The 144,179-nt window shown below is 37.1% G+C and overlaps 8 protein-coding genes, 1 long non-coding RNA gene and 2 other non-coding genes across 23 annotated transcripts in view; 5 read left to right on the forward strand and 6 right to left on the reverse strand.

Annotated features, from left to right (window-relative positions):
• Positions 1 to 20,208: 20,208 nt before the first annotated feature.
• LOC120493304 (uncharacterized) lies at positions 20,209 to 22,257 on the reverse strand. The gene is made up of 5 exons (XR_005625692.2): positions 22,126 to 22,257; positions 21,724 to 21,787; positions 21,501 to 21,571; positions 21,224 to 21,268; positions 20,209 to 20,966 (listed from the first exon to the last, which is right to left on the reverse strand). It is a non-coding gene; the product is annotated as an uncharacterized LOC120493304 (long non-coding RNA).
• On the reverse strand, positions 21,052 to 21,174 carry LOC120494325 (small nucleolar RNA SNORA26). The gene has a single exon (XR_005625842.1). It is a non-coding gene; the product is annotated as a small nucleolar RNA SNORA26 (small nucleolar RNA).
• On the reverse strand, positions 21,337 to 21,456 carry LOC120494324 (small nucleolar RNA SNORA26). Its single transcript, XR_005625841.1, has one exon. It is a non-coding gene; the product is annotated as a small nucleolar RNA SNORA26 (small nucleolar RNA).
• Positions 22,258 to 22,815: 558 nt separating the features above from the next.
• usp46 (ubiquitin specific peptidase 46) lies at positions 22,816 to 37,632 on the forward strand. Its single transcript, XM_039693037.2, has 9 exons — positions 22,816 to 23,142; positions 27,305 to 27,385; positions 29,503 to 29,716; positions 31,650 to 31,885; positions 33,083 to 33,159; positions 33,267 to 33,350; positions 33,824 to 34,021; positions 34,365 to 34,443; positions 34,954 to 37,632. The coding sequence occupies exons 1-9, from the start codon at positions 23,107 to 23,109 to the stop codon at positions 35,053 to 35,055; spliced, it is 1,107 nt and encodes a 368-aa protein (XP_039548971.1). The 5' UTR covers positions 22,816 to 23,106; the 3' UTR covers positions 35,056 to 37,632.
• An 18,011-nt stretch (positions 37,633 to 55,643) lies between these two features.
• Positions 55,644 to 60,900, reverse strand: spata18 (spermatogenesis associated 18). Its single transcript, XM_039691963.2, has 12 exons — positions 60,532 to 60,900; positions 59,398 to 59,503; positions 59,132 to 59,247; positions 58,873 to 58,991; positions 58,440 to 58,535; positions 58,134 to 58,268; positions 57,818 to 58,049; positions 57,392 to 57,550; positions 57,011 to 57,186; positions 56,687 to 56,810; positions 56,385 to 56,450; positions 55,644 to 55,787 (listed from the first exon to the last, which is right to left on the reverse strand). Exons 1-12 carry the CDS (start codon positions 60,616 to 60,618, stop codon positions 55,731 to 55,733), a joined length of 1,473 nt encoding a protein of 490 aa, XP_039547897.1. The 5' UTR covers positions 60,619 to 60,900; the 3' UTR covers positions 55,644 to 55,730.
• Positions 60,901 to 63,781: 2,881 nt separating this feature from the next.
• sgcb (sarcoglycan, beta (dystrophin-associated glycoprotein)) lies at positions 63,782 to 69,614 on the forward strand. Its single transcript, XM_039693366.2, has 7 exons — positions 63,782 to 63,865; positions 64,014 to 64,079; positions 65,336 to 65,545; positions 66,590 to 66,775; positions 66,875 to 67,066; positions 67,254 to 67,385; positions 67,688 to 69,614. The coding sequence occupies exons 2-7, from the start codon at positions 64,065 to 64,067 to the stop codon at positions 67,892 to 67,894; spliced, it is 942 nt and encodes a 313-aa protein (XP_039549300.1). The 5' UTR covers positions 63,782 to 63,865; positions 64,014 to 64,064; the 3' UTR covers positions 67,895 to 69,614.
• A 247-nt stretch (positions 69,615 to 69,861) lies between these two features.
• lrrc66 (leucine rich repeat containing 66) lies at positions 69,862 to 82,679 on the forward strand. Its single transcript, XM_039692096.2, has 5 exons — positions 69,862 to 70,129; positions 70,511 to 70,942; positions 74,073 to 74,242; positions 74,484 to 74,826; positions 74,993 to 82,679. The coding sequence occupies exons 2-5, from the start codon at positions 70,522 to 70,524 to the stop codon at positions 81,193 to 81,195; spliced, it is 7,137 nt and encodes a 2,378-aa protein (XP_039548030.2). The 5' UTR covers positions 69,862 to 70,129; positions 70,511 to 70,521; the 3' UTR covers positions 81,196 to 82,679.
• dcun1d4 (DCN1, defective in cullin neddylation 1, domain containing 4 (S. cerevisiae)) lies at positions 81,536 to 97,380 on the reverse strand. Of its 7 annotated transcripts, none has more exons than XM_039692102.2 (11): positions 97,262 to 97,380; positions 94,195 to 94,265; positions 92,710 to 92,749; positions 92,010 to 92,097; positions 90,052 to 90,140; positions 85,943 to 86,013; positions 85,763 to 85,854; positions 85,553 to 85,661; positions 84,610 to 84,714; positions 83,821 to 83,923; positions 81,536 to 83,682 (listed from the first exon to the last, which is right to left on the reverse strand). In XM_039692102.2, exons 1-11 carry the CDS (start codon positions 97,278 to 97,280, stop codon positions 83,627 to 83,629), a joined length of 843 nt encoding a protein of 280 aa, XP_039548036.1. In that variant the 5' UTR covers positions 97,281 to 97,380; the 3' UTR covers positions 81,536 to 83,626. The 7 variants fall into 7 exon arrangements, with proteins under 7 accessions (XP_039548036.1, XP_039548034.1, XP_039548033.1 ...); XM_039692100.2 differs by having other exon boundaries at positions 83,793 to 83,923; XM_039692099.2 differs by having other exon boundaries at positions 97,250 to 97,318.
• A 2,506-nt stretch (positions 97,381 to 99,886) lies between these two features.
• Positions 99,887 to 104,950, forward strand: ociad2 (OCIA domain containing 2). Its single transcript, XM_039692822.2, has 7 exons — positions 99,887 to 100,046; positions 100,947 to 101,040; positions 101,856 to 101,909; positions 102,351 to 102,398; positions 102,518 to 102,662; positions 102,738 to 102,820; positions 103,001 to 104,950. Exons 1-6 carry the CDS (start codon positions 99,981 to 99,983, stop codon positions 102,817 to 102,819), a joined length of 489 nt encoding a protein of 162 aa, XP_039548756.2. The 5' UTR covers positions 99,887 to 99,980; the 3' UTR covers position 102,820; positions 103,001 to 104,950.
• ociad1 (OCIA domain containing 1) lies at positions 104,150 to 108,409 on the reverse strand. 2 transcript variants are annotated; one of them, XM_039692820.2, is made up of 8 exons: positions 108,122 to 108,409; positions 107,849 to 107,933; positions 107,631 to 107,684; positions 106,668 to 106,715; positions 106,402 to 106,534; positions 105,962 to 106,191; positions 105,648 to 105,800; positions 104,150 to 105,003 (listed from the first exon to the last, which is right to left on the reverse strand). In XM_039692820.2, the coding sequence occupies exons 1-8, from the start codon at positions 108,179 to 108,181 to the stop codon at positions 104,966 to 104,968; spliced, it is 801 nt and encodes a 266-aa protein (XP_039548754.2). In that variant the 5' UTR covers positions 108,182 to 108,409; the 3' UTR covers positions 104,150 to 104,965. The 2 variants fall into 2 exon arrangements, with proteins under 2 accessions (XP_039548754.2, XP_039548755.2); XM_039692821.2 differs by having other exon boundaries at positions 105,648 to 105,785; positions 108,122 to 108,407.
• A 919-nt stretch (positions 108,410 to 109,328) lies between these two features.
• Positions 109,329 to 144,179, forward strand: part of fryl (FRY like transcription coactivator) — a 103,536-nt gene continuing 68,685 nt past the window's right edge. For 3 of the 6 annotated variants that reach the window (XM_089118576.1, XM_089118577.1, XM_089118579.1), the window contains exon 1: positions 133,863 to 134,495. In XM_089118576.1, coding sequence (XP_088974702.1) covers positions 134,288 to 134,495 — 208 coding nt within the window. In that variant the 5' untranslated portion in view covers positions 133,863 to 134,287. Of the gene's footprint in view, positions 109,602 to 124,638; positions 124,715 to 133,854; positions 134,496 to 144,179 lie in introns of those variants that run through there. The other 3 variants (XM_089118582.1, XM_089118583.1, XM_089118578.1) reach the window with 3 other exon arrangements.

Consider the following 144,179-nt stretch of genomic DNA (forward strand, 5'->3'; position numbering starts at 1 on the left):
ATTCTTTCGCCTGCTTCTTTTTCACCCCTCTGTTCTGACAAAGGATGAGAGATTGTTTTTTCTCATTGAGATGTAAACACTCAAACATGTTTACTCTATTTGCATTTGTCTGCATGTCAACACACTGCAGCGGGCTGAGGATTTGAGGAGAGAAAAGTGGGGTGGCTGGGGGTGCTCGTGTTGGTTGCTGAATCACAATGGGCCACAAAACACACACACACACACACGCACATTGAGGAATGTGCCCCAGGCTTGTACAGTATTGTGTCCTGAGAGCTCAGCGGGGCAGTACTGCACTCACATACCTGACCAGAGCTGAAGCGTAAGATGGATTGGGGTAATAGCACTAACTGTAATAGCATCTGCCCCAAAGTGTGGCAAACTTTGTAAGATGCAGTGTTAGGATGGTTTTGTTTGATCTTTTTGAGACAGCATTTAAATGGAAAATGATGTCATCGCTTACTCGTTCCAAACCTGTATGACTTTCTTAAAATACAAAAGAGAAATTATGAAGAATGTGCTGGTCACTCTTTTTTTCATGCAGTTGCAATAAACAGAGCATGGAGCCTTCTAGCTTTAAAAAAAGATTTACAAGCACCATACAAAGACCATTCCTCATGCAAAGGTAACATATTATTTCAGTTCAGAGGACCTGGAATATAGCACAATATCAACTGTGTAAAAATAAAATAAACTATAGCCTGCAAATAGCCACCTTGTTCGCAAAGGCTATAACTCTAATGTCTGGTTGGGCTAGACAAAATCTCAAAAACCCTGGCTAATAACAGAGGCAGTGGCGGGGAGAATAAGGCGGGTGGCGGTGACTTTTGATACGATCGACCCGTGTACGAATCCTTCATTTTTCCGAACTCATTCTTCTCCCTTTTCCCATCGCAAATCAAATTGGAATAGCATTTGTTTCCTGTATAAAAAATAAAGTTGTCCTCCGAAGAGGTGGTGATTGAAAAAAAAAATGCATTTATTTGTTCAAAAAAATATATAAATAAAATATTTGAAAAGTGGAAATAAAGTGCCTATGGGTGTTTATTAAAACTGTTTGTCAGGGGGGTATAGGGAGGACTTCATTGTCCCAAAAGGATGGCAATCATTTAATGATTTTATTACATATAATCATATAATATGTTTTTGCATTCTTTTATTATGTACAATTCACTGAATACAACTTATTTGCACTAAGTATAAATAACATCTAACTACCTTCACAGAACTAGATATCTTTCTTTATGCATTAAAATATATTTGTTTTAAGAAGGAGAAGGCAAAAAATAGACTATATTTTTATTATTTCTTTTCCTTTTTTTGAAAGTTCCGGTCCCTATTTATTGTATCTGCATGGGAAAGAGCGAACAGCACAGTCTTCATAATATCTTATTGTGTGTTCCACAGAAGACTTGAAGCCATACAGGTTCGGAATGATATAAGAATGAGTAAATGATGACCGAATTTTCAGTTTTGGTAGAACTAATCCTCTAAGATTGTTATCCACATATTAAAAGGAACAACATTTAACACAATATGTATTGTGGGAAGGAGAGACTGAAATGTTAAACACTGGGATTGTTTGCTTTCACTATGAGATTTTGCCGCAACATGTGACAGACTGGTGAATGAAACGGATCTCCCTAAAAAAATTGAAGACCTTTTTTTTTTTGTAAAAAAAAATAAATATATATTTGCTTCTGCATGGGAATTACACACTCATCCCTTAGGAGACTCATTACTGGAAAATTCTAGAAAAGATTTACAATTGCTCAGTGGAAATTCTGCATTAAGTATTTCACTGTAAAAACAATATTTTCAAGATTCGTTATCAAAACATTTTTTTTCTTTTGTCAAATCAACTTAAATAATTTATTTAGTTCAGATAACTTATTCTTTTGAGTTTCTGATGATTAAATCAATCTCCTTCATTGTATTAACTCACTTTTTCCATTTCAATCAACTTAAAATTTTAAAGTCCCCGTGAACCGGAAGTTGCAAACGATTTTTCTCCAGTGCTGTGACGTATTTCCAAGTAAAATGGAATATTGAACAGAGGGCAAGGTTTTACTCTAGCGCTCCTCCTCTCCATCTCTCGCTCATAGCAAACTAACGGTTTGAGGGGAGTGGTTAAGCGTTTCCCCACCCAAACTGTGAAACCTACGTCATCAGAAAAAGAAACCGTTCCAGACCGGAAGTAACTTTTCAGATTTTGATTAAAGATTACTAAGGTAAAACATTTTTTTAATATATATTGACTTGCACGGATTAATTGTTCACCACAAGACTAGTAATATGCGCTAACAAAGTAAATAGGTTCAATTTTGATTTCACGGGGACTTTAAGGCAACCAACTTAATTTTTTAAGTTAAACCAACAATATTTTTTTACAGTGTATAGCATTAAGCCAGAATAAACAAGAAGTATAATCAAACACACTTGTTAGTATTCTCTACTACTCTTGTTTACACATTTGTTTACCTTTTCTTAATGACCTCTTGAACAGTATATACATGCATGCATGCACGAGCAAACTTAGTCTTGCCGTTCCCTTTATTTGCTCTATAGCCATGGGAGATCATGAATCGTTTGTAATGATTCACTTCTCAATCAGACACATTCACAAATGAGCAGAGACTGCTTGACTGAAATGCCTGCAAAAAAGATTATATCGATAACCATCTATAAATTCTTTGGTTTTTGAGAAAAGTCTCTTTTGTTTACCAAAGGTGCATGAAACAACAATATTGTAAAATATGAATACAATTTAATATAACTATTTCAATATAACGGCTGAATTGTTTTGCAACGTTACTCTTTCTGTCACATGATCTTTTCAGAAATAATTATAAAATGCTGAGCTGGTCTCCTGGAAACATTATCATTATTAATGCTGAAAACAGTTGTGTAAACTGCGATTCATTTTTTCTTCAATATTATTTGATGGATATACATTTCAAAAGAACAGCCTTTATTTAAAATAGAAAGGATTTGTAACATTACAAAGATTTGTACTGTCAATTGTAATGCATCTTTGCTTAATACTGACCCCAAACCCTTTTTAAAGGTAGTGTATATACCCAAAAACATAAAGCGAAGAGAAGTTTCTGTTTTTAACCAATGCATATTTAGTTCACTCAAAAATGACAATCCTGTGTAGTGATATGCTGCACACTTTTATTTTATGAACGGGGACTAAAGCTTTTGAGCTTCAATAAATGGTATAAAGGCATCATAAAAGTGGTCCATGCAACTCATGCATTATATTCCATTCCTTCTGAAAGAAACTAAAAGAAATGGATGTTGTTGTTTTTTTATTAATTTCACTTATTTATGAGCTGTCACCTAGGCTTATTCATAAACAAATTGTCCAGGCTTGTTTTGTGAACCAGATCAACCGATACATTGAAAATATATGACTTAAAAGAATGATTTTCTCATAATGACTGTAATTTGTTTGTCACAAAAAGCTATTTTTCTCTCTAAGGCATTTTGTGCTCAAAAATCATGATATGCATCAAGCACTTTCAGCCTGAGAGCTCTGTTTTGATAATTCATGATAGTGTTGTGAGGATCGGTCAAAGGTTATCTGTATGACTCACATTAAGATATGATCAGAGACAACATATTGTGCCATTGGGCTTAACATTCACACGTGATCTTATACACGCACACTCTCGAGTCATACTTTTTGTATTTCTTTAATTTTATTTCTCTGTTTGCTTCTCTTTGTAAATGAGAAGGATGGATAAGATGCTACACATCTTGAGACTCACCCATGCATGAAACAGCCTGCTTGGTTTGTGAGACTCGTATTTGAGTGATGGTCTGTGTCAGACACCCTTGTCATTTGCTTCAGCCCTCAGGAGTTGATCGTCTAGCCAGCTTTTACTGCTCCGGCTTCAGAGAGACAGAGACTGAGAGAGATGGGACAGAGCAAGAAGATTTAAAAGTAGAGGGTTGTGGGTTAAAAATGAGATTGAGAGGAACATGAGGGGAGTTATAAACAAGAGGGAATGAGTGAGATGAGGGGAGGGCGCTTTAAGGATGGAGCAATGTTGAAGAGTAAGTGAGTGCTAATATAGGAAGCATTAAAAATACACTAATATAAATATGAACCTATAATGTATAACAACATCTATAACATAATTGTATAACTTGCTAACTAATGCATAATACGATGTGATGTTAAACCAACTTGGTCTCACGAGTATACTAACTGTTTATGTTGGTGATTTCGAATTGATTTACTCAAAAATGTTTGCCTTTTAGAAAAAAAAACTAAGCACCGAGGTCTACCCTCAAACCCAACCCTTATAGTGGTGCAGAAGCGGATCATACGAAAACATACAAATATGAACTAATTCGCCACTAATTCACCAAAACTTGAAATAGTTACGAATTAAAAAGCATAAAGTTTTAGCCTATATGTTTTAGACATGGTACTAATACTAATACCAAGATTTTGTGACATATATAGCTACTAATTTCTGCTTGTCAATGTTTATGTTATGTTAAATGGATACTCCACTTTTTTTGGAAATAGGCTAATTTTACAATTCCCCCAGAGATAATCTTGTAGAGTTTTACCGTTTTCAAATCCAATCAGCCGATTTTCTGATATTTAGAAGAATATCAGTAACCAGACATTTTCTGGTCTCATTGACTTCCATAGTAGGAAAAAAATATACTATGGAAGTCAATGAGACCAGAAATTGGCTGGTCACTGATATTCTTCTAAATATAAACAAATCGGCTGAATACATTAAAAAATGGTAAAAGCCAACTGTTTAACTCTGGGGGAGTTGTAAAATGAGCCTATTTCCAACAAAAAAGTGGAGTATCCCTTTAATGTAGTACGTCAATAGGTCTATAGTTCACATAATACCTTTTTAATCTTAATTATAATTCCTATTTGTATATTATTTGTTGTTATTGCACAGAATCAATGATACATACCATTTGAGTGATGAAACAACAATCAGCTATTTGCTTGCTTTTTAATAATCTAAATCTAAATTGTTTCCAAGAATATGGAAGTAAATATTTAACTTTTGGCTAAAACTAAATAACAAGCAAAATTGTTTTTCTTTAGTCTAATAGTGATGGTAGTTATGGCTATTTGATAAACCTTGACCATGGTTTTTAAATGTCTATATTCACAAAACAATTGACCATGATAATTGAAATGCGCGGTCTGCGGCACATCAACTTGTGGCGTTGCTAACAGATAGGTGTAACAACAGACTAGGTGTAACTCATCACATGTTATGTCTGTGTATTACGTTTTTTTCCATGCATTGTTGTGACTGGCTTTGACTTGTGAGTGTGTATGTGTGGTTTGTGTGGTTGTGTGTCGGAGTACATGAGCATAATACTCATTACTGTCTGCTGTTTGCATGAGAGAGTGTCTAGAGGAAGCCCATTTGTCAAAGAAAGACTGTGCAGAGACACCGCAAAGACTCAGGAGTCCTCCTCTCACTGTCAGACACAAATCGGCCTCGGCACAGTGTGTTTAGATGATAAAAAAAAAAGAAAACGTTGAAATGTCTGCTGTGATCATGTATGATTAATTTGTGAATGGCAAATGGACAAGGTTTCCGAGGATTGACATCCTTTGAATTGTCCTTTTTATTAAACCGATGTGAACTGTCAAAAAGTGCAGTGAACTGAGTCACCTCTGAAACATGGGTTGTTCTTGTTTTATTTATTTATTTATTTTTGTTGGGTACAAAATGAACTTTTCCAGATGGAACATACATGAAGAACTAAATGTATTGTGTATCTTTATTCTGAATTACTATTGAAAGGTTCATAGACTGAGGTCAAACAGGGAAGTGTGTGTATGTGTGTGTGTGTACGTGCATGTTTATATTATATTGTGGGGACCAAATGTCCCCACAAGGATAGTATACTTGAGATCACCTATTGTAGGGACCAGCCAGCCATAGGAAAATGGATTGATTTATTTTATTTTTTTAAAATGTAAAAATGCAGAAAGTTTTCTGTGATGTGTAGGTGTTGGGTTTGGGAATAGAAACTACAGTTGAAATCTTTACGCCTATTGAGAGTCCCCACAAAGATAGTGAAACCTTGTGAGTGTGTGTGTGGTTTATTGAGAGTCTGTCCAACCAATTAGATCATCAGCTAAATAGTTTCTCTTTATTCTAATTATAGTTTTTGCAGCTGTGAAATTCATGATTCAAATATCTTCATTCACATAGAATCGGCTGTTATAACAGAGAGACCTACAGCCACATAAAGCGCCTGACGGCACATTTAGTGTCGGAGGGTTTCCATTAGTCAGTCTGTCTTCTTCATTTTGCTGAACTGCAGTGCACATCCCAGCTGCTCCCCATGGGTCTTTGTGTTTTCTCCTCAGATATTGAGGCAAATTAAATCCCAATGAGTGTTTTTTTTTTTTCTACATCTCTCTTCTGGTCATTTGCACTTGCCGAGCACTCTACGATGAATTGTGTCTAATTCTGTGTGCAGTGCAGTTTCTATGTGGGTGGCCGGGACTGAAGGCAGACACAGTGGGATGTGGTGACGCACCTCAGAGAAGATTTTACTTTAAATAAAGAAACATAAGGTAAGAAAAGTGACTTTGGGGCGAATGTGGAACAAAAAAAGTTTCTCTCGTAATGGCAGTGAAAGAAGAGGAGGGGCCATGCAGTGGGTGGTAGGTCCAGAAATGCAGGTGGTCTGACCAAGACATGATGGGAAGTCTGGTCTCAAGTCATGATGGGAAACAACCGTTTCTGCAAAGTTGTGAATGTACAGCACTGGTGATGAGGCAAAATTAACCTTCAGTTGAGTCTCACTCAGCATAATGAGCCTGAACTTGGGAGGATGGGGTGACACTTGATTTTTTTCACAGCATGTCTGTGTCTGTGTGGCTGTCTGAGTGTGAAATTTTCAGACAATTTCTGAGCAAAAACTTTTATTCATGCATTACAGTTCAGAAGTTTGGGTCGGAGAGATTTTTTTCATTTTCATTCAGCAAGCATCCATTGATTAAACTAGTCAAAAGTAAAGGAAATTATATCGATAATTACAGATTTTTATTTAATGGAACTTTCCATTCATCAAAAAATCCTAGAAAAAAAGTGTATACAAAAAAGAGTAAGCAATCGATAATAATAAGAAATATCTCTCAGTTCCCTGAGTTAGGGAACGAAGTATTGCGTAGCCTTCCACATTGTTTTAACTGGATATTTGTCGCTTCAGTCGTATAAATGTGCTATGATGGTGAATTCGGGGACTAATATAGGCTGAGGCCTCACCCCCTTGACGGGCTCTGACGTGTAATGACATAGAGTGGTCTCATTGGTCGCATGTCAAAGGCGTCCCACGCCATTGGATGTGCAGTTGCTGCAGCACAGCCTATGAGCGAGCTAGACGCTCCGTGTGCGAGCTGTGCAGCTGCAAATGCAAATGCATTTTACAAATAGTTTTCAGTAAATCGAGAAAAAGAAGTTTTCCCACTGCGTATAGCTAGGCAATACTTCGTTCCTGTAAACTGAAGTTACGTGAGTAAACAAGTAGTTTCTTCAAGCACATAATCCTCGTCATTGTTCATTGGATTGTATATAGACTGAAGTCAAACAATCTATCTGGCTGTCCTGAATATCTTCACTGCAGTTCTTTAGAAACAACACTAAATCAAACAACAGCTCAGCATGAACCTAACAACCAAAATCGATTTGTACACAGTATTAAGACTGAATCTTCTTATGAACTGTTTTATCTGAATAGGTAAAATCCTTCCTTTGAACTCTATGACCTTTATTGTATGAAGATAGGCACTGCTGAAGCCCAGCCGGCACTCTCAGATGTTGAGGAGCATGTCTGTGCCAATGGAGGAGACTCAGCAGATGTTAAGGATGAATCAAAATCTAGTTTATGTAAGCATTCAGACCAGACAATATAATTTACCGTACGTCTAAGACTGCTGCACACATAACGGCTTCTACACATGTGGACTAGACAGACAAAAACTGTTAGTGAAACGTAAACTCTCTCTAGCACATAGTGTTCATTCATACAGAGACTCATGCAGACAGATATGCCATTGCAATACAAACATTCAGAGCGCAAGCTGTCCATACAGGTCAGTATTTGAATGTTTTATACTTGTATCAAATATGTTAAATTTTGACTTGATTCTTCTCAAAGTCATTCACTTTTTGTACACTAAGCAGGTTTAGTACTACTTTGATTCACCATTTAATGTCAAATGAGCTGGGAAACACATTTCCACACAAAAACTAGGCACTTTATGAATCATCCAATAGAATATAACCAACTGGCATTTAGTAACTCTCTTCTTCTTTTCAGCATAAGGGTGGCACTGACGTCAATGAGATGCCTGAGATGTGTGTGTTTCTGTCTGGACTGCCAAGGTCACTCTCTGAATGGGGGTTTGCACGTGTGTGTCGCCGGAAGTGCGCTGTGCGTAGGTGACTAACAGAGTTGTGTTAACCTGTGGTGTGTGTGAAACCCTTACAAACACAACTTCGTGGACTGAGACTATACATTAACGTCACTGGATGTGACGCCACAGAATAATCGATATCTTAACTATTAATGCACAGTGTTTCCTGGGAGTAATTTCAAAGAGTTTTTTATGAGGTCAGTGTTCAATTGAAAATGCCTGACCTTGTAGGCTACCAGAATTTAGTTTTGCCATTTTATATATATAAATAAATATAATATTCATTAAAATATTAGGTTGCTTGCATAGTCAATTACTGGTGGTTTACAGTTTTTAAAGACTGACGGGATTTTTTTGCCCCTCTGGGTCCTTCCTAAATTACATTAATTTAACTCTCCAAAATACTCACCAATTTTTTTTTAGGATTTAGGAAAAATTTTCATAAATATACTATATGTAGATTTATATATAATTTATATTATATATAAATATTTTATACATAAATATTTTTTTTCCTAAATATATGCATGTGTGTGTATGTATATATATATATATATATATATATATATATATATATATTTTTTTTTTTTTTTTTTTTTTTTTTATTTATTTAATCGGGACAGTACACATTAATGGAGAGACTAACATTTCTGTAAAGACTGTAAATGAGCCAGGTTATAGCATAAATGCCAATTTTCACCTGTATATATACAAAATAATTATACACAGTACACCCACATATATTATGTAAACACAAACTTTTATTTTGGATGCAATTAATCGTGATTAATCATTTGACTAATGTGATATATGCCGTTGGCTGGCAACTTTAAAAAACAGTGGTCGGGAAAGAGTTAAACTGATTCATTTGAGTGACTCAGTTCATATTAAACGTGTAGAGATGTCGGATTCATTTTAGTGAAACTTTTTAAATTATGTATTTTTTTATCATAATTATTGAAGTAGACACTATTACTTTTCGAATATAGATAGAATTATAAGTATGAACAACTTCTTCAAAAAGTTAGCTTTACTGTACAGTAGAGATATGTTAAATTAACTTCACTACAGAATCAAATGATGATTACGAGAAAGCAGCAGCAAGGAAAAGGAAGGTAATAAAGGGCAAGTCAAAAGCTGATGAGAGAGCCTTGGCAACTGTGTTATTTTTGAGTAACAGAATTAGATGTCTCTGTTAAAACATGGTGTACCCCTTAAACCACATCAGGACAGGAACTGAGTCACAGTTGTACATCACACAGATGCTCAAGACACCGCTAAAGCTGCCACTACATGTGATTTTCTAAAACAATCAAAATTAGCCTGTTTTAATTTCATCTGAGCATGGGCCACATGAACTACCTTTACCTTTCTGTAACTCATACTGATACAGCTGAGGAAGAGAACACACTGCAGAGAGAAAATGAAATTTAGCCTGACAAGTACAGCAGCCGACAGAAAGTAGCACAACCAGACAGCTTGAAAAATCATCTTGACCCTGCGCTTTCAATAATGCTTGAATAATTCAAATTTGACAAATGATAGTACAATTAGCTAAGAGTGCTTGCAGGATGTAGGGCAGCCAGAGACGAGAATAGAGACAGAACAAGAGCAGATGATTTAGGGAGAAATGAGGTATAGTAAGTGGGTTATGAAAAGCACATGTATTAGGTGCTATCAAGACAGTGAAGTACTGATGAAAGGGAGGAGAGATGAAGAGATTCAAATCAAGCACGGGAGCAGCTTGCCCCCCTTAAGCTGTTACATGAACGGCTACCACAGTCCAAAGTTTGAGATAGATTTCCAGCAACGTGACATTCATGTATTTCATAATATAGACACTTACAGTACAATTCTTTCATCGTTCACGTGTTTGACAGGTCAAAGTAAGTCGTGAGTCTGTTTTTGTGAGGTAGAGCATGATTGAAGATTGAAGTTGCGTGGTGTAAACGATAGAATGAATAAGCACTGATAGTGGCCAATGCAACTTATTATCAAGCTTGTGTTATTAATAAGGTGTTCCCTGTTGAAAAGACTAGCTCATGAATTTCCATGCTGGTGGTGAACCTACACAGAGACAAAAGGGACTACTGGTCAACCATGATGATGAAGCTGGTTGTGGTGAATAGAGCAGAGCACATATTTAGTAGAGTTTACCTAACATTTGTACCATTTTTTTAAGTTAAAAATCAACCGCTGTGCCAGAACGTTTTATTTTGTGTCACCATTCTTGGTCGTGTAACTGTATTTAAATAGGGAAAACTTGGAGGTGTTTGGTCGCTTCTCTACTTGGATGAACTGGGCTAAGCTAAGAGCTATCAAAATTTCGCCACAAGACAGTGTGATTTCGTGCACGCACTAGTGCACGAGACAAGTGAGGCATGCATCAACTAGTCGTAGTTAAGGGGATGACAGTTTAATGTGAAAAAAAAAACGGTGGAGTATCCTTTTAAAGAGTAACTAAACCCTAAACCAACTTTTTTTTAGTTAATGATCTGTAAGAATAGATGTTTATTAATACCAGTCATTGATTCGAGTATCTTTTTTGACATTTGTGTATAAAGTGTTTTATTTCCACAATATATGGTGTAAAAACGTCTTAGTGCTGCCCTCTTCAGGTTGAACGGTGGCTACTGCGGTTGAATTTTCCTATTGGATGGGAAATAGGAAAATTTGTGACGTACGCAGGTTTCAGCTCAACACGCTCTTGGTATGAGCGACAGTATAAAAACCAGCTTGTTTCGTCAAAACCACTGTAGCGAGTCAGGAGTTGGAATTGCGAGTATTGAAAACGATCAGGATAGAGTGTTTTAGCATCTATTTCGTCCCCTCTATCTCCGCTGGGGTCTGCCCATTTTTTCAGCATTTTTCAAATATTGCACGTGGGTGGAGTCTGACCAGGAGTTTAATTACCCTTTAAAGAATTTTGGCAACCAAACTGCTTTGGTTACCTTTGACTATTGTATATAGGGGAACAAAACACTGAGACATTTCTCAAAATATTATAGTCTTTTGTTTTTCACTGCAATCCAGAAGACATATTTTTAATGACATGAGGGTGTGTATTTTTGAGTGAACTATCACTTTAAGCTTTTTAAGAAAGCTGCTGTGGACTCCAGCCACCATCCTACACATCATATGCTGGTAACCTGCAATACAATTTTTCTTTCAACAGGGTTTTGGGCAAAAATACGCAATGCATCTTACATTTGTTTCTGTAACCATATTCATTAGAGTACTGTCTCTCTATCTTTTTGTTTCTAGGTCACTGAAACGAAAAATCATGCACACTTACGGACCTAGAATTATATAGATATTTACCCGTCCAGGCGAATCACTGTAAAGCGTGTTCCAGCTTTATTTTTAACACTTAAATTGCCGAGGCATTCGTCTTCATCAGCACCTGCACACACATACAGTGACACTCTCAGTGTGAAATGGTCAGGGTGATCCTCTGTGCCCCTGCACACAATGAACACTTTGTAATACTGTTGCTATGGCAGCCAACTCTGAGTCTCAGATGACTAAATCTTAATATGTCACATCTCAGGTGCACCATGGGAATCATGCACTCCTCTTAATCCTATTCCTCCCCTCTTATTGAAATTTAATTCACTCAAGCACTTAAAAACAACATGAAATGCCATTTGCAAGACATTTTTCTACTGCAGTGTGACATTTCCTGGGATATGCAGTGAATCTGATTTGACATGTAAATGTTAATTGACATTGTATAGCAGGTTACTGTTTCCACCAACAAGCACATAGATTAGAATACTGCTGCTAAATGTTTCTTAAATCACATGTAAATTAGGACACTCTGTTTTTTACTTTCTCTGCCATTAGTTTGGTGGTTGAGGGGTGTCACAGCGGTCATGAATTCATGCAAGTACGCAGTGTGTTTATAATAAGACTCAACAGGGCACGTTCAGATGGATTGCAGATGGGTCTTGGGAACACTTTGTCTTTCTTCTGGTTGCAATACACGCAACGTCACCTTTTCGCCTTCCAACTTTTTTTATTTGTTATTGCATATAGGCTATCTACTTTGCCTCTACCATCTTTTATGTATTTACTTCAATAAACACATTGAATACACTCGTTTTTTTAGTCAAATAAAAGCATCAAGACAAAAAAAGAGAAAGATTTAAAATGTGAGTAACTATGTGGAAGTAATTAACTGCCTGATAGTTAATGTACCTTGCTCTGATTTCATCAAGTGAATAAATGAATCTTTAGCCTTTATAGCACAGCTCAACCTGTATTGTAGTGAAATTGTATTTATTATTTCCCATAAAGTTTGCATTTGGAGGTCCACATTTAATACTAATCATTTATGATCTTTTCTCAGCCTAAACAAGGGCTCTAAGTGACTTTAATTTTTAATCAGAGGGCCCAATCAGAGCTAATTAGCCTGATTAACGTGATTCTAGTATGCTGTTATTGAGGCTATTCAGTCATAATATTGTACACACACACAGTGTAGGCTACAAGAGGATCAAATTCATGACTCTTAAAGGACTGGTTAAAACTATAACCTCAAATGGGCACAAAGCCTCTCCAATGTTGTCTTAGCCTTGTTTTTGTTGTTGTTTTTAAATATCCCTGCTATGAATAATAGTTTATTGTGAATTTTGTTTTATTGATTTAATCTAGTTAATTTCCTGAAAGGCTGCAGACAGGTTTGTTATGGTCAAGCTATAAAGGACTGCTACTCATGTTCACTGGCAACCTGAATCTGCAACACTAGGCTACAGCAAAAACTATGAGCAAATGAAATTAGAAACTGAGGTTTTAATGTAAATAGTAAGTTAAACATGTAAAGGATGTGTGAGAGGATTTGTTGGTAATACACAGTGCTGGGGTGCTCAGTGTCCCTCGCCAGACCCAAATTTCCCATGACTAAACGTGGCTTTCCTTTTATTCTGCTCCTTTGAACAATCAGTGTCTGTGAGAAGGTACAGAACATAAAATCAAAAGCACATGTTCTGCATACACAAAGTCTATCTGCATTTCTCATGATTGACGGAGTTTACTAATGTCCTGCATTTTGGACTTTTCTTTCTGGCAACAGCTCGTACTTTCTAGGCCAGATACTAAACAAAATCAGTCTCAAAGTTTGGCTCTTATATTACTTTAAAAAAATTAAACCTGACACTTCTATTTTTGTTTACCTTTAGTTCACCTTATTTTTTAAGTGACTTGGTCACATGAACTCTATTAGGCCTAATAACAGAATAACATACTTTCATATTGACCATACTATTTCTTTCAAATAAAGATATGCCAGACATACTTCGCACTTTCCACTATACACCAGTGTTTTCATGTTATCATCCAACACAATTATTGAAGGTCTGCCATTATATTGGTTAAGATACAATCTAAAAAATACTGGGTTGTTCTAACCCAATTTTGGGTCAAATATGGACGGATTCATACATTGGGTAAAAAAAGTCATTTAAAAATGTAACCCAATGGCTGAGTTTGTCCATATTTGACCCAAAATTGGGTTAAAACAACCCAGCATTTTTTAGAGAGTACCTTCTTAATTCAGCATTTTTGTAGACAAAGCTGCTTGTAGGTCTTTATCTTTTTTATTGAGTGTTGATATTTAATCAACCCAAGGGATTCCAGATTCTAGTCTTAAAAACTATAGGTGAAACTGACACCAGCTGGTAAGAACTGTGCAGGTAAACCTCACTCCCCTGATCTCAAGAGGCGCACACGATAGACGTTGGATGCTACATCCGTGCTAGGGCACCTTCCTCCCATATTCAAGTCACAGACTGATCTCATGAAATGGTGTATGTATGACACACCAATTCGTAATTACATTTTTGGCGTGCTATCAACACGCAAAATTGCTTTTCAGCGTGTTTATGAACGCTGTTGACTTAATGTTACATTACTGTATAAATATATGACCTACCCCAACCCCGTCTCTAAACTTACCTGTCACTGGGGTTAATTAGCCTGGTTCAACCAGACTCTAGTTCATTTCATTTATGAAATTGAGCGGAAGTGGGTAGGAGGGCACAGCCAGGCTAGGGGTTAATAGCATTTATGAGTCTTCCCCTACAATCCTAGGACAAAAAAAATCGCTCCCCAGATCTACATTTTGCTTCGTTTCGCTCGGACATTTAACGGCCTGTATATACACGCATAGACATACAATCATACACACGGATAGCTCAAAATGCGTATAGGTAACAGGCCACTTGACTTGAAAGTGGCGTGTATGTTTACGCAAAAATAATACAACTCAGAAAAATTATATTGTGGAATATTAAATGTCCCCAACTAAGCAAGCCAAAAACTAAGGCAACAGTGGCAAGGAACCAAACTTCATCACGTGACAAAATGGAGAAAAAAACCTTGGGAGAACCCAGGCTCAGTTGGGGCCAGTTCCCCTCTGGCCAACGAAGGAACAGTGTGCGATTCTGGTAGCATTACAAAACAAATTGGATCGAAACATTAAGAGTATTTGTCCATTTCCATCTGTTTGGAAGTCGAAGTAGCAGAAACCCCTGTTCAAATCTCGCTTTTATGTGTTTTTAGCATTTTAATTAAGTTACAATTATTCAATTCAGTTAAAAACAAAATCTTTAAGACATCCTGAAGTTTGCTAAAGCCACACAATGGGCTCCGGACCCTTGCTTGGGACCTGAAATTGAGCATTTTTTTTTTTTTTATTATTATTACAAGGTAACATTCAATGTTTTCCAGTTAAGGGAAAACACATTATACATCCACATTCCCTCATTTGTTGTTGCTTATAGCTTTAGCATGTTAGCTTAGGCCAAGATTGTGGCCTTATCAAACATTCTGCACATGAAAATACAAAAAAGTAAACAAAAAATCAAACAACATAATGTGATGATGCATTCAGCTCATTTGTAAGGTGCTCTTCTCTACGTTCAACTTCTTGACGACCAATATTGAGGTTAAATAGGTAGGCTTACATCATCTACACTGCAAAGTGTCAAATATTGTCGAAGTTTTCCAAATAAGAAGAAACCTGGTTCAGACCAGTCAAAGAACAAGTTCGTTTAAGGAACAGTATGGCCTCTATCCACACACATCCACACACAGTCTCTGTCTGCCCACAGGTCAACCCCTTCTAGAGCAGGACGAGGTGAAGTGAGTGTTATGTCTGACAGCGATCCTCTGCATGAAATGAATTTTTGTTTTGTCCTCCTGAAAAATGTGAAAGGATCCTACATAATTCGGCTCTTTGTTCCAACGGTGACCTGGAGAAGGTCAAGTCGGTTTTTTTCTCCATTTACAAGAAGACTTCAAAGCGCTTGTGTGTGTGTTTGACAGAGAATACATAAAGCTGTGGGTTGCACTGGATGAAAGTGATCATCACTGAGGGCTGAGGCACCAGGGCCCTCGAAACCCTAGCGATGGTCCTGCTTTCTGATTAAACTGCTTGACCACATGAGACTCGCATCCCACATCATCAAAAACAATGCAGGTGAGAGACTGTTTTCGACACTCCTCAGATATAAACATATAGGCCCTACTTGTTATGGCAACCCTTCATGAGTTTTTTTCACCGCTGTGTTATCCAAACACATCTTGTTATTCTCCTTTGAAAAATGACCAAGTCATTCAGACTGAAACCCCTTTCCTCGGTAAGAGTTTTCTCTGCCAAAAAAACAAGTAGCATGCATGAACGTGGCCCATCCTGTCCAATCCTGTGCCACATTTTACATCTGGGTCACATCAGAGTAACCAGACATGCCCCTGGAAGACAGCCGACTGGCACTTTGTCCAGATCCAAAAGCAGTCCTTTGTGAGTATGGCCCAACTCTTTAACATCCCCCATCTATGTACAAACATAGAGCAAATGTTCTTGTTTGGGTTTAAATTTCATGACATAGGGGTTGTTTGTTACTCTCAGAGTACAATGCAGATGAAACACTGAACTAAAATACTCTAACAGACTTTCCTTCACTTATTCAATGGCACCGCAACACTGGGATTCCAGAATGAATGACTCTAATGAGTCAGTTCTTTTTACTGAATCAAATACACACAATTAATCACTGTAGTTACTGACTTTGGAGGTTTCACCATGACAACTTATTGGTCTTTTAAAAATATATGTCTTTACTTAGTGATCAACTTTAGCACTCTAATGGAAATATTGTTAATTATCATTTAAAGAGGTGGTATGCCATACGGAACCGTTGCCACTGAAACTGCTTTAACGCAGTGGGGCTCGACAGCCTTAGTCAAACGGGTTGGCGCGTATGGTTGGGTTGAGGAGAGATTGTGGTTAGGATTTAGCAGCAGGAGGGATGTAGAGGTCAGTAAGCTGGGCTGAGTTAAGTGGGGGACGGAGGGGGGTGACTCTGGGACACCAGAATCACAATTGAGCCCTCTCGAGGTGTCGTGAGCTAGTCGACGAAACACTGAGGACGGAAGGTGCCCACTTGAAGACCCTAGAGATGTCCCCTACTCAGCTCAATCCAGACGGTTGTCGTGCTGGTCCACTGGGGAGACCACACAGTAGTTGCAGCCGTCGTGTGTGCTGACACGCCAAGTACACTGCAGCTGTTAATGCCGGACAGAAGGGGAGTCACTCCACCATATGGAAAGAAGCGTAAATGGATGAAGCATAGTTTACTGTAAAGCTACGTCTTAGTTTTATCTGGTGAAAGCCTAGTACAAGTCAGCATGAAGTTTTAACATCTACTCCCGTGTAATGGAAATCTTAAATGTGACTCATTTTCAAATTGTTTGTCATAAATCAACATCTCAAAAAAAATGTTTTGGGGTTTCTAATCAAAATATGACTTTCTGTTACAGAACAGTCATTGATTTCATACATGTAGAGGACACCAGGACTTGATGTTTATCAGGCCTTTTGGGAGACACAAGTGAATAGGGAAAGAATGGTAGTTATATCAATTTGTTCTGTTCATCTTTCATAGTTGAGAATCAAATATATACAAGTATGTATTCAACTATACAAAGTTGAAAATCAATCAACTTTATGAAAGTTGATAGTTCATAGTTAAGAATCAACCTTATTCTTTCTCGTATATTTCTTTACACAAGAAAGAACAGAGGCTCTGTTCTTTCTTTCGAAATATTGTATGTTCAGATATACAACAAAATTGTTGTTGTTGGGGGCCATGAAACTTTTGTGACAATGATTAAAAACGTTGGCGCTGGCTGGCAAAGTTTTTCTAAAACGGATTAACATTAAGTGTTACAATTATTCCTCACAAGTACTAAAAGAATGAATAAAGCAAAGAAGCAGAATCCTGGTTCCTTCGGGTAGCGAAGTGCTGAATTGGCAAAATAATGAATATGAGCTGCATTCACAATGTTTAGAAGAACAAAAGCCACAACGGTTTATAATTATGGCCCAGCACTTGATTCAGGCATAGTGTTTCCAGACATCTTAGTTGTATATGTCTATGTGTCTATCAAAAGTGATTCACAAAATAGGCCGTAGCAAGCGAAAACCCGCCAATCACAGAACTAGGCCTCAATGGCAGGAAACACTCATATATTTCCTTGAATTAAAGACTCCTTCCCCTTGCCACAGTTGTGTTTCTGTGCAGAGGCAAGCGTTTCGGTGCTGTGCTCATGTATTCCAACGCTATCTCACAACCAATTCATTGATTAAAAGGGGGCTAATTCATACAAATTCATTCCTGACCACACTAGTACGAATTCGTACGATTTGTCTAAACCCACATTAGGAAAGTAATTGTTCTCTCCCTTTTCAAAAATCATGTAACATACCCATTACCATATAATTCAGTTTCCTCTTCCTCCTGTCTGTTCCTTTCACAATGAAATTCATAATGCATAGAGACTGTAACTAAGGACCCAGTTTGTGTAATGATGAAACCATTAATCACTTCTGTGCCCATACATTTTACTTTGCCCTGAACGTTAGATAACCAAACTACTTTTTCAAGTTTTATTGTTTCAAACTACTGTTTTTAGATTCTGTCTTAAACTTAACTTACGTCAACACAGAATGAATCATGTTAAAGCAGTATGTTGCATTTATAATCAGATTTATTGAGCATTAATGATGTTATGCCTTCTTATTTCCTATTGCTGAGTGTTTCTTTTATTTCAGGCACTTTTATATCCCAGGAGTTGGTTTTATTTAAACTTACAATGGATTTTGTCGTGGTTTTATCATTTAATTTCGCTACTTTACAGTTATTTACAGTTATTTTTTTTGTTTTAAAATGTGAACATCCACCGTAAATATGGATCGTAATAAAAATATATTGCACTCCATTTTAATACTTACTATGTGAAACTTTTCATCAATGTTATGCATGAATTTTGAACAATACCCGTATGAAAATCTTGTACGATTTCAGCCCATTCTCACTCCCAAGGCGTCACCTAACTGACGCCTTGGGAAGCATTTGGACATGCTTCAATATCTGACGCTTTAGGCGCCCTTTAGCGTCAGTTAGATGACGCCCTAGGATCGCGTGTACCCTACCCCCACCCCACACCTAAACCTAACCGCGTCCTCTAACTGACGCTTTCCTTTAGCGTCAGTTAGATGACGCCGTAGGATCGCGTCATGTAAGTGACGCTAAAGGGCGCCTAAAACGTCAAATATTGAAGCATGGTCAAAGGTGACGCCTTGGGGTGAGAATGCGTTGACGATTTATATAAAAAAAAGTTAAAATTGCTTAAATTATTTTGTGGAGTTAATAGCTTATAAAACATTTTTATTGTGTATTTATAATTTATCAAATGCGAGTGAAGAAATTAGCCAGGCAAAAGAGACATTTTATTCCCAAAATATAATTTCCAGAAAGAAAAAAAAAAGCTAAATACATAAATATATATTCACCAGTTGAGTATATTTCTGTGCTGCTGATTTGTAAGCAATTGCTACCTTTTTTAATTCTTTTTTTTTTTTTTTTTTAATTGTCTTAGCTGATTTTCATGCTTGTTTCTTCATATTTGAACTAATTTGTAGTCATCTAGAGACCCCCTGGTTGAGAACCACTGCTATAAAACAAGAGTAGGACACTGCACTGAGGAGAAAGACCTATATGGCAATGTGTCAGAGCTCTGTGTTGTACAAGTGACAGGTACTTTCCATGTGTGGTAAAAGTAAGCGGTTGTGCTGCTCTGAGGCTCTTTGTTTGTTAGTTCAGCAAGAGTTCACAATTAATTTTAGCCCCTTATCAGGTGCTGTAATCACATAAATCCTGTTATTGTTACATCTGCATTAAAACTTACATCATTATCTATTTCAGTAGTGGCTCCTCAACTGGTGGGTCATGATCCAAAAATGATTGCAGGTCTGTTCTGATGGCCACAGACAGCAGGGGAAAACAATGCTAACAGTATCCTTTGCTGTAAATCAGCAAGATGCCAATACAAAGTGACACCTTCATTCCAAAAAAATGTAAAGTTAAAGGAAATTATGTCGCAGATTATATTACATATTTATGTCCAATGATGATAAATATGATTTGTGAAGACCACAAACTGCAGGTTTTGAATGGTTTTAAATTACTTATGCAAGCAGCATGAAATCCTAAACTCAAATGCAGAAACCAAACATATTAATATTTTTGCAAATTGTTCAGGCTATATAATTTATAATAATATTAATAGGTTTTAATTGAATTTTGTTACCTTGCAGCATCACTTGAATGTTAATATTTAAGTTGTTAAATTCATTTTAAATTCTGGTAAACTTCCTTTGAATTTCAACATTTAATACTGCAATGTCATAATTGTATGGAGACAAAAAGTGAATCATTCCGAACAAAAACTTTATTCACAGCTCCCATCTAGAAGACTAACATCAATAGCTAAACCTCCACCCTTTTAAACATTTCCTGCCTAAGCTGTGCAATTTAAAGTACTTTGTCACTGTACAAACATGTCACACTGTAAAATCAATTATTAATGTCAGACTGTACAACAGTGAAGACATAAATAGCATGCACACAAGAGTCAGTTTTTCCCATCAATCAATAATACATTATGTGAATGTAAGCTGCATTACATGCAGGACTAAATCAAATCTTGACCCTGCCAGTTTCACAGGAGGTAAAACTTGATCACAATGGCCATTAATCAAGCATGTCAAACTTACAAACTCAGATTTTTGCGAGAAGAGGAATTTATTTTAGGAGTCACACAATTTGTCTTAGATGGCTAAAATCAGTGTACCCAGTGTAAACTGCTGAAATTTGCAAAGGTTTCTAAGAAAATGGAAACCCAAATACAGCTTAATCATAGTCACTAATATTACTTTTCTCCCTGAGGGGAACATCATTCAGGACTTGATGTTAGAACAAAAACACAAAAGCTAAAGTCAGCCTCTTTATTTACAAACTATACATTTATATATAAACACATGGTTTACAATAGTAATGCCACCACTCATTTCAGGTATGCTCCAAACACAGTGATAACATTAGCTCCACTCATACTGCATCACTGAGGAACATGCCACCACAATCACTAGACACACATGCCCCAGGAGTGAAGCCATCAATGGGATCTGTTGAGAAAAAGAAAAAACCTTATTTCACTGAAATCAAAATAAATCTGATTACACTACTGAATATAACATTGAATCCTGATATACATGTTTCTTGCGACAGGATCCAGGCACAGAGATGTGACCTCTGACCTAGGTTTTAGCAAGAGTAGCTTACTATACCCCCCTATTATGGCCACTAGAGACACCGACAGCCTCCAGAGGGCAAAGCAAAGGAGGGAACATCAGTATTTCAAACTGGTTGTATAATTACTCACCTAATGACTGTGGCTCTTCTGTTTTCGGCCTTCGTGATGTATTAGCTGCAAAATAAATGCAGACAGATGAGCAGGTATCCTACCACAAAATTAAGACCACTAACTACTACAAAAATTGTTTCTCCCGACAGGATCCGAAGCAAGGAATATTAAGCCAATACTTCAGGTTTTTGAGAGAATTCCTCTACCCCTCCGTGTTGATCACTCAAGACATGCAGGACTTGAGTGTGCAATAAAAGGGGCCAAAAACTAGAAAAACAGGTAACTTATCACTTACCAAAGCATTTTTAGTGAAGGATTCTTCAGCACGAGTGTGGCCTCGGCTCAGGGCCAAACCGATATAGGGGCCTAGACATGAGGATTGAAGAAAAAAGGATCAATTATGTTCTAGAGCAGAGCTTCCCTTGATCAAGATCTTGAGTAATAAGAGAACATTTATCCCCTTTAGTTTGTCACTGAGGTGAGGACATTACCTTAAACGTTGAGAAATGCTTCCTTACCGTTATAGTGAACATCATCGAAACTTGCACGTTTCTCTTCAGTCAGGGGGTTCAGAAAGGCAAACTATAAAAGAAAGAAAACATGCTTCAGCGCGAGACAGGCCGCACATCCACCACGTGCGTCCTCCAAGTCACACGTGGCCTCCGCACATCAACTTAACACTTCCACGTTATGATCGTGATTTAATATCAAGATGTACAACATGTTTTATTGAGCCTTTCCCTTTTTTCTGCAACCTATTTCTCTTTTCTGTGCATTTCGATGCTAAATTAATCTAATTGAAACTGCTCAAGTAAACAGACTATTTGCAGCACACTTTACATGTAAATGTAAAATGAAACAGACATACATAAGAAAAGAAGTATCCTACAACAAATATCTCTGTGAATACAAACACTTACCAGCGCCCATGTTGCGTCCGTTCCTGAGTGAACTCTCTGCGAAATGAGCACATGTGACTGCTGTGTGGAATTATGGGACATTTAAAGAGACCGCCTCCATTTCATTTCATTTCAACGATTCAGTTCGTAAAGACAAAACGATTCCGAGAAAAGCTCGGACGAATCGGTCCGATTGGGGAACAAATGGTTCAGAATGGTTTTGGGAAAAGATCCGACTCAAAAGAACTATAATTCACGAATCAAACATCTAAAGTTAATGAATGACAGTTAGCTGGGTAAATGAGACCGTTTTTAAAACAACAGGGTCATATTCACAAACAGTTAATTTGAATTGCTCAGGGTATATGAGAAACTCCCTTTTTATACATTCGCATTTAAACTATTACGCCTGATTTTTGTTTCTATCATCAGTGTATGTGATGTACAAGAGTACCCCATGTTGTCGTTTGGGAGAAATTTATAATTTAGCTTTATAGTTTCTTCATAATTCATTATAGATTTTGAATGTGTAACGTACAGTAAACTGTGAACTGTGGGACAACCCGCACTATATCTAATCCTAATTCTATTGGCCACAACGAAAGTTCGAACGAATGTTTTCGATATTCATTGGTAAATCGACCTGTCAATCAACTGAGCAGCGTTTCATGTCGTATACAACAAATGCACCAATCGCGTCTCAGTGGGCGGGGTTTGATCGCTAATCCAGGATGTGTATGTTTCGCTTAGTACGTACAACTGGCAAAGATGTTTACAATAAATATATTCTGTATTTTTATTCTTAGTTGCAGTGACTATGAAGAAAACAAATAGCCGTAGACGTGTATCTCTCGCTTTGTTTGCACTTTGCATGAGCAGCGGGAATTGAATGGTCACTGATTGCTGTCCTCGGTTGGGATTGCAGCTTGGCCTGTCAGTGTACTGCTGTTACTATCATGTTTAATTCATAAAGATGGCAACGAGGGGCACCTTATAAACTAAATGACTGTCAGAAACATCGCCTCCATTTGTAATATGGTAAGTGAGTGGATACTGCGCTGGCTAGCTCTTACGTAATGATGATGGTTGAATGGCTTTCCTCACAATCAGGTGCATGACCTCATTTATGAGCTGATGTATGCATATATCACCGCTGTTATGAACCCATCTATCGTAACTAGAAATATTTACATGCTTAAATAATGAACTGAAAGTGTAAGAAAATGCAGTCAAAATGTCTTAAGTAAAACAGCAGTATCAGTGATGCCACCTTTATATTTTGATAAGTATCTGTGTTTTTATCTGTCTGTTTTTAATAGGTAACGTTATCTATAATTTTTGTTTCCAAAAAATAAATGAGTTGCTGTGTGCTTTGCATAGACATGTACTCTCTTTGTATTGCTGTAATGCCAAACAAATTAGGCTAAAAACGTGTTGAAAGATGATTGCGTTTTAACGAGCTGATCTTAAAAGAACAGTTCCACCAAAATGTTTTTTTTTTTTTTTTTTTTTTTTTTTTTTGTAATGTACAGGTCACTTCGTTCTATGCAGTTAGAATAAATAGATACTGCACTTTCAAAATTCAGAAAAGTTCAAATGGCACCATAAAAGTAGCCGATATTTACTTCTGAAACTATATGATATAACTTTTGTGCAGTTAACCGCTGGAACAGCATCAAGGGATTGAGAATATGACTAATACCATGGGGGAAACCTGCCATATAGATATTTTGTTATATTAACAAGACCTGACACACAGATCCATTATACTGTTACACATGCGTTTTCTTTCAACTGTTTACATTCACTTAAAACATATCCGACTGTTTATGTGAATACTCGTCAAGAACGGCATTTTGACATTATGTTTAGTGTATTATTATATTATATTTAGTGTAAATAGCTCAATTATGTACTGACTCTGAGAGAATCTATATTTTTGACAACACTACACTGTATTTAGTTTCTATTTCAAGGGCCTTTCAAGGACTACAATTGAATTGTACCAAAGTGGCTGTGTTACATGCCACTGCTGAAATCCAGATAAGAAAATTATATTAATAAGGCAGATAAATTATGGATTATTTCCTCCGGTTTTGATTGGTGCTGTCCGTGTGACTTGACACTTCAAGCTTACGACAGATTATGCTCACTTTAGAAGTTTTCTGTGAAGAAAGAATTGCAAAGAGTATACGAATTGCAATTTACCATAGGAATGTTAAATTAGTTTTCAAAGTTAAGGATCTTTTACTGGTTCAAAAAGTAGGCTACTTACATTTAGTAGGCTAAATGATTTTGAGAAAAGAAAGATCTAGATGTGTCCTTGCAGTTTCCTTATGTTCTGCAGTTAAGGCTTTAAAATAGAATAGAATGTTCATTTAATATTTGTGTTTTATTTGATCTCACTAATCATCCAATAGATCCATTTTTAAAAAGGGATTTAAGAAGGCTAATGTGAGTATATTATTTCATTGTCTGAAACTGGCCTGAACCTCTAACCACGTCAGTTGTTCATCCTTAGATAATTGCAGGTGCTGAATCAGCCAGCGCTAGATGTGGTTAGGAACCTGAAGAGTGAATTATTTCCAGCATGAGGGGGCTCAGACTTAACGTCTGACTGCTGTTTAGTGCCAGTTATGTAACTAATGGATGGACAGGGTTCATTTGTTCATCGGCATGTGTTTGGGGCCTCGTCTTGTAGTGGCTCATTGACCATGGATACAAGGCAAGCTAATGAAATGTTCTTCTTTATATCTTCCATGTTCTTTCCTGCTTAAATGACCTCAATTAGTGTGTGTTTGGTGTGCAGCACAACCACAGACCTGTCCTTCAGTTTGAAAACATGAGTCCATAGAGTGGTGCAGGTATGACATCACTTTGTAGACTAACCAGCAGTTAGCATCACGCTGGTTCCCTTGACAGAAACCCAATAGGATTTTCCCATATAGGCTTTTGGATTACCGCTAAAAACAACTCTTTGAACAATAAAGTTTATAAAACTTGCATGTTTTGTCCATCTAGAAAATCACAGATGAACACAATTTTTATGAATTTTGAAGCCTATAGGCTGCAAACAAACTACGGTCCCACGAATTCAACGTCACTAAGCTTCCGACAATTTTTTTTTTTCTAAAAACATTTTCCCAAAACGCCTGAGTTAGAATAGTTTATAAGATCAAAATTAACAAGGCTGTAAAGGTGAACTGAGTTTAACTGTTCGCTGTGATGACATTTACTCTCCATTTAGCCACTTGTTAGCAACCGCCTTTTTCAAAACATGTAACCGCTTAGAAAAATTGTGTGTAGTGGGGTAATATTGATGTATTTTATGTCGGTGAATAAAACATGAAAGTGTCTTGAGCTTGTGTTCACCACAGACCTTATTTCAGCCATTTAACCCAAACCCCATTCAAAAAAGAAAACAAAGTGTCTGTCATGCCTGCACCACTCTATTCATGCTTCTGGCAATAGGCTATATTGCCTTATATGTTTGTGTGGGCTTGCGTTAAAGCAGAAACATAAGATGGCTTGGCCTAGCTGACAATTGTGTGTAGACAATGAGAAAATGACCCCTATTTAAAGTCAAATGTTGGCAAAAAATATCTTGCACAATGTAGTATTTATATTTCAATAGGCAATAAAGATCTATTAGTGCTGGAAATGAAGGACTTTGCGGATTCATATTTCCTACAGATAAAAGGATGCTGTCTCAGTCAGGTTAATAACTCTTACACTAGACAATGCACAGATATAGAGAGGGGCTTTTTCCCATCTTTCAACTGTCAGTCATGGTCTTGACTTTACTGATTTATGACTTTGATGTCTGGATCCAATTATGGTGTGTAGTTATTACCTGATCTGCTCATTCAGAGTCATCCAGAGATATGTTGCGTAAAAGGGCAGCCATTTACAATACTGTTCTAAAGTTTAGGGTTAGTAATATTTGTTTAATGGAACCAAGCTCGCCATGGCTGTGCTTATTCGACCAAAAAAAAATAGTGAAAACAGAAAAATTGTGAATGTAAAATAATATAATTTAAAATAATGGGTTTCTATTTTAATCTATGTAATTTATTTCTGTAAAGCAAAACTGAATTTCAGAAGAATATCAGTAACCAGGCAGTTTCTGGTCTCATTGACTGGTAGTCAGTGAGACCAGAAACTGACTGGTTACTGCTATTCTTCTAAATATCAGAAAATCGGCTGAATGGATTCGGAAACGGTAAAACTCAACTGTTTAACTCTGGGGGAGTTCTAAAATGAGCCTATTTCCCAAAAAAGTGGAGTATCCCTAAAAAAGTGGAGTATTCAGTGTCACGTGATCCTTCTGAAACCATTCTAAAACAAGTGGTGCTCTAATTCGCATAATTGTTTTTACTGTCACTTTTGAGCAATTTAATGCATCCTTAGTAAATAACATGATGAAAGTATGAAACCAAAATTTTACTGACCCCAAAATTTTGAACGGTATTGTGTACAGTTCTTTGGGGAAAAAAATGTAAAGGGATGATATAACATGGAATCCGCTTTTTAAAACTAGTCCGTCACTGGTTTCAGTTTTACTAGAAGAGAAAACATTTGCTCTGAGCTTGTTATTGATTCATGGATTCTTATCCAACATCACTTCCTGCTTAGTTGTTCTATCCATTATGAGGCATTGTGTAGCTCTGTTACCAGTTTGAATGGAAGGTAACTGGATTAAAGTCAAATACATTACTGCATTTTTGAATGATATAATATAACCAAAATAAAATGGCTAAACTTAAACTACATTTAAAATGAAAATAAATAAAAGTTATAGTAGTATATAAATGATACTAAAATAATGTGTGCCACACTTTGCCAATGCTGAGTGAATTGACAAAGCTTACCAGCCATAATTATGTCTTATGTGTAAAAATAAACATATTTAGCAAAACAGGTCATTGTGCCACTTGCAACATCACATACAAGGTGAGTCATTCTCTAGCTACCTTTTAAACTCCCTCTGTCATAAAAATGTGAAGGCACATTGTGAATTTGCTCCTAATATTTCCATTTTTGGTTGCTTAATGCAAGGAATATGTAATGTGTTGGCATTTAGAGAAAAATAAAAATGTAATTATAGCTGTGAGTGTTTTCAAAATTCTAAATGAGAATGAATGTTCAATATAATTAACAGATATTTTACTTTTTTCCTTCTCTCTTTCTGTCATTTTAGGGCACCAATGCCTCTGCTCTGGAGAAAGACATTGGTCCAGAGCAGTTTCCCATTAATGAACACTACTTTGGATTGGTCAACGTAAGTATCATACCAGTGCCATACTAACCCTAAAACAAACACATGGCTTCACATGTGAGCCATTGTTGTGAAAACCTGGTTAGGAAGCAAAAAATATACATATGGTAACTTTTTGCATATTTGTTAAGAGTGAACAGCCTTTCTCATGTGTGTGCGTTTATTATGCCATGTTGTGTTGCTTGATATTACTTGTTAATTTGGGGGACACAACAACATTGAGGCAAAACAACCGGCTTAAGTGTTAAACTGTTGAAAAAGCACAGTTCACAACCTTTGCAATCCTCTTTTTTGTTATTTTTAAGAGAAGGGAGCAGTTTGTTTGTACTCTTCTGCAAAATACATTAGCATGTGATTTTCACTGCAGAGCAGGGCAGCTTGACAACGTAGTATTTATTCCTTCTGCCATTAGCGCAGCTGGTATGATTAATGAACATAACTGTCCGGCCTTGAAGCTGAATCTTTCAGGTCATGCTGCCTCTTGTTTTGGCAGAACAGTAAATTTAGTAAGGAGATCCATAGAAATCAGGTCACAGAGTTATTATTTTTCTTGCCATTAATTTATTGGGACTAGAAGGAGATCCACAAAAAAATAGGTCACAGTTATTATTATTGTTCCTTTTTTTTAGATTAGAAGGAAAGTTGTCACCCTGATCTAATGAGAATTGCCAAAGAAAGGAACTGCTTTAATTTCACTTAAAGTGTTTAATGCTGTATCCATGTTCAAATTTATAAGTCAACACCATTGCTGAATATTTTAAAACTCCTTCAAATGGCATGCAGTGGTCAAAAAAACAAATCGCTGATGTTTCTGACGTGCTGGCTTTAGCTTATCATTAACTGTGACCACTCTGAAGCGGTGAAGTCTCAAGAGAAGCCAGGTTATCCCAGTTTATTTTTCTGTTGATATGAAAAATTGGGTAGATTTAGCAATATAGCTGATGTATAATGAACTACATGCCTTTCTCCACTGACAGATAATTTTTTTAGTTATGTGTCCGGCTGAGTGGATCTCTGAGTTGGTGTGAGTGAGTGGAAGTGGGGCTAATTTGCATATTTGTGGATCCGCGTATACTAAATGAAGCTATTTCAAGGCATGATTAAATTTTTTTCACAGGAAAAACTTTTAAATATGTCACTATTTAGAAAGACTGGGACTTATCGAACAGCTCCTCACCTAGTACCTACCAAGGGCAACGTAAATTAGCGTCTGGTTTAAGACATGCTTTTTTTGTTAGTATGGTGTAAAAAAATATTAAATTGACCAGCGCAAACCTTGGTAAATCACCTTGCATGATTCATTTAAATACTCCCCTCCCATACATTTTTCGTCTGAAATGTAAACTCCTACAAATGCATATGCAATAAGATCAGCTGCAAAATTATTTCACAGCGTGTCTTTAGTTAATCCTGACAGAATTTTTTAATGCCAAAAGAGAGTTTGCACTGACACAAGCAAAGAAAAGTAGTTGCATTGTAAAATATTAATCTGCCACTAAAAATGTGTCAAGTTAAACACATTTTTGAGGTTTAGCTCATTTCCAAATAATTACTAAATTTGGATTGGTGTGAAAACGTTTTTTGTTTATTATTGTGTTCTCATGATCATTCATTGCTGTCACTTCCGAGCACTCATGACATGATTCTGACCCTCTTCTTCCTATTATTTTCTGTCATAACTCTGCTTTCACTGTCAATAAAAGTGCCAAAAAGCCCCTAAAACCACATCATTGTCAGTGTGCGCGGAAGGAAAAAGCCCTATGGTTGGGAAACAATGCTCTGTTGTCACAGTAACAGCAAGTGCTGCTCTGTCAGCCCATGCAGGTCATGTTTTTAAAAGCATTTGGTTCCACCATTCATTTTTTCAGCTCTTTGATTTGCTTTTAGCGGTGAGCAGGGAGTCTTTCTTGATTGTAATTGTCTCATCTAGATCCACATTTGTTTAACCCATGCATTCTTCTTCCCTGGTGCACCTCCAGCAGCAGAGACTGTTCCTGATTTTATCTCTCAGTTTCACAGATCAGATTTAATTGCGTCCAAAGTGTTCTTTGTTTGTTTCCCGCTCAAGAATTGATTGGCTCAACCTAAATGTATTCCTCTCTCTGTGTCTTTTTCTCTAGTTTGGGAACACATGTTACTGTAACTCAGTGTTGCAGGCTCTGTATTTCTGCCGGCCGTTCAGGGAGAATGTGTTGGCGTATAAAGTCCAGCAGAAGAAAAAGGAGAACCTTCTCACCTGTCTGGCCGACCTCTTTCACAGCATCGCCACGCAGAAGAAGAAGGTGGGCGTGATCCCCCCCAAGAAGTTCATCTCACGTCTGCGGAAGGAGAACGGTGAGGGGTCGAGGTTTGAGGAAGACGAAAGCATTATAAAGACAAAAGCATCTTTCTCCATTGACATTCATTTAAAAGTAGATGTGAAATCGCAACATATAATATTATATTATTTTTACACACACATGTGCAGTCACTAGTGAATGATTTACTTTTTTCCAATATTTTGTGTTTTCCATTTTAATTTTTCTGGATTCTGTCTATATATGAAATGTCCACGTTTTCTGCGTCTTGCAAATCATAGGCCCCTAATTCTTTAAATTATAAATCGTAATGCATTTACTGCTAAGGTGATTGACTCAAAACCTATTTCTGCAACTGAGTGCTCAATGCTCATAAACAAATAGTCAAATTTTGAAATCACACACTTGCTTTGAGCAGCTTCCATTGAGATGAATGGTAATGGATTGCTCTTTCCAGGTATAGACCGCCTTGAAAAGAATCAAGAAGCTTCAGCTGCAACCAAAACAGCTTTCCTAAATGAATAGCACAACATCTTCATCATTTGAACTGTGATCTATGTGAACTTAATCAGAATAGATGCCATATTTGGCTCTATCCATCTAATTTTGCATCCCTGGAAATTCGTGAAACAACATATTTCCAGTGTTGACTGAATGATCGACACATTCACAAAAGAAAGACATATTGAACAGAATGTACTGTCCCTGTTGTCTTTCACATCAAGATAAATATGGTGTCTACTGTCTACTATGACTAAGCCATCTGTTGTCAAGCCAGAATCCCACATAACTGCTAAAATATCCTCATATACACTTTGGTATTGTTAATATTTGCAGAAAAACATGTTTATGAGAAATTTTAGATCTGCTTGTGTATCCATTATAAAGTTTCTGATGGTTACCATGATTTTTAGCAACTAATAGAGCTGTTGCTGGCGTTCAGTGAGGGGACTATGTGAAAAATCAAATCTGTGGACTGACAGTAAGCCTCTGTGTGATATGCTGAATGAGAGGCAGGTGTAACAGATCAGGTGTGTGTGTGTTTTGAGGGAGAGGGGAGGGAGGGATAATATGTAGAATAAAAGAGGATTTGTTCTTCTGTCTCATTCCAGAAAAGGCCCTCTCTATGAATTAACAATACAGACCTCTATCAGAGAGACGTCACTTCACCAGCTACACACACTCACAGATAGTTAGGTATATGATTGCACATGCTATGGCATGTACTGACATTGTGCTCAAATGTGTGACCATAGAGTTCCTCTCAGTTCATGTGATCACACCACGTCCAAAATGCGACCTTCACCTTTCTGTTTCAAGAGTCAATCATCTTTTTACAGTTTTTTTTAACTGGAACAGGCAATTGTTGTCAGATGGTATCTGGTTCTGATTTGAAATATGCTATTGAAACATAATCTTGTAAACAAACTTTTGGAGATTTAAACGATATATTTTTTTTCCCATTTAAGTAGATTGATCTACTTGAGAAGTTGCAAGGAAACAAATGTAGTGACCAGTATTTTCTTACGAACTGTGATGTAGCAGATGATGGAAAAAGGGGGGGAAAAAGTAGGCCACTGATTTGGTTCTATCCATGGAATGTGGATTGGATGGAGGCAGATCTGAATGTGACCTTGCAGTCCATTGTAAGAAAGGGTTGGGTTTAAGAGGACAAAATAATTGGAGAAGACATACATCACCAGAGAGGTGGTTGGTTCTCTGTGGTGGACGTGCATTCCCTGGAAGATCTAGTTATGAAATTTTAATTAACTTACAACCTTTTTTTGGTTTTTATGAAATGTATGCATATATTAATTTTTCACATTAATATCAAAAACATGCATTGGAAAGTCGATTTTTTTTTCTTTCTTTACATAGAAAATAGTCCCCTGGGGATGCCACCAAAATATCCACGAAGTAAACTGATATGGATTGATATCTTATGTTACATTTTCTGGCTTTTCCTATAGACCTGTTTGATAACTACATGCAGCAGGATGCCCACGAGTTCCTGAACTACCTGCTAAACACTGTGGCTGACATCTTGCAAGAGGAGAAGAAACAGGAGAAACAGAATGGACGGCTGAAGAACAACGGCATCGCCACGGACACCGAGCCAGAACAGAACAAGACCGAGCCCACTTGGGTTCACGATATCTTCCAGGGCACGCTGACCAATGAGACGCGCTGTCTCAACTGTGAGACGGTATGAGTACTATGTTACCTGAAGTGTTTGCTTCATACACAGATGCAAATGTTGTTGAAGTGCAGTTCTGCAAAAAAGTTTACATAACCCTGGCAGAATCTCCAACGTTTAGAAATATACATATATATATATATATATATATATATATATATATATATAAATTAAAAATAATAATAAGAGGGATCTCATAAATATGTATTAGTTTATATTTTATTGTTTTATTTAATACAGCTGATGGAGCTATTTTACAGATGTTTCTATGTATTCCACAAGAAATAAATATTGTACCATATTAATTAATGCAAAACATCACCGAAGGCTGTAAGCAATATAAATAATATTTTTCTAGATAATTTGTTTATAATTAAGTTTTGTGAAATGTATACTAATATCTGATATGCAGCTTCTTCAGGCAATACCACTGTACATAAATGCACTTCATATAAAATATGCTAAAATGATTTAAAAATGCAAAACATTTCAATTCTAAAAGGGATATGCAAATGTATGAGCAAAGCTGTATTTTGTTTTTCAAAAAACATCAGATTACTCTTCTTTTTTGACAGCCTTAGAAGAACTCTTTGGTTATTTTGCAAAATCATTGTGAGTGGTCTTATACAACGACATTCGCTCTGAGGAAAGAAACTGTTCTCTGTTGGTTAACCTACTTTTTCTTCTCATTAACACTGCCACTCGACTCGGCAGTGCTATCACGCCATCACATGCCAGTGCTTTAAAATACCCTCGCTCACATCTTCTGCAATAAGTGCAAGACAACAGGAGACAATCGGGTCAGCAGAGTTCAGCCTATTCACCTTAAAGGAGAACTCCTAATTTTTTGTACATTTGAAGTGCTGTCAGTACAGACAAAAACGACACAAATTGGTGTTGCCTACACCGTGTCCGTGTTATCATCTTTTTTTTTTTTAATCCGCACCCTGTTGACTTCAATGGGGCATGCTCTAGACCTGCTTTTAGCCTCTTAACATCCTTGATTTGTCATTACGAGTGCACAGCCATGTGAGTTGTGTTTTTAAGAGTGACCACGGTTAATCTGACTGCAGTAGATGTGAAAGATATGAATAAAAATGATGTTAATTTAGCCAGCTCACACACCTCAATTGCTTCCTGTTTTCCATAGATGTGTTTTCTCTTGTTCCTCAATATGTAGCTGACTTGTGGCTTGCATTTCTACAGGTCAGTAGCAAGGATGAAGACTTTTTGGATTTGTCTGTAGATGTTGAGCAGAACACTTCAATAACACACTGTCTCAGGTAAGCATACACGCACAATGACATAACAGTAATCACACATGCTGATGGACACAACCAGTTCTTTTCCACTGTTCATGCTTTTTAGTAGATGTGTGTTTTGTTTACAGGGACTTCAGTAATACAGAGACCCTGTGCAGTGAGTATAAATACTACTGTGAGATGTGCTGTAGCAAACAAGAGGCACAGAAACGGTGAGCGTCAGCGTTGTGTTGATATGATGTGGCAGGGCGTATAACTATTGTTCAGAATGACGTACTACTATACTTTACATGTGGAGGGATTCACTACTCATGCTAATGGTGTAAATTTGAGTGTTAACATTGCAGCATATCTCCTGATTTGCTAATGAAATAATGTGAATCAACCGTATTGCAAATTACGTTGCAGATTTTCCCCAAAATCTGTCTAGTTTACCAAAGGACTCAGTAAGCTTAAATACAGAAAAAATTAGTGAATAATTTAGTTACTCCATAGTATTTTAGCAGTATGTTTACTGTGCACATGATTATTAGATATGATTTTAACATTATTTGATCAGACTGTCACAAGTGTAGACATTTTTTGACAAAAAAAGGATAATTTATTTTCGTGATCTGAAAATTATATGTGCAAAATTGTGATGTGTTTTTGGTTTGTTTTGTGATTGGGTTTGTATGTGTTGCAGTATGCGTGTGAAGAAGCTGCCCATGATCTTGGCTCTTCATCTGAAGCGCTTTAAGTACATGGAGCAGCTGCATCGGTACACTAAACTGAGCTATCGTGTGGTCTTTCCACTGGAGCTCCGCCTCTTCAACACCTCTGTAGACGCTGTCAACCTCGACCGCATGTATGACCTTGTCGCTGTGGTGGTCCACTGTGGCAGGTACGAGAACTGTCAAACATGCACATCTGCAACATATGAAACAGACTCTCTTAACACAGTCATATTTGATAAATAATGACATTATATGCAGAATATTTGCATATTTATTGTAGTCTGAAAGTACACTATAATCATAATGATTTTTCATCAAGAATTATGATAAGTTAAATGTAAATATATATATATATATATATATATATATATATATATATATATGAATTTAGACTTGAATTTTGTGTTTTATGTCTAAAATATTGAAAAAATATTCAATTTCTAAATATTTAAAATATGATTTGATTTTCTTGAAAAATGTAAACACTGCCTCTGTAACTCTTTGTATTAGTGGCCCAAACAGAGGGCATTACATCAGCATCGTGAAGAGCCACGGCTTCTGGCTGCTATTTGATGATGACATTGTGGAGGTATGCACTTTCTTTTTATATACAGTATACATAGATATGCACAGGAATTTTGAGGGGCAGTTGAATAAATTACATTTACATTAAAATAGAAATTCTATTATTGAATTATGAAAAAGTATGTTTTTACTGTATGTTTAATCAAATAAATAGAGCCTTAGTGAACATAATGGCGCTTTTGCACTGCATGGTACGGTACAGCATGGTTTGGTGCGGTTCACTTGTGCGGCTTTTCCACTGCATGGTATGGTACAGTACGGTACGGCTCACTTTAAATGGTACCACCTCTTGAGGTTCCAAGTGTACCGTACCGATACTAAAATTTGACGTGAACACACTGCAGACTACTGATTGGTCAGTCAGACAGAATCGTCACTACCAGTGTCATTGTATTTGCAAAAACCTAAATTTACCTAACCCATGCAAACAAAATATAAACCCAAATGCATGCAGAATATAACTTTCCTCTTTCCTGCTCTCTCTCACCATATTGTTCTCTATTCAAATCCACAGAAAATTGATGCACAGGCGATAGAGGAGTTTTACGGTTTGACCTCTGACATTTCCAAGAACTCTGAGTCGGGATACATCCTGTTCTATCAGTCCAGAGAATGAAAGAGCAGAGGGGGGACACGAGAAGAAATCAAAAGGAAGGGTATACATGAAGATGACGTCCACTACCGGTACTTTTCCACATCCTTCTCCTTTTCCTCATCTCATACTCAGGGTCTCCAGCTGAGACTGAGTGCCAAAAGCCCTCTGTAGTCCCATTTGCCAATATGACATTTCCCAGAAGTCCCTTTCTCCCAAACTCGCTGCACACTGGGGGAATAAAACACATCTTCAAATCTGACCCTGCAAGTCAGTCACCTGCATCTGGAAGGCACTTTATTAACAAAAACAACAATAAGTAACACAAAAGCAACACAATGAAAAAATCACAACATATACTACAATACTTGTAAAAACTTGAAGGAATCAAAAAGCTACAAACTGAGCAATGAGTCCTGGTACTCTGTGGATTTCACCATGTTGTGGGATTATGATTCTGAGCAGTCTGTTACATGAGTGCGTGTGTGTGTGTGCGTGTGCGTGTGTACATTTAGACGGTAAATACAGAAAGGCTGCTCTGAAGTGACTTTGCTGTTCATCCATAAATAGTTGCAGTCTTGTTACCAAGAGAGTTTTCAAAAGTTGTCCTGTTGACATCTCTTCCAGTAACAAAAAAAAGGGCAGAATTGCAAGGCTGAAATGCTGCTTTTGTCTCCCTTGCATTCTTATCGAACACTGTTGTTACCTAACTTCCGTTGTAGGTAATGGCCTTACATAGATTTAATTCCTGGTTTAGATTCTTCAGTTTGGTTGAATCCATGATTTGACTCCATCTTATTTTCTCCTAAATAGATGTTGCAACTTGGTCCCTGGTCATTTATTAGAAGTTGGATGACGTGGCATTTTATTTTATCATTACTTTGAGGTGATAATACATGAAAGTCTGGGCTACAGAGATGAAATGCAACAGAAGCAGCCTTGAAATTATTTCATTGCGATCTGTTAAGTTCAGCTTTAGCTCTTATCGAAGCATCTGATATGACATGACGTCGCTGTTACGATAAGACAATGCGCACAATTATTTCAACTTTGTGGTGAGTGGCATTTTGTTTGAGAGGGCTTTTACTATTTAATATACGTATAAGAGCATATGTCTTTGAATAAATGGGAAACGTTATCGAAGACAGTAGGGAAATGTACTGATAATCCTTAATTTTGTATACAGTATAAATGGGAGAGAGTGACTCGGGAAAAAGTCACCAAAGGGAAACAAGGTGCAATACAAGGACAAGGTGAACATTCCACGCTCGTTTTACACCGACATTTCTACTTTAAAAAACTAAGCTCACAGAAACACTAACAACAAATCGGTACTCCCGTTTCTTCAGTGTATAGCTTTTTAATGTTTTTGTTTTATTTAGAATAATGTTTTATTGCCATTTACTGTTTTATTCTCTCAAAAATACTACAAGATGGTTCTCTGAGCAAAAGCAGTCCACAACTAAAATACAAGATTTGCCTTTTTCAGTCCGTTCAAAGTTCATTCAGTGTAAAAGTAGAATAAGTGATTAGGAAAAAAAGGTTATCTAGATTGATCAATTGCTTCACGTGTTCTAGAGCCCATTCTAAGTCTGTGGTACTTGTATTTTCACACTCCTCAAAGATCATTTTTATATGTAATTATATGTTAATTCCACACTACATGCAATATAGTTGAATGAACACTGTAAAAACCCAATGTGAGGTTAACTATGCAGTGTTTGTGCTTGCCCTGTTGTTTCCCGATGCTCGACAGATGCTGAGTGATCATTTGGGCGGTTGATTTTTCATACGAGTTCCCCAGTGACACTAGCAGAATGCTGTTTCTCAAAAAGAGGAGCATATGTGGTTGTTTGAAGATGATTTAGTGGTACTAAGACCATGTTTCTTGTCCCATTGCCTGTTCTTTTTGTTCGTTAGGGATCAAAATGAACAGAAATGTGCCAAAATTGTGGCAAGAAACTCTCACAGTCCTTCAAACTGAAAAACGAAAGAGATATCTCTGTGTCATGATACTGTACATAACTATTATGTAGACATATTGGATAAAAATAAATTATATTTTTAAAACACTAAATTATTCTATTAAAAATGACCTATTATTCGCATGGGGGAGTCATGGTTGCAAATGAAGAAATTGCGAGCTGATAACTGTTTGTTGGAGATTTTATGATTTCAGTCAGGTCCCTTATGGAGACCTGGATCATTTTTAAGTTTGTTCTGTAGAGTAGACTAAACTAAGTACTGTAACTTCTTACTACTGTGGATTGAATCCCCACACACACATACATGAACATCTGGATACATTGAGAACCTATTAGACTGACACTTTTCACAGTTACACACCTTGTATGCAAAAACAAACTTCTCTGTTTTGTCCTCTTTTAATGTGTGTATTTTTTAGGTCTGCAAAAGAAATGTACAATGTTTGTTTGTGTGTCTGAGAGAGAAATACCATGACTTAAACTTTAATGGAAAGTGTGATAACTGTAAGTGCACTTTATCATAGCAGAACCAAAAAGGTTTCTCATAGGAACTGGAATCCTGACTGAGATTCTTTTGGTTTATTTTCCTTTCCTCAATAAATGAAACACAACTTTACCAGCTGTGGCTCATCAGTGATTTTTTTTAATTGTTAGGGTTTTATCACGGTGTTCATTTTAATGATTATTCTACTTTTTGTGGCTGACAAACATTTTTATTTTCCTCTTCTGTGACAAAAAGTATAGGACATGGCAATTTTGTACAAAGACACCAAAGGCTTTGGGCAGAAAACAGCAGGACGAGGGAGTGAAAAGTGAATAATAGATTCACCAAGTGATCGAAATCAAGTGATGAGAAGTCCTGTTTACAGAAAGTCCTTTATGTGCCTAAAATGCTGATGCATCAACAGCAACAAACTGTGTGTGTGCACATGGGGCATGTGTGACGTCTTTGCACACATTAAATGAAAGAACACCTGCGACAGAGTGAGTCAGGGACAGTAAGGTTTCTCTAGAATGTCAATGTATTTTGTTTTTATATGTGTGTGTGTGTGTGTGTGGATAGTTCACTTTGAAATTAATTTTTGATATGTTTTAGCTTACCTCAAGTGCATCAAAGATGTAGGTGTCTTTGTTTCCACAGTATTTTCTCAATTTTGTTATTTTTAGGTCAAACCGTTCTTGTCTGTCAGTCATATAATGGAGGTATATGGGGTCCACCTCAAAGAGCATGCACAGAGAAGTCCAAATTAAACATGATTTAATGACTCGTGAATGTAAGTACACACTGATGGCCTAAGACACGAAATGAGCGGTTTGTGTGAGAAAACTAACAGTATTTATATCGTTTTTACCTCTTGTAACCACAGCCACGTCCAACTGATCTGAGGGCACAGATGCTTCGGTCTATTCAAGCGCCGGAAGTGATCTCTTGCACGGTTGGGGAAAAAAAATCTTCTAAAATCTCTATGAAAACAATGAGTGAGGTACACGCGCGAGAGATCACTTCCAGGATTTTCCAACGCAGACAGAAGCGCCCTCGCCCTCAGAGTACTTGGACGTGACTGTGATTACAATAGGTAAAAATGATATAAATACTGTTCGTTTTCTCACACAAACCACTTGTTTCATGTCTCAGGCATTTAAGAGTCATTAAATCATGTTCAATTTTGACTTCTCTGTGCATGCTCTTTGAGGTGGAGCCCATAAACCTCCATTTTATATATATATATATATATATATAATCAAAATTGAAAATACTGCGTAAACAAAGACCTTTACGCAGTCAGGAGTGAAGCCGGATGCCCTTGAGGTAAGCTGAAACATATCAAAAATTAATTTTAAAGTGAACTATCCCTTTAACTGATTTGTGCATCACAGTATGTGCGTCACATTCTGGGTGTGTGTGTGTGAGAGAGAGCTTAACAGATTTGTTTCTTTTATACTTCTGTTTGTTTGAAGTCTGTCTAAGGGGGCACCCTCCTTGACTTTGGTAAGCTGCACTTGGAGCCATGGGATTGAGTGAGTTGTCCCTACCCACCTATTTTGGGTTATTAAGTCGGGTGCCTTGCCCTCCTTTATCTCAGTTATCCAGGTTTTTGAGTAGAGGTATTGCCTACCATATGAAAATTGTTTTACACAGAAGTAGTGGTACTACCTAGATTGATAGTGGAATACAAAAAAAAAAAAAAATGTGGGAACTGGAACACGTTTCCAGAAAGTGTGTCAGATGAGAAAAGGCTGTCACAGCCTGGCCATTTTTCCATAGAGCTCTGCATTTGGGATAAAGTCCACTGGGGTAGGAGGAAGGTTCCAGTGAGGCTGGGACTACCCCTGCTAGAGGCATTGAAGTTAAGGGATCTTCTATTTTTGTGGAAGATAATAGGGAATGATACCACTAGACAGTCTGTCTGTATGTATGTATGTGCACACCACAGATGGACACTCTGACTCTGGATAAGTAATCCGTTGAGACAATGTATGCTATGTTAGTGCATATTTTCATCTAGTGAGGCAGGCGTCATCAATCCAAGATGCAGTCTAGAGTTGCCATTCACAAAGGTAACGTCTCAGGTTACGACTGTAACCGTGGTTCCCAGAGAAGGGGTACTAGACACTGCGTCTCATTGTCATGGCATTGGGTCTTACTACACGTCCCCTTCAAACGAAGTTAATGACGTGTGCTACGTGCACCCACTTATACTTCCGGACGCTCCGCTAATAACGTCATGGGCTGTGGCCAACTAATCAGATTGGAGTGTTTTCACACATGCTTCAGATACAAGATACACTGATGGCACCCCATACATCCAAGACACAGTGTCTAGTTTCCCTTATCAGCGAACTACGGTTACAGTCGTACCCTGAGACGTTTTGTTCATCATCACTCACTGTTAAAGCAAATCCTTCAGTAATAGATATGGCAAGTGTTTGAAGATGTGTTGTGTCTTGACTGACATCAGTTTGGACTATATAGTTAACATAATACAAATATAATTTTTTAATTTTAAGTGATCACAAAGCAGGTTTGCCGCTATAGTGTGATTGTTATGAATGTAACTTTGTATTAATTGTATTTCTGAATACTAATAAATACTTCCAGTTAAATAATAAATGTAATTTCCGCTAACATGCCTAAGATATTTAAGTTCAAATCTCGAAACATTTTCTGAAAAAAGTAAAAATTGTTGAAATTATCCCAGCTTGTTCCTACATCTTTGTTTGTGTCTTGACTCTTGTTCTTGTTCTTTACTTTGTGCTCATTCATGACTTTGTTCCATCCACACACAGATGATCTTGCTTTGTTCATGTCTCTTTAAGAAACTAATACAAATGCAAATAGTCTTCCTGTTGGCAGAGGAAATGTCTGTTCATTGATTAGCACTGAGCTGATGATACCCCTCAGACCTTATCCGGCTAATTAAGAAAAACATTTTCGAGAAGTAAAGCTGAAATAAGGAGGTTTCTCAGAAAATAAACATAATTCCTTCCCAGCAAGAAGTCGAATTGGCCTGGAAAGTGAGTTTTTGCATGATCTGACGGTCTCTGATGTCTCTCCAGTTGCGTGTGATTCATTGAGTAACATGACTCATGTTACATTTTGCTAGTAATCGCATTGCTGCAATCAAACTCATAATTTCAGTGATCTTTATTTGAAACTTAGACCAATCAAAGCAACAACAGAATATTTTTAGAAGAATGCATCCTTAAAGGGGTGGTTCATTATTTTGGACATCTGGCCTCATTTCCAAGTTAGCCTTAGTGTTGGAGACAGATTACAAAAATTTTCTTCCAGTCTTGGTTTTGCCCACTCCACAGTACACCAAAAGCAAATAAATTATAAGTAGGTATAACATTATATGACGAATTAACATGCACATCAAAAAAGTAGCATCCCATAATTGGAGTTTTTCTTTCTAAAAAATGTCCTTTCAAGATTACCATAGGTGTTTACTGATAGATAAAGTGAAGTCAGGTGAATGAATGAATGAATAAAAGCTGGCTCATTGTTTCCATCCTCTGGATGAATGAAACAAAGCAGAATGATTCAGTCTCAAGGCTGAGAGCCACAAAAGATGTGTCAGACTGAGAGCTGTGATGGTGCAGAGGGAGAAAGAAACAAAGAGAGAGAACGTTTGATTAGAAAAAAGGTCTGGTTTCCTGTGTACGGATGGAGGAATATTGTATGCCAGTGCAACTGTGCACTTTTGAAGCAATTACATTTTAACCAGCATATTTAAAATCAGATACTATCATTCAATCTCTTCTACTCAAGGTGGAAGTGCCATATTTGCAGCATCAAGTCAAATCATCAAACACATGCATTAGAACAAAGATCAGAGGGCTGTTATGTGTGTCTTCTCCACCACTGTTAACTGTAATTTCATGGTAGCACTGCACGGATAAGCAATCAGTGTTCTGACCTGAACCATGACATGTAGGAAGCGCTGAACCTTCCAGTAATGCTTTTTTGGCATTTGTTGTCCTAGTTCCCAGAAGTGCACAAAAAAACAAAAAAAACAAAGGAATTGGCACTAAAACATTACGAAGTGCATTTTTGTGAGGGCTCTGAAGTCCAGAGAGCAGCTCTGCCTATTAACAGAGTCCTGAATCAGAATTGTAAAAAGCTTTTGTTTCCTTCTTCTTCCATCTTATGTATGTGTGCTAAACCTTTTTGTAAACCAACGTTTACAGTGTTATATAACTTACATATTGATGTGTTTTTACGCAGTTTTATTATTTTTCTCTGCAGCAATCCTCTGTTCTTTTAGTGAATTTTGTAAATAACCTTTCATGTTTAAATGGACATGCCATTTTTGTTACAGTATTGTGAATCCACTGTTGAAGCCTGAAGAGTTTTTTTTTTCAGAGGTGCAATCATGGTTTTATACCATCAGTAATCAGAAATATTTGCCATTTGTTCATATTTGCCCTAACTGAGTCATATAGTTAAAAAAAAACATATGGCAGCCTTGCTACCTTATTATGGCCAGCATGTGCTACTACTAACCTTTATAACAAGGACATCTTCTCACAAGAATGTTCAGGTCTCCTCTATATTTATATTTAATCTGCTGTTCTTTAGGTGTCTGCTCAGTGAAACACCTCAAAGCTTCTTCACACATGCAGTCAGCTCTGCAAGGGCAGGTATGTGGCACTAATGAGCTGCTGTGTGTTTGGCTTCTAATGAACCACAATTAGAGTCGTCTGCTGTACTCTGGTAGGCTACTTGCAGAATATACATCTCCATTTAAAGTCCCTATTGTGATGAAGTGAAATATATTCACCCTAAAGACAATATACTGTATACGGTGGGACTTGATTTTGTCCATCATGAAGTTATTGGATTGTTGTGGTTTACTATTGCTGTAATCTCATGTGAGTTGGAGACAGGTTGATCCAGCACAATTTTGAATGCTTCAGCTTCTCTCATTTGTGAGCCAATGTGAATAACTTTCCATAATGTCTGTTGATATCAGTATTTACTCGTGAGCATCTTATCCTATAACTAGTTTAGCATTGCTTCTAATGGATTTCTCAGACATGTTGTCATAACTAATGACTGTTGGGAAATATTCTGACCGGAAATGTCACCACTAATATGTATTTTAATGTCAATGAATCACACACATTGAGAAATACTTTCCAGTTAAATACAAAATCTTCACTAGAACATCCTGCCTTCGCACATAGACCTTCTATTTTGAGACATGTAATCATTTGTAGCACACATAATCCTCTCTCCACTTCTATAGAATGCTCTGAGATCCATCAGGCAGGCTTCACTCCTGACTCATGGCTATTTCTGCGCCACTCAAACATACACAAACATAACCCAGGACTCTGCAGTGATATAAGGCTATAAATGGGTCATAGTAGATTGCTAGACATTCTTCTGAACTTCCTCTGAACACGTATTATTGGGAATGTTTACTCCACTGGAGTTATTTCCGATTGCTCTCAGCGCTAAACCCGCTGCTGCACTGACTCTCTTCTTGTGAGTCTGTTGGCTCATGCGCGACCTCTACAGGATCAGATGTGCACTTACCTTGATTATTTGTCGTTGCTGTTTACATTTAACTACTGAATCTGTTTATGTATTGTCAGATTTTAATTTGAAGAACTTTTATTTTCATTTGACCTCTCATTCCACTTCAACTTGATTTATCACTTGAGAGAGGTGTGAATGTGTTTGTGGTTAATTGTGAGGTGTACTACTGTTTGTGGGTCATTCTTGTAGTGCATTAAAGTTTTGCAGTCTTCATCAACATTTTCATAAAAAGAAATAGAAATATTACAAGTAGCTACTTCTTAATGTTTTCCACTTTGTTTAAATTGATAATGAGTTAGTGGTTTCATATGTCCTTAATTTTATTTCCCATCCTGTTAGTCATTTGTAAAATCCCTTTAACCAAAGCCATATCCTTAATGACATCATTCTCCAGGATGTGACATCATTTGGGAAAACAACAACACAATTACATCCATAAGTATTAGCAATGGATTTGATGAATTGTATCATTTTGTGTAAAGGGGGTGGATTTACAATCCCTCTTCTTTCTCTGAATTGAAAATCGTTTTCGGTGTATATCTGGTATGCAATATCTGTTCAGGGCGCCTCAGTTTAAGTAAACCGATCATCTGTTAGGCTACTTTTTATTTAAAGATAAGATACAGTAGCAGCCTACAACTTATCAAACGTTATATGCCTCATAAATAATATCAATCAATCAGTGCTTTTCAACCACGGAAAGAGATCCATAAAACAGCAGGAGAACAATTATGTCACAGAATGTTACAGTTACCTCAGGAAAGCCATTTAATGACCATAGCACATAGTTGAATTTAAAAATAGCTACATAGAAAGCAGTATTTTGCATACTTGCATATGCACATACATATTTCAATTTGTAATCAATTGAGAAAAAAAATCCCTGAAAGTGCCTGGCAGAAGCCTTATACTGTACCTAGGCTACTGTCTGTGTCATAAATGTGAACAAAAGACAAAGAAAAATAACTCACTGCTCTTGACTAGCTTTAACAAGGATTAATATATATATATATATATATATATATATATATATATATATATATATGTTTATTAAGTTTATACTGTTTTTTCTAATACAAAAGAGACATTATTTCTATCAATATTTCATTCACTATTTTTGAAACCTGTCATAATAAAACATGCTGAGTAACCTCTGAGAAGCCTATCTGAATTTGTGTCCTGTAATATAACCATTTCTAACTATACAGAGGAGGCATAGCCTACTTTAAATGCATTGAAATTAATAACGCATCTTTGAGTAAACTTCGAGTATCTGTTTCCGGGCCAAGTGTCCTTTTTTGGAAATCAAAATATGGTCACCCTAGAATATGAGAATGTACATGGCAGGTTTCCACAAGCTGTGTGTGTGTTTGTGTGTCTCTGTGTGTTCTGTCTACAGTATGTTTTGGAGCAGATGCATGGAGTTGTCATGGAGTTATACTGCCATCAAGTGTTAATGTTTGTAGCTGCAATGCAATATACAAACTCTAGTGATTCTATGTAAACCCTCAGAGTGGAAACATTTCTCCAAAATCCCAATAATGTTCCCTTAACGCCCTGCTCACACTCTCTGTGGGATGTTATTAACCTCACAGATGGGCTCCCCGTGCTGCAAAGGAAATGCCTTTAGTTTGATTCTGCTCCAGAAATCTCACTGTCTGTATTCGTTTGTGTCTGTGTCCGGCTGATTGAGTGTCTGGCTCATTTATTCATTTAAAAAGTTAATGAATAAATGAGTTAATAAATATTGAATGCATACATTGAATCACTATGAAGGTGAGAGATTCTTAAATAATTCTGCACATCTCAGCTGGATTTTCCCATGAGATTCCTAATTGTGGATTCCTAATTGTGGATTGTGGTTAATTGTGGTCAACCAGTTACTAAAATGTATGGAATACTTCTGTCTTTTCTCACTCCCAGGAGCTGCGTTTACATGCACAATAATATTCTAATATTAATCAGAATAGGCTCATATGGTCACTTAAATATATCTAAGTGCATTAACCTCATGGCAAAAAACAGGTTAAATCAATATTTTGGTTTCTTTTGGACATATGCTTGTGTTAATATGAATTTAAATAGGCTACATAAATGAGAATTAAGAATTTTTTTTTCTTCTTCAAAATGCTAAAAGTATTACAAAGGGAAGATTCTGCATCTCCTCTGGAACATTTCCGTACAAAAAAAGTACAATAGGTACAATATATAAGAATTTTGTAAAAAAAAAAAAAACACTTGCACAGGTTGATATATTTCCTGCAGTTGTGTACTTACAAAATCCGAAAAGTCTCCATAGATTTTTTTAATTCATTCCAATTTTAAATGTGTCCATCCCGGAAAAAAGTCGCCTGCCAATGACGCAATATCCACGCTATCCTTGGTTTCCGTTACTGCCATAACAATGACGTAACCATGGCGACGGACAACTGCGTAGTGCATAACGTTTAGCGGCACGCAGTTTGTCTACATAGACCATGGAAAGCAGACTTTGGAACAAACAAGGAGAACTAAAATGACGATCAATATCAGCGTGGCGTTTTTGAGATGACGAGAGCTCCACGCCCGCAGTTTCGTGTAGCAAACAAACTAACAAGTAATATAAATTTTCAATACACATTTAAATGCCATTTAGTGTGAAAGTGTAACGATAGCTCAAGTGAAGCAGCGCTGCGTTAACTTACCTCACAAGTTTAATTCGTCTAATACACTGACTTATGTGAGTAATCCAGCACTTGCGGGTAGTTCGGTTTAATTAAAACGTCTTTATTCCTTTATATCCGTGTGATATCTGTCTCTTTAGGAATCGCGACCTGCTTCGTACCACTGTAATGTTACAAAACATGAATGTTTGCACTAATCCATAAACATGATTAGATCCATCAGCTTGACAGCAAGTCCCATCATTCAGCTCATCACCGCGTCATCAACCTACTACGCTTTGTTATTTTTGGAAACTGCGCCCTCTTGTGGCGAAAAAATCATACATTTTGTTCCGTTAAGCTTCTAAATGTTTTTAGAAGAAAGGTTTAACCAGAGCATGGTCATTCTCTCTCTCTCTCTCTCTCTCTCTCTCTCTCTCTCTCTCTCTCTCTCTCTCTCTCTCTCTCTCTCTACTGGTTCTTTGCTGTGTCACTGGTCAGTGTAAATGAAAGCTCGTAATCTTAAACCTATATGTAAATGAAAGGTCGTAATCTTTGGCAAAACCAAAACAATTTGATTCATTTGCACAGCTCTAAATCTAACGCTGGGAAAAATGGACCTGAAACAAACCACAAACCCTAAAATTAGCTTCAGTAACCACAACATGGAGCCTTCGTACCCTAAATTTAATAGGGCTGTTTATTATGAGACAATAAAGCGTTTTAGTGCCTTGAAATGTCATCTGTTATACATGTTGTGTGTGGTTTGAGCAAGAGAATTACCATTAAGATCCTTTGCTTATTTCATGTGGAAGAAAAAAAGTATAATCAAGAACATGAATAAACAGAAATTCTACAAAAGACTATAACCGCCACAGTTTTGTGCTTCTTCTTTTAAAATAGCTGATTAGTCATGTGGTTTCTGTATGATTTAAAAAAAAAAAAACTTTTTTCTGCAGTGTACTCCTTTAAATGTGCTTAATTCCAATAAAATGTACAAGTGTTATTTAATCTGTAGGATGTAGTGTGGTGAATGCTGAATGACTTCTAGAGTCATTGAGTGTGTTTTTGTGTGTGTGTGTGTGTGTGTGTGTGTGTGTGTGTGTGTGTGTTTTGCCTTTTACTATTTGCTGCTTGGAAAATACAAAATTTGTTAAAACTTCTGCTTTAAACTGCACATTTAACATCTATAATGTAAAGAAAACTCTTTTTAACCAGGCTACTAAAAATCGTTGCTTGCACTTTTGCCATGAAGGCCATGTGTGATTTAGAGTAAAGACTTGCATATGAAAACAGACTACACAAATACGTTAGAGAGCAGATTGTCAACATCAGGTACTTTTATTTTGTTATTTATTTCAGTTTTCAAGTTAGTACTCCATTCCGAACATAGATCATTTCTGTGCATACATTTCAGTACACAAGTTATAGTTGTTGTTATGTGTTTAAGTGTTTAATTTTGAATGAGTGCTATTGCAGATGGATTTAGGAATGGAATGATGTCTGCACCCCCACCTCGGTGACCACATTTATCACTACATCCTTTTAATCTGTCCCCACATTCAGTAAAACAAAAACTTCTGTCTTCTTTTTATTACCATTCTCGTGTGTGGACTATATTTTTCAGAAATGGAATTGGAATTGGTGTGCTGTGCACTATAACATATCTTCTGCTTTCTGTGCAATGATCAAATCAGCCTGTTCACTAAAAAGTCTCTTGAGCTCTATGAAATAGAGAGACTCACACCTGGACAAACCCGCTCACCCTCCCCACTGCAGCATGGCTCACTAACACACCACTGTTTTTCCCATCATCATAATTCTCCATATGTTTCTTATAAGGGCAGCGGTAAGGGGCCATGGTCACTGCAATCATGTGCAACAAGTTTTGTTTGGTCAACGGCTCTATGTTGGGTTACCTATACCTCGATGTGCTCTGCTGACTGCTCACATGTCCCAAAAAATCATTTAGAGCTACCCACTGTTATCTATGTTTCTCTTTTTTGTATATTTAATTTTATTTTAAACATAGTTCCAATATTATGATACCGCATTTAAATCTTTTCATTTTCATTTAAACCTTTAAAGTTTAACTTAAGTTCATTTTAAGTTTTAGGATTTTTTAAAAATGTATCCGTGTTATTGTCAAGTAAGTAGTAAATTAGAAATGAGAGATGAACACTGTTGTTTAATGCTAAATAATAGTGTGATAAATGAAATATTTAACATTTACAATGCAAAAAAAAAAAACATTTTCTATAATATTTTCTTTCAGATTTTCTGTGGGCCCCCCTCTTGTAGCCCCCTGGGGACCTAAAAACCTCTGGTCTAAAGCACTATACATGTAGCTTTCCCATTGAAGCATGCCCTGCTTGAGGCCTCATGAGGTGCACTGGACATTTTGTTTTATTTATCTGCTACGAAACATTACTATTTCACGATTTTGACCTTTTTAACGATGTGTAAACAACAGGCTTGAGAGAAACATGGCCCCTTTTCCTGTTTCAAGTTAACATAAAATGTAGCCCATGTTGAATCCAAAATATGTATTTACTAATTTCACAGCTATGGTCCGGGAACTTTTTTAAACCTTTTCCACTCTTCCAATTCCCTCCACTGTTAAAGACCAAGCTAAAGTCATCTTTCACCGTGGCGTAGCCACTTCTTTTGAGTGGGGAACTTTGAGGTGTGACAAATGGAAAAAAGAAACATTCCTATAAAAGTCACAGCCCTGTGACAGATCTCTTTTTCTGTGACAGCCCCTTTTCAAGTTAATAGAAACCGTCCAGCATCATCAAAGCTCTTCAGCACATGCTGGCATCAACTAGATGGCCATTTCCAGGAAAAAAGTGGCTAAATGAACACTAAAGCCTTGTGAAAACTAGCAGATGTGAAATGACTACAAAACATGACTGAGAACATTTGACCAAGAGTGTGACCAAAGATGTAATATTTTCTGAAAAATATTGACAGAGGAAATAATATAATGCACCCATGTCTCAGTGGAGGGGTTGGACCATGACATAGCTGGACCGGACAGTTGTAATGTCACGGCTAATTGTGCTTTTGTTCACTTGGACAACTTGTCTTGCATTAATAATGTAAGCTAAGATGTATTGGCAGATGTTTGATATAACCTCATGACCTCATGGTTGTCAATTCTCCTGTTAGTCGTATACTGTAGTTCAGTGGTCACTCAGTAGAACATCAACAGATGGATTTAACAGGCCTAGGGAGCTGGAGTGACTTTGTTCAATGTATTTGTGGGAATATATTTGTAATCCCATTACCTCAGTCAGGAATAGTATGCCAAGACATAGGTAACACTCAAAAGTTATCTTGCTACTATAGGACAGAACTTACTGTAGTACATTGGTCTGTGCAGGTTTACATAGAAAAACAATTAAAACACATTTAAAGGGTTAGTACACCCAAAAACCTCTATGTGTTTATTTGTTCTGCTGAACACAAAGGAAGATATTTGGAATAATGTTTTAATCAAACAGATCTCATTCCCCATTGACTACCATAGTATGTATTTTTTCCTACTATGTAGTCAATGGGGAATGAGATCTGTTTGATTAAAACATTCTTCCAAATATCTTCCTTTGTGTTCAGCAGAACAAATAAACACATAGAGGTTTGGAACAACATGAGGGTGAGTAAATACTGACAGAATTTTCATTTTTGGGTGAACTAACCCTTTAAGTCGGAGCCAATAGCCTTGTGGGCAACGGTTTAGTCATTTCCGATCCCATCCCCTTTCTCTCTCACGCCTCCTGTCTGCTCATTGTACTGTCCTATAATTCCAGACAAATGGAATGTAAAAATGGGCTAGAGTCCTGATTAGTTTGGTTGTGAAACCATGTGTCGCTGCTTTTATGAGAGCGTTTTTTTTTTGTTTTGTCCACATGTTTTTGTCTTTCAAACATGCTAGCCGGTTATATATATATATATATATATATATATATATATATATATATATAATATTTATTAGCCTATATTATTTCCACTTAAGAAATTACCGACATGAAATCATAATTTAAAGATTGGTTTACTCTTTTAGTTATCAGTGGGGTTTTTTCTGCGCTTGTCCTGTTTTTATCCCTCTTTCTCCCTGTTTATCCTCACCTCTCCTTCCTTCATGATCTTTATATCACTTGTGATTTATATTATGAGGTGCAGTCACCTGTGGTTATATCAGAAGTCAGTCTGTGATATATGAATGTTTCTACGCCAATTATGTGGTAATCCCATCATGGCCAGACAAAACAGAACTCACTCAGCATGGCTCACAAAACACTACCGGGACACATCAGATGCCCCTTTGAGAGTGTGAGATAATGTAGAAATAGAGTTAGGTATGTGCTAAAACTTTTGAAAGAAATTGCTATAATATATAATATTATAATTACAGGAAATCAGAGAGACTGTCCATCATAAGTACTGTATCAGTGATATCATTTTATTCTCATGTTCACCAGAGAGACTCAGGAAGAAGTATGTTGTCAAACCAAGAGAAAATATGTGAGAAAAATGTGTAAAAAAAAGTTCTAGGGCTGAGAGGCCACTCCAAAGGCAGGAAATGTGTCTCAAGTGGCCATTAGCTTGTGTTTTAAGAGGTGACTGTAGATCTTTTAAAGACTTTGATGCTCTGAATGCTGCACTTGGCCTCAGATCTGAATGGATTTATCACATGTTGAACCACAAACATCCAGCTCTCCTGCTTCAAACGGTGTCCCACACCTACAAGCTTCCACTGTAAAAAAAATATTGTTGGTTTAACTTAAAAAAGTGTAACTTGGTTGCCTTAACATTTTAAGTTCATTGAAATGGAAAAGGGGAGTTAATACAATGAAGGAGAATAATTTAATCATCAGAAATTCAAAATTATATGTTATCTGAACTAAATAAATTTTTAAAGTTGATTTGACAAAAGAAAAAATGTTGTGATTACTTATCGTGAAAAGATTTTTTCTTACAGAGTCAAACGACCTGTTTTTTATTTTAGATAATCAGACAATCATTTTTAAAATCAGTATATTGTTGAACATGTTACAAATGTTCTTAGTCTTTTAAGGTGACACATAGAGGCTACAAGAGTCTGAAATCTAAAAACATTTGTGCTACTTATTATGCGAACTAAAATCCCAATAACTACAGAAAAACATGACTAAAGAAAAATAATTACATCCAGTCATTTCTTTCTCTTTTATTATTTTAACTTGCTATAAAAGCTGTAGATAAATAATGAACACTTTCCCACAACATATTATAATTTTAAATATAAATAACGCAAAAATAGACATTTAACATTAGTGTTTGCTTCTGTGAGCTGCTCAAAGGTCAGCATGACCTCGTTACAGGCTGGCACATGGGTGAGTGTCATCCCCAGACCTAACTCCAAGGGAAGGATCATATATCTATCTTACTGAACACTGCAGTGGATTGTGACATTAAGAAATGTTCGACATTTTCAAACCGTTCCAGAATAAACTGGGGTTTGGAGCATCTAACGGCCACACTTCCCCACATCTCTTTGGCTTGTTTCAGAAGACATAAGCACATGTCCAAACTTCTTGTAGGCTAAAGTATTTAGCCAAATGCATGATCCAAAGCCCATAGAAAACCTGCCAAGTTAAACAACATAACATATAATCAATCTCTGCTGGTGTCACTATTTAAAATCAGTTAATAGGCATTTTTTTATAGGCAAACACTGGATATAATGAATCTGTATGACTAATGGGTCTGCACGAGCCTGCAGAAATAACTACTTAAATCGATCAACAGAAGCCAGATGTGAGAGGATGATATGAACTCTGCCTCACTGAACTACACTATTACTGGTGTTTAGTTTCCTTTAATTTTAAAATAATATTTTTATTTATTTATTAATAATAATAATAAATTATTTAGTATTGAAATATTTTGCATACAAGTATACTAGTATACACATTGATTTACTTGTATTCACTGACTCACTACATAAAGCACACTTAAACTTAATAAAATGAACTTAGAGTATTATCTTTTGTAAAGGTTAGTGAAACATAATTTTTTTATATTTTGTACTACACATACATGTTAATTGCAATTTAACTGAAATGTCGACTAAGCTAATTTATACAATTTGATATTATAAGCATGATATAACTCTAATCTCACTGTACTTAATAGAAAAAAAGTTTGTAAGTTCCTTGTATTTAATATAGGTTAAATAAATCTGTTCTGGTTTAAATTGAGCTTACTCAGCTCCATACTTCATATACTACATTAGAATGCTATTGTGCTTTCAGACATGCAATGCATGGTCTTTGAAATCATTCCTTGATTCTAAAAGTGATTTTCTTGAGGTTAGATTGATAATGCTAAATGTCTACATATTAGAGAGGAGGAACTCTGGGCTTGTTTCTTCAGTAAATGCATGTGCTGTGCCCTCTAACTCACCCTGAAGCGTTACTGCGTCTGACATTATTCTCTTTCTCTCCCAAGAGATGTTGCCAAGCCTGACTGAACAATTCTCCTCATTGGCATGTGGCAATTTCCTGGGGTAAATTATTAGCAGTTGTGAACAATGATTCCACACTATTGCTGGCATCGCCATCCAGGCTTAATGAACCTCTAATTCAATTACACTCTCATATCCATCTGTTGATGAAGCCTTCAACTTGAAGCCTCAAAGAAAAGCCTCAAACTTGCATTCCCTCTCCACCCTTCTATTTCTTGTTCTTTTACTTTAAAGACCGCACAACCTATTATTCATCATAATTCTATGACTATTTCAGTCTCATTCTCTAAGCTTGACTATCAAGGTTCATGCACTGCTGAAGAGTTTCAGCCTTAAATAAAGATCTCCACCTAGTGGCTCAAACTGATTTACTGTAAGTAGCCCATATTGTTACCAATGCTTTATTACCAATCCCCAAACTAACTTGATAAAGCAAAAAAAAAAAAAAGTTAGCATGGTTTAAAGTTAACATAAGAAACAGCTAATGTTTTTTTTTTTTTTTTTTGGTGTATGTATATATATATATATATATATATATATATATATACATACACCAAAATATATATATATATATATATATATATATATATATATATATTCGTATGCTGCAGTTGCTATTATTGTGTTTAAAATCTCCCTGTGTTTATCCAAACCAGTGAGACTTTGAATGATGAAGGGAGTTTTAGCATATACTGCTCTTTATGCATGCAGGCATTAGACTTCTTCTAACCGTGGTCAGCTGGAGGTCTCAGATCTCAGTCTTTTTATTCAATTAGAGAAATAAATGACAGTTCAGGTCAGGCAGCAACTGTGCTCAAAATAACTCCAGGTATTTCTAGGACATAGAGCAAAATAAAGCATGTTTATTTTAGGAAAATGATAAGTAGCCCCTGAGTATTCATGCTGTTCTTTCCAATATTACATTGTCCCTGCTTTATAATTGGCTGGTATGACTTGGCCTTGCAGTCATTCTGCAATTATATTGCTCGCTGTTCTCTCATCCTGTCTCAACAGCAGGAGGATATCCAATGCCATATAGCAACTGTAATGCAGCTTTTATTTGCAGTTAGCTAACATAAATCCAGCATGTCTTGGTATACGTGTGTGTTTTACTGTTTGTTTTTTAATTCTTCCTCTATTTATATTAGTTGAAAATACTTAAAGTTATACACTCAGTAATGTTTTGTGCATCCTGTGTTGTTCATCTTGCAATAACTATATAATTACATTATTATTACACAACACATGTCATTGCTTCATTTATTAAAAAAAAAAAAAATGCCCTACAGAGGGTTACAGTGTGACTATTATTGGGATGATTATCTCATCATGGCCCAAATGAGGTGACTCACTTGTAAAATAAAACAGCTTTTATTTAGTGATGTTATGTAATCATTTTAGTTAATTGAAATAAAGCTGAAATAAAATGATATACAAATATCACATGAAAAACACTTCAACAAATGTTTTCAGGAATGATGATATTACTGCGCCGAGTTGAAGTGCTCCCAAGCACTTGCTATGGTATTCTGCCATACAATTTAGTTATCCACTTTACACGCTTAGAAAAGCGCAACGTTTAACTGCATTTAAATAGGGAAAACGTGGAAGTGTTTGGTTGCTTCTCTGCTTGGCCCATATTGAATGAACTGGGCTGTAAAGTGCGATCAAAGTGTCTCGTGCGCCAGAGCGTGTCTTCCTTTATATATAGGCTACCATTATTACTCAAACTAACATTCGATTAATGGTATGACCACTGCTTGAGTCATTTTTGTGTTTTATTGAACACTCTGATAGACAAATTATTTTACTGTATGAAAATAAACTAAATTTCCCTTAAACAATAAACTTAAGTTATGTTCCTGTGATTCACTCTCACACCTTTTTTGTTTGTTAAAACAAATTTAATAAACGATTTGATTTGATATATCAGAAAAAAGTACTTTTCATGATAAAGACGTCATTAACATGAGACAATAAGCAGAATAAAAGTACCTTAAACCTATGAAATTGAGGTTTTGAACCGCTCAGAATTTCACAAATCCAAAATACAGATCATTAGTAGCCTACTGAAGTAAAAAAAAAAAAGAAAGAATAGCACCTTAAATGACTTGCCCAGTTATCACAGACAAACAGAGCACCTTAACGAGTATATTTTGCTACGAACTCTATTGCTTAAAAGTTTAATGTCTGTAATTTTTCTAAAATGTTTTTGAAAGAAGTCTCTTATGCTCACCAAGGCTGCACGGATGTGATAAAAATACAGTTAAAACTTTTGAATGTGTAATGTGCAATGGTCTTATTAGACTCATTAAGTAAAATGTTAACGTTTAGAGAGCTTAAGTCTTCTTCAACGATAATTATAATCAAAGTTCATCCAAAAAAAAAAAGAATTATCCCATAATTTACTCACCCTCAAGCCATCCTAGGTGTACATGACTAGCCAACCCGATCTCACAACCAAGTCGTACGAATTCGACGAATGATTAAAAAGTGGCTAATTCGTAACAATTCATACAACCTCACTCGTACGAATTAATACGATTTTGCTAAATCGTACATATTTTACGAATTGGCCAATTCGTATGAATTCGTACGAATGACCTACCCCTTACCCCGCCCCTAAACCTAACCATCACGTGGGTTTAGACAAATCGTACGAATTAGTACGAGTGAGGTCGTACGAATTAGTACGAATTAGCCACTTTTTAATCATTCGTCGAATTCGTACGAATTGGTCGTGAGATAGTGTTGGACTAGCTTCTTTCAGACAAACACAATCGAAGTTACATTAATATCCTGGCACTTCCATGTTTTATAATGTCATAATTTTGAAGTCATGATTTTGAAGTCCAAAAAAGTGCATCCATTCATCATAAAAGTAATCCATATGGCCTTCTGTAGCAAAGCGATGTTTTTGGGGGTTTTTTGTAAGAAAAATATCTATATTTAAAACTTTATCAACTAAAATAACTAGCTTTCGGTAGACGGCCTACGCAAGTGCGCTAAAAGAGTAACCCCTGACGCGATGTATGACGTGGGTGTAGGGGTAGTTTAAGCTTAGATGCCTCTCCCGGTTCAAACATAGGGCTGGGCAACAAACTCAAGCCCCTCTTTACTGACGCTAAAGGGCGCCTAAAGCGTCAAATATTGAAGCATGGTCAAAAGGTGACGCCTTGGGGTGAGAATGTGTTGTCTTTTCTTATATCGATATCTTCTGACATTTCTCTTAAAAAAATTCTCGTTTTAGACTTCTAATTCGTGACCGGTGTTTTGTTTTGCTCTGCTCTGGAGGATTTTCTCTTGTAAATAGTGCTTTCTGTTTAAACATGACAAATGACTTCTTCGTAAGTATGGAGTCATTTGTAAAGGTATTAGTTTTCCACTTTAGTTTCTAGTTCATTCCACACATAGAAAAGAATACATTAAAGCTGCAAAAAATGTTTTTATGTTTTGATCATTCTGCTTTTGTTTGGTCCTGTTTCAAGTGAAGTGAGGTCAGGTATCAAACTTTAAAGTCGACTACTTGAGAGACGTCCAGGGGAAGGGCTTCGACTACGACTGGGCATCTGACAGACAGAGAGAGAGAAGAATACAGCTTAAAATCACTCACAGAGAAGCAAAATTCGCAGAGAAGAATGGAAAAATTTGTAAGAAAATTGTACTAACCCTCAGACTCACTGAGGAAGCGTGTGCAAGAAAGATATGAAGAAAACTTAATTGTTAAACTAATATGAATTGCGGACTATAAACTACATTGTGGACCATATTGTTACTTGTTTACTTTTGGGAATGTTTAAGGAATAGTTCACAGTTCTGTCATCATTTACTTGTATTCTAAGCCTGTATGATTTAACTTCTGAGCTGTTCTCTGCCAACTCTTTTGAAGCCAAATGACAGCTTTGTGTGATGAACAGACTGATTTAAATCATTATTCACTGATTTTTTTTTTTTTTTTTTTTTTGAAAGCTATGGGCACCATTCTCTTTCATTGTATAGAAAACATCAGTTTTGAAATCTGCTATAAATAACTTCTTTTGTTTTCCACAGAGGAAAGAAAATCATACAGGTTTCAGATGTGTGGGTGAGAAATTATGATAGAATTACAAAATTTTAGGTGGCCTATCCTTTGAATTGGAAGAGTCAAACGTTCAGTAGAAACTCACAAATGTGCGGCTGGGGCTTCCTGAACGAGAGCGAACAGGACTGGAACTACGACTCCTGCTTCTCCACTAGAGAAAAACATAACTTAAACGTAACAAACATAACAAACTTAAACATTTTACTAATCATTTTAGATCTATTTAAATCCATTAATTTATAATTCTTTAACAATAATGCATAAAACGCAAAAATATCCACGAAAACTTTTCTTCCCCTACTTTTGTCCTTTTCAATGCTGTATGATTAAGTCATGACATGAATGAATGCTATTTTGATTGATTTTCTCCAAATGGCCTCCACATACCAGAGCTCCTCTCCTAGTGACGGCCTCTCCCTTCAGTATGACCGTGTCTCCCTCCAACAGTGCAGGCCACACGTGAAAAGCCACCAGTGGAGCGGTGAACTCAGAGTCAAAACTGCGCCTGTACCTGAGTGGAAGAGAAAGTGTGATGGGTAGGTTCACCCAAAAACTGGTGTGTCTTGATTTGTTTTTCATTCTCCTTTAAAAAAATGTGCACAGCTTTTTTAAGACACTGTGAGTTCAACTTTTAAAGAATGTATCTCAAGACCCTTGAGACGTGTTGCTGTGTGTACGTGTGAGTGTGTCTGATTTATGAGCTCCGCTCACTTATTTTCACTGTAGAGTTCACCATCTGAGCTGAAGGCCAAGTCCAGTGGTGGGTCAAGAGTTTGCATGGCAAATGCTATTCGACATGCTTCCCTAATGAAGCTGCTGATCAGAACAAAGTCCACCTCCGGAGGGAAAGAGATGCGTGGGTTTACATTCATTGCGTTGATCACTTCCTGAACAGATGGAAATTTAACAATTCAAATTTACAAAAGCATATAATAAATACAAACTAATTACTCAAAATATACAGATTACAAGATACAAGAAAAAGAGAAAAGCCATTTCTGATGTATGTAAGCATTAAGAGAAAATAAAACTTTGTGTTTATTAGGCATATCAGGGTTGCTATACTTAATCACAAAATGTGGTCAAACGTACATTAACGCTGGTCTGCACATCATACAGGTCCAGATTTCTCACAATGTAATCCACCACTGCATCCTCCAGACTCTCAGGACCAATATGAGTGGACGAAAGTGTCTTCCTCACACGTCCTTTAAACTGCCGATAGGCCAGTTTAGCAGCCTGAAATGATTCCTGTTGGACAGTACAAATTATTAATTACAATACAGCATCGTACCTGCTGCTTTATAACATAATATAGTGTAATATTTTTTATTTCCACAAAATTCCAGAGAAATATTTCCATGGAAATATGATTTTTCTTTCATTTTGGATTAGATCAAAATTAAATGGAGTATTATTTTTTTTAATATGTTCTATGACTTTATAGGGACCATGACATTACTAGCCTACATTAGCAGTTATCTCAGGATGGTAATTGATAACCAAAGCCATTCTTACCACAACAGCGATAAAAAGTATCCTCTGGACTGTTTCCAGGTCGTCAATGTATCTGCGCAGTACACTTTGGGAATCTAGCCTCTCTGTGGCATACAGGTCTGAGAAACGGGAGATCATCCGAGCATGCCGAGAGGAACTAGTGAGCTGGGCGCGTGTAGGAGACTCGCCTCTCACAGGGCTAACCGAGCGACTCCGCCTTGGAAGAGGACTAGGAGAACGGCTCCTGATCAATCTGGAAGTGAGTTGAAAGAGTAAGTAAGGCTTACTTAAGTCTCATTTGCACTAAGCAACGACTTGTTTTTTATGTCAACCGTACCTCTCTTGTAGAACTGTTTTTTCAGCGGAGAGAAACGAGACCTCATCTCGGAGGATTCTGACCTGCCTCTCGTAGTCATCAAGTTTATCCAGCTTTCTCTTATATAGATCAACCTGATCTTGAGCAGCTCGCAACCTAACACAATTCCATTATTTAACATAATATGAATATTCAATTCAAACATTGCACTTTCTAAAACACCAATGGAATCTCAGCAGTCATACAGCTCATACAACAGTCTAAATGTTAATATAAAATACAATAATTCTATAGAAATTTCAGTAAAGTTCACCGTCTCTGACTCACTCTGCCTTTAGATGGAGTATTTCATCTTCTGTGGCTAACAGGGTTGTTGCAGATTTATTTTTTGTGGAATCCAGTTCAATCTGGGTGTCAGCAAGCCTGGAAACAAATTAATAACACAATCAATTGTTTTGATTTATTTGTATGAAGTGTAAAATGTAAAAGGTGAACCTTTCTGTATTATGATGCGTTGCATATAAGGATAAATGAATAGAATTTTATGTTTAATGGCTAGTTAACCCTAAAATGGAAATTATGACATTTCTATAAAAAGAAAAAAGCTATTTTTTTATTATCTTTAAAGGATTTTATTTTATCCTTCTTTTATTTTTAGAGGATTCTTAAAGAAACTTCATATAGATGATTTCCATAATCCACAATAAGATCTATTTCATTCCATGCCGGCTTTAGTCTAGTTAAGACTTGTGATACTGACTCCTGTTTAACTGAATCCAGCTCCATACGTGTAGAAGACAGCTGGTCTTCTATTTTCAGCATGTCACTTTCATGAAATGAGGACAGTTCACGAATCTTCCGATCTTTCTCCACAGATTCCTAACCGGCACATACAAAAGTATATAAGCACCAACACTGAGATATACATATATATGGGCAAGTGGATCATTATTTGACTCATGAAACAGGCATGTGGAACCATTTAAGGACAGCTGTATGATTCTGGATGTCCTGCTCACCTGAATGAGGCTAAGGCTGGTATCTGTGGAGACAGATGAAGCTGCAATGGTGAAGCAAGAGCCAAGCCATGGTAAAAGGCGAGATTTTAGTGTGTCGACCCCTGAATAATGTCCCCCTGAAGAAGAACAAGGACATAGAATCTGCTTGAACATTAATGTTGAGCTGTCAGCTAGAAGGAATGGTTATGGTAGTTGCTAGAGCTAAATGAGACAAAATTTTGTACATAAATACTGAAAGTAAATAGAGGACTGAATCTGTTTGTTACCCTCTTGTGCTGTAAGATTGAGTATGGTGAACAATTGACCCTGAATTTTAGAGGTGAGCTCCACCAGCTCACAGCACCTATTCAGGTTCTGGTCACAAGAGAACACCTGAGAGAAAATATGACCAAATGATGTTATGAGATAAGAAGACATAGCTCCATACCGATATGCAACATCGGGTATAACAGCGAGAAGTTAAGCTGCACCTGTGAAATACCCCTGAACTGCAAAAATGTTCCTGCTTAGGCAGCATGAAAACAATGCATTTAGGGTTTTTTGTTGTTGTTGTTGTTGTTTTGGCATTGCATTAACTCTTTTTTACTTATTTAACTGTGTTAATATTGTGACTAAATTTCTCTTGAATTTGAGACACCAAAAAGACGTTGTTTTGACACGCAAAAATAGATTACTCTAATTCAGAACCTGAAAAACCTTTATCACAGACATTTTTGAAGAATAATTTAAAAGATTAGAAGAATGACCCATAAGTGTGCTTCGAATTTCTCATTTCAAATAATTTGGGAAGACTATAGGCTGCTGTAAATTCCACTTAATAAGAAAATAGCAAAAACTCCTGAGTTCCTCCTACTGATCTATATAGAGAATATTGTTATTATATTGTAATTATATAGATCAGTGGTTCCTCCATTCAAAAACACAAATCTAACGGGAGCCGACGGGAGCGCGCACGTCACGCCTATCAGAACTGCCCAGGAATGGAGTCACCGTTGTCCTGACAACGAGCGTCCATAGAAACCAAACTTTGCTGCAAAAGCAAAATGCAATAAAGCAAATTTTGCTCATGTCCAATGTTACATAGAAGCACCTTGAGGATATAAATACAGGATGCTAGGCTGACCGTCTAACAACTTTAGGTTGCAGTGCATACAAATACATTTTAAATATATGCATTTATAGTTTATATGCATTTAGTGACACGATTCAGTCCAGACGGAATCTCAAATATTCCAATCTGGAACCAGTAACTCCTGAATGCACAATATCACATAACTTACGTGCCTAAAGAATTCAAAGCCTGGCAACTATTGTAAACTAACGTTAGGCTACTCTAGTCTAGCGGTTAACGTTACGTCACTGCAGACTATATGCACTTTTAAGTAATGATGATGACTTACATGGTAGTCTTTGTACCAAGCTTCCAGTTTGTCTTGCAAAACACTGTACGGAGATGAGTTCACCAGTCTTCGTAAAGTGTCAGCCATAGCTGCAGTCTGCTGCTGTAATCCTGCTTCAAGACGTCCCAGTGTAGGCTACTTAATCCAGCAGCGCGTGTGCGCGCTTTTGTTTTTATACTGCTTGTAAAATCCCACCATTCACAACATTGACTTTCAGCGAAACCATGGACGCGCTTTTAGTTGTAGCAACGGTTTGCTAGACATCTCAGTTTGAGGAAATATTGCTGTATAAGGACAAGCTATGGACAGCCCGAACCATATGAGCTTTTTTTTTTAACACGGCCCCTATTATGTTACAGAGTCTCTCTGAAGTTGCAGCTCAGATCTCAGTGATCTGTTGAGTGGGTGTCATGTCAAGTGCGGGAAGTTCTTTTTTTACATTCTCTTGGAGAACAGGTGTAATATGCCTTAATTGATTTTCCGTTATTTAACGTTATACCACGTGACATAATACACGCAATTAAATAAAAATTATTTATTTTAAACAATGCATTGCAGCTATTGATACAATTATCCAGCAACTGTGATCTAGTAACATAAGGGGTACACACAAAACATAGCCCTACATAATAATAATAATAATAATAATAATATAAAAAACACCTCAATGTAGCTTACACATAACTAAAATCTTAAAAATTACTTAAAACAATGCAAATCTTTACTACAAAACTTTTAAGAATATACAGTAAATATATTTTCTTATAATTAAAATAGTTTGTACTTTAAAAAATTACATATGTAAAATTGCATATAGGGCAAATGCAGTTTAAGTTTGATTGTTGTGCTCAGTGGGTTTACACTTTAAGAGCATAACAATGACCTTTAATAAAAGAGATATTAAAGAGATAGTATTTCTTTAAATGATAAAATAGTTTTGGTTGATGCAATATGACACTGGAGGGTGTGGCCACACCTCAAAGGAGGACTGTGGCTGTTGCGAAGTCCCTCCCTCGAGTCTCACCTTCTCCACCCCCCTCACCAAAGCGCAACCACCGGCCACGTCGTGTCTGATGATGAGGCGGTAGGACCTGCCCGTAGGAGACAGCTGTTCCCTTCTGGCTTTGGATAGTGAGGATTGGTTTAGGTCTCCTCTCCCAGGCCATTGACCGACTCAGGCTCAAGTGGTCACCGCCCGAGGAGCCCGCGTCCAACAGACTCGATGGCTGCTTCCTTTATCACCCAGCTTCACTCAGAGCTTACTAAATTGTGGACTGCACCTTTCTCCGAAAGGCTCCACTCTTCTGTCTCCGCGTCGCTGTCCCAAGTGGACAGCGGCGGCGAGAAGGGATACAGCTCTATTCCCAAGGTTGAGGAAGCGGTTGCTGTGCACCTTTGCTCACCCTCCACGAGATGACGCTCAAAGTCTGCCCTACCATCTAAAGCCTGCAGGACCAGGTCTGCTCTTGTCGGTCGCGCCTACGCCACCGCTGGACAAGCAGCTTCCACCTTGAACTCGATGGCTGTTCTGCAGATCCTACAAGCCGATCTCCTCCATGAATGGGACGAGGCCGGACCCAGCTGCCATTACGGACCTGAGAAGCGCGACAGATCTCTCCCTTCATGCTACCAAGTCTGCAGCTCAGGCCCTAGGAAGATGCATGGCCTCGCTGACGGTTACAGAGAGGCACCTCTGGTTGACGCTGGCTGACATGAGAGAGTCTGAGCGATCTGTCTTTCTCGACGCACCACTCTCCTACACTGTTCTCTTTGGCCCAGCGGTGAGCAGGATCGTCAAAGGCTTTTCTGAGGTACATAAAGCCACGCAGCCCATGAACTTGCTCCTGCCTCGTCACGCTAGCTCCGCTGCAGGCCGCCCACGTGACCAGCCGCCAGCACGAGCCACTACACCGTGCCCAGCTCAGCTCAGACAGTCCAGCCAGTCTTTGCTATGAGGGGGCGGCCGCCCCAGATTGCTCTTGGCCAACCACCACAGACAACCTAGAAATGGATACGTTCCTAAAGTGATTGGCACTCCATTCAGAGAACAGGTCATTTCCCTAGGAGCCTAACGAGTTTCAGCAGATTCATTTTTGTTTTGTTTTGTGTTTTATATTTATGTGGAGTTTGTGTTGGAGTCTGTGTTGTGCTGGAGGCAGGAGTTTTTTGGTGTTATCAGACTCATGTCGTTAGCTGCAGTGCCGTCGCTTAGACTGTATATAAAAGGAGAGAGGCTCAGGAGCACGCATGCACGTCACATCCGATGGATTTCGCAGAAAATCTGACCCGGAGACTTCACATAGAAATAGGAATACTGGCCTTCAGAGGTAATAGCAAAACCCGACAAGTGGATCATTGTAATGTGTGATTACAACCCCTTCACGCACAGGCAATAAAAACAGGATTCATTTTAGAAGAAAAGTTACATATAGCACCTTTAAGGATAATTTTTGGCTTCAGTATCTCAAGAAGATAAATCTGTCCCGTAGCCTAAGCTAAACTTACGCAATACTTGTTCCCTCATCTAGAGAGAACGGAGGTTACATTAGGTAACCGATTCGTTTTGTTTGTTACTTCAGTAAGGGAATAAAATGCAAAGAATACAATTTTTAAAATCTGTGTTTTTTTGCTTTTTTGTTTTCAAATATTGCTCGTCCACTTTTGGCATGCATCTTAAAATACAGACACAATATAAATTCAAGTTCATAAGAAATCATATGCAGAAAAACATTTTGCAATACCATTTTACTCATAATCAATTATTCAAATTTTGCCTATTTGTTGTCCAAGAGAGTTCATTTTTATCCAAATTCTTATTTCTGAATATTCTGATTTCATAAAATTTCAGTCAGGAATGGCCCACTTTACCTGAAAATAATTTTGTCTGGGCTGCATGATCTCAAAATGTTATACCTTGCAAATAACACATTATATTTGTATTCAAATTGAAATATTATAGCTGAACCTTATAGTCAACAAGAGTAATAAAGAAAAGAAAAAAAAACATCTTTGTAGCCTATCTAAATTACACGTTTAACAAAGAGTGACCCACTTTACATGCATTTACCCTATTTGTCTTTTAAAATATTTAGGGTATAATTTTGACATTAAAATGTTTACTGTAGTTTTTCTGTTAATATTTTAGAACTGGGAAACGAAATGAAAGAATAAAATAAATAATAGTCAAGTTATAACAGGTTCTCTGTAGCATTAACATTGAACGGGGGAAAATGTCTTTATTTGTACTTTCCTTTTACGGCGTGTCTGAGATTCACAACTGGCTCTTTATAGCGGAGGAACAAACCACTAACAATTCGTAGCTGCTCCCTTAAAAGTAAGTCATTCCCTCTTCAAACTTGGTCTGTGTTTCTGGAATTACATTATATAAGATAGATATGTTTGAAGTGTATATTTCACGTGAAAGTTTGGCCATTTGTGATTATTGTTTGTATAACGGTTCTCTCGCGGTGGTTTCTCCTCAGGCTGTGTGAAGCTGTCAGTGCAGTCTGTGCGTTCAGAGAGGGAGGGTCAACATGGCGTCGGAGCAGGTCTGTTTTCAATGTGAAATGTAAATGTTTTCTCCGTTGTGATGCTTTTCAAGCGACTTTCGGTGTTAACACGAGTCGTGTATATTAACTTCAAACCTCAAACAATGTCAATAGTTTTTGTATGTGAATGGGTAACGATCATCACCGCAATTTATGTCCGGATCTTTCATGGAAAAAATTACTCATTATTGCAGTGTTACATTTGCACTCGTTATACAGAAAGATGATACTTTGGTGCTTGAAAATAAAACCTCTGTCTAAAAACAAACACTAATTTATTACCGAGGAACGGGTTGCGTGTCATTTATTTTTAGGCATACATATGTTGACAGACGAACTCATACTGCATTCCTGAGACTGCAACACAGGTTTCTTATTTAGCTATTACACTGAAAGTGTTTATTGTTGATTCATTCTAAAAGAAGATATATGGATGAAATATTGCAGAACTATGCCACTTCATCTCTTCAGTTCACTATTATTCAATGTAGGATGTAATTATTTGCATATTCCCAAATCAGACCACCACATAACTCGCGTGATCAGTTGTCACTATTTAGTGCGCTCAAAATAATGCATGCTAAATATTTCAAAAAGGAAGATTGAATTATATATTTTCTTAAATATTTCTCTATATTATACAGTGGTATTTCGGCATTTAAAGAACATTGCACTGCATAATTATATAACTAAATAATAAAATATTAAACTGAAATGGTATTTAAATATTAAACTAAAGATAGTTTAATAACAAAAATACATTTGATAGATTTAAAATGATTAAAAAAGATATAATGTTATTATATAAAAGAATAAGATGTATATTAATATAGTGTTATGTAATAGGTATAATGTTCAAATTAAGAAAAGCGTTTTTTGATACTTTGTGGCTGTCAAACATTAGTGAGTGATGAACTACACCATTGACTATTCTTTAAGGACACCTGTGCAAACTCAAATCCACTAAAAATTAGCTTCAACCAGTTGTTTGAAAGTAAATGGAAAAGGTTTTTTATGCATTATATACATTGAGGCTTAAGTATTTTTGGTTCTTCTATAAAAATGTTTACACCCGACCCAAACTCATCAGCACTGACAGCAATCTATGTAAGTAAAGCTGAATATTTGAAGAGGTTCTTGTTGATGTGAAATTTAATGGCAGAACACTTGTAGCAATAATGGATTGTCTATTTTAAATGTGCAGTAACATACAATAATTGTAACATCTAGTCATCCTTTTTTCTTTATATCCAAAGGAAATCTCAAATGCCCCAGTGAAGAAATCTATGAGGGAGAAGGCTATCGAGCGCAGATCAGCTAATAAAGAGCACAACAGTAATTTTAAGGCTGGATATGTTCCAATTGAAGAGGAGCGACTCCACAAGACAGGACTGAGGGGTCGCAAGGGCATTATTGCCATTGGCATAGTCATCCTACTCTTTCTGCTTGCGCTCATTAATCTCATTGTGAGTTTATCAGTTGTTTGTTGTGCCTGTGTGATATTAGAAATTTGAAAGGATATAATTAAAAACTAGCATATAATTGTTTTTTTTTTAGCAGAGATTCAATTAATTGATCAAAAGTGACAGCAAAGACATTTATGATGTTACAAAATTTGCATTTCAAATAAATGCTGTTTTGAGCCTTCTATTCATCAAAGAATCCAGGGGGGAAATCAGTCACAGTTTCCACAAAAATGTTAAAGGAGAACTCCGGCGCAAAATGATCCTTTGGTCTAATAAAACATTGGTACATAGTCAACCGTTCTCCAGGATTTGTTTTCATGATAATCGAATGTAAAGAGTTTTATCTCTAAAAACTGTTTAGTGTTTAATGCTAGTAATGGGGGCATGTTCTAAGTAAAAAGAAATCGCTAGTTTATACCACTAACAAGGTGCAAAATAGCCCCACACTAACACAGTAACAAAATGAGGGTCCATACATGCAAAACGAAGCATTAAGAACTTTGTAAGTGTACAGACCGTTTAATAAGAAGATACTTTATAAAGACAGTTCACTTCGTGTATACAGACAGGAGCCATCTTGGAAAACAGTCACGACAAGTCAAACCACGAACGTCGTGCTGAGTGAGTTGAACTGTATGAAGTTCTGCGAACTTCTGAACTGTATGAACGGCGTTCGGGGATCGACTTATCGAGACCATTTTTTCTAAGATGGCTCCTCTCTGAGAACGATTGACTAGGTACCAATGTTTTATTAGACCAAAGGTTCATTTTGCGCCGGAGTTCTCCTTTAAGCAGTACAACTGTTTGCAACATTGATGATAAAAAAATGCACTTTAGAAATACTGAAGACATTGTCATCCCATTTAAAAGTTATTTTAAATTGTAATAATATTCCACAATCTAAAAATTCTCAGTTTTGAATAAATGCGGCCTTGTGAGTAAGTGAGTCACTTTGTGACTTCTTTCAAAACGACTTCAGTTACATCTCTACTACTCGCTTGAATACAGAGACACTCATACATTATCACTGTCTGTCTTTTATAGATAACTCTAGTCATATGGACAGTTATACGGATAGGTCCGGGAGGTTGTGAAAGTATGGAGTTTCACGAGAGCGGCCTGCTACGCTTCAAACAGAAGGCCGATATGGGTGTGGTTCACCCGCTGCACAAGAGCACAGTGGGCGGCAGGAAGGACCAGGACCTCGTCATTACTGGCAACAATAACCCAGTCAGTCAGCATAGTATCTGACTTTCTCTTGCAAATCTGTATCCTCTGAGTGATTATATGAGAATGTGTATTAATTTAGGGGTTTTCTGCGTGTTGCAGGTGGTGTTTCAGCAAGGCAACACTAAGCTGAGCGTGGAGGAAGATAAAACGTCTATCATCAGCGACTTGGGCATCTCCTTCACTGACCCCCGCACCCAGACGACGTTCTTTAGCACTGATTTTGACAACCATGAGTTCCACCTGCCCAAAGAGGTCAAGATTCTAAATGTGAAGAAAGCTTCTACTGAGAGAGTAAGCAACTGTACTCATAGTCATGACTCATAGGCTTATGAAACCTGAATAAGTGAGTTCATTTGAAACAAGTAGATGTACCTAATCACACTGCATACGACACAGGACAAATCTTACAGCCTTGATGTGAGATTTATGATCGTCTTAGAGGTGTGTTTGTACAGTGACTCAGTGCCATACTTTGCAGATCACCAGCAATGCATCATCTGACCTCACTATCAAAGGAGACGGTAAGGCCATTATTCGTGGCAATGAGGGAGTTTACATCATGGGCAAAACTGTGGAGTTCACCATGGGTGGGGACATCGAGCTGAAAGCGGTAAATATTGTAAATTGTCATTCCAATTGAAAGTAACTTGTCTTTTTAAATATATTTTAAAATGTAATTTGTTCCTGTGATGGCAAAGTTGAGTTTTCAGCATTTACAATTACTTCTTCAGTGTCACATGATCCTTCAGGAATCATTCTAATGCTGATTTGGTGCTCGAGAAACATTTCTTATTATTATCAGTTGAAACCAGTTGAGCTGCTTACTGACCCCAAACTTTTGAAAAGGATCGTAATTATGAATCTGAACATATAGTATGAGTTGTATGAATGTTTTTTCTGTTTTGTTTGCAGGAAAACAGCATTATTCTAAATGGCTCAGTGATGTTCAGTCCTTCACGTATACCAAACTCCTCTCTGGGGGGAGACTTGTACTTCAATGAGGGGTTGGAGAGGTACAAACTTTGCATGTGTGCAGATGGGACACTGTTCAGAGTGCAGGTCAAATACCCCAACATGGGCTGCCAAACGTCCGACAATCCCTGTGGAGCAGCACACTGATGAAAGTGAGATGAATACCACTGGAATACACATGCTCATCAACGTTTTCAAATGAAACATGGCATTTCGGTTGAAGATGTAAAGATGGGTGTTCTTTTTTTTTTTTAACTGGACAATAATTAGCTTATAATATTAGTTTACATATGCAATATACAAAAAAATTCACACTATCCGCCCTCACACTCCCACCAACCAGGACAGTTTCCACTACATGCCCACTCAACTTTATTGGAGGTCTAAGAACACACACTTACACACATACCTCTATGATGATAATCGCTCCCTACAACCATAAATCCATAAGAGCACAAACAGTACCGTTTTTTTTATGGCCGAGAGCTCCCTGTGCATTATCATTGGCTTACCTCAGTGATTTACAGTCTTTAAGCTGCCTACTTTCAACCTTCACTGCATGTGCTTTATATATTTTATCATAGCCGAGTAATTTGAGTCCAGTGATTTTCTGAGCAGTATTACACTCTTTTACAATCCCCTCTGGTCATTAATAACCATCAAATCGCCACATAAAGGGGGATGTTGTTTGACTGATACAAATGTTAAAATAGTGTCATAAACCCTCTGTATTGTTTATTCTGAAAGACTATTTCTACATGGTCATTTTGGCTTTAGAAGAGGGGATTTAAAGTGGCCAATATTATTGAAAGGGTTAGTTTACCCAAAAAAATGAAAATTATGTAATTAATTACCCTCATGTAATTTCAAACATGTTCATCTTCGGAACACAAATTAAGATCTTTTTGATGAAATCCGAGAGCTTTCTGAGCCACCGTAGAATGCTGTGTTATTACCAGTTTCAATGCCCAGAAAGGTAGTAAAGACATCATTAAAATAGTCCATGTGACTACAGTGTTTCAACCTTAATGTTACGAAGCTGCGAGAATACTTTTTGTGCGCAAAAAAAGGGATTTTATTCAACAATTTCTTCTCTTCCATGTCAGTCTCTGACTCTGTTCACATTGTAAACACAGTGCAGCGCTTCCAGGTTCTACATCAGAACGCCGACTCAGTGTTGACGGGATCCTGCGTCAGCATCACACGCATGTGTCGTGGTGCTCACGTGAACAGCACGGAGACTCACACGGAAGAAAAGAAATTGTTGGATAAAGTCATTACTTTTATTGCACAAAAACAAATTTGTTTCATTTTCATTTTTTTGTAACAATTTCAGCCGCATCTTATGTAAGTAACACTGTAAGCCTGATCCTGAAACAGTGGTTAGTGACACATCAATTCTGGCACATATTTTCAAGGTTTTGTATTTTAGTGCCCTTCTTAAAGTGCCATGGACTAATGACTAATGGCTTGTCGCCTAATGACATGTTTTTAGGTGTGCACCATCTAATATCTTTTGATAAGAGAATAACAGGAAACTTCTGTGATATATATTTGAGTTATACAAGTGTGATATTTTTGTGCAATATAACCTTCTTGGCCTGGTTTTTCGGGGTACATGTGTGGTATTTATTGTTGTTTTTGAATACAGTATTATTGTGATGTCCAAGCTAAAAATCCTCTGTGCTTAAGAGACTAATTGTCAGATGTCAGACTTTCTTTTCAACCCTGCAATGAATTAATTTGAAACCATGTGATCATGTCTGTGGTTTTAGTTAGAATCACAAATATATTGATAGGGAAAATCAATGCTTTCACACTGCAATGTTTTTGTTAATAAATTTCAAAAGCAGGTTTTGATTGAAAAGAGATGTCTATTGTGATTGTTTGTACTGTTACAGTAGATTAACAATCTCAGTGCTAACAAATATTAAGTATGGTTATATCATACAGCGACTGAGTTAAGGGATTCATTTACTTTTCAGTTATTGATTTTGGTTAATGATCTGGTGGATATTAACTAAAATCAATCCATATACATATTTATTATTTACAACTCCTGTTTATTTTATTATTATTTATTTATTAAATAGGAAATATTTTTATAGTTTTTGATATATTTCATTTGTTTAATGTTTTGAATGTTCTTAAAATGCTTGGGAGGGTACAAACCTGAGTAAGATATTAACTCAGGCAAGTGAGTGATTGCTGAACGATTGTTCTGTGTGTGTTTCTGGTGCCATAATGCTAATCAGACTTTGATCTCAGGGAAGTTGGAGTTAAAGTCAAAGAATTTCTCTGTCAAGTCTCAGTGTTTTGTTGGTAATTATCCGGCTACAGTCAGATTGTCCGAACCAAGTGGAGCATTGATTCCTTAAAAAGGTTAGTTTTAAACAAACCTACTACTGATGAGTAAGTTTTACTTTAATTTTACCATTTTTACCATTGCCAATTTTAAGCTTAGACAAGTAAACAATTGGTGTTTAATAATTTAGACTTGAACTGTGTGTGTGTGTGTGTGTGTGTGTGTGTGTGTGTCTGTATATATATATATATACACACACACACACACACACACACACACTTAAGTGTGTGTGTGTGTGTACATATAATTTATTTTATTGATTCTGTGGTGTAGCAATGGATTTCATGAGGGATAATTTTTCATTTTTGTTGTTGTTTGTCTCTCTATACCATAGAAATGTGAGTGCCATTTACTGTCATTATTTTAGATCCATCATTTGTTGTGTTTGTATTTTTCAGGGCTGACTATAATGTCAGCATACAGGTCAGTGCTTGGTGTGGCAGTGCTGCTTCTCCACCTCTGGGAGACACACTCCTTCCCTACATCTGCCTGTCCTGTTCCCTGCCTGTGCGAGCAAGGTCCTCTCCTGAACTGCTCTTCTTTAGGCCTGACTACGACTCCCACACGCATCCCAGCTACTGCGGTTTCCTTGAACCTATCTAATAATGCCCTGCGTTCTCTGGCTCCTCTCAGCTTTGGTCAAGTGAAATTGATAGGACTTCTGCACCTTTGGGTGGGAAGTAATGCTCTGGAGAGCCTGTCTTTGATTTTGAAGAAAGACTGGTCAGACACTAGGACCCTGTCAAGTGGAGAACAGGAATGCACATCCTGGGCATCTGATCTTCAGTTGCTGTCTGCAGAAAGAAACCATCTAAAACGTCTACCAAAGGGTAAGTGCATGCAGCAGGAGCATGAATATGATACACACAGCATTAGAAATGTATAATGTAAAATACATATCTGCTCTTCATTGTCCTGAAAAATATATTTAAATTATAAAGGAAATCAAGGCAACTTGATTAGCCACATAATGATAACATTCCCATCCTTAGTGTTAATTCATGTGATGGGTGGATGGAAACAAAATAAATTCTAAAATTAGTCATACCATTTAAATCCTTGCTGTTAAGGAATCATTCATTTATTATTTTTTAATTATTAAATAATTAGAACTACTACAAACATTGAAACTAATTCTTAAATTATTGGATCTATGTACAATTTAATCTGTGACATTCATAAAGCCCACACACTCTCCGCCCAGGTGTAAATGACTCAAAGTGGAACTTTGATCTGTTGCGATTACACATTCTTCTGACCTGTTAGATTCCATTTAAACCAGTCCACCCTCGGGATGAAGTAAAAAGAAATCACCTATCATCTAGTCACAAGGGTTGGGCACTGGCATTCCAGTGCCTCGTAACGGGCTGTAAAAGGGTAATAATGGTCTAAACATTCCAGAGGGGGAATTTTATTAGGGCCTTGTATTTTGACCAACCTTCACATTAACTCTAACATGGGATTCTACTCTGTCCAAAGGTGTCTTAAAGCCTTTGCGTACTTGCACTATGTACACTACAAAATGGCATAGCATGAGTAGTGTATTCCCAAAGAAAGATATACTTCAAATACATGTATAATGTAATTAACCGAAAAATAAAGTATGGCCCTGTCCCAAATGGCACTCTTCATATGCACTTACTGTGCGTTCACACCGCCACTGGCGAGAACGTCAAAGTGGCTGGAAGTCATTAATTTTCAATGTGAGCCGGTGGCGAGTTCCGGTGAGGGCGGTGAAAGCATCTAGGAGAGTTAAGTCAGGTCAACTTTATGCTAATGAGCTATGACACGGTTCGGCGGCAACCAATCATAATTTAGAACTCCTCCGCTGCTGTAGTATATTTAATCAATCTATTTTGTTAAAATCTCTGAAGCATAGGACATTTAACTGGGGATCTTAGATAATGTTTATATTAAAGAGCACCTATGGCATTTAAAATGTTCCTAATATTGTTCTGGGAGTCCCCAACAACAGTTTTACATGAATGTAATAACAAAAAACACTTTTGTTGTCTTATAATTTGTATTTATTTTTACCTGATTTGCTGACTGACTCCCAAATGATTCGTACAATGACTAATTTTTCCAAAGCACTCCTTTGCGTGACGCTAATCGGCGGTGATTGGTCAGATGACCCAGTCAGTTATTGTTTGTTAGCCCAACGCATAAACATATTGATAAAGCTCTGCAGTACTACAAGACGCTCTATTCTTTATGACAACTCCAATAACAGCGACAAACATTTCACATATTTAAAAAAATTGACATTGGAGACCTAGAAGCTGCGCAACTGAGCGTAACTTACACACACACACACACACACACACACACACATACTTATTGCGCCTTCCCTCCTCGCGCCCGACGCTACAAAACCCATAAAAGCAACAATTATTAATAATACTTACAGGTTGTGATTCGGAGGAGGAAGCTGATCCATACACACTGGGTACTGAGCCCTCCTCAGGAACAACCGGCTTGCGAATCCACATTTGAATTCATTTATGTTTTTGAATGATTTATCATTAAAATGATGAGAACACAAGGTTCGGGCTATACTGTTGTGGTATCGTTGCAAATATGAACTCTATCCACCGATTCTTCACTTGCTCGTTCCTAAATGAAAACAAAGCGGCTGAACTATCTTTGCATTGTAGAACACAGCGTCTTCTCGACATGATGCGATTCAGCTGAAGTATTTGTGTTCTAGACTTCAAGTTTACACTTCCGTTTGCGCGCGCAGTTGTTGGGAGCGGCCATTGAGCTAATGGTTCGTATCTACGTCACTACGAAACAGCTAATGACTCGTTTGAAAAACAGTTCATTTCATAGACTCAGAGTCGACTCTCACATTTGAAGGACAATAACTTTATATACGGTGCACTTTCAGATATAATTTTTTGCAGGATGTTTTCATTCCCTTAGAGCTATAGTCCACACTACATGAACAGTCATTTTCAAAAATCCATGATAGGGGCTCTTTAAATTAGGGACCAGAAAGCCAATTCAACCACATTTTGAATATGGTCTCTTGAGGTTTTTTTTTTTTTTTTTAAATTTCTGAAATACTGTTCCAGGATGTGATTGTCAGTGTTGATAGACAATATAGCAATTTCAGCAAGGTTTTAATGCTTCTGTGTCTGCTTTGAAACTTCTCGTTTGTTGGAAATCTAGTTGGACTTGGTAACTAAGACCAAGAATCAGGTTTTAAATTGTTGCCTTAGCCTTAGCAGATGCCAATCTGGGAAGCCTCCAAGCAGCACTGTGAATTAGATGGTGGTGTCTCAATGTTTTTCACCTCTTTTTGAATCAGGGCCCAGCCTCAATGTTTCTCTCTGAACTCGTTCAACAGACCCTCGCTTCAGCTCAGCAGTCAATACGGTTCTTAAAAAAGACAAGATAATTCTCCATTTCTCTTCTCTGACAGACATACCTAAACCCTTGTAAGTCTTCCACCTCAATTCTTGATGCGTTTCAGAATATTTGGGATGTACTTGTTTCACATACTGTACATCTAAATAATTTAAAGAGCTTAAGGTATAGATATTAAGACAACAAAATTAGCCACAAAGATGCTAATACTATTAACTAATAATTAACATACTTTTACCAACAACTTGATGGTGATGTCCTGAAGAAGTGTTGCTGCAAGAGCCTCAACTAGAACAAGTGGTGATTTATGTAGTGCTCACGTTGTGTGCAGTATTATTTTAGGTGTTTTTATGGACAGATTGGCACAAACAGATGCTTATGTTTATGGGGTCATGGCCAGTTGAAACTATTTTTTTAACTGTTGCAACAATGTTTGTCTTTTATAACTCAAAACAACTGAAAAAATGTCTGACTTTGCAATCTAATAAAAACTCTGTACCTCGAAGAACACATTTATATTTAACTAAAACGTTTATCAGTGCATGGTTGTTAATCATTGCCTTTTGCTCTAAACCACTTCTCCTTCAGGGCTGGGCTGCATGAAGTCCCTGCAGATTCTACAGCTGTCTTATAACCAGATATCCAACATAGGTCTTACTGACCTGGACAACTGCAGTTATCTGAAAGAGCTACATCTCCAGCATAACAGCATCACAAGCATTCACCAAAATGCTTTTATAGACCTAAAACAGCTGCAGGTAACATATCCAATATTTCACTTATTTGTGTGATATGTAAATACTGGTCAGATGGTTTAGTTGTTGTTTTTTTTTATCCTAGCGGAAAGTCATCATAAGAGTGATTTTACATGTTTGGGAGTATGCTCCACCAGCTCCAATCTTTTGACAGACTGTAATTAAAAAAGTAGATCAACATATTTAGCCCAGTGTGCATTAAAACTTGGGAAAACATTTTAATTGACTCACTAATTCCATCCAGGTCCTTGATCTGAGCTATAATCTCCTGGTCACCATTCCTGTCCCTGCTTACAAGTCTCTGTGGTACCTGAATGCCTTGGTCGATGTCTCCTTCAACAGATGGAAGTGTGACTGCAACTTGCAGACCTTGAAAAGATGGTTAAGCTTTGATCATGAAATGGGTAATGTTTCCTGGAAAGTGGTGTGTGCCTCTCCACCACATCATTCTGGAAAAGATCTGCTTCACCTGAAGGACTCAGAGCTCACTTGTCCAACACATGAATACAGCATATCTGGTCACCATCATAACATGATTGTCTACGAGGGAATGCAAATATCAATTCCTTGTCGCAATGACAGTAAAGGTGCTACTTCTGTATTTTAAATTATAAAACCATAGTCCAATTTACCATTTTAATTCATAATTTTTAAGTATATTTAAACAGTTTTTTTAGTTATTTAAGTAACTCCTAAAACCTTCATGTAAACAATGTAAATGTTAATTATCTTATAATTCACTTTTTATTCTAGATATCATGCAGGTTCATTGGTGGACTCCGTGGGGCCAAGTCACAAATAACCAAAAAGAACTACTAATTGAGGACATCACAGAGCAGCATGCTGGACTTTACATATGTATTTCAGGTGTCCGAGGGGAGCACATATTAGTATTTGATCTGCAGGTCTACAAAAAACACAGTGGCTCAAGACCACGTAGGGAAGCAGCAATTATCTTGGATGAGGAAGACAATTTTAACTTTCCAAGAAATTATCCAGTTACACGTCAAGGGACAAGAACCCAGTCAGAATTTGTTCTTGCTGTCTGCCTGTCTGTCATTATTACATTCATTTTAGCCTTTATCCTTGGTGTTTTTTTGAGACCACTGTTAGACAAGTTATGGAGAAGAATACGATCCAAGAGACAATCTCCACCACCACCACCAACAATCTCCTCAACTGAACCCCAGCCATATGTGAATGAGGGGTACTCTGATGTTGAAGACCAAGAACAAGAAGTGAGACTGGGTTCAAGAGTTACATTCGGTGGAATCACAGTTGAAGATCGAGAGCCTTACTATGTCACTGTAGAGGATGACCATGCAGATGGCTCCTCTGAGAGCAACACAGAAGTGGTTACTCTTTATGAGGAAATTGAAAAAAATAAATCATCAATAACTGGTGGAAAACAGAAGGCATTTGATGTGGAGCATCATAGAGGAAGGGCAGAGAGTAGTAGTAGCGGCTCACTTCAGGAAGGCGAAGTAAATGCTTTAGTCATAAATGGTAAGAAACTGCCACCCCTCACAACTGAAGACATGCCAAAATCCATGGAATTTGAGCCAATTCCAGATGCAAATGATGTCATAAAGTTAAAAAGAAGGGGCAGTTCTTCCGCATCATCCCACTCCAGTCAGGAAGATAACTTTTCAAGAGAATTAAGGGAATCAAGTGTTGACCCTCTTCCTGTCACTATACCTGCAAACAAAAATACAAAGAACAGAATTCCAGGATTTACTACAGATCCATTTTCAGAATTGCCATCAAGGCTGACAGAACAGAATGTTGATGATTTGGACCCAGAGTTGTGGAATGACAGTGGTGAGAGCTTTTCTTTCACTGAAGGCTCTGAAAGATCAAGTATCCGGGACCTCTCCAGCTCTGCTTTGGGACACCCATTGAAGGACGATGACACATGGAGGCAAGGCAAAGTAAAATCACCTACAGACAAAATAGAATTTGATTCAGAGGTTTATGATCTTGACAAACCATTTGGTAAAGAAGTTCTTGTTGATGATGTAAAGCAGTATGAGCTCTCTGACATTGAAAGCCTCTCTAATTCAAGCGACAGTGATGAAAGTGTAGGTGGACCAAACAATTATGTTGTAAACAAAGAGTTTGAAGAATCAGAAATAATGGATGAATCAGACACAGAGAACAGTGCAAACTTGGACACTCTTGAGGATTTCACATTTAATGAAAGAATGCCTAGTGCTGGCATTCTAATAAGACAAGAGACTATCACTTTGGAGCCTTCGGACATTCATTTGACTTTTACTCACGGAGACAGTGTCAATGAGGGTATGCCTATTGATGATTCACAGAGGAATTATGAGAATGTAAAGAAATCAAACAAATTTGCAATATCTTTAGATGTGGGTCCTATTTCAGTGCCAAAGGTTAAGAGATATGTTGAATTTAAACAGTCCAAACCTCATTTTGGACGCCCAACTCTGCCATCATTATCGGAGAAGGAGGTCAAATCCGAAGCGAACATTGATGCATCCTCTGGAGATAACAGAAGCTTAAGTCAAATAAAGGTGTCTCCTGATGCAATTCAAAAAGTGAAGAGATACATTCACTTCAAACAGCCTGAACCTCATTCCCCAACTCTGCCATCATCACCTTCCTTAACCAAAAAAGATGCTATGATGGAAGCTAAAAGTTATAGTTCATCCTCAGAAGATGATGCTCAACTGACAACTAAGGATGACAATTTCTTCAGGACAATGGATGTATCTTCTGATGAAGTTTCAAAAGTAAAAAGATACATTTCATTTAAACAGTTTGACTCTTCTTCCCCAACTCTGTCAATATCCAGACCTTCAACTAATATTAAGAGCACAACTGAGGCAACAATACAATCTATGCAGCTCAGCACCTCACCAAAAGATTTGAGTCAAAATTTTAAGCAGCGTGGACATCATTCTTCATCTCTGCCAGCATCACCTACCTCAAGCAGGAAAGGTTTATCAGGGAAAAAGACTAAATACAAAAAACGATATGATAAATCATACTATGGGAGTCATGATAGCCTTCCTCTATACCATGTCCATCCTGTCTATAGATCAAGTATAAACAGACTGAATAGGGGCTATGATACTGATAGATCATATTCCAGTGAAGATGAAGATACATTTATGGAGTACCCAAGAAAATTAGAGATTACAATACCACCTGAGATAAACAGAGGATCCATCACACAAGATAAAAATACAAACAAAGGCCTCAACATTGACTTTGATAACTCCTCCAGCAGCACAGATGTATTTGAGAAGAAACATTCTAAAGGTCTAATGAGACTAAGAGCATTTAGTGCACGACTGTTCAACAGACAAGATAATGAAAAGGATGAGAGGTCACCAACTGGTTGGGATGTTGGAAGAACTAGTGGTGTCTCTATTAACAAGCAGACAAAGTTAACTAAGGAACAAACCACTAATGAACACAGTCTATTCGGAAGGAGTTTATCCCTTGATCACTTACCAAAAGTGAAGAGATACCTTCAGTTCTCGTACTCTGATTCCCATTTTCAAGTCCAATTACCACCTTCACCACCAACCACTGGGGTAGTCGCACCTATAGTGACAACTGAGTCTAGGAGATCCAGTTACTCATCTGAAGATGATGTCAAACAAACCATTGGAGATAAAAATATTGTTGGACAGGTGAATGAATCATATGTAGGACTTCCAAAAGTAAAAAGATACATTCAATTCTCACACACTGAACCTTACTCGAAAACACTGCCCTTGAACAAACAAACTATCTCAACTGAACAAGTGGCACAACCTGAATCAAGGAGGCAAAGTACGTCTTCTGAAGATGATATCAAACCTACATCTATTGAAGACAATTTCTTGAGAAATAAAAGCGTTTCTCTCGATACAGTGCCACATGTTAAAAGATACATTCAATTCAGTCAGCCTAAACCTTACTCTCCAACTCTAACATCCTTACCGGTTTCAACCAAAAGACCTGTGGTGGCAGCAGAGACAAGTTCAAGCACATCTGACAAATCTAATGCTACAGGAACATTTTTGGGGAGCCAATTAGGTTTTAATCCAATACCAAAAGTTAAGCGGTATGTTCAATTTACACAGTCCAAACCACGTTCTCCAACTCCACCATCAGTTTCATCCTCTACAAAAGTTACACCTAAGATAGAATTGAAAACTGAAGCTAAAATTGACAGATCCTCTGGAGACCAGAGTTACATAATGCAAATAGAGGAATCTCCTGAAAATATTAAAAAAGTGAAAAGATACATTCAATTCAAGCAGTCTGAACCTCATTCGCCAACTCTGCCATCACATTCTTTAACCAAGAAAGATGCTATAATGGAAACAGCGAGATCATCCTCAAAAGATGATGTTCAACCAACAACCGAAGAAGACAATTTCTTCAGGAAAATAGGTGCATCTTTTGATGGAGTTTCAAAAGTAAAAGGATACATCACATTTAAACAGTTTGATCCTTCTTCAGATACCACTTCAGGTACACTGCATGTCACACCTGAGGTGAAAACCAAATCAGAAGCAAGCACTTCTTCTTCGGATGAAGTTGAACTAACTGCTGAGGAAGAAAATGTCTTTGAACAAACAGGAGCATCTCTTGATAGAGTGCCAAGAGTTAAGAGATACATTGAATTCACACATCCTAAAAGTCAATCTCCTGTGCAGACATCAACTGGTCTTTTATCTGAAAGAGTCAACGTATCTGTGGTAGCTAAAGAAACAAGGAGATGGAGCACTTCATCTGAGGAAGATGTTAAACCATCCACTAAAGAAGATAATATCATTAGGGAAACGGGTGAATACCTTGCCGAAATCCCCAAAGTAAAGAGGTACATCAAGTTCACACAGTCCAAACCTCATTCCTCAGATCTGTCACCATTTCCTCCAAACACAGTAAAATCCATAACGATGACAGAAACCAAATATAGAGAAAGCACTTCATCCGAGGAAGATTTTCAGGAAGACATTGGCTTGGGGCAATTAGGTGCATCTCTTGACAGAGTTCCAAAAGTTAAGAGATACATTGAATTCACACATCCTGAAAGTCAATTTCCTGTGCAGACATCAACTGGTCTTTTATCTGAAAGAGTCAACGTATCTGTGGTAGCTAAAGAAACAAGGAGATGGAGCACTTCATCTGAGGAAGATGTTAAACCATCCACTAAAGAAGATAATATAATTAGGGAAACGGGTGAATACCTTGCTGAAATCCCCAAAGTAAAGAGGTACATCAAGTTCACACAGTCCAAACCTCATTCCTCAGATCTGTCACCATTTCCTCCAAACACAGTAAAATCCACAACGGTGACAGAAACAGAATATAGAGAAAGCACTTCATCTGAGGATGATTTTCAGGAAGACAATGGCTTGGGGCAAATAGGAGCATCTCTTGACAGAGTTCCAAGAGTTAAGAGATACATTGAATTCACACATCCTGAAAATCAATTCCCTGCTCAAACAACTGCTCTCTCAGCTGAAAGAGTTGGAATATCAGGGGTAGATCAAGATACAAGGAGGTCAATCACTTCATCTGAGGAAGATGTTACTCTAATTGCTACGGAAGACAATGTCTATGGACATATTGGAGCATCTCTTGGCAAAATACCAAATGTTAAGCGATATATTCAATTCACAAAGCATGAAAGTCAACCTCTTGTTCAGACAACAACCGCTCATTTATCTGAAAGAATATCTGGGGGTTTTCAAGAAACAAGAAGATCAAGCACTTCATCTGAAGATGAGGATAAGTCATCTCATGATAATAATGTCATTGAAGAAAGAGGTGCATCTTTTGACAAAATTCCAAAAGTTAAGAAATACATTAACTTCATACCTGCTGAAAGTCAATATCCTGCTCAATCACCTGCTGTCTTAACTGAAAGAGTTGGAATATCTGGGGTAACTCAAGAAACAAGGATATCAAGCACTTCATCTAAGTACATTAAACCATCTTCAACGGATTTTAGTCTCATTGGAGAAAAAGACAAATCTTTTGCCAGTATCCCAAAAGTAAAGAAGTACATTCAGTTCACACAATCAGAACCTCATTCCTCAGCTGTTTCGTCATTTCTTAGTTCAAACACTGTACAATCCATAAATATAGGGGAAGTACAAGAAAAAAAGAAATACAGACCTTCATATGAGGATGTTAAACAAAGAAGACATCATGACAATTTCTTTCAAGAAATTGGTATATCTCTTGACAAAATCCCAAAGTTAAAGAGGTATGTTACATTCTCAAAGAATGAACCTACTTGTTCAACCAAATTAATGAAAAAAGATTTAATACCAACAATGAATGCAGACCTAGAAATCACATTGCCCGGTTCATCATCTGAGGGGTCACCTCCTGTCTCTGTGAAAAAAGGGTCTGCATTGATAATAAAAACTGCATCTGCACGGATGTCTAGCTCTAGTTTCAAGGACAACATTATGACAAAAGAGTCAATGGACAGTTCAGTGGAACAGACTGGCCAAAAGTCAGTATTTAGGAAGTCAACTTTAAGCCCCTTGTCCAGAGACAAACAATCTGAAGGACATCAGGTTATGGATGTACAACCACCACAAGATGAATTACCAGCAGTTCCACAGACATCCCCACCTTCATTGGAACAGGAGGATGCAAGAGATTATCTCAGAGAAAATTCTGAGGTCCTCCAAAGGCAAGAACGCAGACGATTACTGCAGCAAAGAAGAACAGAAATGGATAAGTTCAACATTGCATCCCTTTCCTCCATGCAAAAAGAGGTCTACCAGCAGGACAGATCCCCTAAAGATTATGGAGGAGCGACACAGTTAAAAACAGACCGAACTTACAGCACTATCTCTACAAGAAACACAGCCACTTCCAGCCACACAGAAGGAGCTGAAGCCCCAGTTCTACGGGGTCTTAAAACTAAGAATATCTCAACTCCAAAGAATAAGGAATTTTTAATTTAGACAAAGGGTTAATTTTGACTTGTCTAACAGACAATGTTGCACAAATCTGAGCTGATGCTTTTAAAATCTCAGGTTTGAGGATGGGGATTTGTTTTTTTAGTAAGTATTGTAAATGATGTAATACAATCATCAGCATAATCTAAACTTCTTTCAGTATTTCATAAAAGTTTTTTTTGAATTGAAACAATGTATAAATGTAAATAAGAATCTGTATTGTATAAGATCACAAACACTGTGTCCCACAACAGTGGGAGACCCCCAGGATGACCCCAGAATAGTTAGTCTAAGTAATTTCTCATTCAAAACATGACGTTTAGAACAGATTAAAATAACACCACACTTAGTTAATAAACCCCTTTATATATATTGAATGTAGAGAGGTTACAGTGAAAACAAAACACTTATACACACATCCATACATATATACAGTCCGATGAGAATGCTCAACCCTCTGCATTACATACTCCCTCACCCTCACACAACCCCCAGTCCCCCCAGCATGCACAGCATACATAGACTGTTGGATTTTTAGATACTTGATCAATAACTTATGGTTAGCAACCTACATCTTTCAGAGAAAAAAAAATCTGAACAGAACAAAAATATCTTGTAACCAGGAAAAAAAAAAACTTTTGTTACCCAAAATATGCTTTGATAAAGTTAATAATGATTTTGTCTCTGTACTCTAATTCCATTCAACAAATTTAGTACATTTTCATGACGCTGCAGATATACTGAAATGCTGCAGTCACTCATGAACTTGGTAGTTTAGCTTTTGGTGGAGATGGTGGAGGAGGCAATGCAGAGAAGAACATCTCATCAGATGAGGTTACAAGTGTGTTTAAGCTCTAAATACCATCACACAATCATGTTTTTCATAAAGCGTTAAGACTGCATGACCGCGGACACCCAAATTAAGCACAAAAAGTCCACTTCTACAAATACCTGTACAAAAAAAAGAAAACAAGAGCAAAAAAAAAGTCAGAAAAAGGAAAAACCTCATTCATTCACAAAGACAGCTCTAACTGCAGAATGCATGCATGCTTTTGTTCTTGTTCAAATGACAAGTTAGCTTCACGCCACAGCCATAGACAAAACTCAACAGTTTTACAAACATAACTAGAACGTTAAATAGTTGCTAGGCATTGGTCACTATGAGTTAAATTGATCATATTTGACCACAAGATCTGTGGATGAAGATGTGGCCAAATGCGAGTCAGTGTTTAGGGCAGAATACCTGTTTTAATATTTTTGTGGCAATTCATCACAGAAATCAAAAGTGCACTTTAACAGCTTTCTTCTGTCCCGTATCTTTTCCATCACTTGGATTCATGTCTTGTCATTTTAATGACATGCACAGTTTAGTTACATTTCTAAGGAATCCAATAATATAATTAATGCATTCTGCTGTCAATCTAACCTGCTCACACTTCTCTACAAGACGGCCATATCTGCCATTGCCAGTGTGTATGCACAATGGACATGCGAGTCAGGAAAAAGATACTGGGCTCTATGTTCATGATAACTATAGCATCTGTTCCTCATTTTGCAAACAGTAAAGCTATTCAAGTTGATCTCATAATCAATATCAAAAATGAAGTGGTGAAAGGTATACTGATACCACTGGAAGTACTTACAGCAGAATGTCTATGACACTCTTGCTTGTGGTGTGCTTTATTAAATGGCAACCAAGTGCAGTGAGACGGGTAAAAATAAAACTTACGGCATAGGTCGCTATGTAACTATGGTAATATGCTCTGAATGTCATCCTCCTCCAACATAAAAACCTTAGTAAACAGTGTTTGGACCACATCAGCAGAGTGATACTGTAAGCTATTTCCATTTTGAACCAAAAATTCTTAGTGTTTGATCACCAAACTTCAGTAAAAAGCCAAGCAGGTGCTTGTTCGTTCTTTTCTCAGCCCTTCCAGGGCTAAATTGCCTAAATGTCTTAAATCTTCAGACTGTATGGGAGTTTTTACCTACCCTGCCTTGTGGAGAAATTCATTCTCCTTTTAAGAGCCTATTCATTCACATTCACAGCAATATGAAACATCACAGTGGGGTGGGAAGGCGGCTCCGAGGCTGGCCGTGTGCTTACCCACAATGCATCGTGGGCTATGGGGGGGTATTAGGTGGAGTCGGTGAGGTGCTGTTTCTCCAACACACAACCACCAGTGACACCTCCTATGGCCCCGACTAAAAGGGCGACATACAAACATGTGCATTGATATTACATTCTATGCAAACAGTCACACACTCAAGCCCTCACAGCCGGAGGCCACCATCAGTCCGTCCCAAACTCTTCAGATTTGATTTGTACTTTGTTTTCTAGATGTTTGTTTCAAAGCCGTTTCTGTCGTCATTGTCATGGTGATTGTTGGCGATTAGTTTCTAGTTGGTGATGGTGGTAGGCATGGGGAAGCTGTCGCTACGACATCTCTCGATCTTTATACCATTCGACAAACTCGTCCAACAGCACTGGCCCTAAGCAAAGAGAAAAAAAATAATCAAAAGGCAAATCTGATGTACTTCGAGCTGCATTTTACAAAACAATGATGGGGTATTCATTAATTAATAATTAGAAGTATATAGACGTGTTAAAGTGTGGGTGCTTGTACTCACAGGCCCCGTCCTCATCATAGTTACTGAGATCAAGGTTGATAGTCCTACTGAATTCTAGAACATTGCACCATTGATCTTTATTTATAACCTTATACTTAGATTGCTGTGGGGGGATAAAAATGGGGGGAGATATGTCACGGTCAAAAATTTAATTGACACAGAATATGTACTAATATGCAAATATATGTATTAAATACCAGTCAAAAGTTTGTACAGATTTTGTTTCCCTTATATTTAAAGGTGCTGTATGCAAGTTTTTGACCGTACTAAAGCATAAAAATACCATACTATGTTTGCAGATATTTAGATATTTACATACATAAAAAACAATGCTACAGCCAGTTATTCTACTTTGAAATGGTCTGTGCGATTCCGCCCACTGCCAATTTACCCGACAGTATTTCAACTGCTAACTGTCAATTACATACTGCACCTTTAAAGCTTTATTCTAAAACTAAATTGTGGTTACATTTAAATGTGCTTTAATTTTAATTAATTGTTTTGGAACATAGATGAGTTAGAACATAAAACCAGCCAACAAAATGGCCAGTTTGTGAACACCTTCAATGCGGTTTAAAAAGTATTCCTAGATTCAAGAAGTTGGCTGAGAGAATGTCAAATAATATGCCGCTTAAGGTTTGTGTTGTATGTATATCGTTTTATGACATTTATGTTATTATAAAATGTGGTAAAGCAGTAATAATGAATCTGCAAGTGGTCAAAACATTTGACTGGTCTTGTAAAATTATTAAAGTTACACTGATAAACTGTAAAGATTCAAATATTTACTTCTAGAAACTGGTTAAACACTGGAAACAATGGCCAGGTCTTCCCAAGCAGAAGTCCCAGCATACACTTGGCAGTATTCAAGTCTAAACTCCTCTGATCCTTCTCCTGCAAAGGGGTGGAACCATACTCAACTTTAAACATTTTGAATACAAATTCACACACCCCAATAAAAATACTGAGTTGGCAATTATGGTAGTGAGGTAACAATCTATTGCCAAAGTACTTAAATCCAGGTTGCTCCTGGAGGACCGATTCTGAAATGACTGTACTGTGTACTCCATACTCTAAGCAGTCTGAGCTCGAACATATGATAATACAAGTGCCTGAGGGCAGACATGATTATTGTCCCAATTCCTTGACACCATAACAATGCTTCAGGATCTCTGTGCACAATATTTAAAAGCAAAAATACTGTAGATAAATCACTTCTCTAACAGCCATGAAACATGGTTTCACTGCTGGAGAATGGACTAAGAGCTCTTTACAAGATAAGCCCAGACCTGAACATTTCTGTTTTATCTATAGACAGGATGGATGTCATGTTATCCTTTCAAGGTTGCCACAAGCTATTTATTTGTACTCGTCCACTTTATTGATCTTATCGAATGGCTACTGTAAGAGCTTCACTCAGCAAATCTCCATTCACTTAACAATTCATACCAAGGGAATGGGAAAAAAAGAATAATTGGGACAAGAGATACTTCTGCTGAGCAGACAAAGAGGTAAAACAACCTAGAATAGCACCATCTCTCAGCAGTCTCAAGCCCTTGTCTGCTGTAACTGAAGAACTGTGATGAGCAAAAAAAAAATATTCAGAAAGGATCCAGATGCACAGTCATAGGCAATCATTAAACCAAATATAGTGTTGAAGTATTAAAAGAGTACAAGAGCTTTTAAAGCCAACAATGATTCGTGTTCATCAATCAGTCCTAGACATACTCACCCTGGCAAAGTCAAAGGCATATCGGTAAATGAGCTTGAAACTGGTGGCATCGTTGAGGACGGACCTCAGATAGTCTAGAGAGTTCCTGAGTTTTTCAGTAGAGTCACATCTACATATGACAAAAAAAGAAGAAAAGTAAAGTTTGGGACAGAAATAAATGTAGTAGCATGGTAGTAGATGTATACAAGGTTCATGTTTAGCCAGACATACTGCAAAGAACCCATTCCCTTGAGCCACTCCTGTAAAGTGAAGTAACCCATACTCTGGGCATCAAGCTTCCAGGCCAAGACCAGCATCACCACCTACATACAAATATACATTAAAATGACCACTGATGAGATGTTTTTAGAGGAAAATGTAAAACCATTTCAGATTAATTTAGTTTCTTACATTCTCTGGCTCCACTCCAATGTCTTCACAGAATTTCTCCATCCCTTCTGGTCCAACCACATCATCACACCCTATTAACACAACACAACACATGCAGACACAATTTTACTTTTATATACATTGGCCCCAAAAAGTATTTGGACACTTAAGCCACAATACATTTATTTTTTAAAGTATTTGAATTGCATCACAACATTTTAAAACTAGTGGCCCTTAAAGCTGCAGTAGGTAACTTGTAAACAACAATTTTTTTTTTTTTTACATATTTGTTAAAACTGTCATTATGTCCTGACAGTAGACTATGAGATAGATGATCTGTGAAATAAATCAAGTTCCTCTGGCTCCTCCCAGTGGTCCTATTGCCATTTGCAGAAACACTGCTCACGGTCTGAAACTATGGTCATATGCCTTATTCACGGCAGCGCCATCTTTGATTTTTAATGAGAATGAAAGCGAGGCTGTGAGGGATAGACATGCATCTCTTCAATGGGCTGTACTGTTATTTAACGTGTTTTCGGATTGTTCTGCTTATGAAACAGTGGAAAAATATCTTTCCAAGACATTTCCGTTGACAAAAAACTCCCGACAATGTAAGCTGTGGAAAATTGTAAGTAATCTAGGAGCTTTATTCAGCTTTTTACAGCGGATGCCATTGGAAACACGTTAAGTCTATCCCTGACAGCCTCACTTTCATACCTGTCATGGCGCTGCTCTGAATAAGGTCTATAAACAACCACTCAGAGCCAGGAGGAGTGTCTTAGCAGTGTCAATCACATGGTCAATCACGCACGTGTACGCGCTGATCACGAGAGAGCGCTCGTGCACAGCGCCAGCGCGCCGTCATTCAAACCAAACTCAATTGCCGGTGTGCTGCAGCTGTGCTAATGGCGGAGAAACAACTTAAACTGCCAATTTATCGAGTGGAACCTGCTCATAAAACAAAGAAGGGTAAAAGGAAGAAAATGATGACGATAAACAAGCGAAAAAGAAAGAATTAGACAGAGCCCATTGACTCAGTGTCAAAACTTTAGCCGCATTAGGCCTACATGTCAAATGTCACGCACTGTGCAACAAAGCAACAATTGAAACCTGTAAATTCACTGGCTTGTCATGTTGCTGATATAATATTGTGGCGATATAATACTGAGACCGAGGGACAGGGACATTCAGTAAGGGTGGCGTGAGGACGGTGGCGTGAGTGGCAATGAACGACACCCGCCACACCGGTCTGTCTCGCCTCTCTCACGGAGGAGGATCATAAAGGAGGATCGCGACGACAGTGGAGAGAGGTACAGGCCTGATTTTATGTTGTGATTTTATGTTCTGTTTTGTGTGTTGTCCGTGAGGAGCTGCTGGCTTATACTCTAATTTTGTATTTGTTTATTAAACTTGTTGAACGTTCGCCGGTTCCCGGCTCCTTTTTGCCAAAACTACTGAACTCGTTACAAATACAGGCCTAGTACTAGCAAACCTTATCTAGCATTAGGCGTACATATCGCTAGAATAATTACTTGAATTATATTACATAAGTTCCGTTATCGTTATATTATCTTACTAGCTATTTATAACTTATAGAAAGGTGCAACGTTATAGATTTCCATTATGTTATACGTAATGATTTGAGGACCAAGTTTGTTGTCAAAGTATGGGCAGGCCTTAGTCAATGTAAAGCATATTATTGATGTTTCGTCCCTACTAGTGAATGTGCCATAACATTATCCACTGTCATCGGTGTCCCCCTGCTTACTAGCCTGGCGCGTTCACGACAGGCTCCGCTGTTGGGGAGGGCTGCAGCGCAGCAGCGAGCAAGGGGGTGGGACCTGTAAGTTGTGCTTGTTCAAATTTTCAGGCTAAGTCAACATTTTTTTTTCAAAACTCCCTACTTTAAACGCATAGTGGGTCTTTAGAGACCAGGGACGTCATTCACTACTCTCCTTCTCATTCATTTTTAAAAGACATCAACCTTCTTATTATTCCTCAATCAATTAATTATAAACAATATAACAAAAAAACAACAATACAATTATAAAAGAATGCCTGTTTTCCCATTGTATAGGCATGCTAATGACCTGAGGTGTGTAACAGTGCAAGTATATGTTTTTCTGCACAACAAAAATTGATTTTTTTGATTACTGAATAAGTGCAATTCACCTTTATTCCACAGGGTGGCAATGTCTATTACACTATGAAACGAGCTTAGATCAGGGCATCGGGCCAAAAAAAAAAAAAAAAAAAAATCAAGCCCGGGCGAGCCCATGCACATTGTGTCCACTTAATATTTAAATTGGCCACTTAATATTTAATTTTTTTAATTATCACAATGAAAGTTTTAACTTTATTAAATTGAACTAGCACAACATTCAGCATTCAATAAAATATTCGTAAATATTCATTATTATTAATAATGTTATTTCGATATATGTGTGCGTGCAACAAGCAAGATGTGCATTTGTACATTCAAACAACAAAGCCAACACGTATGTTGTCACTGCCCACGACTAGTTTAAAATTTTCCATACCTCCAACTTTCCTTCATACTTGCTCAAAGTGCACTGCAAAGCTTAATTTGTTTTAATCCTGTTTAAATTTTTTTTCTTTACTTCTTAAAGCTCCATGTTGCACTTAATATACACAATACAGGGTGCGAGTGAAGGAGACGCTGCGTGTGACATGTGACGTGCTTGATCCAGGGCCCGACCCGACCCGAGCATAGTGGCGGGAAATATCGTGAGAATCGGCAGAGAATCTAAGCTCTACAATGACGTGACCTTCACTCATAGTTACTGCAGGCAGAAAACAAAAGAATAGGAAGTATTCTAAGCAGAACTTTAAAGGGCTCAGTGATTTACTGAAGAGCAAACACTGTACTTGCTTGGACATTTTTTTAAGTGTGACATAAGTGCCCAAATACATTATAGTATATACATTAGTCACTCCATTTACATCTTAACTTCATTTGGAAAGTCTCTGAAGTCACAAGTGTGGAATTCTGAATAAAGAAAGAAAAGGAAAAAAACAAAAACTAGCATAAATTTAGCTGACATTATTCACTGCCTTTTCTAGACATTTCAAGTCAAATGATATGAGCTTATCAGCTCTTGATGTGAATATACCATTTTAAGACCTTACCAATGACTAAGTTTACATGGACAGCAGTAATTTAATTATTGACCTTACGTCATTACGTCACCATGCCACGCATTCCAACGTTCTCTTCGTATTAACATACAGTTCGCAGGGCTCAAATTTCACCCTGCAGGTCTCTTGCTTATATTGTGGGAAATTCCCACAAACATTTATTCACTGTAACATTTAGGTTGTATGAGTAAATGAATCCACATAGATTATAAAAATTATAAAAAACAAACAAACTCTATGCTAGATGTAATTTCACAAACAGTGAAGAGTGATTCAGTGGTGCTGCGTTTCTCGCGTTTCTCTGTTCTCTCTCTCGATGAAAAATCCTCTCAGAGTGATGATATTACTGCAACGTTTAAGTGCTTCCAAGCACTTGCTATGGTATTCCGCCATACATTACAGTTATCCACTTTACACGCTTAGAAAAGTGCATTTTATTTTATTTTTTATTTAAGTGCATAAACGTTTTTTTGTGTCACCATTCTTGGTCGAGTTGCACTACTCGTGTAACTGTATTTAAATAGGAAAACACGGAGGTGTTTGGTCGCTTCTCTGCTTTGATCCTATTGAATGAACTGGGCTAGTTAAGTACTATCAAAGTGTCTTGCGCGCCAGAGCGATTGAGTGCACGCACTGAGACGAGAGAGGTATGCTATGCATCAACTTGTCTTAGTTAAAGGAATAACAGTTTAATATGAAATAACGGTGTATCCCTTTAACATTACCACATTGCATCTGCACAATTAGGGGTTAAAGCAGCGGACTGCAGCTTTAACCCCTAATTTACTTTAGCTGGATTAAGGTAATCAGAAATCCCTATTTACATGGTAGTTTCATAATCAGAGTATTGTCTAAATCTGCTTAATATCGGAATATTGTTGTCCATGTAAACATACTGAATGACATTAAAAAGTCAGTTTATGTCATGTTCACAACATGAAAGCAAAACTCAACATGACTTGCGTACATACCTGCATATTCATAAAACCACTCTAGACATCTCTTGCTAGAAAAAGCTTCAGCCTCCTGGATTTGTAATGTCTCCTGTTTTCTGTAAACACTGCAGATGATATTTAAATATACATTAACACACACTTGTATGAACATTAAAGCACAAAAGTGCAGCATCTGATGCATACAAGTAGAGACACAAGCTCTGAGGGCAAAAATCCACCCACAAACACAGGTCCAATACTTTATATACTCATACTTTAAATGAATTTAAATGTTTTTTTTTGTACCCGATTTTTTTTAAATATACAGAACAAATACATTGGGATAACCTGGCTTCTCTTGAGACTCCCCTGCTTTCAGTAGTATGTTCCTGCACAATCGGAGGCTGCAGTTTCAGGACCCGTTTCAGTTTTTCAGTTTCCTAGTTTTTTGTGACAGCACCACCTAAGGAACTGGATGGTGATTTAGTTTGTAGGTTACATAGTATCAATATCCACCTATTATCTTGTCTTGATCTCTATCTAGTCTTGTTAGAAATGTGTATGACTGTCTGTCTGATTGTCTTACATGACAAAATTTAAAAGATTATTATTACAATTTTACTTAAAGCTCACTTTAAACCACCATTGAGTATTTTTATCATATTTCAGTTGCAGTTTAAAATAGTTTTAAGTAAAGAAAAAGATGTTGGATTATGTTGTATTAAGCATTTTATATCAGCTAATGGCTACACCTTGCTAAGCAATACTAGTGTAAACATTCTTTGTTCATATGCAAATATCAAAAATCACACACAAACCAAATTGTGCATTTTTTTAGCTTCTTGTTTCGGGTGAAGAGATGTCTTAGCTTTGTTATCACAAAGGTCAGAATGAGGACGTGTACACAGCAGTGCGTCATGCAAAAGAGCAGGATTATTTGTCACATTCAACCCATAACCATGTGAGATGATTGACAGCTCTATAGTGAATAAGAGAGCGCTGAGATCATAAGTGACTCAAATTAGGAAGAGGAGACGCAAATCTCGCTATGTTCGCTATTTGAACTTCAGATCGCATAATTTAGTGGAGCATAAAGATCATTGGTTCTTCAAATATGTGCACCATTGGAGAGCCCGGACGGATGCTGTATGTATGTGAACACAAATAAACCGGAGAAAACGTGAATGAATGCTTTATGAGTGATGATTACTATTAAAAATAACAAACGTTACAGATTAATAATTTTGCACTCCTGTCATAAATTTAAGAATTGAATGTCACTGCAAACCAGTTTTATCATAAACAGTGGTCAACAATCGAAACTGGAGTTTTAAATCTTTCTAATGATGCAGTTTGTCTAGAATCTAGATTAAATAAGTAAGAGTGTGACGTTTTAACGAGTAATGAATGTTGAACAACAATAATCTGGGGCCGTCTGTGATCTTTGCTGCAAAAGGGGTTAAATGAGTGTTTTGTTGATCCAGTTCGGTAGGTGGCGCTGTAACAGAAAACTAGGGTCCTGAAATTGCGACCCTAGAACTGGGGTCCTGAAACTGCAGCCTCCGGTTGTGCAGGAATACCCTTCTCCCTGCTTTAGAGCATAGTAGTGATATGCTAAAGCCCGCCCGCACGTTGACGTGATTGGTTACAAGGTAGTTTGAGATGTAAGAAATGCAGGCGATTTCAAACCTTGTTTTTTAGACGGTCTTTGTTTCACAGGAGTTTTAAGGAGAAAATACTCCGCAATGGTGTTGACTTATGAGTTTGCATGTTGTGTTAAAGCATGCATTAAATATTTATTAAAAACTTTAGAGGGCCTTTAACTGATATGATTTAATAGGTACCTATAGTTTAGTTGTTAATCAAAAAGTTGGGTAGATAAATGAGTGTGTAACTGTGTATGTATGAGTGAATTAAAGGAAAGTCAACAGACAGATGGAATTGACAGAGATGAAGAAGCTGGAGAGAATGGAAAGATGATGTTTTGAGCATACTTATCCTGCCGGCTCTTCTTAGCAGACAGATCATCTCCAGCAGTGGGTCTCCTCTTTTTCCTGGGGGGCATGGCTCTGGAGCAGCAGGCTGGAAAAAAAAAAGAGAGACAGAACAAAGATGGTGATTATTTTTGTTTCCCTTTTTCTGCCATTCGCTCCCACAAACCTCATATATATATGTCCTCATATAATTTGCATGAGACGCAGTCCCGGTTCCAGAATCAAAAAATTGCGGGTGCTTCTGAAAATAGCGAGGATGCTCTAATAAAGCAAGTGTAAGCAAAGGCTCCACTATGACAAAAATAGCAATGTACAGAAAAACATTTAAGATTATTTACTTATAGAAGTCATTACTTTTATAAATAATTTGAATAGAATTTAAAAGATATTTTGATATTAATATTTTTTTCTATTAATCTATTAGTCTGCATTTACATTGCTCATTCAAATTCGAGAGTGAATTCTATTCCACATTTATATGTAGATGTCACTTCCGAAACTTTGCAGCATGTGTAATTGGCCATCAGTCCTCAGCAGCATGAACAAAAAAAAATGTATTCAATGGTTTATATATAGCCTCGAAAGTGCGCAAAGTCTAAAGAAGCTGTCACAAAATTACACATATATATTTTTTTTTATTTTTTTATTTTTTATTTTATATTAGTTGATTAGGTTATGGAGAGATTGGGCAGGTCACTACCTGTGCCGTGAGTCTCTGGGCCGACGTCTTCTGTCAGGTTCTACGGTGAGAAAGAGACTGCATTTAACAACCTCTCTATCTCTCTTTTCCAAGCAGATGTACCATGCAGGATCTACAGATGATGATGCTGCTTTTGTATTTGTCAAAATGTTGAAATCACGTATAAGAATAGATTTTAATTATTACAGTTTGATGAATGATCTTGGAAAATTTTCCAATATTTGGTGTCACAAGGATGTGCTCTGCTCTGTTGTAGAGAACAATCTAATTTTCAAGAGTGTTGATTTAATGTGATTTTATTTTAAGTGTTGTTTTTTTACAACTGTTCTAACAAAGTATTTGTAAAATCTCAAAAAGCTCTGCAGCAGATAAGCAGCTATTAGCACCGCGCCAAAAAAAAGACAGTAAGCAAGTGTGTGATGTTGGTGGCTGATCATCTTTTTTTCTTGTAACCTTTACAGACGCTGCCAGTGCAGCTTTCTCAAAGACATCGGGGAGGAGAGTTCTGGAAATAAGATCAATGTAGAACACAATTCTGTGTCAATCAGGGATATTAGGGTAATTATTTAAGTAAATGGCTTGATCAAAGATTAATTTTGTAGTATGTAATAATGCCGCTGAGAGTCCTAAACTCTTATATAGCCAAATACAGCTATCCCACAATGCTAATCTACCAGTACACCAGTGACGGTCAGTAAAGCACTGTCAGCTCTTGCATTAATCTCAATATAAGAACATCGGTCCTTTAACCAGGGAATAGGGGATTTATGGCCTGATCTAATAATATTCACATAACAATATTAGCTCATATTTGCAAAATTCTGCATATGATACTGTATATATAAACAACCTACACAAAATCTGTATGAAGAAGAATGTCAAATTTCAAACACCCATCATTCACTCTTTACTCGTCTGCTGTCCATTGCCCGATTTTTCAATGCATTTTACCAATTACCAAATTTAGCACGTGTGTGAAAAACGTCTGCAGATTTCATCTAGACCTGGTTATAGATCATTTATGATCTAAAGCCTCTTTACATGTTTTATCTTTTAAACATGTTTAAAGCTAGTTTGTTTGACAGAACAAACAAATATCTGACCGAGAGTTTGATTCAACTTCAGCGATTAGCATACAGAGAACACGCATCTCTTTTTTTTTCAGAGAGATTCATCTATGTCTTTTCTAATAGTTTCACTAAATAAACTTACGACTTAAACGACAATAAATCAATGATACATTGGTAAACTTAGTTTTTGACCTTGAAAACTGAATGTTGATTTTGTGTGGATTTAGTAGTCTACCTGCCAGAATCATATTGATACAAAAGAATAAATTATGTAGGGATAAACTAAACATGAAATGTGCATAAATCCCATCTGTAAATGTTCTTGGTTTAAATCATTTAAAGGCATAAATGTTAAATCTGGCAAAAAAAAAAAAAAAAAAAAGCTGATGAGTTTTTAAGTGGAGCCCATATTTACCAGCCTGTGCAGGGTGTGGTAGATCTTGTGGATACTGGCCAGTGTGGACAAATGAGAGTTCAGCTGGAAATCTGTGAGGGAGATATAAAAATAATCATCTGTTACTCCTGGCAGTTATGTACAAGCATCTGGGCTGTACATGGATTTCTATGTGTTTGTTCACACAGTGTCTTCAGTCTAAAATGTAGAAGTTATTGAGAATATGGAAAAAAAGAAGCATCTGCTTCAGTCGGCGTGTAGAGTGACACAGGGCTCTCAAGTGTCACGCATTGAGAGTGACAGTCACTCATTTCGGTCTTGTCACGCACTACCGCCACACATTGTATTCCTCATGTGACACTTGTCAGTGACGTGTCATTTTTTTTTCTTCTGCGAGTCTGAGAAATTATTAATAACAACATAAACACTAATAATAATACTACTATTAATGACACATCCCCATTTCCACGACCTGCCCGACTCTGCATTTCCCAGATCACCTATTGCATCTTCAAGTGATGTCCATTTTAAAAACAGTATTGTTTGCTCTTTTTTTGCAATGAAATAATTGTTTTTAAACAAAAGCCACATCAGAACTACAACACACAGCGGTGTTTCTGAACAAATCATGAGAGTCAATGATCCAATTACCCATTCATAATACAGCCACTTGTTTCATTACTGAATTAATAAATGAACGAACAAACAGATTATATATTAGTATGGTTTCATCATTAAGAAAGTAAATGTCAGTGTGGAGGTCATATTTCTCTAGCATGTTAATATCAGGTCCTAGTGAATATCAGATATTTAGAATAAATTTGTGGAAGCAAGACCTGGGATTAGATATAGATAATTAAGAATAAATATGCACAGACCCAAAAGATGGTTAATAGTCAATTTCACTGGCATACAAAGATAAACATGACACTAGTTAATCAAAATAAAATCCACAGCGATATTCCAGAATTATACTTGTATTAAATGTAACCCAACACTTCTAAAGGTGCATTGATTAACTGCTTGTGATAATGTGAAGAAATTCATAAAGTCAATTATGAAAGTCAGTAATGTGATATCAATATTGGTCTTTTTAATTTAAACATTGAATCCACAGTTTTTCATTTTTATTCTTCCAGAAAATATGACCTAAATATCAAAACAAGATATTCAGATATATGAATAGATAAACATTTGTATACGTCAATGGCATCTTTTGAAAGGCCCACTATAATGAAGTAACTAAGAACAAAGAATTCTCGGTAACGCTTCCTTTTACAGTCCAGTTACCCATGTAAATACTATGTACTTATTTTAGTAACTACAATTACTGGGTAATAACTAGTACTAACCCTGAACCTACCCCTAAACCTACCCCTGTTCCATGTACTTACCTTATATTAGCCAGTACTTTCTTGGTAAGTACACTGTAAGTACTGTACTGTAAAAGGAAGCGTTACCGAATTCTCCTCATGCAGTGTAATGAAAAAGACATGTATATAAATATGTTTAGCTATATAAAGTAAAAAGAAGCCTAATTTGAAAGTTCATGGTTCTCTTGATGTCATTTGTCAAAATGAATGACTACATAGTGTATCAACAATGTTTACACGGTAAATGCTTGATATAGTGGTTATATATTTTATGTAACTTTTCTATTGTTTTATTATACTGTTTTTGATGTACATTTTTTCCAGTCTTGAAATGATGTAGCTTACACAGGGAATACCTAAATAAATACGATATGCGGCTTATAAAACGTAGCCTAAACCTGTTTTGGGCCAATGAAAACTTAGCATTATTCATTTGTAAAGAAACTAAAGACTGGCGTAACACCAAGAAAATCACGTAAGCATATGATTCATTTTGCACTTCCACGTTCTCGTTATTCGGATAAAAAAATGTACAGTACAGGCCTTATATATGAGCGATGTGCGAGTAGGTAGGCCTGCGAAACGAACATTAAATACAGATATAATGAAAGATGTTATTTAAATAATGCCCGGTATCGAATCCGGTGCATTACTAAAACAATCTCGACATAAAATGAGACCTATTTATGAACCTCTGACGCAGTTGTCAGGAATAACAGTACGTTAGATATAGTTATAACACCCCAAACATGTAATGTAACATGTACGTTAAGCTATTAGTCGAATTGGAAACAAAATGATACAAACATTCACCGCTCTATATTGACAGCTCTTAAAAATAAAAATTTCTGACACATAGTTAACACAAGAGTGAATATACACAACTTGCAACGACTTTACAAAGTATCTAGAGAGTCTGTGGACTTCTGGGATATGTAGTCTAACGACAAACAACGCCTACGTTTGCCAATGAAATGGCTCGGCTGAATAAACTACATTTCCCAGAATTCCCCAAATCATAATTTCAATCGGTACTCTCCCCAACTGATGAATGCGACCCAAATGCAGCAAAAAAGATTTTCTCTTTGATCAAAAACATTTTTTTCACAACGATGTGCAGTTGCTCTTTCAGGTGGCCGTACAGTAATGCGACAGATCACATTTGATGTGTTTGCAAGCACTAAATTTTTACACAACTGCGTCACAATTTTCACCCCCTGTCATTTTTCCGCAGTTTTCTCGGAAATATCTGACCCGTTTAGCTCTAAAACAGCAACCTTTAACTTGCTCTTCGGTGGCTTTGCATTACTCGTTCGAGTTGTGATGAGATGGATCCCTTAAGGTTATTTGGGTATTAAAGGTAATTAGTGCACAAGTGTATTGTGTAAATAGGATCAGATACCTTGCTCGGATTGCTGTATATAACTTACTCAAGCAAAGAAGGCTAAAATACAACGATATTCCTTGCAAGGTCGTTGTCGCTTGCAAGCGCCCGAAGTAAAAACACAAAGAGAGCAGCTAGCAAGCTCAGAGTCAATCTGATGATTGTATGCTCGGGTAACGGCTACCGTTACTTTACTCACAAAATGCGTCAATACAGCGAATCATACGTCTTAAAAGAAGTCACGGCGACTTGTCAGGGTTCAGCAAGTTCGCAGTTGCCATCACAGGTCGACAGAATACGAATAGCAGTGAAAACGTACTATTGTACTTACTTGACGCATCTGAGTGCATTTTTATGAAACACACAACTGTATTTGTGTGAGTCTGCAGACCGGCCAGTGGGCGGGACACGTCAATATTATTCCTGCCCACAAATGATTTAGATGGGCCAAATTTTTAGACACCACGCCCATAGTGTCATTGATTGGTCGAGAAGAGTGTCAAATACATAGTGCAAAAAGCAATGTGTACATCCCGCCTCTAAACCAACGTGATTGGTTAAGGTGCTTTTATAGCCCTTCCTCTCAAAGCATATTATTGGCTGAAAGGTATGTCTACACCCATCAGTTACGATAGTTTCCTCGTGCATAGAATAAAGCCAGCCCACGATGACACGCTATTGGCTCAGCTGTGCACCAACACAGAGCCCAATTGGGTTAACAAAACAATGGTGAGAGAAAGAACAGAGAAAAACAATACTGAACGAGGCATCTACTTCTGTTTGTTTTAACGCTATTGTCATCCAAAACATTTAAAAGAACATTTATACATTTAAAAAAACATTCAGTTACTTTTGAAAGGACAATAATAAAGTGTTTTTGATAACACAAGTGTTTGTGTATTTCATAAGACTTTAACTTTGCCAGCTATATAAAAAAAATCTAGCATTTCCTCATGTTTTACCACTGCTTTTTAGTGACAGTCGATATGCATGGGACATTGGTGATGACAGTGATGGCCATACCACACCCACTCCCCTCCCTTCTTCTCACAGCTATCCACGCCCATTTAAGGCCCCGTTTACACGAAGGGAAAACAGATATTTCCCTGCGGATTGGCCTCTCGTTTACACGAAAACCCAGTTTTTATCACAGAAAATGATTATTTCTAAAAACTCCAGCCAAAGTGGAGATTTCTGAAAACGCCGGTTATGTGTCGTGTGAACCAGCGTTTTAGGTTCTGTCTTGTCGATTCTGAGGATTCTGATTGGCTTGCATGGCTTTATCCGTAACCCCTACACTGCTGCCAATAGGTTTGGCATAGTTATGATGGCTCTCGACGGTGTATTTATGCGGGTGTGCGGACAATGTTATTTTTGAAAACGGAGAGGGGGAAAATATTCGTTTTGCTAAATACCCGGCTTTGTGTAAACATGGCCTAAGTTGCATTTTTCAAAAAGATTGTGAGCTAGACTTGAGCTGAAAGAGGGGGGTTTCATGACCCATAATGTGTAAAAAAAAAAACATTCTTTTTTTAATTAAACGTGCTGGATAAGTCGGAGGGCCGTGAGAGAATGGCTCGAGGCCGGTGGCGTGATTGCTGATAAGCGAGTCAGAGCGACACCTGCGCAACGCACCAGTCTCGAGCCATTCTCTCACGGCCCTCTGCCTCGTCCTGTTCACCACAAAATCCACCCCCTTGGAAATGAATATAGTAACACCGGCAGCATGTTCATGTAACTTTGTCTCTTCAGATCGCTTTTTTTCATGGGGACTGGGGAGGATATGGAAAAAACTATAAAATACATAAAAAGTTTTTGGTTGCAGACGTTGGATTTTGGTTGGAAGCACACTAGCTCACACTGTCCCGTTCTTCATGTTTTTTTGAAGCTTTGATTGTGTTTACAGTGTGCAATATAATGTGTTCATGTTTCCGCGTGTAAAAAAAACAGTATTTTTCACAAAATTTACTCTCTATACCTCTGTTTTCACTCTCCAAAAAACGGGCCGATGACTTCCCTGCTCTATGAAGTCCATCCTTCAGAAATACGTAACGAGTTTTAACTTGTAACAGAGTAATATTTGAGCAGTAGTATCTGTACTTTCACTCAAGTAAGGAAGCACTTTGTCCACCTCTGAGTCCAGTGTATAAAATAGCCATATACTGTACATAATTCCGTGCCAATGCATGAAAGCTACTAAAAATCTGAGTTGATGCACCCTTATCTGTATTTCTCTTACAGTCTATTTATGTTGCCTCTCTCTTCTCTTCTTCTTCCTACTGATTCATGACCTTTTCTTTCTGCTGAAAATAACAAGTGTCTTCAAAATGTCTTTCTTGGATGGGTCAGGTCTTCGAATGCTTAAGTTTAAAAGATTCATTTTAAGCAATACAAGTATAACCCCCATTCTTCCAAGTTTATGAAAATGACCGATACAGAGTGAATTGTGGCGGTGTGAATGTATCCAAGGGTGTGTATCTAGGGTGAAATTGTGTGATTAAGATTTATCAGAGTGGGAAGTGAATGTTGGACAGAGGTGAGGTTGCTGACACGATTTGTCAAAACAGGAAATCGGCACACTTCAAAAAACTCAAATGACATTGAAAAGGGATATTTGACATTGGTAAAACACCAGCACTCTTAGGTCATTTAAGCATGACCTAAGATGCTACAAAAAAATAAATAAATAAAAACTACAAAAAAAAAAAAAAAAGTATCAAATCATTAGGTTCATATATTTTATTCATAATTTCAAATACACAGTTTCAACAAAAACAATAAATTCAGTGATTCAATTAAAATAGCACAGTGTTCATGTGCATGTAATAATTTGCTGGGTAACCATGACGTTGCATTTGGGTTGAAACAATGTCCACAGAAAGCAGCCCTCTGTACTACAGGACATTACGGCACTGCCCCCAAAGGGAGGTGCATGTACAAAGTTAGGGAAAGGGGAGGAGGAGCTCAATGAGCTGGTCAAAAGTAAAACAGCAGAAATACATAGTAGAAACAGAAGAAGCAGAACAGACAAAGAGAAAAGAGAGGAAGACATGGCTGAAAAAGACATGACCACAGAAGGACCGGTGGATACTAAACCCGGCCAGGCTGAGTGGAAGGTAGGAGAGTGTTGAGAGGTTTGTTTCTCTTTTAAAAAGACTGCAGCTAAATATTCATGTGTCTTTTTACATTGAATAAAAAAAAAAAAAAAAAAACGATTTTTAGAATTAATGTGGGTCTTGGTGGAGCTGTGTTCTCTGTGTCAGTATTTAATAGCTTGTTAAATGCATTTACAACATCTGAATGTTAGTTCAGATCAATGTTCATGTGGTTGATAGCATGCAGACTGATAGTAACCAGGTGTTCGCTGCACTTTGTGATACCAGGCCTGCATCTTCTGTATGGTGGTCACCCTGTTTACACAGAACGACAGAAAGATGTAAAAGGGGTTTTGTAGATTTTAGATGCATTTAAACATGCTAGAATGTAGCCAACAGAATATCATTTGAAAGCAGCCACCTGGCTTGAAAGAACTACGTGAGGATTATTTAACATAGGAAATAGCTTGATAATTGGTTGTGACTTCCTGAAGAAAAGAAATCCCCCCCCCCCCCCAAAAAAAAACAAAAAAAACAATTTAAAATGTAAATGTTTTCTGTAATGTTTTTATTATTTTGTGGTTTCCATTGTGCTGAAGAGTGGTGCTTGTGCTAAGGCTATGCACTGATATGGAGTAAGTTTTTTGATTCAGTGAGATTATAACAATTATACTAAAGATTCTTTTGTTTATTCTATAAATTACATATAATAATAAATAAAACTTTGTTAACGTTTATTTTAATTGTCTTAATTAAATTAACATTTACACAAAATTAGTTCTGTACAATAAGAATGAAACAAGTTCTTTCAAACAATGTTTTGTTAAGCCAACTTTATTCATTTAAGTTCCTGTGTCATCTAACCAACAGTAATGCATGTTGCTAAAGTTCTTATTTTTTCTGACCTTTTTGCTGTTACAGCAATTCCAATGCCCTATAACTGATCGACGCTTTCCCAGGGAAGATATGAAGCAGATATGGAAGGAGTGTCAGAACGAGAGCTTCTGGTATCGAGGTAAAGAAATATGTACTCATTTATATTATCCATTAAAGTGATACAGTAGTTCATCCACAATTAAAATGCCATCCTCATTAACATTCATGTTCCTTCAAACTTGTATTACTTTCTTTTTTCTTTGAAACACATAATAGGATATTTAGAACACATTTAGTAGCCTAACAGGGAACATATGGGAAACAAAAACAGACATTTTTCTAAATCTAGTGAAAGCTGTGAATTTAAGTTGGGTGAACTTTTAATGGAAATAGACCTGATATGATGTTTCTTTTCAGTTCACTTACACAATTTGTATAATGTCTTAGGTGATGGGTAGCATCCTTTAAAAAAAAGACAAAATATATGGAAGAGGTTCCCCTCTGAATGATCTTCACAGCTTATTTGCTTTAGTAAAAAGGGATTTGACAGGTACATGTACTGTATTTTCAAGAGTGTTTGTCCAAAACAAGAGCCAATGGAGTAAAACAGTCGTGCATTTATTATCCAGTGCTTATGTTTTGAAGATGGTTTAACCCCAGCACTGTTTGTTTTGAGGGAAACATAAACCTCAAGATTAGTCTGACTCTGCCATTGTTTGCCGCTGACAGTGATCTGTGACCCAGTTCTCCAATGAGACCAAATATTCATTAGAAGGTAAAAATTTAAGATATGAGATATTGATCGGTATACTGTAGCTTCCTTTTCCAACTCCCAGTGGGGAGTTGTCCAGTTTCCTTTTCCAAAAATGGATGTTGGAACCATTTGGTATTTAGATATTGAATTTGGAATCATAATGCAGCTTTTTAACCTCTGACCTGTTAATGTCTCCACAGCTCTTCCGCTCTCTACCGGGAGCGTGGCTGTGACTGGTGGCCTCATATACAGCGGTAAGATTGGGTAATGTGACAAAGCATTCATTACACAAAGCTGTTGGGTTTTAGACATAGAGTTCAGGAGCAACGGTACTAAAAAAAAAACTCTGGTTACAACAGTCTGTCAGTCATGCATTTATGAATGAAACACATATTCTTTAAGTGTTTCTAATATAGGGCCTATAGGTTTCACACAGAGCGCATTTTTGTGTTTAAAACGACAGATGCAGGGTAGTGGAATAACTTTTAACTTGGGTGCAGAGATTATCGCAACATTTTCATCTAACTCATGTTTACACATAACAAGAATGGAAAAGCAAGGCAATGGAATTGAAAAATACTTTCTGTATGAACAGCTCCTATAACGTCTTTAATTCACTGATTTTTTTTTTTTCCTTTTTTAATTTTGATTAATTGAAAACAGATAATCCAGTTTGTAATTTACTGCTTTTATAGGTGTCTGGAAACAGTCCAAGCGATTTGGGTATTTCCCTAAACTGCTTTGTAAGTCGCTTTTGAATAATAATGAAATTTCCCACCTCATATTATGCCTGCTTTGTATCATCGATACAGGGGCAATATACAGCTGGAATACAAACTCACCTATCTACTTTTCTCTGTAGTGGCGGGTATTGTGGGTTATGCAGTAGGCAAAGCGTCCTATGCTGGGACCTGCAAAGAGAAGTTCATTAATAAACTGGGACCAGATTTCACTAAAGGCTTTGGTCCTTCTGGATTTGGACCAGGCAGTTATAGACCTGGACATAAGTAAGTATAAAAATGTGTGGATTATACATGATGAGAACTGAAATTTTAGTAATGTCTGTTCATGGTGTCCTACAGACACTGCATCCATGTGTGTGAAAAGTGCAAGCAACAAGAAGCACAAGCTTCAACAGCCCCTAATGCACCCACTCAGAGTTGAGGTATTTTTTTTCAAAATTAAATAAACACAACACACACACACACACACACACACACACACACACGAGTCCAAACACAAAAGATCCACTAAGTCAAGTCAACGCACGTTAAACCACACCTAACTTACCACTCTGGCGTTGTTCACACAATATGTGTAATCAACATACGTTTTTCTGTTTCAGGATCAACTGGACACTGCTAATCACTCTATGTTTTTTTTCTAATAAAAAAAAATATATAAAATGTTTTCTTCTTTGATAATGACGCAACAGAAGGCAGCTGAAATCATCTTGAATGGACATTCAAACTAACTAACCAGCAGGGGGCGCCAAGACACTGCAGCTATGTGGCTGTTGGCAAATTAGACAACCTTTGTACAACATAGTTTATTTATTGAAAATGAGCCATAGTAGATGTCAAATGGCAGCAATGTTTTAGCACTAATAGTTGTGGTATTTGTTCATGAGGTGGATTTGAGGGAACAAAGTAACAATAAGGAATGCATTCTGTTGTAGATGTTCTCAAGTAGAGTTAAAATGAATCCACCTCAAGAATGAGCATAGTGGTCTTTGTAAATTCTTATAGGGACGGTTTCCCAGTAGCCTTTAATCTAGAATAGTTAATCGTGGCTTAAATAGCTTTCTGAAACACAGATTAACTAACACCTAAACTATGAATTAAAATAAACAAGATTCATTTAAAACCAACTGAAAGTTTGTATCTATAGCACAAATGTAATTTCTTGTGCCATTTATACGCCAAAAACAGTTTTTGCCTGTATATAGTACGCGTATATAGTAACATTTTTGGCGTATAAATGCCACAAGAAATTACATTCGTGGTATTGGATAATCTGATTCTGAATTACCATGACAGAGGTTGCAAATAAAACTTAAAAAGAAAATCTTAGAATTCCATGGAACAGAGAAGCAAATCCAAATGGCAGAATAGGTTGCGAACCTGTATTAATCTGTAAACGAATAAATCTGTATTGGTGATCCTATAGATCTTTCATTTAAAAAACTAACCAACTTTTCATGAAGTAAAACAAATGAAAGTGCGTGATGGGAGGCATTCCTGAGTAAAATATTTAAAGTTTATTCCTATTCATATCCAGCCATGACTTCCTGCTTTACAGGACTATTAATAAGAGGGAACAAAAAGGTCAAATTCCCTAATCATCCACCACAATGAGTAAAACCAAAGAATATAGTTCTGATGTGCCGCAAAAGATTGTTGAGCTTCACAAATTTCCAGTTTTTATACTATTGTTATAAACCAATATTTGCTCAAATTTTCTGATCCTTTGTTTACGAAGTAGAGAGGGAGTAGAGGTTTCAGTTCAATTTTATGACAGTAAAGAGTTGCCTTTTGAGTTGGATCATAATATTGTACAGCAGAAAGAAGTCATCCAGATCTCAGACTCCTTTAAAACAAAAACAAATATATAAATATATACATAATTACCTTCATAAACAAGGATTCAAAGTACAGTGAATGAATTGCATATATCAAAGGCTTTAGTTGAATTTTACATTTAATTGTGAATCTTATATAAAATATAGACTTTAAACCCCAGAACACGCATATCTTTTTCTTGTATCTCCAATTCAGAGGACATGACTGTAATAACTGCAACATCAATGAATGCTGTCATTATTATCAAGGGTCCAAGTCTAAACATCTCTACTGTCATAACCTACAACACTGTCTGGCTGGACTCTTAATTTCAGTGGATAAATCAACTTCGATGCTTTTCTTCCATCCCCATTTTCCTGGGTTTATATTGTATCTAAAGCACTTGCATTTATTTATTTATTAACAAATCTCAAGCATATTTGGACAATGTCCTAATCAATAAAACACTGATACTTTGTTAAAATGATTTAGCTTAAATCCACTTAAAGCTAGAAGCCAAGAAGATAAACATTTCTTTACAAACCACATATGCTATCAAAAGCATTTTATTCTAACAAATTTGCATTAATTTCCCAAATTACGTTTTGCTCCTTAAAAAACAATTATCTTAATTTCAGAGTTTGATTGCAGCTTTTGGTCTGATCTGGCAGAACGAGGCAGGCCAACTCCACAGAAGTCACAGCGTATGGATCTTGAGCTCTTCAGACAGTTGATTCTCCAAATCACTCTTACTCATCCCAAGCATCTCCATACTGGTTCTTTTTAACTGGAGAGGTAAGAAAAAACAGTTTATGGATTAAATATACGAAGACATTTAGATTATTAAATAATTACTAACATTTTACAAAAAGGTTCCATTAGTTAACAGTATCATTATGCTTCATCAGTCATGTCAGTGGAAGTATTAAAGGGATAGATAGTTCACCCAAAAAATAAAATTCTGTCATCATATATTGTGGTTCCAAACCTGTATGAGTTTCTTTCTTCTGTTGAACTAAAAATAAATTATTTTGAACAATGGTGGAAACCAAACAGTTGACAGTATAGTAGGAAAAAAATACTATGGAAGTTAATGGCTACCATTAACTGTTTTGATAACTGAAATTCTTCAAAATATCTTCTTTCTGAAAAATTCATACAGGCTTGGAACTACATATGTGTGAGTAAATGATGACAGTATTTTTATTTTTTAGGGAACTATCCCTTTAACTAGTGTATTCGCCATCATTTGGCAATCCAACGCAAAAATGTTTCTGAACTATTTCATGGATGCTTTGACATTGTTAAATATTCAACAAGATAAGGCTAACTCTTAACTTTACTGGCTTTTAGAATCCTTATAGGTTTCACAAATCATTGTTGCTATAGACTTTTTATTTTATTTTATGGAAATCAGTTACTGAAGCTCACCTTCCTTAGTTGCCGCCACCTCTCTTTGTGGTTTCAGCAGTGTTTCAGCTTTTTGTGTGAGAGTGACCTCATAGTTCTCTCTGTTCTTGCTACGCAGTTCCTCATACAACACTGGCTTCTTCTTAGGTACATCCTCATCTGGATATAACGGCAATTTGGGATAAATGCAAACTACTTGTTAAACATCTACCAATCAGATGACAAATTCTTATTCAATGATGCTTGTCCTTCCTCTTTGCCAATTTATATTTGTTTAAAGAAGTTTGTATGATTATACATGGTGTTCTGGTGGTCATGTGCAAGGGTGGCAGTACCTTGAGAAGAATTATCATCCCTGATGTTAACGGGACCAGAATCACTGAATCCAGAACTAAAAGGAGTGGGGTCGTATGATTGGGAGGGACTGCTGTAGGTATAGTCGCTTGTGTAACTGCTGTAGCTCTCAGGCATAGAACTGACTTCTGTTGCAGGTTGAGAAACAGACTCAAAACCAGGCTGTTCAGATTCTGATGCGTTTAGCTCAGAAAAATCTGACTGGTTTGTCCTTAAAAAAAAGAATTTTTATTGTTTTATTATTGTGTGTAAAAATAACTTGTCTAAAAGTGAATTACTTAAATAATAAATGTTTATTTTTCTGAAAGGATATGTTAGATAAAATATCTATTTTCAGAAACCATATATATATATATATATATGAAAATATAGAAACTAATACAAAAAAGTGTGCAATGCTGCGCTTGAAACATGTTCTTACACAGAAGCGATGTTTTGCAGACGTCCCTGTCGTAGTGCCTCTCCCAGTGGGGAGTTCTCCAGTTTCCTAAACTTTTCTTGACAGACCCTCATGTAAGACATTTTCCCACCAATGTATCCACATATGCCAGCAACTGCATAAAAATCACATGCATTCAGTGGAACTTGAAAAAATGTTGACTTTTAATAGTCCTCCATCTTCATATAACCTTGGTTTTAATTGTCTCTCTATAACATTTGTTACAACCGGCTGTTCTTGATACTCACAAACAACTTTTGGAAGAGAGCCAAATCGGGGTGATGGAGTAATTTTTCCTGGGGATAAATAATAACAATACATGATTTTCTTTAAACCTTTTTACAAATTGAAAAAAAAAATCTAAAAAATCTGTCCATTTAGTCTAGCGCACTTCATTTCTAACCCTACAAATGTTTGCTTCCATTTTCCATTTTTTATGTGCTCTATGTATGCATGTTGACTGTTGAGTAATGTTCATATGTAAATAAAAACCTAAATTAAATCTGCTCATCATATAAAGTAATATATAAATGAGTCTTCAGAAAACTTGGATTAAACCACTCGATTCATATGGTTTCTTTATGGATTTTTTATTTATTTATAAAGGATAGCTTTATGAACATTTTGAAGCATTAAAGTCTGGGTGGAATGGACTTTCAATGTAGAGACAGAAGTCCATCATGTTTCATTAAAAATATCTTAATTTGTGTTTCAAAGATGCATTAAAGACCTAAATGGGTTTGGAATAACAAAAAAGAATGGGTTTTTAAAATTTGGATGAAATATCCTTAAAATTTCCATGACTTCTCCATAACTGTCTTTTATAGTTATTTGCAATGACTAAAATCATTATAATTGAGATTGAACACACTTTCAAGAGCAATTTCTAGCTGTAGTACATCTATATATATATATATATATATATATATATATATATATATATATATATTCCGTATAGAACTTTCCATTACTTTGTAAGATTTCATTAATTCCAATACTTTTCCAGTCCCTACAATTCCAATATCCTTTCTTTGCTCCCTCATAGACTTCTGCGCCCCTGTGTGACGATCAGTCACCAAAGACTGGACCACAACACCTCTTTCCTCGAGAAAAGACAGGCTTCTTTCAAATCCCTCATTCTCCATTCTAGGTTTTCTATGGCAATGGGAACTACGAGCAAAGAGAAACTGAAATATTGGACTTGAACTCACCTCTTGATACCAATACCTGAGTGACTCCCATTGCAATGGCGGAAAATGGCAGGGCTGCAAATAATAAGAGAGCAGACATGTTCATTCAGGTGTTCACTTTCTTAAGTATTTTCTCATCAGAGGCAAAGACAAAGCCTCTTGAGACAATACCTTGCAAAGTAAAGGAACGCTCAAAAATGTTTTGCTGAATATTAGTCAAGGTCCAGTATACTACTCACATCTGTACCATAAGCTTTCTGAATTGCACTCTCTGAAGACACGCCTCTCTTCCTCATTGGGGATGTAAGCAGATCCAAAAGGATCCTGAGAAAACAAAACTTTGCGTAAGGAAACTATCTGAAAATTCCATAGGACCAACGATCTAATTGATCCTGTAAACAGAAAACCGAGCACACACTTTGCTTTTGAAGTACTTCTGCATGAGATACAGCAGTAGAGAGAGAATATTTGGTTTATAAACACTGTCAGGTGAATTTACTGCCTAACGTTACCTTACTGGACGCATGTGGGACTTGAGCAGCCGGAGTGAATCCAGACGATGCTTGCGACATGACTGATTCAAGAGGCACAAAGCGATTAGCTACTAAAACAATATTGTTTTCGCAGTATCCATAGGATTACGCGGATAACTACTGGTAGTCAACAAGACCAACGACACACTTTATTACATGACCTCCAGTCGAATCCACAGACAGTAAAAGGACGACTCTTATCAGCAACAACACTAACCCGGAAGTGCAGGAGTTAAGCCGGAAGCCCCAAACAAAAATCTCATAACACCTCAAAATATTTGGAAAAATGTTATTTATAACGGTTGTTTATTATATTCTTTGTTCTCTGTATACATGTTCATTTGATAAAGGATGTTTTATTGTAAATTATACGTCGACAAATGCAAATACCAATTGTAATTCAAGAATACGAAAGAAACAAAACATCATTTAACTATCATAATCTAAATATTTGTTTGTTTCTTCACCTGTGCGAGTGAATTTGACTGTATATGTGAACTGTTCTCATAATATTTCATGCATTTTGTCTACGTTTACATATCAACGTCAGTTCATGTCTATTATTCTTATGAATAAAAGATGCAGAAAAACAGTAAACGAAAGTCTCAAAAAATAAAGCGCTCAGACAAACATGTAAAATTGAATATTCCATAAACTTGAGCACGACTTAGTAATATTTTTGTCTTATCTTATAGGCTACCCTGAATAAATACTGATACTGTAGTCTGAAAACAGAAAGAAACGAGATTAGATTATTTGCACAGATACAGATAAAGTTATTTGCGAAATGATTTATGCAACTGCAGAGAAATTACTGTCAATATGAGTATTAATCGCTTTTAGGGTTATGTCAATAGCCATTTAATTGCATCTATCGACTGACCTCACAACGAAAAAGTAAACTTAATAAACAACAAACAGCAGAGGGGTCTGATTTAAAACTATGGCATTTTTCTAATTTCTAGGCTATGTATTTATACACAGTGTACGAACGTGTATTTTGACAAACCGAGGGAATTATCACGGAATAATGTTCTACAGCCAATCCAGTAGCAGTACGAGTTGATTGATGGCTGAATCAGCAAATAGAATGGTCCGTTTGTTAAGCGTGTGAATACAGTGCATTCATCGCTTAGAGCAGGGGGAGGGGCTTAGCTCCGCAATCTTGACACCGCAGCTCCCCTATCAGAAGAGCGGATTGTCAAAGCCGTTAGCCAGCGCTGCTCCAATCTGTTAGACAGGGAGGTGGGCACGTTGTCATTTGTCGAGTTTTTAGGTGTTTTGCTAAAAAAGACCGAGAAGATTAGTTATAGGATTGAACGTTAGAGTTCAACGGATGTAAAATGTTGGTATTGTAAAGCTCGAGTTGGTCTCGGTCATCTTTTGGAGAGAGTCATCGGGTTTCAGCGCTAGCGCGAGGAGGCTAACTGACGAGGAAAAGCGCAGTTGCTCTAAAAAGGTAAGAAGGGCCGAATTCTTTTTGACTAACGTTAACCTCAAATAACCGACCTCTAATTTAAGACCGAGAGGGCCAGCTCTCACTTTTAACGCTTATCGGTTGTCTTATCAGATGCACTTTCCCTGGTGGGATATTATCAGTTGCAGTTGGTAACGTTAGTCAAGTTATGTTATGTTGACCTGCATTTGAAGCGAAGAGATGAGTGGAGTCAATGGCTGTGTGTGTCACAAAACCCATTGAGCTGTCTACCTAGACAACGTTTTTGGACATCATTGGTGACATACATGAGTTAACCAGACCATATGAAGCATTAGTCTTAATGCACAGTCCACTCTGTGACTTTTTTGTTGTGAGTTTTGTGAGACAACCCTACGTTTAAACGAATCAGAAAAACGTGAGAAATGTGTCTTTTGAGAAACATATATGAATTTGACTGAAGGGAGAGCGTTAAGTTGTTTGGTGGAAATATCAGTCATCATATAAATATATGCGGTACTAGTTACAGGATGTTACTAAGCTGTGTTGTAAAACCCACCAAGTTCGTCTCAACTAGTTTGAAACCACCAGACTGACATTGAACGATCTTTTAATTGGCTTTCTCTTTCATTTCTCTTTCAGCGATGTTTGTTGTGTGCCTAATGCAAACATGTGCATGAGTCATAAATGATGTTAACAACTCTAGAGTCCCAGCCAGCCACTCAGCATTTGGTGTGAGAGCAGCATGTTCAGCAGTGAGCAGAGAAGAGTTCACACTCCCGATCACATCTTTGAGAGGAGTGTGAACTCTTCCTGCTTTCTGCTGAACATGATGCTCTGAGTGTCATGACAGTAGTGTCTCTTGTAAACAGTAGTGGGGATTTTGGTGTGTCCTTCTTTCCGTTAATGGTCCTAAATCTTGATGTATCATGTAGAAACATATCTGAAATCAATGCATGCTTCAATGAACTCTGACATCAGAACCAAAAAACCTTTTAAATTGAGTTATTGCCATACAAACTTTGTAGCAGTGAAATTTCATTATTTTTGATGCCAAAAACGAATATGCTATAGAATTGAAAAAGCTTTGAATTAGTATAAATAGGAATATTAAATGTAAACAATGCTTGTTTAAATTTCAAATTAAGTAATTATAATGAATAAAACGCTACCATTAAAAAATGTTGGGGTCAAGAATGAAAAAAGAAGAAAATTATACTTTTATTAAGCAACGATGCATTAAATTGGTTAAGTGGCAGTTTTAAAACATTTATATTATTACGGAAATTCAGCTTTGCTGTTACAAGAATTAATTGAATTTTAAAATAGAATAAAATAGAAAACAGGCACATAATGTCATTATGTCATGCAACAAAGATTACTTAAGTCAACAGCCATCTTTATAAAGGCATTTTTACCCTCCTGTAATTTTGGTTTCATCACTGTTATGTTTGTCATGTTTCATGTTTGTCTTTCTTCAGAAACAATATTAACAAAATCAAAAATTTGAGCTGGGGAAGTTTCTTAATTTCGGTTGATTTGACACACAATGGCCCAATTTTATTTGACAGTAGTTGTTTTTCCTGTATTTCCTCTATTTGTTTTTATTTGATAAAATTAATGCAGCCTTGGTAAGCATCAGGTGCAAAAAAAAAGTAAAAAATCTTACTGACCTTAAACATCTGAGCAGTAGCATGCAATATCGATATATTGTACAAACTCGATATATACCGCCCAGCCAAGTGAGTGATTTTCTTTTTCTATTGTTGTTTGACAGACAGTAGCAGGTTTACTGTATTAGGCTGCTGTTACTTTTAAGACCTAATGCACAGATCCTATTGCTCCGAATCTGATTTCTTTCCCAGTTGTTTACGTTCACTTAACACCATGTCCTAGCCAGACACGATGTGACAAGATTCCAGCAACAAATGCCTGAAAATCAATTAAAGCAACCCACAGCCAATCAGAACAGCTTGTAGGCGGGCTCTCGCGGAAAGTGCCCATGCACCAGAGAGTATTCTCGATGGTAGTTGCAAGAAAATGGATAGGTAGGCTACATAATCAAATTCACAAATATTACTCTAATTAAACATCAAATGCATATGCTACAGAGTTACTAAAACAACCTTTGTCAAATAATGCACTTGTTTGAACGTCTTGTTTCCATTTGTTTAATAATTTCAAGATCTGAGGTGAACTATCCATTGCTTTTACAGCTACAAAGCTGGGAGCACTAAATTATATTCAAAGTCACATACACTTTTAACATTAAATAAAGCACATAAAAAGTAACTGATTATCACTTTATGTTTGTTGTTCCAGCATGATGTCGCAGAATAATAGAAACCATTTTTCTGAAATAGAATCGTAGTGTGTCGCCGTGGCTGGTTAGGACAAAAACAGATTAATATGGAAAAGATACCTTATCGTGTGTTGCATCACGTGTAGTTAGGACACGGTGTAGAAGTAACAGACTGTGTTTACATGAATACTTGCCAAGACAATACTGTGTTTATATTTGACTGTTCAAGTGCAATAAGCCACAAAAGAGAATAGAGGGGGATTGTCAGACAGTGTAACTAAGCACAGCAATGAGTTTGTTTTCTGCTGCTTATTGTGCTTAATGACTAAGAAGCACAGATAAAAGCACATATATATCTAATGAACAATAAATAGCTGCTAGTATCATCCCCAATATGACAATTTATTTATTTCAAGAACTCTTTCCTATTAAATTTCTCACAAGCATCCAATGACTGTCATTGTACTGTGCTATTTACATTGATAACCTAAATTACCTTGTTTAAGATGTGTTCTCAGTAATTGCCTCTTGGCTGGAACTAATGCCCCTTGCTAATTAGTTCCACATAAATGAAAGAGAAATACAGTGCAATAAAGTTGTAATCCCATGGGATCATTTTGTCACTTAGGAGGGAGGGGAAAGGGATGAATTGGCTTGCGACTCCTCCATCCTAATTTTAATTTAAACTTGCCTGAGGTGGCAGTGTTTTTACGCCCTCATGAACACCTTCTTCTTGTTTAATGCATTATTAAGGGCATAAACAGCTGCAATTACAAAGCATTATATGGGCCAGCTTACATTACAAACGTGTTTTGCATGTTTGCATGGCATGATTTGAAACATATTCTTCACTTCTTTTTTGTGCTTTACTTTTTCCATGAAAGAATGAAACAAGAAACCAAAATAGTGAGGGCTTTTCATTTTGAATCTTCTGTTGTCTGGTGTAGTATAAAGGGTCTTGTAAGAGTGGGGCCGGACAGTCTGGTGTAGGTGGCAAATTAATGCACGTGGGCATTTTGGAACTCGGGCCTTACAGAGCTGGATTTAACCACAAATGAAAGGGGCATTTTTTTCATCTTTTTTTCCCAACAGAAATGAAATAATCAGACATCGTTTTGCCCCTGGCCACTTGTGCCCTTCAGGAGTGTTACGTAATTGCATTTGCTAAGTGAACTGACACAGAGTCTTGTATTCAGCAGACCGGCGAACGATGGGGATGACTGTCATGACCATATTTTCCATACGCCTACTGTGCTTAGAGCTTGCTGTTGTGACACCGCAGATCTGCTGTCAGCTGTCTCGCTGAGATTGGCAAGAAAATGAACACAGCACTCTTCTAGATAAAAGACGTTATATTATAGACAAATGACGTGAGGGTTGGTCATAAAAAATTCATCTTTAGGGCTGAATCGAATTCATAGATGGATAAGCTGGCAAATTGACAGCTGGGTTCTGCACGTACTTTACACATGTATGTGATTATCTGCATGCATGCATTCATAACATGAATATAACTACTATATAACATAAAACTTCATAAATTTATCACCTTGCCTTCAGCATCGATCCACTTATTGTTGAGCCCTGCTGTGTTGCTAAAGTTTTCATTGTGTGCTGGTTTGAAGTACTCCAGTAGGGGAAACTATCAGCATGCACAGGGAACAGTAGCACCTCATTGCAGTACACAAGATCCAAGGGGCGGAGTTGAATCCAGATCTAAGGGGAGGAGATGGTTAGGGATCAGGGGGCGGAAATTGGTAGGTTTAGGGATATGTAGGAGGGAGTAGTTGGATCTGGATCTAACTCCTCCCCCTGGATTTCATGTTCTGCAGTGAGGACCTTCTCGGGAATAGAGTGCATTATTAATGTCCAGGCTGCCGGTTCTGTCCGACCCTGACCGGTTATTTTCTTTTCTGCCCGACAGAGTGTTCCTGACCCCCTCCCATAATTTATCCTTGTTGCTCATGTTCTGATTTCATACATTCTTGCATGATCTCTGCTGTCTGGTTCTTTCTCCATAGTTAAAGGGCACCTATTATGCACCTTTTTGTAAGATGTAATATTGGTCTCGGGTGTCCCCTGAATGTATTTGTGAAGTTTCAGCTCAAAATACCCCACAGTTAATTTATTATAACCATTTGAAAATGTCATTTTGGGCCCTATTTAAAAATGAGCTGTTTCGTGTGTATACTACCTTAAATGCAAATGAGCTGCATATCCCCGCCCTGCCTTTGGATGAGGGCGTAACTTGATGCCTATAGATACAGTCGGCAACGCGTCATAGTTGGGGGGCGTGGTCGGCGTGGGGGAAAGCAGCGCGACCATCCTATGTATTTGAATGACAAAAATGTCATATTGCGAGTCATTTATGCCTGCCGACCGGCAACGATACATTGCAAATTTAACTGTAATAGGTTATGATTGCCCTTATTTAATTAAAAACTGGGCCAATGACCCAACCAAATGGCCGGAGGTGTCGTTTCCAGACTATTATATCTGGTTGAATCTTCAGGTAAGACATCGCGGAAGCTACCGGCAACACAAGCCTGTAACTCAATCAACTTGCGTATAAGTTACTATAAGTCCATAAAACCATGTCACTTACCAATTGTACGTATGCTTCACTCCAAACTATTAATCCTTTTGTAAAACGGTGATCAAAGTAGTCGCTACGAAGTTGCAGAGGGACTTTGCTGACAGTTATCCGAATTCTCACAGACTGCAGTCTGATAACCTTCAGCTGATAACGCTAATAACATCCCTTATGAAAAACAACTAAAGGAATCTTGTAGTATTTTAGGACAAACTATTATAGTAACGTTAATCCTATAGGAATACTATAGTATTTTGGGACATAGCCTAGAAGTATAGGTATTAATGAACATCACAGAAGTATTATACACTACTATAGAATACTAATAGCCATAGGATTACTATAGTTCTTTTTCGTAAGGGACGTAACGTCAGACAAATCTGGCCCACTGCCTAATACGAGTTAAACATCTACTACTATATCACACAGGGACCTCTACTCACACAGTAATCTAATAAGATATGATTAATTTTGCCATTTTGTCCTCCTATCCGGTTCTGCATGTATGTAAGAAAGGCTGTAGAACTTCAATTTGTAATTTGTTAGTTTATTGGTGGTACAGAAAACGACACCGCAACCCTTCGGCATGATTGTCCCATGTATTTCAATGAGCGCCAAGGCAATGATTTCCCCCACGGGCTAAATTCACACCACGTGACGGGGCGTTCCCGGGGGCGTTCCCAGACCAACCGACTGTATCTATGGCAGTCGGTACTGAGAGAGTGAGAGAAACAGCTGTGTTGAATGTCATTCAGCGTACGTTTGAATCGGAATATAATATATATATAAATTTAATACGAAGAGACTCCAGCAGAATAAACACAAATGAGAATGGACCAGTACATCTCGGTATGGTTATTTGATACATATAAATTTATGTACTTATACAGTTGTAATCGCGTCCCATTTGCAATTATGGATGTGGAACACACACACACAGAAACACACAATTTTTGAAACTGCATAGACATTCTGTGATAAAGTTTGCTACGTACAAGCGAAATTACATTTATGCGAGGGACCTGTTGCCTCATGTTTACTTGTCATACGGGTGCTTCTGTGGCAAATGTGAGGAGATGGCTAACTTACAGAACAAGAACATATATGCAGTTTTTAATACAATATCTTAAAAAAAAATATTTATAAATGTGTGGTTGCACACTATACAAACAAGGTTTAAATTATATGGCCTACACAGACATCCTACGACGACAACAACTTTAGACGCATTTGTTGTTGAATTGGCTTCCATAGACATCGACTGAAAAGACTATTTGCTCAAAAATCAAAATACACTTACTGTTACTGGAGGTGACGGTGGAATCGCAAACAGTAGACGACGATCCACACTTGAGGATTAACTTTTAATCCACAACAACAGGATTAACCCACGACAGAACATTTATGTTTCCAAGAGACATTACCAGCTGTCGTTGAAACAATGGAGGATGCTATGAGAGGATGCTGTACAGATTAGAGCCAGACCGATATATCGGCCGGCCGATATTATCGGCCGATATTAGGCATTTTCCAAAATATCGGTATCGGCAGTTATAATGGCCGATAAATGAATTTTTCAAAAAATAAAATAAAAATGGACAAAACACGCTTCAATCATCTCTCCTTGGCCTGTTATATTGAAAATGTATGTTTTACTATTTGCAGTATGATGTTATCTATTGCTAAATTATGCCTCATCATAGACTAGCTAACCACAAAGCTAGCTAATGCCACTATCATCAGTGGAAGACCGCTAACGTTAACATTAATGAGCTTGGAAACCACAATGAACTTTTTCTGCCTAAATAAAGTAATGATTACTGTATTTATAACTCGCATATCTCTAGTTACAGTCCCTGCATTGTAAAATGTAAGTTATACTTGCGAGGAGGAGGGAAAATTTAGACATAGAGAAAAAGTATCAAGCGTATCTTGTGCAGAAAAGTTAGCTTTTCTTTTACACGTGTGTGAAATCCAACAATATTTAATTAAAAAAAATATCGGTCGATATATCGGAATATCGGATTTTAAAACCCCAAAATATTTGTATCGGTATCGGCCTTCAAAATCCTTTATCGGTCGGGCTCTTGTAGAGATCACCGAGGGCGGGGTCTATGCCACAACTACACTGTCACTCAAACCCCTTGCTCAATTCTATGCCACAAAGCGCTGAATCTTAGAACAGCTCGTTCTGAGACAGTGCATATAATTTATTGAGATTGTAAAAAAACGACTGGGTGGATTTTTATCATTCTAGGGTTTTGCTCACACACTGCCAACACACATTTATGTTCAAACACCATGTAAAAGTGAATTTTCCATAATAGGTGCCCTTTAAGACAAGGACAGGGGATTACTCTTACTATTATCAGCATATGAGAGAGAGGGAGATTTACAGAGGACAGATAAAAGCAGACTGAACTGTTTCTCTCCCTAATGCAGTCAGAAGCCGCTGCCAAACTATAGTCACTCTATTGATTTTTGTTTTTGTTTTGTTAATCATAAAAGGGCTTACTCAACTCTTTGGGTAAAAGCAAAGCCATGGCCATAGTGTAACTGAGAGAAACTAAAAGTTTAATCTTGTTTCAGGGTCGAAGGTAAGAGCGATGACCTAGTGGGGGGTTTATTTTCTTCAACCAGCTTGGCCTTAGCAACATGGCATTTTGTTTGCATATGTGTGTCTGAACGTTGGTCTATAAAGGTTTCTTATCAGCTTTTACGGGAAGAATGAGTTTAATGTTTTATGTTCTCTGGAGCTCATTTGCATTGTCGTTCAAGGTGCTGTATGACAGAAAATGACTTTATGAGCATTTTTATCTCCTACAGATATCTATTATGGATGAATTGGGTCCAATTTGAGAATTGGATTTTAACTTTTTTTCTATGTGTGTGTTTAATCTAACTAACCATAGCGGTAACCATAGTGAACTTATCAAATATGCCGTTGTCTACAGTGAAGTTTTACCACGATTGACAGCGTGTTATTATATAAAGTCTAATCAAGGCGTGAGTTCATCCATTAGATATTTTAAATAGCCAACAACAGCGTTAAAGGGGCACTATGCAGGAATTCCGTTTTTGTCAAACAGCGACCCCTACAGTCGCTGTTGAGTACTTGAATTTAACGTTACTGTTGTAAATACCACTCACTCAGAGTGTGACATGGCCTGTTACAATGTTACATAAATTGCATTTAATTTGTTGTTTAATGAGATCTAATACATGTTGTTAGTGGTGAGAATTTTCACATGATTAAATACATAGATCCAACAATTATCCCCATGAACTTTAAGGGTCCAGAGGCAGAACTTTTGCCAAGTTTGTCAGAGGTTCTAGGTTCTAAGCAGGGCTTGACATTAACACCTGCCCATGGCGGCTAACACACAGTCACTCCCAGTAGCCACTTTCACCCATGGCGGGTAACACAGTCACTCCCACTAGCCACTTTGGCGTGTTAAAAAAATTGTAGTCTTGTCAAAAGACATCTGACATAACAAACAAATTGCAATTAGAGAAGATTAAACTCGCGGGTTGGCCATCGGACTAAGGGCTATTTTTAGTCTGCATTTAATTATCAACTTAATGTGATGATATAGCGATCTTTTTTAATAGCAGGAGAATCCAGAACATACGCACGTCTCACGCTCTCCTGCAGTGCCGCTGCGCGCGCCAAATATGACAGACTATTGTCAAACGATCATCAAACGCGACTGGTGCACACATACACTAACACAGCGTTCAGTCAGTTCGTGAGTGTGCGTGGCAGATATAAAGAAAAAAAATATCTTTGTGATTAAGGGATCGACACGGTGTAGCCTATACTAGCAGGGCTGCCCTTATGCCACAGCCACATCATATCACAACTATCTTTCCAGAGTTAATTTTATGTAAATCATGCCATGAAAGAAAGCAGGAGATGCATTTGTGGGAATAATCTGGAAAATAAAGACCTATGGGCCTATGCTTGTTTCAGGTGGACATATCTCCAGTTGATGATAATTATTAAGTTAGAGCTCTGAGGAAATGCTAATGCAAAACAAACAATTCAAAATCCCCAAAACTGTCATTTAGGCCTATATGTAATCCTGTTGCCTTAATTGTGGATTTTTTCTTGGAAAAAATAATTTATTCTTGGATCATTGTTTCTAATGCAGATAATTATTCTACTCTGTATTACAGTATTTACTGCTGTTAACAAAACAAACAAAAAAACAACAACGATGCAGCAATTTTATTTTATGTAAGAAGCTATTTTATCTTAATAGACAACAACATGTTTTCAAAAAAGGAGCTTTACAACCTTACCAGAGCTAATGATAATATTAGTAAATTTTAGCACGTTTTAAGCCCTTTTGTCAACTTTAATCATATAAACGTAATTTTCCAACAACAAAAATGTGGCTAGTAAAAGTGCTGCGTGGCTAGTAATTTTGGAAAACCACTAGCCAAATTGGCTAGTGAGCAAAAAAGTTAATGTCAAGCCCTGGTTCTAAGTGATAATTTTTTTCCTAGGATGGTAGGGGAAGACTCATAAATGCTATTAATCCCAGTGATGGGTAGGTTTAGGGACGGGGTTGGGGTAGGTCATATATATATATATATATATATATATATATATATATATATATATATATATAGTAATGTAACGTTAAGTCGACGGTGTTCATAAACACGCTGAAAAGCAATTATGCGTGTTGGAATGGAAATACAAATTCATGAGATCAGTCTGCTTGTTTTGTATTTGTAATTCATAATTTGCGTCTTTGTTTTTAATAAAACAAATAAAATAATGAAATATAATCAAGTGAAATAATATTTGCCCTTTTGACATAAATGGTCTGTCATTCTTTTTTTTCTTTTATTTTTAAGGCTTAAATTAAAAATTAGGCTTAAACTATTTTGTCTGTACTGCTCAGTTTTATTCTTAAAATCGTGATAAGTTTGTGGATTGTGGTTCTGCCTGAGAAGAAAAAAAATTTTGTGTCTGCGAAATTGCACAGCCCTAGTTCTTTCTTTCTATTGTTCTGTGTGTGGAAATTTAAATAAAATGTGCCTACCACTATTCACAGGATTCAGAAAAAAAAGGAAATGCCTAAAATTTAGCTGTCTGATCTCACATGTTAGGCTATGTCACACTTCTTTGTCAGTGTATATCTTGATCAACACTTCCCGATCTGTCACCTTTTTGGAAACAGATAGACCTGTTTTTATTTGTGAGACTTGACTCTTCCTCATTCTTGTGTGTGTTCGATTTCCCCTCTAGGCAGTGATCTGCTGTCCAGATCAGTCAGCTAAAACTCTTGTCAATCAATATTGCACCACATGCAGGCATCATTAAAAAAAAAAAAAAAAAAAATATATATATATATATATATATATATATATATATGTATATATATATGTATATATATATATGTGTGTATATATATATATATATATATATATATATATATATATATGTTAAAGCTGCAGTACGTAGCTTTTTTTGGCTTAAAAATTATCCAAAATAAATATTTGAGAAAATACATAACCAGCCAGTGTTCAAAACTATCTGCTTGCCTTAGCTCGATTCAAAGCAGTAAGCTTATAATATATATATATTTTTAATTCCAGTGGTACTAGTGGATTTCCGAGGGTTTTTGCATCATTATGTCACATCTGTACACATGAAGGAGGAGTCTCGGCTAGTAGGCTAAATTGCGTGTGAGGATGTTGGAGATGGAGATTTATAGCCTTTTCTCACAACACTTGATATAATTAAACTTATCATATGTTGTTGTAAGAAAAAAAAGAAAACTTTTGGTCGCATGTGCGACCAAATTGGTCGCACTCTAGAGCCCTGTCGGAGCCGATACCGATCCTGAGCATCAGATCGGCGCATCTCTAATTTAATGCCTTGTGACTAAACAAAGGGCGCCACTGTGAGAGTATGCACATCGACGTGAAAAACAGCAGGCACAAAAGAGTAATTTGAAATGAATAAAAAACTTGCGACATGTAGCACCGTTGTGCTTTGGGAGACCCAAGTTCGAGTCCCAGCATGTGGATTTTTTCCAATCCCCCCTTCTCTCTCCCTCTCTCCCACATCACTTTCTGTCTACTGTCCTCCTATCCTAATAAAAGGCTTTTTTTTTTTGGTTTAAAACGCCACGTTAAAAACTGCCCGACCAACGAAATTGGCGCTTTTGTTCAGCTGCTGGTCCCTATGGTGTCGGAACACAAAGAACTTTGACAAACGCCACAGCGACTACAAAAATCTCGATAAGAGGGAGTTGTTAACGAGGGGAATTGCACGCAAGTACTGTCTCTCTTTTTCTTCTGTGTGACGAGATTGTCAGAAGTGTAAAGTTGCGCTGCACCACCTTGTGTACCGGTGTATTTCTGTCTTTCAATAAGCACCATCTACTGTCAGGTAGTGAATTTGCACGTTCGCTTGGCGCATCGCCAGGGAAAATCGCTTGGGTATGAACGCAAAGATGCGTCAAAGTCTCGGAAAAACGTCTCGATAAGCATGCTCGGTCATCTGAGTGTGCACGAGGCTTTAAAGTGACTATTAATGGGGTATTCAAATGTAAGCTAATTAGTCTAACTTTGTTTGCATTATTTTCATTTTTAGTTTAGTGAATTTAAAAATCTAATTTTTAAATTTTTGTTTTTAGATTGTAATTTTACATTACTGTGGTAAGCAGGGGTGGGGTTGAGAGCCATGAGAATGGAGCAAGACTGGTGGAGCGATTGCTAATGAGCATCACCTGCGCACCTCAAAGGACTTGTATCTCACGGAGGAGCTCCGGATGGATATGAGGAGGTGTGACGACCGTGAAAGTCCAGGCCTGGTCCTCTCTCGTCTCATCTCAAGAGATACGAGGCCTTGCTCTGCTCACATGACCCACGGCCTCGCCTTGCTTGCCACAGTAACGTTTATGTTGTGTATCTAGGATATCGGATTAATATCATATATGACACGTCATATAGAATGCTTCAGTTTACTCAGCTTCACCTCACGCAGCTATACATTTTACATTGATGCATTATTGATAATCTAGCAGCGTTCAATAGTGTCCATTCTAGTCATATTTTCATATCATATTTTTATTTGTCAACATTAATTTAATAACCGTGGTTTACTTCAAATATTTTTTATGATCACCATGACTGATGGGGTTTCTTTGCCTGCCTATCTGCCTATCTCAGATACAAAATGTTTCCCACAATAACCCACAATTTACGTCCGACAGCAGGCACAAAGTTTCTGCTGCATCTACAATTGCTTTGTTGCTCCATCACATTCGCAATCTGACACACAGGCAGACAGTATGGTGAGTAAACAAAAATGTGCGCTTTGGTGGAAATGGGTAAACATACATTGCATGACGATGTGTAGAGTGTGAAAATAAAGGTACCTCATATCGATATTTTACTTGTGGCATCGATGTCCTACACTGTTGTTCTGTGGTGTGTTTGTATGTGTGCTCTTTTCTTCATGTTAACTGTGCTCTGGACACTCTCCTCTCCTCCTTTCCTCTGTACTGCTTGGCTTCAGGCTCTAGCCCTTGGCCTTGCCAAAGAAAACAAGCCCCTCCTTGTCCTGGGAAAGTAGCTCTTTTTGTCTGTGTGTTCTGTTGAGATTGTTATTACTCATAAAGACTGTGTCTCTTAATGACTTAATGAAAAATTGTATGTAATTGTAAGTGAGAGACGTGAATGCTTATTATGTGTAAAATGATTTGGGGGTCTCAGGTATGAAGCATTTAGTAAATTTGTGTTTATGGTGTTTTTTTTTTGTTTGTTTTTTGAAGGTGAAGCTTGTTGAGTGTCTAGTTCTTTTTGTGTGTGGCTGTTTGGGTGTAACGGGAAGTTGGATGAACAATTCGTATCTTGCGTGTGACCGTAGAAGAGGAAGATTGGTTGTGAATGTGTGTATGTGTCATTATGCTTGGCTGACAGTTGCTACTGTAGCTTGCTTTCTCTGATCTTCTGCTTCAGGAAGTACTGTCATATAAATGAATTGGCCTAATTGATAATTCAGATTAGGCTTGCTGCGATAGTCGGTGTTATTGGTGTTCAGCCACAGCACCGGTTACATCACTTACTTGCCCACCGCTGCACCACCCCTCACCGTTATTTATATTTGTTATAGTTATAAAAATCATTTAGTTTATTTAGAGAATAATCCCCACAATAAAAACTAAACGTGTCTGCTCAATGTAGCCAGAGCCGAACGAGAGTTGCAACAGCAGTCAGGTTTCATTTATCACAAGAGTGAGGAGCTGACTGACAAGATGATGGCGGAAGATTTGGTTTCAAAGGGAAATCTAAAAATGCCTATTTGGCTATATTTTTTATTTAAAGCCAACGCTAAGGGAACCTGCAAAGGTTTTTCTAGTTGTGTTTTTCGCAAAACAGACACATGCCCACAAAATTGTATGTGTCTGTATTGTATGTGGGCAACATCCGGATACAGGTCGCATGTTATCTCATCCATAGTTATCTTTATAGCTAGTTATTGTTCTTGGTGCGAATGGGTCTACATTTACTTTTTGGCATTTTACAGTTCCTTTCAACTCTCTCTGTTCATGGACATCCAAAATGGATCAATAACAGTTGAATAAATTAGACCAAAATGCATTAAATATTAATATTTATTCAGTTTAACACATATTTGTCAGTGCTAAACATTCCTCATTTATCTTAATATAAATAAGATGCTAAAATTGTTATTTATACAGTGATACTGTCATTCGGTCTAATGGATGATACTTTGGTGTAACAGAATTTGCATTACACTGAATGACAAAAACATTACCCTGAATGAGCTTATATTGCATATCAAACAGTGAACATAACTAGTAAAGTTTAATAACAATTATTCACAATATCCACTTTATTTTTAAAAAAATCTAACAAAATAAGTACGTTTTTTTTGGCATTTCACTGTATGACATGCATTTTTTTAAAACTTTAACCATGAAAAAGTGGAATTATCAAATATTTAAGAGCAATGAGCTCTTTTTTCTGCAACACCACATGGTCTTCATTTGATGATTGTCACAGACTGTTGAATGACTATCTGCTTTTTATATTTCAGGATGGCTTCTTGATCCTGTTACACTGAATGTTCTCTTACAAACCTCATTTTGAAAGAAAAAAAAAGTTCCTTGGTTATTTAAATAGGACGACATAGTCCTTTTAATACAACACAGCCAACACTAATTTGAAAATGCCAAGAACACACATATTTTTTTAACTTGGGAATGTGTGTTTATTTAAAAATGTAATAGTAAATTCAAAGTCCGGACCTTTTATGACACTTAATTTTTAAACATTATTTGAAATATTAAAGTATTAAAGTATACAATTTACTAACATTTTTTGTATGTATATATAATGAATCCATTTAATTTGATGCGGACACCAAAATGGTGATGTCTCGTCTTTGACCCATGTATATGTTTGAGTGTGTGCGTAGATTCTCCACAAGATAATTTCACTAACGCACAATAGGATTTAAAATACAGACCGAGAGAAAAAGCACAAGTTATTTGTCTTGGGTTTTCTGTGTGTTCTGTGTTTGGCTCTTTGGATGTGCAGTGTAAATGCGCTTATTTATCCTCCGCTTTGATTGAGCCGCGGTGTCATTGAGCACAGCAAGAGCCCTGAGTAGTAATTATAGCTAATGAGACACAGGTAGTCTGCCTAACACTTAACACTCCTATAAATAAGTCTTTGGCAGCTCATGTGTGTTTTTTTTTTAGCTGTGGCAAGCCTTTCTGTGCTGGTTTGTAGGGAGTAGTGTGCAACTGAGTTTACGTAACCGCCGTTTGGAGGAATGGATGAATGAATGGGTGGAGGGAGGGATGGCGGAAGATAATCTGTAGGAATTGAGTCCTGCAATCCTGGCTCAGGTTCAGTCAGATGCCGCCAGACCTGGTTTGAGTGGCCCATCGCCCTCAAGCACACATTTTAAATGTGTGAGAGGAAAAGACAGGAATGCAACTTCCATTTTCACATGTCTAAGATTTCTGCATTGTAATTGTCATGTTGTCCATGTTGACATTTGAGCAAGTGGGTTTCTTTCTGATTGCATAATGCTGGTTGAATATTTTTCTTACTCATTTGCTGCCTCATGAACACATGTGACTTTGTTTTTTTTTTTTCCTTCTCAGATTGACGTGACCCGACCTTGCTGGCCCACTGCTCAGTTTGACACAACCCTCCCTCCCTAAGCTCTATGGCCCTCGGGTATGTTTGCCACACCTTTTCTTCTGGTTTTGTGTCTACCACTGTATATTTTGTGGACTTGGGGTGCTATTAACTTGGTCTTTCACAATAATTCTAAAACTATAAATAAGATTAAACCTGAATCCATATAAATATCTCATAACTTATTTCAAAGTACGATTCAACAGCATTGTTTGAAACGGGATATGCCGATGGTTATGGTACTTGGAGTTTTTGCAGACGGTGGCTTGAGCGTTTGTCTGTTTGTCTTTATTTATCTGTAACATCATACTGCTTTATGGATTGCTTCATCAAAAAACACAATCTTGAGTATGTGCAGATGGTCTCACTGTTAAGAGCAAGAAAACAATCCTTTGGGAATCCTGAATAATCAGATAATGCTAGCCACAGTGCAATGTTTCTGTGGTCATCATTAGTCAAATCTGGGTCATTGACTCGAGGACTGGTGGTTATAGCTTAGAGGTCGAGGTTTGGGTTCCCTGACATAAAGGTTCACAGGTTTGACCCCAGGTAGTGAAAACCCATGGGCTGGAGATAAGAATAACCCTCTCTAGCATTTTATCATTGAGGCCTTCTGTAAGGGAACTCTCCATGTAGTCAGGTGAATGCAAGTTTTAATAAATGGTTAAATGTGAAGTGACAAGTCAAAAGCCTGTTCATACCAAGATGAGAGTTCTATGTGAAAATTGGTGCGATAACATTTTAATTAGAATGAACAGCTGTTAATGCATCTACTCAGACTGACACAAAATTCACATACTGTTTATGCAACATAATTTATAGTGTATCTAATTTCTAGTACATTGCACTGGGAAGAAATCTGGACAACCAATAAGATTTGTGATCTGCTGTTACATAAACCTGTGGCTTAGTGCAGTAAGTGGCAGAGGAAGAATCTGGATCCAACTCTTTTGTCTCTGTGGTTGGTTTGATAAACACCATAGCGAATACAAAAATTGTTTGAAAACAAAAATACTGTTTCACTGTTGTCAGAAACAGAAAGTTGCATTGCATTTTGTGTACCTATGACAGGGGTATTTGTATTTTTAATCAGCAAGTGAATTCACATTTTTTTAGCATCTTTAGGGCTGTTTTAATAGTCAACTAGTTGTTTAGTCGGTTTGTCGAAGAAGAAAAACCTTGTGGTGAAGTCACGCAGTCCGTGAGAGACAGATTGGGAACCTTGTTAACAGTCCTTGTGGTAGGCTAATTATAGTGTGCACAGGAAAACATCAACTTCAAATATGGCTTATCATTTTAAAATGATAGTAGTAGCAAATTTACATGGCTTCTGAGTGTGGAAGTTATACGGAACCTAAGTCCCTCCCCTCCGCTTCCGGCTCATGGGACCTTATTTTGAGGAAAATATGTGTGGTCAATGGCGAGAGACAACTTATCTTTTTATTCCGTCTGAACTGTGCCCTTAATTACACATATATGATGTTTGTCAATTTAAAAGATTATCATGAAAGTCAAGAAAGTCGCATGTTTGTCATAAACAGAAGAGTAAATCTTACTCTTCATGATTTACAGAAGATTAAATCATGAAAAGTAAGTCATTCGCGCAAATGATGCGAATTTGCTTCCACCACCGCACCGCGCTAAACGCCTCATTTGCAGCGCTGGACCTCCAGACATGCTTAAATGCGTCTTTACATTCATTCATTCATTCATTTATAATTTTTATTTCAGTCAGCTTCAAAAAGAAATTTACAAACAAATATAGAAACAAAAGTGAAAATACAATATAAAAACATAAAGAAAAGAAAAGATATGGCTTATGCAGTAATGACATGACTTAAACATGGAAATCACTCACGCCAGACACACTATTTGCGTTTGGTGTGAACGCAGCATCAGTGTGAACTTTCCTCACAGACTTTCATTTATTGACTTTCCTCTATTGAAAGCTTGAAATCTCTATTTTTAAACGAACCAATTCAAATAGAAAGCTGATTATGTTATGGAATGTGGAAATTGGTGCATGCACTACTGCAGAGATGACGAGTCAGCATCGCCAACCTCATAACTGCGACCGAAAACACTACTTTATCTATAAACTATTAAAATGTTAATAATTTGCTGTTTTTTCATAATAACACATTTATAATCATTACTTTTGCTGGTGCGCTGTGGCAAGCTTGATGCGTGCACTTAAAGGGTTAGTTCACCCAAAAATGAAAATTAAGTCATTAATTACTCACCCCCATGCTGTACCAACCCCGTAAGACCTTCGTTCGTCTTCGGAACACAAATGAAGATATTTTTGATTAAATTTGAGAGCTGTATAACTACCACATTGGCTCCTAAGGGACTGCCTCTTGACGGAAAGTCAATGAAGAAAATGTTTAAATATCCCAAGTGACTACCGTGGCTCAACTATATGTTTATCAAGCGACGCGAATACTTTTTGTGCGAAAAAACAAACAAAAATAACGAGTTTATTCGACTATTTCTTTTCTTCCTTGTAGGCCAGAAACGAGATTTCCTTAGATTTCCACGACGCATGCGCGAGAACTGCGATCTGAAGTAGTGTAAGCAGATCGCAGTTCTCGCGCATGCGTCGTGGAAATCTAAGGAAATCTCGTTTCTGGCCTACAAGGAAGAAAAGAAATAGTCGAATAAACTCGTTATTTTTGTTTGTTTTTTCGCACAAAAAGTATTCGCGTCGCTTGATAAACATATAGTTGAGCCACGGTAGTCACTTGGGATATTTAAACATTTTCTTCATTGACTTTCCGTCAAGAGGCAGTCCCTTAGGAGCCAATGTGGTAGTTATACAGCTCTCAAATTTAATCAAAAATATCTTCATTTGTGTTCCGAAGACGAACGACGGTCTTACGGTTGGTACAGCATGGGGGTGAGTAATTAATGACTTAATTTTCATTTTTGGGTGAACTAACCCTTTAAGCTTTCATTAGGCTATGTATAGGCAATTAAAGGCTCATTGTTTTGATTTGGCTTATTAATACACATGCTGTTAGACACCTAATCACATAAATGAATGACTAATAGTCAACTAGAAAAATCTTTGGTCATGGGCATATCTACTCTTATACCTTTTTTTATGCATTTTATTAATTTCACGCATTTGTACATCAGACCAAATTCTAAGGCTGCACGATTTGGGCCAAAATCATAATCACGACAATTATTTTGATAAAGATTGAAATCACGATTATTTGTTGATTTTAACCAAACAATTTTTATTGTCACATAGGCTAATTATTGCTCTTTTCACATCCATATTGTGCTACATTCATGCTAATGTACAATAACGTGCATCAAAATAAAATAGGTCCTCTTATTCACCAAAATTTTATGCATTTCCTTGAAGAATAAATAAAAATGTATGTCTTACTGCATAAATGAGTTAGTCTTACTCCTCATGGTGGCACGTGATCAGATGGTTTAAGGAGCGCTAGATTGGCTTTTCAAAAAAAAACTTTGATACGGAGGGTTCCGTTTAACGGAATGACGCATTTTAAATATCGCTCGATCACGCGAATTTGATTGCATGAATCCAAAATTGTGACCGTGATTTAAAATTCGATTAATCATGCAGCCCTAAATACATGTGTTTAGTCTTATTGACTATTCATGTTGGTGTGAACAGGACTTAAATTTTAAATATCTAATTGCTCCACCAAATGGAATTGCAATGTTTGCTTTTAGCTGTCTACCATTGGTTGGACAAACAGATAGTCCCACCTCCAAACTCGCATCTGTGGTTAAGTCAATGTTGCTTTTTATTGCTCAAGCAAACAGAACCATGGCGGAATTTCGAATAGCATATTTGTTGCTATTATACAATTCTGATTTCAACATTTTAATGATGCTGCTACACAGGCCAAATGTTTACACTTTTGGGGGAAATCAACCTATAAAAGTTGCGTATTCACAGTTGAGAATACCAGATCAGTACAATTTAAAAGGCTGTTTGTTGCAATCATAAATGTCGCTGGATGACCATGTAAGATATGGAAACTAGAGCGAGTTCTCATCAGTGTTGAAACTATGTGGGATGTTTCTCTAACAGATTAGCCCTGAGTCAGCCAGTGAGGTGAATGAGGTGAGTTTGTTTAGCAATGAGTAAAGACCTAGTTAGAGACATTGTGTGTGAGTGAACACTGAGTAACAGCTTCCTGTCAGTTGGTCATCTGTTCAACATGTGAAAGGGACAACTGTCAATCATGTGCTTCTAAGATGTCTGTGTTGTGTTTGGACGCACAGAGTTGTACTACGTGTTTTACTGACTTGCAGTGTTTCCCCTACAATCTCCTAAAAAAATCCCGCCTCTCCAAAACGTCAAAAAAAGAAAGAAGAAAAAAACGCTGTAAAATGTCGAAGAGGAATGGAGAAGGTGACAATCCTAAAAATAAAAAAAATAAAATAAATCTTACTGTTTCTTACTTTTTAATTTAATTATTTACACGTTACTTGTTTCGCTTTCTTCATTAATACTTTAAGCATTTAAGTCCTTTTGGGAAATTCATATTTACGAGGTGGAAAGTTGTTTTTGACGGCAGTGTGTTCAAGTCACTTTCATTGCAGCAAGATGGCAGTGTACCTTCTCTTAATTACACAAAAATACAGCCAGTTTCTTAAATTTTCTTCTAGAAAATTAAGAGCAAATAATGTGCATCAGGTGTGTTTAGCTTAATTTATGAAGCCAGTTTAAACTTTGTCATTGCATTTGTAATGCTATGAAATTTTGTGCAGGCAATTGGCTTACTTCGTTGTAAATTGAAAATCCCAACAATATCACTGGTAAATACCTATAAATATTGGAAGGATATAGGAAAAAAATCCTAGGGGAAACCCACTGTAAATCACTTTTGGGTTAAGGGGAAATATACCGGTCTAACAAGTTTGATCCTTAACCTCTAATATGCGTTTCTCACATTCATGACTGATGATGGTACAGCCCCCTCAGAAAAAAAAAACAGAGATGTCAATCAACACCAAAACCAGTAAGCCAATGAACAGAGTAGCAGGTGAGCAAGAAGAGATGGAGTGTAATAAAACACAAACGGAAAGAATCATTAGATAACATTTTGTGGCTGAAAACTGCATCCTGTGCAAGACAGGAAACATGAATCAGGAACAATCTGCAACGACACCGTTTTGAGCAAAAGCCTATTTCCTAAGAAAAGAGATTTTAAGCAGAGATGTGTGTTCATACAATAGCAGGACTTGTAGAGCCTTGTTGGTGTTGATCGTAGATCACCGCATAGTCACACAGGTCCAAAACTGATCCTGAACCAATCGGTATCTAGAGAGACACTCAGCGTTGCCACACTGTGACGTTAAAGCACCGATTCAGGAACAGTTTCGTCTTCAGTTTACTCTGAGAGCTGGTCTTCCTGTTTTGCCCATATGGGTCTTTGTGTTGCTGTTTCAGAGCCTTGTTGAGCATTGTTCATGCTGTTTCCCCTCTGACATTCCTGTGCTGATTTGAATCTGCGGGCCTCTCTTTCTTTCTCTCTTTCTCTCTCTCTTTTGTTTTCCCTCTCCTGCATGCTCGCTGGGACTGCAGGCCCCTTAGGGCTGGGTACAGGCACATAGGTGCTGACCTGAACCCCTGACCGTGAACTTCACCGTGGCCACCGTTTTCTTATTTAAAGGGACGTTCCACCCAGAAATAAAAATTCTATGAAAATGCAATCACAGATGTATTTTACTTTTTTTCTTCTTTTGTGGAACACAAACAGAAAAAATAACTTCTTGCAGTGAATGTAAATAGTTGAGGGGGCTAATCTGATGTGTAACATTGTTAGATCCGTACATTTACATTTACATTTATTCTTTTAATTTTTTACTGTATTTCTTTTGATTATTTAAATTTATTCCATGTAATTATATAAAAATATTGTCAATGCACTAAACTGGTTCTATGCGTTTACTTTAATAAAACGTATTTTAAAAATACAAGGTTTAAGACATTTATTTTCCTTTAATCCAGCCCCCACACCTGCAGAGAGAGAGAGAGAATGCTCCAATAGTAATGCATTAATTACACGAATTACTCAAATGTCGTAATACCCTAGGTGTTACAGCCTGAGACATGCATAATAAAAAAAATTGCCTTCTGCATTTTTGTTTTGCTTTTCCCTCCATTGTACCGAACCGTGACTTCTGTGACCTTTTACACCCCGAGTGAACACTATAGTGTTCTTTAACATTTTATTATTACATTTCTGCACCTGTACTGTAAAACTTTGTTTGCTTGTAATTAGTATATTTATTCTTATATTTTTACTGACTATTCCCTTGCCTTTTATTATGTTTGGACTTTTTTAGTTAATTGGTATCTGGCACCATTTGGGACTGGGTCTTCTTCACTATCAGTGTAAATGTTGGCAATTCTGTTTGAATTTGTTTATATTTAACTTTTTAATGCACACATACTGTAGTAGACCTTTGGCATGTTGTATCATGCAAACGGGACCTTCAGTTTAGTTCAGTGTTAGGGTGAAAGCTCCTGGTTTGTTGTTTCAAATCTGGCAGCGTTTTAGGGCCAACTGATATGGGTTTTGTGTTATGTGTCTGGAAAGTTATGAACTCACTCATTCCTTCAGAAAACACCTCCCTGTCCCAGAGAAATCTGATTCTCCCACATCACAGTGTGACTTTGTTGTCACCTGCTTAGTTTGTCATGTTGTCTACTCTTTGCTGCTTAGAGACCAAATTGTGTGTTTCGTACTATCACTATTTCGTGTGTCTATCCAGTCTCAGGCAATGTGTAAAATATGCATCACAGAATTTTATTTCTCAAAGTCATGAAGATTGCTGTTAGTATCATTTTTAAATGCATTCTTTGGTGGATGACAGTTGAAACATACAATGGCTTTTTAAGACTTATTTATTTCATAGCTAGGATTTTATGCAACTCATTTAAATACACTCAATTGAATAATTGTGCAGCTTGATGGGAAATTATGTGCAATTAGAATATTTTGGACACATTTTGCTTTTAATTTTTGGTAATTTCATCTCAAAACATCTAATATTTCAACCTTAGTAAAAGTTGTAGGCCTATATTTAATCAAAAATATTGAAATAGTTTGAGTATTTCACTCTTTTTTTTAGATTATCATTGTTTTTAAAATTGTATGATATTTTAAGATTCATGTATTAAGATTTATATTTTAAAAATAGGCCCCTGTGAGATTATTATGCCCACAGATGAAGATCGTACTTCCTTTGGTTTTATTTTGTGCTTTATAGAGAGTTGCACAGTAGAATCAGTGTTTCTTTTGATACATCCATATACATTGCATGTTTGTATGTGTGTGTATAAGATATACATTTACATGTGCCCATATATAAAAGGCACCCTGTCCTGAGGTTTGCCATCATTGCTTTTGGCCACCCCTAGAGGGCAGACTTGTAAAGAGATTTAAGGTATTGTCTCTCACACACACACACACACCCCTCAGTCTAAACATATTCTTCTCATTCTACTTAAAGCTTGTAACAATATTCATTTGTTGGTCACTAAATATCAAAGGGTGTTTTTTTTGCCAGAAATGAGCAACACATTTGTAACACTATCATAAAGAGATTAAGAGACTTTTTTGGGTCACTAATGACAATCTATACACATTTGTTTTGTCTGCTCGCACATTAAGGAACTGAAACATGACATGGTTTGCTTGACATGTTCACACAGAGTTAATGGGTGTGAGCACTTCCTGTGAATCATTGGTGCACACTTTTTTTGTTCTGTCTGTCTATGTGAGCAATGAGTCTTATGAACGACTCGAATGAGGTTATATTAGGCCAGTAGAAACAGAGAACTTCCTGTATGGTGCCGAGGTCATTTCTTCCTCCTGGAGCTCCTCTCTACCCTCCAGGTGGCACTGATGTTTTGTATTTTGAAAGAATCTGTTTTTGTCTAGAGCCAAATTGTCCTTCACGTGAATAAACAGTTTTAACCAAATACAATATTTATAAAAGTGTTTCCGTTCAAATGTTAATTATTTTTTTTTTATGTTTTTGAAAGAAGTCTCTTATGCTGCCCAATGCTGCATTTGTTTGATCAAAAATACAATAAAAACCATAACATTATGAAATATGATACAAAAATCTAAAATTATTTAAATGTTCTATTTTAGTACACTTTCAAATGTTTCATGCTGGTGATCTCTGTATTCGTATCTGATAATGTCACTTTGAAAAGGGTTATTATTGTAAAAGTTATTCAAAGTATTGTTATTTTTGCATATCAGTGATCTCCCACAAGTCCATGCTCTTCCAAAGAGTCTGTTATGTCAGTGGTGCTGTCGGTGTATTGAAGACACAGTAAGAGTTAGTGTCATTATTATGACGTCCATTTTCAGCAAAAGCAGCCTACTAATTTGGATGTTACAATGAGTCAGCGCAAAGGCCTGCCATATGCAAAATGCCTCCCGACAAGCACATTTCCATTGATATTCCTCAGGACACTTTACATTTGTCCAGTCAAGTTGAAAACATCTGTATCTTGTATAATTAAATAGGCCTCTTGTATCATTTGACGTATGCACTTTATTCGTCCAAATAGTCTTTATATAAGCTTGTTTGTGTTTTTATCAAAGTGAAGTTAGATACTGTACGTGTGGATCAACAAAGCAGTCAAGCAGACTTATTATTTAACTAATTCACCCGCTGCCCTGCTGCAAACTGGAAGTGAAACCAGCAGTCAGTGTGCGTGGGTGTGAGGCACTTTTGTCTGTTTGACAGCATGCCTTCTAAGCTATTTCTTTATCCTTTTTTTAGGGGAAATATGTAAGGGAAGTTATAGATAGTGTGTTTGTGTGTGAGAGAGGTGGGGGTGTGTAGAGCAGCTCAAGCTTAAAACCTGATAAAAAAAAACTTATCAGAGCGCAGCAGCACGCTGAAGAGGCCACGCCTTCTCACTTTTCGTTATGCACTCCCTCACAATCACAGACGGATGGGTCTTCCTCCCTTCCTTCAGAAAGGAGAAACAACAGGGCGTGGTTGGTAGCAGCTGTGTTTTGATTGGCCACTCTCCCAGGCATACGTCATCTCCCATTGGACGCGTCCCGGCTCCGCCCAGATTATGCACTCTTGCGGAAATGCTCCGCCTACTGTCATCACATCAAAGTGTTCAGTTCATCCTGCATGAACAGACAGGTAGTAAGGTTGGTCTCTAGCTGTGTAAAAGCTCAAGTGAACTTTGGGAAGTGCTCAGCTGGCCTGTGGCATGTGGAATACGGGCAGGTTGAAGAACACAGTGGCTGGATCTACAGGTGCTCGCTTGTACCTCATTCCAGCTTTTGTCGTCTTGGATCTACCACCAACAGCGTCTGCCTTACAACAAGAGATCATACGCACTTCGTCTGGGTTGTTGTGTGTATAAAGATATTACTAGTTTAAACTTACAAGACAAAGAGGAACCTGCAGTGAAGTCGGAGTTTGACAAGCTGTGGTTTTGCCTGGGTGGAGACATTCTGCCGTTGTCTGTCCAGTCACAGACGGCCTGATTCCTCAGAGGTGATGGTGGGTGGCAGGGTCGTCACTGTGCACCCGCACAGGCGCCTGGAGTGAAAGTGTTACAGTGCAAACATGGAATTCCTCAAGAGCCTCGTTCCCACGGTCATCTCCGGGGACGGTGGGCCGCAGGCAACGGACACGGGGGGAGCGTGGCCGAGGGAGACCGGCCCTCGCTTGCTGAGGATGAAACGGCTGGTTTCGCAGACCAATGAAGAGGATCTAAACGGATCCAGTCCAACCAGCCGACCGGCTGTCCGTCTTCAACGACATCGTGCCAAAGGTACCAACAAGAAAGATGATGGGATGGGTATTCAAACATGATTTTAACTCTTGTAAAGAGAGGACTGTTTGATTAGGAGGTGTGTGTGAGGTGTGTGTGTGTGTTTGCCCTTTTTGTTTATAGTTGGACTCTGATATAAGATTAATTGCAGACAAGAGAGAACAAGCAAATGCATTGTGTAACAGAACCATTTCTTAAGTTTAGTTGCTCTAAAGTTATAACCGAAATGTAATAGAATCATAACCATTTTAAGCATTACAAATGCACAAAGCATGTTGTACTGCCATTGATGTCCCAATCATTCTGTTTTTTTTTTTTTTTTTGCATATTCATCTGAAGCAGGGAGCTCTGGGTGTTTAGATTTCATCACTGAATTATTTAATAATTTCATCATACTGACTTTATTGGCACTAAAACGGTGTGGTAGTAAGAAATGTTTGAGCACCAAAGCAGCATATTAGAATAATGGGTTGAATTTTTAGTTTCACATGATCCCACTACAGACATCAGACACACTTTTTTTTTTTTTAAATATGTATTCAAAATAGAAAAGTTAATTTAAATTGCAATAATATTTTTCACAATGTTGCTTGTAAAAAATCTTACTGACCCCAAACTTTTGAACAGTAGTGCATGCAGACTATGATTGATTTCAAAGGTGTTGCTAACTGGATAAATAGTACATTTTAGGGATGGGCATTTTTAATTTTAGGTAGTGATAGCGATAATGAAAATGGGTTGACAAATAGAAAATGACATATAAATGTCTATCAAAATATTAAAATAAAATAGAAATGTAACTGCTATATTATCACCAATGCATCAAAGAAAGAAATAAACAACTGAAAGGAATAGCTGCATGAGATGAAGCTGAAGAGTGAATGAACACCAGCAAACGGAAGCATTGAATGACACGTCATTTATTTTTAATCATTAATCTTGTTGGCGTTGAATTTGAGCTGAAAGTGATGAACACCGGTAGGTAAACTGAAGCGCTTTGCTAGCAGTTAATAAACTCAACCACATGCATCCTAAATGAGATTAATCGGATATATACAACATAAAAGTAATATTATTCTTCAAATTTCAAAGCTTTCAAATCCATAATTTCACCTTATTTCGCTGTCCTAACGCTAGTCAATCAGAGCTCAGAGACCGCCCAAAATGCCACAATAAACATTTAGTAAAAAACATGTCAATTCAAATTTCAAATTTGGATAGCACTTTTCACAATACATATTGTTTCAAAGCAGCTTTACAGAAAGTGCATTTCGGAAATGTACATAGAAAAACACAGTTAGTTAATCATGTATTAATTTAAGGGCATATCGCCGGCATTGAGTCGTCTCTTCACAGGCGCAGGTGTTCGGGGCATCTGAAATCTCTGTGAAGGGCTGGATACAAACTGCAGCTGACGAATGCTTTACCTCGGGACTAGCGTTCCGAGATAACAACAGAAAAGCAGATTGGAAATAATTAGCATATCTGCTGTTCATAATATTAATGCATTCGATCTGATTCAACAGTAGTATAGAAGGTAAACATGTGAATGCTTGGCTAAAGATATGTGTCTTTAATCTAGTTTTATACTGGGGTAGCGAGTCTGAGCCTCGAACAATATCAGGAAGGTTATTCCAGAGTTTAGGAGCTAAATGTGAGAACACCCTCCCTCCTTTAGTGGACTTGTATATCCTAGGAATGACCAAAAGCCTCAAGTTTAGTGATCTTAAAGACACAGGTGCTAGACCATTTAGGGCTTTATAGGTCAATAGTAATACATTGTAATTGATATGGAACTTAACCAGTGTAGAGATGATAAAAGTGGTGTTATGATCATATTTTCTTGACCTAGTAAGAACTCGAGCAGCTGCATTTTGCACCTACTGTAGCTTGTTTATTAAGGATGCAGGACAACCAGCTAATAAAGCATTACAGTAATCTAGTCTTGAGGACATGAATGCATGAACTAACTTCTGCATCAGAAACAGATGGCATGTTGCGTAGCTTAGCAAAAGTCTCAGCGATCATCATTCTCACGTTTTGATCGCAATCAAAATTGAGTTTTGAAGTGCCTGATTATAAATGCAATAATGTTATAAATTATAATGTTTAAATATTATGAATTATTGATTGTTGCATACTTTTCCAAAGAAATAATGACTAAGTTTCCACCAACCATCATGTTATAGACCACTTTTCATGATCCTTTCATCTGCTCAAATCCAAATGGAGAAAGTCACTCATACCCTATCTTTTTTCCAGTCCCATATACTGTTTAATTTGGAAATCTTTCAGATTATGAACTAAAATTGCCAGTGTTGTTTAATTTTGACATTTTGAACTATGTAGCCTGATTTACTAGAAGAGAAATCAAGGCTGACCCGCCTAGACTGGGCTTGTGTGAAAGGGAAGTCATTACTTCTGTGAAGAGAGACTAATGGTTAAGTTGCCCTACCGTGCTGCATTTAATCAGGGAAGACAGTGTTTGTTTATGTGTTTATAACTTGGCTGTAGGAAGCAGATGAATGCATTTGTGACCATAAATGTATTGAAACACGACTCCCGTACAGGGTTATATGGGGATACTTGAGGATCTTTGTGTGTCGTTCATGGCTGATCCAGCTACGACCACTCTTCTTGGTATGTCAGCTCGTTGGTTACAGGAAAACAGTGTGGGGAGTGTGAAGTTGCATCACTGCATGTGACTCTGCATTCAAAATGCAAATTTACCACCACGCATTCAAATATGGTGGAAAACACCAGTTCAAACTGGACCAAAAGTTTTTTTTTCTGAATCCTTCGAAGGCTGAGATTCTCTTAGTGTGTGTTGATAAGTGAAAATACACATGTAGTAGTCTCTCTGTGTGTGTGTGTGTGTGTGTGTGTTAGTGGGTGTTTACATTGCAACCAAACCACACCTTGCGCTCCACAAATTGATGAGTATTGCGTGTTCAGGTGAGGATTTGGGATATGTACCAGCCAGGACATGTTCATGTTCTTGAGTTCCCTATATTTTTTGAAGTAAATAGATCTGCAACTCAGTATCACATAATTTGATGAATATTTCAATTAATTTGGTGTTCTGCATCTTGCTTATTAATGCCTTCTAACAACATAAGAAAATAAGTTATATATATTATATTTCCGTTCATATGGTGTCGGTAGGATGTTTCTTATGCACATCACAGCTGCATCTATTGGATCAAAAATACAGTAAAACCATAAATGAAGTATCATAAAATTAGTTTAACAACTTTTTACTACTTTAATATATTGTAAAATGCCATTTATTCCTGTGATGACAAAGCAGCCATTACTCCAGTCTTCAGTGTAATGCTAAGATGCTGATTTGCAGCTCAAGAATTATTATTTTATTATAAATGTTGAAATAATGTTGTTCTGCTATTACATTTTTATTTTTTTGTGGAAACTTTAATACATTTTCTGATGAATTTTAAAATAACAGCATTTATTTAAAATCAAAATCCTTTGTAAAATAATTTATAAATGTCTTTGACGTCTTTGATCAATTTAATGCATCATTAATTGCAGGATAAAAGTATTAATTTCTTAAAAGAAAAAGAAGCTTACTGACCTCCAATTTACAGTAATATACAAACAAACAAATTAATGCAACAGAACACCAGCTAAAATAACTAAACCATAAATAAACAAAAGGTTGACTGGTTATTTTCCAGTAGTCTTTTTTTATTGTAAATAAACAAGTTCTATAAATACATAATTGCATTTAGGATTTAATGTTTCATTTTGGTGATTTGAAACTTAAATTTGATGTTTAACAATGATTATTGTTTTAATCATAATTCACTCCCCTTCTGTGGCTCTGCATTTGATTGACAGGCACACACACACTTACAAGTATTTGCAGTTTAATGATGAATGCAATATTAAATCATTTGCTGTGAGGATGTCAGAGCTGTTTTGAAAATTAGAATGGCAGTTCTCTGATAATTGATAATGAAATGGTTGTTCTTGTCGATAGTTTTCATTAAATTAGTTGTTACACAAACAGCTCTCATTGTACTTAAATTCTATAAGACTTAAATAGACTCTCATATGTGTCTGATTGTTTTAATTATTTAACAGTTTTCCTTTGCAGTAACTAATAATAGATTTACAAATAATCAACCATATCCTACCCTATGGAGGCATATTCTTTGATTTGTTGCTGAATGGATATTAAATGAGCCAGCATTATATTTCTTTGGTTTAGCAGGAACATTTTCTGTTTGGTTGGGTAGTCCCCATCCCCAGCTCAACCTGTTTCTTCACCTGCAAGGCAGCTTTACATACACAAACACACCTGCTCTTCACTGCTGCTGCTAATATTATAGGTGTGTTTGATGGTGCCTCTGTTTATTGTGTCTCTGCTCTGGATGTTGCTGCATGCGCACGAGCCGTATGCAGGAAGAGGAAGAATATGGCGACTCTGCAGAATGTTATGTGTCTAATATTGGTCCTCAAGGGCTTTTCAGGCTAGGGTTAGAATCAGTGATCACACACTCAAACAGGCACAGCAGTGCTCCAGCCACACACACCCCTCTCTCTCTGTATCTATATATCTATCTCTATCTATATATATGTTTATATATATGTGGTGCATGTGTGTGATATATATATCAGGCAGCGTGCGATTCATAATCAGGACTGGACGAGCGAGCGGAAATGCAAGTTGAAAACAGGCCACACAACAATTCATAAAGTTAACCTGGGTACAATCTCTTTAACTCTTTGCACTCCCTCTTGCTTGTTTGCTCTTCATTCATTCTGTTTCTTTGTTTTATTTGTTTGTTCATTGCTGCTATATTTAACTACTTTCACTTTAGTTTAACTTTTTGATTTTCTTGATTTTCTTGTTACATTTGTTTGCTTTTTTGCTCCTATTGTTTGTTCACCCTCTTTTATTCTGTTGCCGTTTTCATTCTTGTTTATTCACTCTTTCACTCTCATTTTTTGTTCACTCTTTTACTCCTTTTATTTACCCTTTCAATCGATCCCTCATCAATAGTTTTTTTCCCCCTTTTTTTTGTTTGTAAGTTAATTTTTTGCTATAGGGACCCTCCGATTGATCGGCCACAGATCGATATCGGACGATAATCCCATTCTAGGACTCGAATGACAGTCACTAAAATAGGCAGAACGTGAATTGATGATGTCATACTCTGCCGCCGCAGATGTTATTATGCTGTTTTGAGAAGCAATGTGTTTTTAAGTCTTGTTGATGTTGAAATGTGCGCGTACTGTCTGAGAGACATTTAATATTCAACAATATTATTGATCTGCCTGCATTGACACTATTATATGAGAACTGATCTGAGCTGGACAATGACATCCTGGTTTTCTCCAGAGCGGCTAGATATATAAATTAACTAAATCAATAGCTTTTTTTACAACAAAAATGATCCATCACTGAACTTACTTAAGCTGGACTATTTTCTTCTAGTAACGAACTATGTTGCATCATTTTCCTGTTATCACTGTAAAGCTGGTTTGAAACAGTCTGTATTGTAGAAAGCGCTATATAAATAAAGGTGTCTTGACTTGACTGGTTCATACTGGAAAATCTTGGAAAATACAAAAGTTTCAGGAAGGATACAGAGGTGGTATGATGTGTTGTCAGATGTGTTATTTGTCATACATTTTATATCTAAATATATGATCTAAAGTAAACTAACGAGTTTGAAAAAAATTCACCCCCTCACAGTTGTCAGGCATGCGGAACATATTGAAGATTACAATAAAAGTCCATGGGACCAAACTGTAAACATGAATTTATGCTGTGAAAACGGATATTTTAACATGACGTCTATAAATATTTGCTCCCTTTTGGGACCGACCTCTAGCGGATTTGAGATGTATTGCAGTTTATTGCACTTCCGGGTAGGCTTCATCTTTCAGATTAGAATGTTGCCGCTTGGTTCTGAGTCAGCATACACGTATCCTTACCATTCATTGGGGCTTTTGCACCAGAGGAACCTTTTGATAGTTCCTAGAAGTAATGGTGGAAGTACCCGCTTTTTAGCTGATTTGCACTGCAGGAACTGGGAAATATTTTAGCTCTTGGAATGGCTTTTGAGGGAACTAAATTAACTTCTACTTTATAGTAGAGTTTAACCCATCTATATTGGATGTTAGTGTACGCTGTTTGGCACGCAAAACACCACCACCCGTGTGTAGACACACAGATTATAGCCTATATATTTACTCCACAAATTAACTCTACTAACATGGGAAAAGAGTGATAGATGGACATCTCAACCATTATGCTGAAGAGAAAATCCAATGCTAATTTGAGGAGACCAAGCAACACTGGAAATCTGCCACACAGCAAACGCTTATACTTTTTATATCTTTATATCTTTGTTTAACAGTTCTATCTACAATGTATTAGACAGCACTGTTAGACAGATCATAAATTAATGAAGACAGAGAATGGAAGCACTGTGTGTTCAGGCTCTGGCATTCTTAGCGCCGTCAAAGTAAAATTACAACAACAAGCGTGTCTTACGACACTTTAGAGTTCCTACTGGCGGTGCGAATACAACCAGGAAAATGTTCCTAGGGGAACATTTAGCTCTTGGAGAACTACCCTGGTGGCTAGTTTCTGATCCTATAGCAACCCGGTGTGAAAACACCTCGTTAATCAAACAGTCTCTCATTGCTCTTAACTAAATAACTTTTGTGAAGATTTTGCACTGTTTTTGATTACTTTATACAATTTATGTTGTATTTCTAATTCTAGTGCTTGAAGTTTAGCGCTCAAGTGTTATGGTGAGCAACTATTTAAGTACAGCCGCATATATTTTGGATAAAAAGGAATACTCTCCCAAAATGCAGAAAAGCTTGAATTTATAAAGAGAATCCTGCCTTACCTGAGCACTTCCTTATGTTTATAGTTTGATAAACATATAGTTTGTTTAGTTTGATATTATGTCTTGTTGGTTCTTTAATAAGCTAGAGTATCCAAATATGCATAGTTTTGCATAAGCCTTGTTTTTAAAGGCCTATTAAAATGTTCATTGTAAAATTAATCTATAGCATTACTGTAAATAATGTCTGTCATATTGCTTATCTGGAAAAAAAACACACTGCATGGCATTCAACAGAACTTAATTATTACGTGGTATATAAAGCTTGAATGACCAGGATCGGTATCGACCGACCATGATGATAAAAAATCGGTATCAACTGCAAAAAATCTCAGGCATCCCTATTTGCTGCTTTATTTCTTATTTTCCCTCACATTCTATTTTACATCTAACTTTTCATTTTGATTGTTTGTTCGTTCCTTTTTATTTTTTTTGTTCGTTTCACATTTGTTTGATTTCTCTAATGCTCCCTTTCATTTAGTTGTTCATGCTTTCATTTCGCTGCCATTTGTTTGTTCACTCTTCCCTTCTTTCACTCCTTTGATATTTTGCTTGCCTTTGTTTGTTCAATGCTGCTTTATTTCTTTAATTTTCTTGTTTTACTTTTGCTAATTCTGTCATTCATTTGTTCCTGCTTTCTTTTTTCATTCTTTCCTTCAGACTCATCCATTTGGTCCCACCTGTTGTTACTTTTTCTCTCCTTCGTTCTTTCTTTTTTGTATGCCTCTCTTGCCGTCTTTTTCTCCTTTTTGTTTTTTTTTTGTTTATTCTTTCCTTCTCTCTCATGACTCAGCATTCTCGGTTTAGCCGTGTTTTGTCAGTTTTTGGGATGGAGGGTGTTAGAGATCTGTTGCTGATGTGTGTGAGTGTCTGCTGACTCAGAGGTGTGATCAGTGGAAATGTTAGGCTAGCACGCCCACTGTCCCGCTCTCTTTCTTTCTCTCTGAACAACACACTGGGTTTCACCACTTTGCAATAATTTCTCTTTCTCTGCAGAGTGTGTGTTTGTTGCTTTGGTGCTGACAGGTGCGCTTGTTCTTGGCAAGGTGTGCAGTGTACTGCGGTCTCTAGCTTGCACTGCTGCTGATGGTGTTGTGATTCAGCTGAAATATTTTTGTTTGGGAACGACTCCTGAACACCCAGCTTTGTTCTTTTATTCCTCTTACTTATTAGCTTAGCAAGTTTATATTAGTTTATATAGCCTATTTAAAATAATTTTCATGCAATTGTTATAGTTCATTTTTTAAATGTGTAATTATTTTTAAGGTGCAGTGTGTATTTTTTAGCGACATCTAGCGGTTCATTTTGCGAGTTGAACTAAGGTACTCAGCCCACTGCTCACCCGAAGCTACAGTGGCTAAAACGGGACAAACATATCGTCGTCAGACAGCATAGAATAGCCAGAGTAAGCCAAGAGTGTGTAACATTGTCACTGTATCGCAGTCCATTATAAACCACATCAATGGATAAAGTTTACAAAGCCATAGTCAGGTGAGGATCAAGAGTCTTAATATATAATACTGTAAAAATACAAATAATAGCCGAGTCCCAAATAGACGCCTGTCTCTTTTACATGGCTGGTGTGGCTGCAGGTTTGAAAGCGGAGCGCCCACATAGCTACAATAACGTTTGTAACCTGTAAGTTGATGATAAATTAATGTGATGCACTTAATGCCATCCATTCTAATGATGGACATAGCAAATCTCCGACATTTGCTGGTGAAAAACCACGTAACTCCATTTGAGCTTGATTTTTGGAAAATTTTAATAATATAACGACACAACGACGCAAATGTCTGACTGAACATAAAGCCACAATGTTAAATTTGACAACAAGGTTTTTAATCATTTAAAACTTTTTGTTTTCTTCCATAGTAGCAGTTGTACGCTAACTTGCAATTTTCCCTGGTTTCAAAACACCATATTTAAATTTGGTGTCTATCAAATTTATATTTACTATATAAAAATATAGTAAATTACTCAGAATAACACCTTATAATTCATACACATTTAATTACACAAGATCATTTTAAACATCTGAACCTTGGATTGTTCCTTACAGGAATTGTACTGTTTGCCACTGGATTCATTTCACCTAGTAACTTGACATAAACTTGTTAAGATCTTTTACAAGGAAATGTCTCAGACAATAAGAATGCGGTAGTTTCAAGTTTGTGCTGTAGCTTTTTCTGCACAGCTGTCTTTTCTTTGTTGTCTGCACTTTGCATCATGGGACATGCCGTTTTACATAAGGGAGGCTGCCTTGCACTGTCCACTAAAATCTCCAGAAAATTGAATAACCTCAGATTGAATGACTGATTGTATTGATCAGTCTTTTTTTCCCCTTTCTTCTTTTTTTCCCTCTATCACTCACCCTCTCTCCACCATGTTTGGCTTTCCTTTTCCCTATGCTGGGTTGCTATAATTCACAGTACAGGAAATGCACTCTCACTGTGGCCTCATGGGATTGAAGGGCCTTCACAGACTGTCTATCTGTCAGAGTATGCCCTGCTCACTATCCAAAAGCACTTACTGTCTGTGTTCTCCTGAAACTTCAGCAGTCAATCTCTGAACAGAGTGCCTGTTTTGTCTTCCCATTCTGCGTTAGATTTAAATGATGAATTTTGCGGATCTGGAGCAGAATCTGGTTTAGATCCTGTAAGTCTGAGATTGGGTTTCAAGTGATGAGTTTCTGATCTGAATCATAAAAAGATTGATTGTGATCTTATTCCTTAATGACGATGATTCTGATTCTGCATTCAACGTTGTCGAATCTCACCACTGCGTTTGTGCT

This window comes from Pimephales promelas, chromosome 13 (assembly GCF_988280905.1).
Source record: "Pimephales promelas chromosome 13, fPimPro1.hap1.1, whole genome shotgun sequence".
NCBI classification, from domain to species: domain Eukaryota; kingdom Metazoa; phylum Chordata; class Actinopteri; order Cypriniformes; family Leuciscidae; genus Pimephales; species Pimephales promelas.

Bases quoted from the DNA above. Each gene is read 5' to 3' on its own strand.
- usp46 (XM_039693037.2), top strand. From the start codon at position 23,107: ATGACTGTCAGAAACATCGCCTCCATTTGTAATATG. The intron at 29,717-31,649 runs GTGAGGGGTCGA...CTTTTCCTATAG, and splicing joins ACGTCTGCGGAAGGAGAACG to ACCTGTTTGATAACTACATG. The intron at 33,351-33,823 runs GTGAGCGTCAGC...TATGTGTTGCAG, and splicing joins AAACAAGAGGCACAGAAACG to TATGCGTGTGAAGAAGCTGC.
- spata18 (XM_039691963.2), bottom strand. From the start codon at position 60,618: ATGGCTGACACTTTACGAAGACTGGTGAACTCATCTCCGTACAGTGTT. The intron at 59,248-59,397 runs GTAACAAACAGA...GTTCTTCTTCAG, and splicing joins CAATCTTACAGCACAAGAGG to GGGGACATTATTCAGGGGTC. The intron at 56,451-56,686 runs GTATGTGGAGGC...GTTTTTCTCTAG, and splicing joins TCACTAGGAGAGGAGCTCTG to TGGAGAAGCAGGAGTCGTAG.
- sgcb (XM_039693366.2), top strand. The intron at 65,546-66,589 runs GTGAGTTTATCA...TGTCTTTTATAG, and splicing joins TTGCGCTCATTAATCTCATT to ATAACTCTAGTCATATGGAC. The intron at 67,067-67,253 runs GTAAGCAACTGT...CATACTTTGCAG, and splicing joins AGAAAGCTTCTACTGAGAGA to ATCACCAGCAATGCATCATC.
- lrrc66 (XM_039692096.2), top strand. From the start codon at position 70,522: ATGTCAGCATACAGGTCAGTGCTTGGTGTGGCAGTGCTGCTTCTCCAC. The intron at 74,243-74,483 runs GTAACATATCCA...AATTCCATCCAG, and splicing joins TAGACCTAAAACAGCTGCAG to GTCCTTGATCTGAGCTATAA. The intron at 74,827-74,992 runs GTGCTACTTCTG...TTTTTATTCTAG, and splicing joins TTGTCGCAATGACAGTAAAG to ATATCATGCAGGTTCATTGG.
- dcun1d4 (XM_039692097.2), bottom strand. From the start codon at position 97,280: ATGCACTCAGATGCGTCAAGTAAGTACAATA. The intron at 94,266-97,249 runs GTACGTTTTCAC...TCTCCCTCACAG, and splicing joins TGCGTCAAGTAAGTACAATA to ATTTCCAGCTGAACTCTCAT. The intron at 90,141-92,009 runs GTATGCTCAAAA...TATCATCTGCAG, and splicing joins AAGAAGAGCCGGCAGGATAA to TGTTTACAGAAAACAGGAGA.
- ociad2 (XM_039692822.2), top strand. From the start codon at position 99,981: ATGGCTGAAAAAGACATGACCACAGAAGGACCGGTGGATACTAAACCC. The intron at 101,041-101,855 runs GTAAAGAAATAT...ATGTCTCCACAG, and splicing joins CGAGAGCTTCTGGTATCGAG to CTCTTCCGCTCTCTACCGGG. The intron at 102,663-102,737 runs GTAAGTATAAAA...GGTGTCCTACAG, and splicing joins AGTTATAGACCTGGACATAA to ACACTGCATCCATGTGTGTG.
- ociad1 (XM_039692820.2), bottom strand. From the start codon at position 108,181: ATGTCGCAAGCATCGTCTGGATTCACTCCGGCTGCTCAAGTCCCACAT. The intron at 107,934-108,121 runs GTAACGTTAGGC...TTGTTTTCTCAG, and splicing joins TCCCACATGCGTCCAGTAAG to GATCCTTTTGGATCTGCTTA. The intron at 107,685-107,848 runs GTGAGTAGTATA...TATTATTTGCAG, and splicing joins AGAAAGCTTATGGTACAGAT to CCCTGCCATTTTCCGCCATT.